The sequence below is a fragment of the Panicum hallii genome, chromosome 9, assembly GCF_002211085.1.
Source record: "Panicum hallii strain FIL2 chromosome 9, PHallii_v3.1, whole genome shotgun sequence".
In the NCBI taxonomy this organism is placed as follows: Eukaryota; Viridiplantae; Streptophyta; class Magnoliopsida; order Poales; family Poaceae; genus Panicum; species Panicum hallii.
The window spans coordinates 23710631-23854809 of NC_038050.1; the positions used below are offsets into that span (position 1 = coordinate 23710631).

Below are 144179 nucleotides of genomic sequence, written 5' to 3' on the forward strand. Positions count from 1 at the left end.
TGGTAATGATACGGACGGTTTCTTCAGCTACATCCCCTAGCAAATGACCATAATGGTCCGTCCGAACATCCCAGTCCGAATTACTTGGGTCTATGGTAGGAAATAACCCAATAGGATATGCAGCAACTTCAATCGGATGTTGATTGCAGAAGAGTTTGATTCCTTCTAAAGCAGCAGTTTCAAGAGTATCCACTAGACGATATCCAACCACTTCCACTTCTATGGGAGGCCATAAGGAGCGGAAAGGGTGTTGAGGAATTATCATCTTAACCCTGCAGCGGAAAACTCCTTCTTCAAGATACTCTACCCCATCATACATAGGAGGCTCGGTATAATGAAACATACTCAAGGATTCCCACAAAAGACGAGGAAACCCTTCCCAATGTAAACCATTGGTGTGAAAGTGCCCCTCCTGATCCCAAAAGGTACTAGTAGGAGCAGCCATCTGCGACAACAATGCAAATGGTAAGATATTTTTACCCTGTTGAAAAAGCTTACAAGGTAAAATGGATTAAGACAGCTAATTCTGATAACAGCAAAGGCTGAAAATCAGATGGATGCCTAAGATACTCAACTAAGGATTCTTACTTACCCAAATTAAGAAATACCAACATGTTATCTATTCCTTAAGAAGTATTGATTTAAACATGCAATTTAGTCGATTAATGGAGTATGCATGCACGTTCTAAACGATCTCACAACTAAAAATAACTGCCAAGTAATCTTGGTCTTACGTGGTTAGTTACGGTGGCATAATATAGATACGTCTCTCACTATTAACTAGTCGATAAATCCTATTCGTCCTAGTTTCGGAATCGTGGTTAGTGTACCTGCAGAAAACCACAATGCATATATATCCAATGAACCTTTCATGCCAGCATGTCATGAAAGCGTCCCCATTCATTACTGTTCACTATAGAAACAGCATCTGTACAATTACCGCCGTACAGACAACGTTAACATACGTTGTCGAAACAACGTATTCACGGGGGTACCGCAAAATGCGGGGGTATGAACAGCGATCGCCATACCCTGCGCCGAACCATATACTCCCAATGTAGTCAACCGAGGTTGGTACATTGGCAGCATCTCAAGTAGGCCACTGCTTGAGAAACAGCGTTCGGTTCGCCTCACCGACAGGAAGGCCAAGCTCCCTCAGTTGGCTGAGGATTCTTACCTTCTTACCTCCCGATCGAAGATGTCGTTACATAATTGTAAAGTTGAATTGTGCATGAAATTAAGTTTCAACTGAAAAGTAATGCTGGAAGTTAGTCATATATATATAACAGCCACCTTTAATTCCCATATTAGTATTACCCTAGGGCTTACGTACTATACATAATCCTTAACGAACCGACGTAGTTCACAAATACTTGATTAATGAAATTTTATACTAAAAATTACTTTTTAAGGCTAATTATATCTCCAGGGTACACTTGTTAGCTCTGATACCAGCTGTGGCAGAACCAACCTGAATTATACCGATTCAAGTACGCTAGTCCTCACTGGAGGGCTACCTCGCACTTCAAACGGTATAATACTATTGGTCTGTCGGGTAACGTCCCGATAAACCACCGACTCAGGATCCAACAAGGTACCTCACACGAAGGTGAGTCCAGAGATATAATGCCAAAATAATTTACACCACAGGCAGTTATATTACAAAAATGTACAAAATAACATTTGTCCTTACTGAGGAGAATTTATTACAACACAAGTTCAAGTTTCTAGTTAAAGCAGCGGAATTTGAAAAGCAGAGTCGATATACATGGCGTCATTACAGATATTATGCTAGCCCTGGCATAATATCACTCGGCGGGGTCTGTGTTGGCCGGGGACGGATCCCATTCCACGGACCAACCATCAGGCAAAGGGTAAGGCCATGGTGTAATGAACGCTGGCTCATCAGAAAGGTTACCTGAAGTAAATCAACAAAGCAAGGCTGAGTATACTAATACTCAGCAAGACTTACCCGGAATTGGGTATATCTTAGCCCATAACTAGACTCATGCTGGCTTTTAGCTTTGGGTAGGGTTTTCAGCTGAAAAGCAACAAAGAGTAGATCCTTATTTTCAATTTTTAGTTTTCAGGTTCTAGTTGAATTAACCATTCTAGGTAAGCACCTATAGCTATCCAAACATGGTAGAATCTTTACTCAAACATCATCTTTAATAATCACATGATTACTCTTGTTACTCTATGTGATAAAGGGGATAAGCAGTCTCATACATCGTGAGAGGCGGACGATTCTGAATCGAGATTCAACCCTTGCAAGGTAAACCTAACACACACGCTTGGAATACCACAAGGTAATTCCGAAGCAACCGTTTACCTTTCATTCCGACTCGTGGATCAGATCCACCACAAGCGACTGCAGGTCATATGCACTACAAAAGTGCAGGACGTACGTCTGTAGCGCGACTACAAAACCCGTACTCCTGGTTGCCCAGCAACACATATGCCTACACGTCGAACAAAGTAACCAAAAGAAGCAAATACATGTGGTGGGGGGTATGTCCACTCCTCGGGCCGATCGGTTACTAGGCTTACCGCTTACCATATTTCATGGCATGTGGCTAGTACTTTCAAACGCTTAGCCACCGCTACCACACACTGCGACCTTAACAAATTCGTCAACACAGACGGGGTATCATCTTGACCATGATACCTTATAAAACTCCCGTCCGGCATCCTTATAGTGATAGTAGGAATGTAAACATTACAATTCCTATATCGCGCGAGTGACAGGAAATCACTCGACTTCTACCGGTCCTATAAGCAGAGCAGCTAGTCGGACTCAGTTCTAGTGTTCAGTACATTGGTTCCTAGAACAATGCAACTAAGTTTCCAAACAACTCCTAAGAACCTAATGCATAAAGGGATATAAATATAAGTAAAATAAGTTGTAGTGTAATAAGGTAGGGGTTATGTCCGGGGCTTGCCTTCGCTGGTGGGGTTGGGGTTAGTCAGACTATTATCTTCCGAACCTTGGTTCGGGGCTTCAGAGAAATCTGCGACAAGAGTTCCGGGGTCTTCAGAATAACCTTCTTCTTGTTCCGGAATTAACTGATAATCCCCGTCAGCGAGAGTGGTCGAGTCTACATGAGATGCAAATTACAAGTTTTGGAATGCCTTTACTTTTACTTTACTTCCCGATAAATTTGCAATCCAATATAAATACTATTCTATTTGGATACATCTCCTAATTACTGTGTACTGGGCAGTCATTTATTGAGCACTAATAAATTTACTTAGATTCATTAAACAATAAATTTAGCTAGGTTAAGTGTTCAATTAGTAGCATGGGGCAACAAGTGGTGTGGTTTCCATTAATATTTATATTAAAAGCTTTTACATATTATCCTTTTAATTTTAAGTTGCCATTACCTTATAAATCTAATATATTATATCCAATTTAATTATCATCTAATTCTTGGTTGAAAATTTTAATAACATGCCATAATATTACAAAACAGGACCTTAACCCATTTTCATGATTTTAGAATATTTAAAACTGTATCTATTAATTATATTAAGGAAACTATTCCTTATTCCTAATAAATTTATTCAACAAGAAAATAATACTAGAATACAAGGCTAATTATTTTTCTTCAATTCTACATGTTAAAACAAAATTATTGGCACTGGTTTTACTAATTTATCATTTTTCTATGAATTACTATGTAATTCTTAAGTCTACAAGCAATTAACTTTGATATTTAAATTAAGTCATTAATCATTCAAAAACTGAAGTCGACCCTTAAAGCAAAGTTACAGATCTTTGTTTAAAGCTTCTAACAAAATTTAGTTTACCATTTTATGATTTTTCCTTAAAGAGATATGGCATTTCTAATCTAACAGCAAAAATTACATAAGGAGGTCCCTGGGCACTATTCCTCTGAGTCTATGGCTTTGCACTTAACCCCCTGGGTTTCTTTTCCTTCTAACCCGAGGTCCCTGGGCTGGGAACCGAGCAGAGCAGAGCAGTGACGGCCGTGTTCCGGCGACGGTGGTCGCCGGCGGCGAGGTCCAAGGGCAGGAATCGGGTCAGGGGCTTACTGCGGTCGTGTTGGGCTACGTGTCGTGGACGGGAATGGCCGGAACAGTAGGATTCGACTTGAACCCGAGATGACGGCGGAGAGGTCGACGGCGACGAGGGTGCTCCGGCGATGAACGTCGGCAAACAACCTGCGCACGAGAACCAGTGAGTCGTGGGGAACGTGTACGTGCCATCAATTTGATGAAAACATGCAAGATTGAAGGAGTTCGACGGAGACCGAGGCGGCGGCGGCGAGGAAGATCGCCGGCGAGCGTCGGGAAGGCGCTGTGGTGCACCAGAGGGTCAATGGTTGGGTCCTACAGCTTCAGGGCGATGATGTGGTGCTGTCTAGGGTGATGTGGTGGCTCGGGATCGCTTGAGGGGTGCTGCCCACGGTGAGGCCGAGGGCGGCGGCGGATGTTGCTCGTCGGCGACGAGTTTCCAACGGAAATTGGAGGGCCGCAGGTGGTCGAGGAGCTTCAGTAGACTGTGGAAAAGCTTGTGCAGGTGGTGATTGAGGCGGAGGAGGTCCGGTGTGGGCTGCCCACGGACGGGTGGTGCTCGGCCGGAGAGGAAAGGAACGGCGGCGAGGAAATGTAGCTCGGGTGCGGGGAAATGGGCGCTGGGAGTAGCTGATCAGCACGTAGATGTTGTTGTGGTGCTGCTGCGCGTGAAAGAGAGGAAGTTAAGGCACTGCAGCGAGCTGCCCACGACGGCGAGGAGGTGGCGGCCGGAGGAAGCTCGGGGATGGCGTGGCGCGCGCGCGTGCGGCCAGGAAAGGAGAGGGAAGCGGTCGGCACAGAGGGGAAATGACGCGTGGAGGTGTGCTGTAGCTGGAGGTGGCGCTCGGGTGGTCTGTGCCGGCGGTGAGCGGCGGTGACAGGGCGACGCAGAGGGGGAAGCGGCGCGGCCAGAGGAGGAAGAAGCAGAGAGCTGTCAGGAGGACTAGTTCGCAATTTCCAAAGAGTTCAGGGACCCCACTGTAATCTAAAATTTTCCCACTGCTACAAAGGTCAAATGGAAAAGTGCTCAACATGAAAGTTGTAGAGAATTTCAAACCCTACAAGATTGCTTTAAGGTTCAAGTTCAGAATCTCAAAGAATATAGCTTTATTTTAAACTTTAGAGTGTCATTCAATTTATAATCTTTGTTTTGTAATTCAAACCAATTGCTTTAATGCTTAGGGTCTTTTTGCAAGTTTTCCTGCAGTAATCATGACTAATTCTTTTTGCACTTTAGTCCTTAGGTAAAACTAAGTTTTACTTTTATCTTTTGCCATTTCACATGTAAATCCTTATATGTTTGTATTAATTACACAAAGGTCCTTAATTTCATATAAAGTTTATTTCCTTTTGTGTTTATTCAACCTTTACTCTTTTCTTTTCTATATCCATCTTAAATCTGACATTTAGGATTATTTTCACATACTTGCACATGAAAATTTATAAAATTTATAATTTACAAATGTACCCTTATTGCTTTATACACTTGTATACACTATATCCTGCTTACATCTATTACTCCCAAGCTTAGTATCTAATTGTCTAACTACCTGGATATCACAATTTTCTTCCTGTGCATACCACCTACTCTGCTAAAAAGTATGCCGAAGTCTATCTGGATCAAATTGTTCGGTTGCATGGTGTCCCTAAGACTATTATTTCTAATCGAGGGGCACAATTCATTGCACGCTTCTGGGAACAACTACAGTCTGCTCTTGGATCCAAACTGATTCGAAGCTCTGCATATCATCCCCAGACTGATGGACAGACTGAGCGAGTCAACCAAATTCTTGAAGACATGCTCCAAGCTTGTATTATTCATTATGCTACAAGCTGGGACAAATGTCTTGCTCTGGCTGAATTCTCTTATAACAACAGTTATCAATCCAGCCTTCAAATGGCTCCTTTCGAAGCGTTATACGGTCGCAGATGTCAAACTCCTTTGAGTTGGTCCGAGACTGGTGAACGCAAAATCTTTGGACCAGACCTAGTTGTCGAAGCCAAAGATAAAGTCAAGATTATTCAAGCCAACCTTAAAATAGCTCAGTCCAGATAGAAAAGCTATCAGATAAAAGAAGGAAGCCTCTACAATTCCAAGCAGGAGATTTTGTCTATCTCCGAGTATCTCCTACCAAGGGTGTTCAGCGTTTTGGCATAAAGGGGAAGTTAGCACCACGGTATGTTGGACCCTTTGAGATTCTTAAGGTCTGTGGCCCCGTGGCTTACAAAATTCGCCTTCCATCTCAATTGGCTGCCATTCACGATGTCTTCCATATTTCTCAACTCAAGAAATGTATTAAAGTACCTACGGAGATCATTGAAACCACTGCCATTGAGATTGAACCTGATTTGTCTTACAGCGAGCAACCTATTCAAATCTTGGATACCAAGGAAAGAGTCACCAGAAGAAAGACGATTAAGATGTACAAGATTTTATGGGATCACCACACCGAAGAAGAAGCAACTTGGGAAACAGAATCTTATCTTCAACAAAATTTCCCAAACTTCCTTCAAGCCAATCCCCAAACCTAATCGTCTGATTCTTTCTGCCTTCGAATCTCGGGATGAGATTCCTTTTAGGGGGGGAGGCTGTGACACCCTAGGTGTCAAATTGTACCATAATAGGTATAAAATGTAATGCATGTGTTGAAATGTATAAGGTTGGATGTATTTGTAGAAATAAGACCTTATGTGTAATTTTATGAAAATATGAGTCCTTTTGTGCAAGATACATGAGTTGCAAAACTAACCTTCAAAGTTTAATAGGGGCCAAATTATAAGAATGCAAGTAATCATGACTTACCTAAAAACTTGCATTTAGGCCCAAAGTTATGTGTAAAATACTTTAACAAGGACAAAATCTATATAAAGTTTAAAGTTAATCCAAAGTTTCAAAATAAAGTTGCATACTTCGAGTTTTTGATTTCAAACCCTAGAGCAATGTTGTAGAGCTTGAAAAGTTACACATTTTCTATTTTGGTTATTTCTCCATTAGAACCCTGTAACAGTGGGAAATTTAGCATTACTTTCAGGCCCTTGAAGTTTTTGTAATTTGCAATCAAGTCCTTGGCGCCCTTCTACCTTTCTTCTTCCTCTGGCTGTTACCCTGCTCCTCTGTTTTCTATTCCCCGCCGCCGCCGCCGCTATTTCTCGGAACTCCGGCCAGGCAGTGCAGCCCCCCTTGCTCCCCCCTCACCCCCAGGCACCGCCCTAGCCCTGCTCTCCGCCCTAGCTTGCCACCGTGGCCTCTCCTCGCGCCACCACGCGCTTAGCGCCGCCGCCGGCTCTGCCACCTCCACGCCGCCGTGGTGCCCGGCCATGCACCGTTCCTCTCCCTTCTCCTCTCTATAAGAAGCTGCCCCAGGACCTCCTGAAGCTGGTTCCCCACTCTCTAGCGCCTCTCCCTTGCCGTAGCTCGGCTCCCTGCGCCACCACACCGCTGCCAGTACTGCCACCGCCGGCGACCCCCTTCCCGACCTCCCCAAGTCCGGCCAAGCCCTCAAACGGGTGTGTCTCGGTGCCCTCTCACTCCCCATCCTCTTCCCCTTGCCATTCGAGCTCTCCCTTCGCCGGATTTGAGCCTAGACCGAGCTTGCGCCGGCCGGCCATGGCAGAGGGACCAATCTGCGAGAATTTAATTCTTTCCGAGGGTCTGAATGAAAGATTTTGATCCTTTTCTCCTTTCTAATGTGCTGAAATTTGAAAATTCCTAGAAAATCATAGAAAATTCAAAAAAATGTAAAACCAGTTGGACCTGAATCCTTATTTCAAACTCTATCACTCTTGTTTTGTGACCATTTATGAAAGTATGTGGTTTGTGCTGTGTTTGAAATAGAAGTAAATGAATGCTTTTTATTTCATGTGAGTAGTATTGCTGGCTTGTAAATTCAATAGAAAATTGTAGGAAATTCCAAAAATTGCAATACCAGTTTTGTTGGAAACTAGATTTTGAAATCTACAACTTCTATTAAGTGAGTTTGATATGAAACCAAATAGTTTTGAATCTATGTTAAATTTAAGATAAGAAAAGTGTAATATTCATAGTTCCTACATGTTAACTTTGTTGATCATGCTTTTTGGTATGCAATCTCTATAGATTAAGTATGAATTGATGTGGAGTTTTCAAACCTAATCTTGTTTTGTAATTTAAATTCTTTTAAGTTGATCAATTTAATTGGTTTTATAAAAATTAGCTAGGTACACCCTTTGCAGCTTATCTAATTAAATCTCCTGGTCAGAATCTTTAAATATGCAATTAATCTGTGTTGTAATTTTCAAAACTTTATAACCTTAATTATCCAAGCTTCGCATTCAAATTTGAATTTAATTTTAAGTATTTTAATTCTTGTTTTCAATCAAATTAATGCTATAGTCATGAGTTAATGCTTATGATTCAAAGCTTAAGTTCCTTTTTGTACCATGAATTCTTGAGTGTTAACTTTTTGGGTTCCAATTTTACCGTAAATTGAAATGAAAATGCGTGCATCCATTGAACTCCATTTTGCATATCATGTAGACTCGACCACTCTCGCCGACAGAAGTTACCAGCTAATCCCGGAACCAGAATGAGATTGTCCTGAAGACCCCGAGAACTTCGTCAGGGAATTCTCCGAAGGCCCGAACCAAAGTTCGGACGTTATTAACTTGACTAACTCCAGCCCCACCAGTAAAGGCAAGCCCCGGACATAACCCACTATTTTAATTATACTGCAATCTATATCTATTTACATATTCTATGCATTAAGTTCTTAGGAATTGCTTGAAACCCTAGTTGCATTTTCCTAGGAACCAAAGTACTGAATGTTAGCACTTGAGTCCGGCTTGCTGCTATGCTAATAGGGCCGGTAGAAGTCGGGTGATTTCCTATCACTAGCGCGATATAGGAGTTGTAATGTTTACATTCCTGTTATCACTATAAGGATGACGGACGGGAGTTTTATGAGGTATCATGGTTGAGGTGATAACCCGTCTGTATTGTTGAAGTTTGATAAGGTCGCGGTGTGTGCCGATCGGGGTTAAGCGTTTGAAAGTACTAACCACATGCCGCGAAATATGGTAAGCGGTAAGCCTAGTAACCAATCGGCCTGAGGAGTGGACATACCTCCCACCACTCGTCTTGCTTCTTCTGGTTACGTATGTTCGACTGAGGAAATACGTGTTGCAAGGGCAACCAAGAGTACGGGTTTTGTAGTCGCGCTACAGACGTACGTCCTGCACTTTGGAAGTGCGTATGTTCCTGCAGTCGCTTGTGGTGGATCTGATCCACGAGTCGGAATGAAAGGCAAACGGTTGCTTCAGAACAACCCTTTGGTGTTCCAAGCGTGTGTGTTAGGTTTACCTTGCAAGGTTAAATTCGATTCAGAATCGTCCGCCTCTCATGATGATTGAGACTACTTAATCCCTTTATCACACAGAGTAACAAGAGCAACTATATGATGAGTAATACTGATGGTTGAGATAAAGAGCTCTACCTTGCTTTCTTAGTTATAAGTGCTTATCTAGAATGGATAATCACATAGAACTTGAAAGCTAAAAGTTGAAAATAAGGATCTACTCTTAGTTGCTTTTTAGCTGAAGCTAAACCTAGAACTATTATAAACCTTCATATGTCTAGTTATGGGCTAAAGTATACCCAATCCCGGGTAAGCCTTGCTGAGTATTAGTATACTCAGCCTTGCTAGTTATATGTTTTGCAGGTAATGTCTTGAAGACCCTACTCTTCCCTTGCCTTGGCCCTGTGCTCTTACAGAAGGTTGGTCCGTAGAATGGGATCCATCTTCGACCAATACTGAGGATCTTGAGTGATGTCGTGTCAGGGCTTAGCATGACATCCGTCTTGATGACGTGTTGTAATCATCGCGTATGTTTTCCGCTGCCAAAAACCATAGTTTTAATAGTTTGTAATCTTTTCTCTGAATTTGAAACTTCATACTTCTTTTGGATACTCTTGCAATGTAAATCCCTATGATGTAAAAATGTGATGGTGATTGTATCTCTGGACTCACCTTCGTGTGAGGTAACCTTATTTGATCCTATATCGGTGGTTTATCCGGACGTTACTCGACAGGCCAAGGGATTATACCGTTTGAAGCATGTTGGAGCCCTCTAGAGTGGACTCACGTACTTGAGCCGGTATAATTCAGGTTGGTTCTGCCACACTGGGCTGGAGGCAGAAGCAGAGAAAGGAGAGGGCGGCCATGTTCCGGCGAGGAGACTCAGGAACTCACGACGGTTCGGGAGCACCCTGTGTCGAGGGCTGTGATGGTAGGAAGAGTGGATCTCGACAAGAACCCGAGGTGGCAGCGGAGAGGTCACCGTCGACGGCGAGACTCCGGCGGTCAACATCGACAGGGGACCTGCGCACGAGCTTCAGTGAGTCGTGGGGAAGGTGTAGGTGTAACAAATCGGAAGCTTACGTGTCGGATGAGGGCAACCGGCGAAGACAGTGGTGGCGGCGGCGGGGATGGATGCCGGCGAGCTTCGGGAGGGCGATGTAGAGCACTAGAGATGCCACGGAGTGACCATAGAGCTTCAGGGTGATGATGTGGTGCTGGCTAGGGAGTCGTGGGGGTGTGGGAATGCTCGGATCGTGTTGTCCACGGTGAGGCCGAAGGCGGCGACGATGGCGCTCGTCGGAGATGAAGCTCCGGTTGCAATTGGAAGGCAATAGGGGGTCGACGAGCACGAGCAAGCAACGGGAAAGCTTGTACGAGGGTTGATTGGAGCGGAGGATGCTCGGTGGTGGCTGCCCACGGGGATGCCGTGCATTGCCGGAGCAGGAGAAGAAAGGCGGCGGTGGAATGTGGTTCAGGGCTCGAGAATTGGCAAATGCTCTGGAGGAATAGGACGTAGAGGGTAAGGTGGTGCTGTTGCACGCGAAAGACAGTGAGTTAAGGCTCCGTGGTGGGCTCTCCACGGCGATGAGGAGGTGGCGGCCGGCGGAGGCTCGGGGAAGCCGTGGCACGCGCAAAAGAGGACAGCAGGGAGGGGAAAGAGGTCAGGGGCAAGTGGAGGACGACGCGTGGTAGATGATCCAGCAGGAGGTGGCGCGACGGCGGCAGTAGAGCGGCGGCCAGAGGCGCAGCACTACCGGCGGCAGGCGAGCAGAGCAGGGGCCACGTGCGGGAGGAAGAAGAAGAGAGGGGAGAGGTCCGGGGGACTTATTTGAAATTTTTAGAAAGTTCAAGGACCTCTCGGTAAACCAAGATTTCTCACTGATATAAAGGTCAAATGAGAAAGTACCCAAAATGAAAGTTGTAGAGTTTTTCAAACTCTACAATATTGCTTTAGGGCTTAGGTTCAGAAACTCAAAGTTTACAACTTTTTATGTTACATTTTGAAACAAGGATGGAATTTAAATTAACTTTGTCTTTACCCACCTAAATTTGATCAAATTTTGGATAGATTTGTAAATTTTCATAGAATGTCATGATTACCTGTATTTTACATATTAGTCCTTAATTAAATCTGAATATTACTATTACACTACAACTACTTTGCATATAGGCCCTTCAATTTTTATCTTAATTACACATAGGTCCCTAGTTTCATACAAAGGCCTATTTTTCTTAGGTTTTAACTTACCTTTTACACTTTCCTTCTCTATGGTCATTTAAATTTGGCACTTAATATTATATTTTTCCTGGGTTTTAATTTTATCTCCTATTTTACCCAATTACACACACAAGGATCTGTATGTTTCAAAATTACAATTATACCCCTGGTTATCTGTACTATTCACATACACCATAACAAGCATGCATATTTTATGTTAAAACTTAGTGTCTATGTTTCTAATTACCTGAATGTTACATTCATAAACTAGAACTATTATTCATGAATTAGCTTTAAATCTAAGCCTAAATTCATAACTCAAGCTACTCTATACTACTGCTATTCAAAATTTTATCATGGATTACACATGCTGCAAGAAGGTTAGAGTAAAATTTTCAGCTACAAACACTAACAGATTTACCCTGGAATAAATCCTAAAGCTTTCATCAATATAAAACAAAGACACTTAAACATCATAGCTAGGAAACAGTTCTGTGTCTACAATTTTTACATAACGCTATACATGAGACACACATCCTATGTTTCAAATTTCAACAACATCATAGCTATGGATCAAGAGATCTAATTAGCACACCCATTTCTTAGTATTTATTCTAATTCAAAATATTCACTCATTCAGCTCAAAGTTATAACATAAAAGTTGTAGAGTTTACTTCATGGATTCAAACAAAACTGGTTTGACATTTTTCTGAATTTCCTATGAATTCTTACAAATTTCTAAAGATCACTGATTTGAATTGAAGGGAGAGACTAGAATCTTGCAGCCAGGCCCTCAGGAAGATTTAAATCAATGCAATCAAGTCCCTGGCTCATCGGGGAAGAAGAGCCGAGGCTCGCCGGCTAAATTCCGGCGACGGTGGTCGCCGGCGGCGAGGGGAACCGGCCAGGAAGGTTCAGGGGACTAGGGGGAACCTTGCTGGGATTGATGTGAAGGTCGGGGTCGACCGAGGGGGGGGGGGTGGAACGGCGGTGACCCGAGGTGGCAGCGATGGAGCTCGACTACAGCAATGGTGTTCCGGCGTGGTGGCTCACCGGCGGTGGATCGGAGGTGGGGGAATAGCTCTAGGGGGTCAAGGCGGTTCACCCGAGCTACTTGGCAGAAGCTAGGATGGCCGAAAGGGCAGGTCCCCATGGCGACCTGGGCGGCGGCAAGGGGGAGCTCGTCGGTGAGGGGGATGCGGTGCTCAAGGGCGGCAATGGAGGGGCTGGCGAGCTTCACGGGATGACGGCGAAGCTGCTAGAGGTGATGGTGTGGCTCAAGAAGTGGTGGGGCGAGCTGTCCACGGTGACCAGGGGGTTCGCCGGAGAGGAACACGGGCGGCGACAGTGGATCCGGGGCTCGGGATGAAATACGAATGCAAGAGAGAGCAAAATGGAGGGAGGGAGAGCTACTGAAGGTCTTGGACCAGAAAAGAAGGGTGGGGGAGGCACGCACGGTGCTAGCCACGATGGCGGCGAGGTGCCGGCCGGGCAGAGCTCGGGCACAGGTGGGGCGGCGTGGCGCACGCGGGAGAAGGCTAGAGGAGAGGGGCTAGGGCGGCGGCCGGCCTGGGGGCGCCGCGTGGGGGCTGCTAGAGGTAGGAGGTGGCGCCGGCAGAGCTGCAGCGGCAGTGAGCGGTGGCGGCCTACTGCGCGGTAGAGGGGGAGCAGAGGAAGAAGAAAGGGGGGGGGCGCCAGGGGCTGATGTGCAGATTTCAAAAATTCCAAGGACCTCGATGTAAAACTAGATTTTCTCACTGTTTTATATCTCAAATGAGAAAATAGTCAAAACAAGAACTGTAGAACTTTTCAAAACCTACAACTTTGATTTAGGGTTCAAATTCAAGAACTCAAAGGATAGAGTTTTATTTTTTAACCTTGGACTTAATTCAAACTTTTTAAAGTTTTTGTCCTTATTAAGGTAAATTTCATGTATTTTTGGACTGAATTGCAAGTTTTATGTAATGCAATGGTCACTAACACTCTTACACTTTGACCCTTAGTAAGAATTTGAAGTTACATTTGTAATTCAAATATTTTGCATAAAAGGACTCATATTTTTGAAAAAATTACACATAAGTCCTTATTTCCACATATTCACTCAATTTCACTCAATTCAATACATACACTACACATTCTTTCCTAATGTTTTACAATTTTGACACCTAGGGTGTCACAACAACCCTCAGATATTGCCAAGAAGCTTTCACCACCAGATACGGACTTTATGAATATACAGTGATGTCTTGGGTTGACTAATGCTCCAGCTTATTTCATGTATCTGATGAATAAAGTGTTCATGGAGTATCTTGACAAGTTCGTGATGGTGTTCATCGATGATATTTTGGTATATTCTAGGAATGAGGAGGAACACGAGGAACATCTGAGGCTTGTTCTGCAGAAACTCAAAGAGAATTAGTTGTATGCCTAATTCAGCAAGTGTGAATTCTAGTTGAGAGAGGTCTTATTCCCTGGTCATGTTATCACAGGCGGAGGTATTGCAGTGGATCAAGGGAAGGTCAGAGATGTGTTTAATTGGGAACTGCCATCAACAGTGTCAGAGATCCGGAGTTTCCTAGGACTCGCAGGATATTACAGGAGGTTTATAGAAGGCTTCTCTAAGATAGTTAAACCCCTTACATCACTACTAGAGAAAGATAAGAAGTTTATATGGTCAGAGGCATATCAGAACAGCTTTGATGAGTTGAGAAAAAGGTTGACTACTGCACTAGTATTAGTTATGCCTGATATTCATAAAAGTTTCGACATCTACTGTGACGCTTCTAAACAAGGTCTTGGTTGTGTATTAATGCAAGAGGGACACGTGATTGCATATGTTTCTCATCAGTTGAGGAAACATGAGTAGAACTATCCCAGACACGATCTGGAGTTAGCAGCAGTGGTACATGCTCTGAAGATATGGAGGCACTATTTGTTGGGTCACAGATGTCAGATATACACCGATCACAAGAGTCTGAAGTACATTTTCACTCAGAGTGACCTCAACCTAAGATAGTGAAGATGGTTGGCATAAAGGATTATGACCTGGAGATACACTATCATCTAGGGAAGGCAAATGTGGTTGCCAATGCCTTGAGTCGCAAGAGCAATGTGAACACGACAATGGTTAGCCAGATGCCTCGGGAGTTATATAAAGAGTTTGAACAACTCAACCTTGGGTTCCTTGCTCATACAGAAGCAATCACTATGGAAGTAGAACTGACTCTCGAGCAAGAGATATGGAAGGGTCAGCTTGAGGATCGTAAGATTTAGGAGATAAAGGAGATGATAGAAATAGGCAAGGCACCTGACTTCACAGAAGATGAATATGGAACTTTGTGGTTCCGAAAGAGGATATGTGTGCCCGATGTGGATCATCTTCTTGAGAAAATTTTGCAGGAAGCTCATGACTCAGCTTATTCTATCCATCCGAGCAGTACCAAGATGTATCAGGATTTGAAGGAGAGATATTGGTGGTATGGCATGAAGCGTGATGTTGCAGCTCATTTGGCACTGTGCGATGTGTGTTAGAGAGTCAAGGCAGAACATCAGAGACCATCCGGTTTGTTACAGCCATTGAAGGTGACCGAATGAAAATGGGAAGAAATTGGTATGGATTTCATCGTGGGATTGCCGCGCACACAAGATGATTATGATTCCATATGGGTCAGAGTGGATCGATTGACCAAAGTAGCTCACTTCATACCGGTGAAGACTACCTATATAGGGGCACGATTAGCAGAGTTATATATCTCCCGAATTGTGTGCTTGCATGGGGTACCTAAGAAGATAGTGTCAGACAGAGGTACTCAGTTCATATCTCGGTTTTGGCAAAAGTTGCATGAGTCGATCGACACAAAGTTGAATTTCAGCTCCGCTTATCATCCACAGACTGATAGGAAGACAGAAAGGACAAACTAGGTATTAGAGGATATGCTTAGGGCTTGTGCCCTAAAACATGGGAGCAGTTGGGATAAGAGTTTGCTGTTTGTAGAGTTCTCTTACAACAACAGTTACCAGGCCAGTTTGAAGATGGCACCGTTTGAGGCATTGTATGGTAGTAAGTGCAGGACTCTGTTGTATTAGAGTGAGATAGGTGAAAGTCAGTTGTTCGGGCCTAAGATCATTAAAGATGCTGAAAGATAGGTACAGGTTGTCCATGAAAATCTAAAAGTGGCTCAGTCAAGGCAGAAGAGTTACATAGATACTCGACGACGGGAGTTAACTTTTGAAGAAGGAGACTTTGTGTATCTGAAAGTGTCACCTATCAGAGGTTTGTGCAGATTCAAGGTCAAAGGGAAGTTGTCACCTCGTTACATTGGCCCGTTCAAGATCTTGGAACGGAAAGGTGAGGTAGCTTACCAGCTAGAGCTACCTCTGTGACTGTCAGATGTGCACAACATGTTTCACATATCAAAGTTTAAGTTTTGAGGGTACCAGAGGAAGTGCACGTGTTTCACATATCACAGTTTAAGAAGTTTTTGAGGGTACCAGAGGAACAGTTGCCACTGGAGGAGTTGAATGTATAGGATGATTTGACTTACACGGAGCACCCAGTAAAAATCCTGGACACATTGGAGAGAATCACCCGGAGTAAGAGGATACAAATGTGTAAGGTGTGGTGGAGTCACCATGCAGAGAATGAGGCTACTTGGGAATGAGAGGACGAGTTACGGGAAAAATTTCCCCAGCTCTTTGCTAGCCCAGCTGAATCTCGAGGACGAGTTTCCTTTTAAAGGGGATAGGTTTGTAACACCCTAATTTTCAAATTAGAAACCTAAATAAATTTTGCTAGATTTTTTAGGATATATAAGGTTTTTATTCTATTATTTTGATTTTAGAGCATTTACCGTGAATTAATAGTAATTTACTTAACCATAAAAAGAAACATAAGGAAATATAGGTTTTGTGATTTCATGCTATATTGCATTGTTTTATTGTTCGTCTTCCATTTGAATGCAATTCTTTTTCTCCCTCTTTCTCTTTCTTGGGCCGGCCCACCATCTCTTTTCTTTTTCCTCTCTTTCTTCCCCTTCCCATGCAGCCCAGCTCTCCCCCGCGCGGCCCAGCTTGCTTTCCCCCCTTCCCCGGCCCAGCCAGCCTGCGCGCGCCTCCCCTTTCTTTCCGCTCGCTCACAGACAGGCCCCACTTGTCGGGGCCGTCTTCTTCCCCGAGCTAGACTCGGACTTGAGTCCGAGTCCGGCCGGCATCCGGTGCCATCCTACGCCGCGTGGACCTCAGGCCCGCACGCCAAGACCCTCGGGGTCGCCCTATAAATCCGCCACCTTGTGCCCTAGGGTTTTCCCCAAGCCGCAGCCGCCACCTTCACCCAAAACCCTAGTCGCACAAGCTTTTTCCACCGTCGCCGCCTCTACGCTTCAGTAGCCCTCACTCTCGCTGCTCTGCCGCTCTTTTGCCGCTGCAAGCCACCGCAGAAACTCCACCGTGGGGTAAGGATCGTCGCCAGCCGGTTATCCCCCATTTTCCTCGCTTTCCCGTGCTCCCAATTGCTTGCCATCACCCCGAGCCATGCCTCGCCGTTGGCCGCCGTCTCCGGCCCCCGTCTGTGGCAGAACCGCTCGAATTATTCCGGCTCAAGTGCGCTATTGATCGCCGTATAACTGCAATCAGCCCAACGCACTTCAAACGGAACAATCCTTTGGTTTGTCGGGTCTCCGCCCGATACAACCACGGTTCAGCAGGATCGAAGCAGGTTTACCTCGCACGAAGGCGAGTTCACATCACAGAATAGCCCATCAACTTTTTAATTTACAACCATACATACATTATTACAAACTGAGTTCAAAGATAAGTAAATTTATACAAACCATGTTCAAACTGACAAGCGTAACAACTTGTCTAAACTCACAGCGGAAGAAAAAGTTTTACACGACTACACACATCGCGAAGGCGAACACCAAGCTTAGCCCAGGGCCTGGTGTCACTCCGGAGGGTCACTGCCGGCCGGGGACGGGTCCCATTCCACGGACCAGCCAAAAGGAATGGACGTTGGCCACACAAGGTTGTCCGTGGGATTCTCGTAGGTCATACCTGAAATAGATATTGGCAAGGCTGAGTATTCTAATACTCAGCAAGGCTTACCCAGAGTTGGGTATACTGTAGCCCGTAACTAGACTCATGAAGGCATTATAAAGGCTCTGGGTTTATTTTCAGCTGAAAAGCAACAGAGAGTATAAACTATTTTCAAGTTTTAGCTTTCAGATTCTAGCTTGAGTAGCCATTCTAGGTTAGCACCTATACTAAACAAGCATGATAGATATTATCATCCACCAAGATTATCTCATCAACAATTACACTTTTTACTCAATGTAGCAGAAGGGATAAGCAGTCTCAATCCTCGTGAGAGGCGGACGATTCGATCGAATTTAACCTTGCAAGGTAAACCTAACACACACACTTGGAATACCAACAGGGCGTTCCAAAGCAACCGTTTCCCTCATATTCCGGGTTATGGATCAGGGCCACCACAAGCGACTGCAGGACCGTACGCACATCACTCGTGCAGGACATACGTCTGTAGCGTGACTACAAAACCTGTATTCCTGTCTGCCATGCAGAACGTACTCCCACACGTCGGTGCGTGTAAACATAAAATAAAAGTTGAGTGGTGGAGACAAGTCCATTTGCCGGGCCAATCGGGTACTAGGCTTACCGCTTACCATATTTCGCGGCATGTGGCTAGTACTTTCAAAAACTTAGCCACCACTACCACACATTTCGGCCTTAAAACTTTTATCAAAACAGACAGGGTAAACTTTCAGGTCATGATATAGCACATGACCCTGTCCGTCATCCTTATAGTGGTTGCAGGAAAATAAACATGCAACTACTATATCGCGCGAGTGACAGGAAATCACTCGACTTCTACCGGCCTTATTAGCGGAGCATCTACCCGATAAGGACTCGGGAGCATTACATTGGATTCCTAGGATTCATGCATCTAGGGTTTCACTTCAATTCCCAGAATTAATGCATAAATATAGATAAATAGATATAGATTGCAGTGTAAATAAAAGAGTGGGATATGTCCGGGGCTTGCCTTCTGGAGTGGGGGTGAGGGTGGGAGTGTCAGAGGTTTCCGAACTCGGGTTCGGGGCTTCAGTTAGTCCCTCGACGACTTGCGTTGGGTCTTCTGGAAAGCCTTGGTCTTGTCCTAAGACCAATTCATAGTCCCCATCGTCGAGCGTCGTTGATTCTATATGAGATGCAATAAATTAAATAAGGTGAAATTTAAATTTAAAATTTCACATTTCATTTATTATAACTCATCCAATTAACACACAAGAATTCATAAAATAAAGAGGGTTTAGATTTGAAACACTATTTATAAGGAATCACAAATATATTGTGGAGTTTGTTGCAAACAAGAACTAAAACATTTAAATTAAATTTTCAAATGAACCCAAAATTTAAATTCAAAACTCTTAAATAAAAGATTATAGGTTTTAGAAATTTGATTATATTTTACATATTATAAAATATCACATTAGCATTAGAGAATGACAATAGATTTCAATTAGGAAGGGTTATACATTAGGTTTAGTTAACATTTCAAATTTTAAAGTTCAAAATAAAAGAAGTTAAGTTTAAATCAAATTTGAGTTTGAAACTTGCACAAGGTTACCTAAAGCTTATAGAACCTTCATGCCAATTTCATAGCAACAAGGCATGAAATATCAAGGTTAAGCATAAATTATCCCTTAATCTTAGGTTTAAAATAGAGGTAAAAGTATTTTGTTTCAGACTAAACTCCATTAACAAAAGTTTTAGAGTTTGGAATCTAGTTTCTAATAAAACCAGTTTTGTCATTTTTGGATTTTTCTGTGAATTACTATGAATTTTGCAAGACAGGAAATACTCTCACATGAAATATCAGTCACTCATTTACAAACCAGCCCCTACATTTAGCAGATAACCCCCTGGAAAGAAAATACACAGAGCAATTGGGTCCACGGCCATGGCCGGCGGGGAGGAGCTCGGGTCCGGCCAAATTCCGGCCGTGAGGATCGCCGGCGGTGAGGGGGAAGGGAAGGGAGAGCACGAGGGGGTCTTGGGCCACCTATTGGTGGTCTTGGAGAGGCTCGGGGTGGTCGGAGCAGTGCTGCCCATGGGAGGCCGGGCCGGCGGCCGGAGGCGCACGGCGGCGGTGAGGTTCCGGCGTGCGAAGGAGGGAAGGGCCGGGCTGGGGAGGTGCGGTGGGGGACGGGGGAGCTAATGGTGCGGTCGGTTTGGGGAGGAAGAGGGCGGAGGGGGAAGCTCCACTACGGACCGAGCTCACGGCGGCGCTAATGGAGGCGGCAAGCTTCTGTACACGCGCGGGGAGGTCCCGGGGCGGCCTTTTATAGGCAAACAAGGTGAGAAGGATAGGCACGACGAGCAAGACTTGATTTACGGGTGCTACGGGGGAGAGGAACCACAGAAACCCGGCGGCGACAGAGGTGCCGGCGGGCGGCGCTGGTAACGCGCGGACGCCGTGGCACGCGGGTAAGGCGCCAACAGGGGGGGGCTAGAGCGGTGGGTGAGCAGGGGATTGACGCGTGGGCGGGGGAGAGCAGGAGGTGGCTGGCGGTGACCAAGAACGAAGTACTGCGCCGGCGACAGAGGGAACCAGGAGCAGAGCAGGGGAGCGGTGGCGCCAGGAGGAAGAAGGGGGAGGAACTGAGCTGAGGACTGATTTGAAATATCAGAGAAAAGCAAGGACTTGACTGTAAAGGGCTTGCAACTTTTAAACCAGTGCTCAAATGGAGATGGTCCAAAAAGCAAAAGTGCATAGTTTTTCAAACTCTACAACTTCTCTTTAAGGTTCATCTACAGTTGAGCAATAGTTTTAAAGATACTATAAACTTAGTAAAATTTTCACATTTTATGTAAGTCCTATGGATAAAAATACTTTTACATATATATCCAAGGGTAATTTCACATATTTTTGCAATTAACCACAGCTACCCTCTTTTGCAAAATAACCCTTATGCTTTTAAACTTTTCCCCCATCTCCACCCATTTTGCATAAAAGGACCTTTAGTTAAATTTAATTACATAAACATCACTTTCTTCCATAACATTGCATACATAAAACACACATTTGCCATACTTTGGACATAAAATCCTACCAAAACTCTAGGGTGTGACCAAGCTAATTACCCGAGTGTCACACCGTCGCCCCTTCTCAAGTCCCTAAATGTATTCCCCTCCTTGCTCTCTTGCTCCTAGGCTAAACCCGAGCCTAAGCCGTGGCTGGAAACGTATTTACGCATTTATCCGGCGAGCCGCCGCAGCCCGCCGCCGCTTCCCCTCGCCGCCGGTGACCAGCACCGCCCGATCCAGATCCGAGGGTCTAGTTTAGATCTAGACTGTTGTCAAACAATCCGATACTGGTCAACCCAAGGCGATTTTGCACTTTAGCCCTTGAGTTCTCTTGAAATTAACCTGCAGTCTACGTCAGTTCAAAAGTATTCGTGAATAGATCCTTTTCTTTCTATTTAGGCCCCTGTCTTTTCCAAAAATAGAACGCGCCATCCCTAGCCCTTCTATTTTGCAATCTACACCTAGATCTAAGGTTTGATTATATTTTAGCCATCGATGTCTTTGTCTAGAGCCCTTCAAGTTTCAAATCTTCTTCAAATAAGCCCCTAGAATCATGTTTTAGCCATAACTTCCCCGTTTTAACTCTCTTTTCATTGATTCTCGCGCTCACGCGACCCTTGCGACATATACAGTAGTTTTATAACGTTGTTTTTATCTGTTTATATTGTTTGGTATACTATTTATTATTTATTGTATTTGTTTGTTTGTATGTTCGAGTGGGTTATGATAGACGGTGCGCAGTTCGAGGGTCCGCAAGAGCCAAGCTTTGAAGATGTTCCTGAGCAGCAGCAGTTCTTTGATGAAGGTAAGTGGTCCTTGATCATACTTCAGTCCCAATAACATTATAAATACACACATTTACTTTATTTGCATGCATGCATCTAGAGGATGATGGGTCCCAAACTAAGGATATGCCTAGTTTCTTTTGGAATTCCTTGATTAAACCTGGGTTATTATGATGGGTCACAGCCTTCCCCCCTAAAAAGAATCTCGTCCCGAGATTCCGAAGCAGGATGGAATAGAAAGATCAAGCTCGAAGATTGGTTTGGAAGAAATTGGGAAAGTTATGTTGAAGATAAGATTCAGTTTAACATGTTGCTTCTTCTTCTGTATGATGGTTCCACTGAATTTTGTACATTTTGGTGGTTTCTCTTCTGGTGCTTCTCTCTTTAGTGTCGAGGATTCTGATTGGATGCTCTGTATAGGTCAGATCTGGTTCGATTTCGATAGCCTGGGAATCGATGATTTCGGTGGGGATCTTAACACACTTTCTGAGTTGGGATACATGAAAGATGTTATGGATGGCCACTAATTGAGAAGGAAGTTGGAGACGGTAAGCTACAGGTGCACAAATTTCAAGGATTTCAAAGGGTCCGATGTATCGAGGAGCAAGTTTCCCTTTTACACCGAATCTTTGAACACCTCGGGTAGGAGATACTCGAAGATATACAAAGTCTCCGACTTGAAACTGCAATGGTCTTCTTCGTATATCAGCGTAGCTTTTCTGTCGAGATTGGGCGGCCTTTATATTGTTCTGGATAAGCCTGACTTTATCCTCTGCTTCCATAACTAGGTCGGGTCCAAAAATCTTACGCTCGCCGGTTTGTGACCAACTCAAAGGAGTTCGGCATCGGCGACCGTATAATGCTTCAAATGGGGCCATCTTAATACTTGTCTGATAGCTATTATTATAAGAGAATTCTGCCAGTGACAAGTATTTATCCCAATTTTTGTCAAATTGAAGTACACAAGCTCTGAGCATATCTTCCAGAATCTAGTTTACTCGCGCAGTTTGCCCATCTGTCTGAGGATGATAGGCAGAGCTTCGAATTAATTTAGTCCCAAGAGCATCATGAAGCTGCTCCCAGAACCTAGCGACAAATTGTGCTCCACGATCAGAAATAATTATCTTAGGTATTCCATGAAGACGAACAATTTGATCCAGATAAATCTCGGCATACCTTTTGGCATTATATGTGGTATGCACGGGAAGGAAATGTGCAGTCTTGGTTAATCGATCAACGATTACCCAAATAGAGTCATGCTTTCGTGAAGTGTTGGGCAGGCCAACAATAAAGTCCATACTGATATCCTCCCACTTCCACAAGGGAATGGGTAGAGGTTGAAGGATACCAGCAGTCTTCAAGTGACTGGCTTTGACTCTTTGACAGATATCACATTCCGACACATACTTGGCAGTTTCTCGTCTCATACGAGTCCACCAAAAGTTCTGTTTCAGATCCTGATACATCTTCGTACTGCCAGGATGTATAGAGAATTTGGACAAGTGGGCCTCGTCCATTATTTGCTTGCGGAGCCTATGGTCCTTGGGTACAACAATACGTTCGTTGAACCATAAAACTCCTTTAGGATCAACTCGGAAGCATTTATACTTCCCTTCTCCTTGCATTAACTTCTGTTTAATGATTCTGACCCCTTTATTACGCTGTTGCGTGCTAGAACAATGCTATCTCTAAGTGTGGCTTCAACCGAAAGATGGTTTAAGTCACCTTGGGAAATGATCTCTAGGTTGAGCTTACTCATTTCCCAACAGAGAACCTCGTTGAACGTTTCAACGGATAGGCAAGAACAATGCACTTTGCGACTAAGGGCATCTGCAACAACATTGGCCTTGCCTGGATGATAATGGACTTCCAAATCATAATCTTTAATAAGTTCTAGCCAGCGCCTTTGCCTAATATTCAGATCTGCCTGGGTAAAGATATACTTGAGGCTTTTATGATTAGTGTAAATATGACATTTCGTACCCATCAGATGGTGTCTCCAGATCTTTAGGGCATGAATAACTGCTGCAAGCTTGAGATCATGGGTGGGGTAATTCTGTTCATGAACCCTAAGTGCTCGTGATGCATATGCAATTACTCGGTTGTCTTGCATAAGTACACAACCAAGTCCAGTTCCCGATGCATCACAGTAGATGTCAAAAGGTTTTGAGACATCGGGTTGAGCTAAGACTGGAGCAGTAGTAAGATGATCTCTGAGAATATGAAATGCATCTTCGCATTTTTGATCCTAGGAGAATTTTACACCTTTCTTTAGTAGTTTGGTCATAGGTTTGGCTATTCTGGAAAAGTCAGGAATGAAACGGTGATAATAGCCAGCTAGACCAAGAAAACTACGAATCTGATGGACGGAGGTCGGAGGTTTCCAATCCATCACTTCTTGTACTTTACTGGGATCGACGGATATTCCATCACCAGAAATGGTATGGCCCAGGAATTTGACTGTATCTAGCCAAAACTCACATTTAGAGAATTTGGCATACAGATGGTGGTCTCTTAATCGTTGAAGGATGACATGAAGATGTTTGGCATGATCTTCTGGAGTTTTTGAATAGATCAAGATGTCATCAATGAAGACCACAACAAACTTGTCGAGTTCTTGCATGAAGACGGAATTCATGAGGTACATGAAGTATGCTGGAGCATTGGTAAGACCAAACGACATAACCAGATACTCATATAGACCATATCCGGTAGAGAAAGCTGTTTTTGGAATATCACTGGGCCGGATCTTAATTTGGTGATAGCCGAAACAAAGATCTATTTTAGAAAACACCTTGGCTCCGGCTAACTGATCAAAGAGGATATCAATGCGGGGTAGAGGATACTTATTTTTGATAGTCACCGCATTGAGAGGACGGTAATCGACACACAGCCTTAAGCTATTGTCTTTCTTTTTCATAAATAGGGCTGGACAACCCCATGGTGATGCACTTGGACGAATAAAACCCTTATCCAAGAGATCCTGGAGTTGGATTTTCAATTCAGCCAACTCATTAGGGGGCATGCGATAAGATTTTTTGGAGATAGGGGCCGTACCAGGTTGGAGTTCTATGATGAACTCAATATCTCTGTTTGGGGGCATTCCAGGTAAGTCATCCGGAAATACATCTGGATATTCACAGATGACTGGAATGTCCTCTAATTTGACCCCAGACGTAGCATAGGTGCAAGAATGGAAGGACTTTGGTTGTGGAAGATAAAGAATGGCAGGCTCATTTTCCAGGGAACCTATCTCCACGGTTCTTGAAGGAATATCTAGAGACACATGATGTTGGGTCATCCAGTTTACTCCTAAAAGAACATCTATTCCTTTTAGGTCTAGCAAGAGTAGATCTGCCTTCATCAGATTGTTGCCCATCTGAATTGGTACACTTCTACAAACTTGGTTTGAGGGGATATTACCACCCGGAGTTGTTATCATATATACTCCATTAACAGGATAGATATCCAAGCCTATTTTATTTCCAAACTTTGTACTGATAAAACTATGGGTGGCACCGGTATCAAAAAGAACAGTAACAGGATGATAGTTGATAGAAAATGTACCAGTCATTATTGGGGTCCCCTCAGGAAGTTCAGAGAGCGTGGTAAGATTCACCCTCCCTTGACGGACTTGCACCACTTGCCTCTTACCCTTGCCCTTGTTGTTTGGATTAGATGTTTTCCCTTGGAAAGATTTCCTAGGTTGAGGGCAATCCTTGATGAAGTGGGACGGGCTTCCGCAATTGAAGCAACGATAATTGCTGTTTCCTGGAGTAGCTGGCGGAAAGCTCGGCCGTAGACCTTGTCGTGGCAGCTGTTGATTTTGCGGCAGCGGTGGTCGGTTGAATTGTATCTGTTGGGGAGGTCGAGCTACCCATCTGCCAGGCAAATTATTTTGAGGCGGAGCTCGAGGGGCGTTGCTCGGAACCAACCGATGCTGTGGTGGCTGTGAAGTTGCAGGCCCTGTGGGTGCTTTCCGTTTCTTTTCCGCTCTGTGGGCGGCAATGCAATCCTCTTGAGTAATGGCCATGTTGACCAACTCATTGAAATTGTCGGCCTTCACTAAATTCAGCCATTCTTTAAGCTTGGTGTTTAGGCCACGACGAAAGCGATCACATTTGCGGGCATCAGTGTCCGCATGTGATCCCGCATACTGGCACAAGTGATTGAAAACTTGCGCATACTGTGTGACAGTGCGGGTACCCTGAGTCAAATTCAAAAATTCATTGAGCTTCCGCTCAATGAGTCCTGCTGGTATATGGTGTGCTCGGAATGCAGTCCAAAACTCGTCCCAGGTGACGACGTGATCGGCGGGTTGCATAGCATGGAACTGGTCCCACCAAAGACGAGCAATGCCTCGGAGTTGTTGAGCTGCAAAGAGCACCTTGTTCTCATCTGAACATGGAGCTGGTAGTAAGGCGAACTTAGACTCAATAGTTCGCAACCATGCATCTGCGTCCAAAGGCTCATCGGCCTTATGAAATAAAGGAGGTTGGGTGCTGAGAAAATCCTGATAATTGGCCGACAGGGGTTCACCTCGGCCTCGAGGTTGCTGCTGGAAGTGGCCCATTTGAGCTTGCACAAGCTGATTAAGAAGCTCAGTCTGCCCGGCCATAACCTCGGCCAAGTTCGGAGGTGGCGGTGGTGGTTGTTGAGAACTACCAGGCTGACCTGCCCGGAATCCTTCCGGGGTTCCACGAGTAGCTCCAACCATCTGAAATAAAGGAGACATCCATTATCAACCATAATCTTGCTCCAATTTCAGATAATATGCAATTATCAAACTGAAACGTAATGCATATGTTCCATTCAAACCACTTATAGCAGATACAAGGATATTGAACAGGATAACTAAAACTCAGGATTTAGATTACTATACAGATACTAATATCCTTACATCTTACATCAACACACTCAAATTATTACAAACTTCTATCTAAGAGTACATGCCACACATACAACAAGTGGCTTTATAACTACATAAGCTACACATTACTTATATTACATTTTATACACTACTTACACCTAAACCAGCACCCTCTCAGCCACAACTAAAAGTCATCAAAATTTCCTACTGATGACTGACTTCCGGAAGAGGAATGGTAGGGACTGACGACAGGATCCCCGTGCTCAGAATCAAGTTCTGAGACCCCTTCAATCTCCTCAGGATCTTCCTCTTCAGCTTCAGGGGCTGCTGGTACAACGGGAGGAATCGGGGGCTGCTGTAATTCCTCAATCTGAGCTTGAGCGTCATCCACCGCAAGGATCAGATCTTGGACTTGTGTCTGTAGAAATTCGATAACAGTATCCCGTTGAGTGATTATATGATCACTCTCATTAATCTGATCTTCCCGATGGTGGATGGTCTCGTTTTGAGTAGCAATAATCCCATCCTTCTCAATTACCACAGCTCAGAGTTGATCCACCTGGGTGATGTGTCTGGCAGCTTCCCCGTCGAGTCTTCACGCAGCATTAATCAGATGGCCTATCTCACGGCGTAGCAGCAAGTGATAGTGGTACTGCACACCCGTGAAACGCCTCATCTCTTGCAGTACTTCTTCTGGTGGACCTTCCAGTCTATGACTCTCAGGAATTGTCCCGAGGTCCCGCTTTGCTTCACCAGGATCTGTTGTAGCAAACAAACCAATGGGTTGTCCTACAACTTCCTTGGGGTGTTGACTGCAAAAGGCATAAATGGCTTCTAGAGCCGCTGCTTCGATAGTATCCACAATTCGGTAGCATATCATGCTGATCTCAATAGGCTGCCATTGTGAACGAAAAGGATGCTGAGGGATAATCATCCTGACATGAGCCCTATGGATTCCTTCTTCCAAATGTTCAACAGCGTCATACTGAGGAGGTTCTGTATAATGGAAGGTCTGCAAAGACTCCCAAAGTAAGCGGGGAAAACCTTCCGAATGAAGGGCATTGGTATGGAAGTGCCCTTCCGAATCCCAAAAGACATTAGAAGGTGCTGCCATCTGCGACTAGAATGCAAATGGTGAAACTTTTTATCTTGTTAAGAGAGTACAAGATAAACAGAGCAAGATAACCAATTCCGATAACAGCAAAGGCTGAAAATCAGATGAAAAGCTAAGATTTCACATAGGATACCCGATCTAAGACCATTATTAGATCAATCCATTCCAAGGTTAAACAACATATTCTTCATATATGGAAATGCTTTTATTAACAGGTTATGCATGCACGTACTATTCGTCCTCACAACCAAAACAACTGCCGAATATGTTCGGACTTACATAGTTAATTCCGGTGGCATAACCATACATCTCTCACTATATATAACTAATCGATAAACCCTACGCATCCTAATAGCGTAATCGTGGTTAGTGTACCTGCAAAAAAATACACATGTATATATATCTCCTGAACCTTTCATGGCAGCACGACATGAAAGCGTCCCCAAACATTACTGCTCACTATAGAAACAGCATCTGTACAATTACCGCTGTACAGACAATGTTAACATACGTCATCGAAACAACGTATTCACGGGGGGGTACCGCAAAATGCGGGGGTATGAACAGCGATCGCCATACCCTGCGCCGAACCATATACTCCCAATATAATCAACCTAAGTTGGTATATTGGCAGCATCTCAAGTAGGCCACTGCTTGAGAAACAGCGTTCGGTTCGCATCACCGATGGGAAGGCCAAGCTCCCTCAGTTGGCTGAGGATCCTTACCTTCTTACCTCCGTTCATAGGTGTCGTTACAGAAAGTAAAATTGGATTGTGCAGGAATTTAAGTTTTGACAGAAGGTAGTGCTGCAAGTCAGAACTATCTATACATATATAGATACTAATAGCCACCTGATACTTTCCTATATAAACCCTTAGGGCTTTACGTTCTAGACACAACCTTAACGAGTCCAACGTATTTTGTAAACTCATTTGTTGGCAACTTTTATCCAGAAAACACTTTTTAAGAGCTTTTCCAGATATAATAGTAAACCTACAGCTCTGATACCAGCTGTGGCAGAACCGCTCGAATTATTCCGGCTCAAGTGCGCTATTGATCGCCGTATAACTGCAATCAGCCCAACGCACTTCAAACGGAACAATCCTTTGGTCTGTCGGGTCTCCGCCCGATACAACCACGGTTCAGCAGGATCGAAGCAAGTTTACCTCGCACGAAGGCGAGTTCACATCACAGAATAGCCCATCAACTTTTTAATTTACAACCATACAAACATTATTACAAACCGAGTTCAAAGATAAGTAAATTTATACAAACCATGTTCAAACTGACAAGCGTAACAGCTTGTCTAAACTCACAGTGGAAGAAAAAGTTTTACGCGACTACACACGTCGCGAAGGCGAACACCAAGCTTAGCCCAGGGCCTGATGTCACTCCGGAGGGTCACTGCCGGCCAGGGACGGGTCCCATTCCGTGGACCAGCCAAAAGGAACGGACGTTGGCCACACAAGGTTGTCCGTGGGATTCTCGTAGGTCATACCTGAAATAGATATTGGCAAGGCTGAGTATTCTAATACTCAGCAAGGCTTACCCGGAGTTGGGTATACTGTAGCCCGTAACTAGACTCATGAAGGCATTATAAAGGCTCTGAGTTTATTTTCAGGTGAAAAGCAACAGAGAGTATAAACTATTTTCAAGTTTTAGCTTTTAGATTCTAGCTTGAGTAGCCATTCTAGGTTAGCACCTATACTAAACAAGCATGATAGATATTATCATCCACCAAGATTATCTCATCAACAATTATACTTTTTACTCAATGTAGCAGAAGGGATAAGCAGTCTCAATCCTTGTGAGAGGCGGACGATTCGATCGAATTTAACCTTGCAAGGTAAACCTAACACACACGCTTGGAATACTAACAGGGCGTTCCAAAGCAACCGTTTCCCTCATATTCCGGGTTATGGATCAGGGCCACCACAAGTGACTGCAGGACCGTACGCACATCACTCGTGCAGGACATACGTCTGTAGCGCGACTCCCACACGTCGGTGCGTGTAAACATAAAATAAAAGTTGAGTGGTGGAGACAAGTCCATTTGCCGGGCCAATCGGGTACTAGGCTTACCGCTTACCATATTTCGCGGCATGTGGCTAGTACTTTCAAAAACTTAGCCACCACTACCACACATTTCGGCCTTAAAACTTTTATCAAAACAGACAGGGTAAACTTTCAGGTCATGATACAGCACATGACCCTGTCCGTCATCCTTATAGTGGTTGCAGGAAAATAAACATGCAACTACTATATCGCGCGAGTGACAGGAAATCACTCGACTTCTACCGGCCTTATTAGCGGAGCATCTACCCGATAAGGACTCGGGAGCATTACATTGGATTCCTAGGATTCATGCATCTAGGGTTTCACTTCAATTCCCAGAATTAATGCATAAATATAGATAAATAGATATAGATTGCAGTGTAAATAAAAGAGTGGGATATGTCCGGGGCTTGCCTTCTGGAGTGGGGGTGAGGGTGGGAGTGTCAGAGGTTTCCGAACTCGGGTTCGGGGCTTCAGTTAGTCCCTCGACGACTTGCGTTGGGTCTTCTGGAAAGCCTTGGTCTTGTCCTAAGACCAATTCATAGTCCCCATCGTCGAGCGTCGTTGATTCTATATGAGATGCAATAAATTAAATAAGGTGAAATTTAAATTTAAAATTTCACATTTCATTTATTATAACTCATCCAATTAACACACAAGAATTCATAAAATAAAGAGGGTTTAGATTTGAAACACTATTTATAAGGAATCACAAATATATTGTGGAGTTTGTTGCAAACAAGAACTAAAACATTTAAATTAAATTTTCAAATGAACCCAAAATTTAAATTCAAAACTCTTAAATAAAAGATTATAGGTTTTAGAAATTTGATTATATTTTACATATTATAAAATATCACATTAGCATTAGAGAATGACAATAGATTTCAATTAGGAAGGGTTATACATTAGGTTTAGTTAACATTTCAAATTTTAAAGTTCAAAATAAAAGAAGTTAAGTTTAAATCAAATTTGAGTTTGAAACTTGCACAAGGTTACCTAAAGCTTATAGAACCTTCATGCCAATTTCATAGCAACAAGGCATGAAATATCAAGGTTAAGCATAAATTATCCCTTAATCTTAGGTTTAAAATAGAGGTAAAAGTATTTTGTTTCAGACTAAACTCCATTAACAAAAGTTTTAGAGTTTGGAATCTAGTTTCTAATAAAACTAGTTTTGTCATTTTTGGATTTTTCTGTGAATTACTACGAATTTTGCAAGACAGGAAATACTCTCACATGAAATATCAGTCACTCATTTACAAACCAGCCCCTACATTTAGCAGATAACCCCCTGGAAAGAAAATACACAGAGCAATTGGGTCCACGGCCATGGCCGGCGGGGAGGAGCTCGGGTCCGGCCAAATTCCGGCCGTGGGGATCGCCGGCGGTGAGGGGGAAGGGAAGGGAGAGCACGAGGGGGTCTTGGGCCACCTATTGGTGGTCTTGGAGAGGCTCGGGGTGGTCGGAGCAGTGCTGCCCATGGGAGGCCGGGCCGGCGGCCGGAGGCGCACGGCGGCGGTGAGGTTCCGGCGTGCGAAGGAGGGAAGGGCCGGGCTGGGGAGGTGCGGTGGGGGACGGGGGAGCTAATGGTGCGGTCGGTTTGGGGAGGAAGAGGGCGGAGGGGGAAGCTCCACTACGGACCGAGCTCACGGTGGCGCTAATGGAGGCGGCAAGCTTCTGTACACGCGCGGGGAGGTCCCGGGGCGGCCTTTTATAGGCAAACAAGGTGAGAAGGATAGGCACGACGAGCAAGACTTGATTTACGGGTGCTACGGGGGAGACGAACCACAGAAACCCGGCGGCGACAGAGGTGCCGGCGGGCGGCGCTGGTAACGCGCGGACGCCGTGGCACGCGGGTAAGGCGCCAACAGGGGGGGGGGGCTAGAGCGGTGGGTGAGCAGGGGATTGACGCGTGGGCGGGGGAGAGTAGGAGGTGGCTGGCGGCGACCAAGAACGAAGTACTGCGCCGGCGACAGAGGGAACCAGGAGCAGAGCAGGGGAGCGGTGGCGCCAGGAGGAAGAAGGGGGAGGAACTGAGCTGAGGACTGATTTGAAATATCAGAGAAAAGCAGGGACTTGACTGTAAAGGGCTTGCAACTTTTAAACCAGTGCTCAAATGGAGATGGTCCAAAAAGCAAAAGTGCATAGTTTTTCAAACTCTACAACTTCTCTTTAAGGTTCATCTGCAGTTGAGCAATAGTTTTAAAGATACTATAAACTTAGTAAAATTTTCACATTTTATGTAAGTCCTATGGATAAAAATACTTTTACATATATATCCAAGGGTAATTTCACATATTTTTGCAATTTAACCACAGCTACCCTCTTTTGCAAAATAACCCTTATGCTTTTAAACTTTTCCCCCATCTCCACCCATTTTGCATAAAAGGACCTTTAGTTAAATTTAATTACATAAACATCACTTTCTTCCATAACATTGCATACATAAAACACACATTTGCCATACTTTGGACATAAAAGCCTACCAAAACTCTAGGGTGTGACCAAGCTAATTACCCGAGTGTCACACCGTCGCCCCTTCTCAAGTCCCTAAATGTATTCCCCTCCTTGCTCTCTTGCTCCTAGGCTAAACCCGAGCCTAAGCCGTGGCCGGAAACGTATTTACGCATTTATCCGGCGAGCCGCCGCAGCCCGCTGAAAGGATCGATGGACCAAGAGGGGGGGGGTGAATTGGGCCTTTTTCAATTTCTAAAACAAGATAAAACAACCTTAACCTATGCAAAAACTAGAAAGGCTCCAATTCACCAACCGGATAACTAAAAGACCTACATAAGCTAGATAAGATAAAAAGAGATAAAGCCTAGCAAGGTAGAGCTAATTAGTGATTCCTAAATCAAGCACATGAAAGAATTGCATGAAAGATAATGCTTGAATAAGAAAAGTGGACAAGAGACAACCGGATTTTTTCCCGTGGTATCGATGTGTTGGCACACACCCCTAATCCACGTTGTGACACTCACAAAGAGTATTGTCACCTCCCAAGTCACCAAGACGAGGGCGCTCACTAAGAGTCTCCGTTCACCATCCCGGTGTGGTGGAGATCAAGCCACGTACAAATCTCTTCTCCGGGCTTCCACAATCCTTGGCAAGCTCCGCGAGAGTCACCTCAATCACCAAGATCGCTTAGGTGATGCAATCACCAAGAGTAACAAGCTAAGGCCTTCACTTGAGCAAGAACCAATCACCAAGAATGGATGCACACAAGCTTCTCTCTACTCAAGTCCTTAATCTTGCTTCTTGAATGATTGAATGAACAAGTGTATGAAATGTTGAGGCTCAAGGTGGCTCTTGACTAAAGTATGTGTGTTTGGGTGTTGCCTGGTGTCAAGAGTAGTAGAATGACCCATTGGAGGGGTATATATGGGCAGCTCACACGAATAGAGCCGTTGGAGAAAAAGCTGCCAGAAAACTGCGTAGCGCCGGTTAATCCGACGTCCCTCCAATAGTCATCGTCGGTTTAACCGGTGAATGTAAATTGCCCCTTCTGAAAACTAGCCGTTACAGCTTGGGCAGATTAACCGTCGTTGCATCGGTTTAACCGGTGAGTGTTGTCATCCATTGATCAACTGAAATACCTAGTCACTGGACAACTGCACCGACGTCCAATTTCAAATAGCGTCGGTTTAACCGGTGAGTGTAGTTGTCCTCTGATCAACTGAAAACCGAGTCTCTGGACAACTGCACCGACGTCCAATTTCAAATAGCGTTGGTTTAACCGGTGTATTGACTTGTCCTGACCTGTAGACCATGTTTAACCGACGTATAGAGAACTTGAGGCGTCGGTTAATCCGGTGATAAGGATTTTTCTGATTTTGCCTTTTCTGACTTGAGTCTTGAATGAAATCCAAATATTTCTTGAGATATAAGTTAAGAACCACTTATTTGAGCTTCTAGAAACCTGAGTGACCATTGTGTGCATCCATTTTCAAATGACCATGTCCATGCTCAAGTTACTAAGCCTAAACCCCTCTTAATAGTGCGATCACTACAAAACTATAAAACCTATACTAACCTAAGTGTCCTTCTCAACCTTATGACACTTAGGACTAGAAAGATCCTTAGTCTTGACACATTATTGAGTTGAATGCCGAGATCGCCTTTTTGAATAATGAAAATTAGGGGCCTCTTTTGACATATAACCAAATGAGCGATAATGATCTATAAAGCTGCACAAACTCATTAGTCACAATAATGGTTGTCATTAATCACCGAAACATACCTTGAGGGCCTAGATGCTTACAATCTCCCCCTTTTTGGTGATTGATGACAACATAAACATAGATAACGAGAGAGCGAGAAAGATAAGGCACGAATAAACACAAGCAAACTCGAAAAGAGAGAATCAAAGAACTCAATGGCTCAAACGAAATCCATAGATATGTCTCAAAAGCTCAGCATGCTCAAATGACAAATGTACATATCCATGAACTAACACCAAATATAATACAATAAGAAACATCAAAGGTCCTGATCACGAGCTCTCTCTAGTGCTACCCTCCCCCTGACTCTCACTCCCTCTCCCCCTTTGGCATCAAAGCACAAAAAGGATAGCTACTGATCTGGGTGACGAGGGACGGCGAGGAAGCGATCCGGGTCATCATCATCGTCGTCGTCAGACGGAGGATCCTCGGTGACGGAAGGGAGCTGCTGATCTGAGCTGCCGGCAGGTGCTGAGCTGACTGGAGGTGTAGCTGTCGTCGAGGCTCTGGTGCTAGCACTGCCGGGGAGAGGATCCGTGGAGGTAGTAGCCGGCTCAGCAGAAGATGTGTCAACATCTGAAGTAGTAAGAGCTGATGCTGCCGGCTGTGACGACTGCTGAACTAAGGACACCTCTCCGCCTCCCCCTGAAGGTAGTGGCTATGGTACGACGGGGAGGCCAACTGACTGCACTGCTGAAGGTGACTCCTGGAAGAGTGAGGTCGCAGGTAGTGGAGAGAAGAGACGACGACTCGCAGACCCAAGTAATGCTGACAATGAGAACATGATCTCCGGGGTCGCAGAAGAAGCTGGAGCAGTGGAGGCCGGAGCTGGTGTAACTGCAAGTGGTGGTGCTCCGGTGCCCTGAAGGCCTGACTGTCCTGGCTGCTGTGGGGCGAGTCCGGTGTGAGAATATAGCTGTGAAATCATCCTGAACATCGCCATCATGCCCTGCTGCATCTGCTGAAACTGAGCGTCTGTCCTCTGAGATACTCGGTCAATAAGGCCGACAAAATGCTCCTCTGTAGCAGCTCGCTCTCGGGCGGCCTCCCTCTGAATCTCAGCAAGCTGGGCCTCATGGGCTCTCCTGGCCTCCTCCTGAGCACGGCGATCATCCCTCTGCTGTGTGACCAGCTGCTGCAAAAGTGCGGTGAGCTCAGACGGCTGAGACACCTGAGACTCGGAAACTGTGGTAGCTGCAGCAGCTGACACTGGAGCTGGCTCTCCGGAACCTCCTGCCTCGTGATCATGACTCGCTGGAGCAGGTGCAGGGAAGTACTCCTCGTCCTCGGAGGAGTCTGACTCTAGGTCTGACCAATGAATCTCATCATCTCCTCCGGGAAGCTGTGCCTCTGCAGCTAGTAACGCCTCATCCTCCTGAGCCACTCGGGCCTGTACCTCGGGTGACAGCCGTGCCATGGCAACTCGATCTGCCTGTCTCCCTCTCCTCCTGTCCGAGGGTGCTGTCGGTCGGTAAACTGGAAACCAGGGGACCTCGCCCTGCCGGTAGACTGCACTGACGGGTGACTCAGCTGGCACTATCATAGAGCAAATGAAACTGATCCAGTGAGCATAAGGAAACTGTCGTACTACGCCCATCCCGTCAGTGATAACATCCTCAATCTCAGCCAAAATGAAATCAACAATATCAAACGGCTCGTGAGTGAGAATGTGAAGAAGTAGCAGCTGCTGCAGACCTGTGAACCCCTCTGGGTAGCCACTCCTCGGGAGCAACGTCCTCCGGAGTGCCATGTGAACAGCGTATGCCTCGGGGGTCAGCAGACTGGGGACTCTGGCGTAAGAAGCCGGAAAGGGCTGGCGGAAGCACTGTGAGATCGCCTCGTGTGAAGGTGCAATCCCGCCAATCATGGCCCTGCGAGGTGGATCAGCATCACCGTAGACCATCTCGTGCAGAGAGACGTCAACAAGGTCAACTCCAAGGATCCCAGCGAGAGTCGCTCTGGACAAACCAAACACCTGCCCCCCAAACATGAAGTGAACAGCTCTGCGCTCTGGGGCAATCCATGCTGTGGCGTAAAAGACTCTGACCCAGTCCTCAATATATCTGTTCCTCTCAATCGAGAGCAACCTGGGCAGACCCCTGAAGTGATCAAAGTGTTCCCTGACATCGGCTCCCCCTGCAGCTGTCCTCAGTGAAACCCAGTCTAGTACTCTGTGAGGGAAAATCCTGTGGCCCCGCCTCTGATAGGTCTCGTAGAAACTGGCCTGAAGGAGCGTCCAGAATCTGCGATCAACCCTGCTGTCTCGTGTCACTGGGAACCACTCCTCCTCCTGTACACTCCACCTGAGCCTCTTGACCTTTGCCACATTGGCCTTGGTCAAGTTCTGGAGCAGCACACCTGGCTCCAGACGCACGACAGTGTCCATGCGGAACACTGCGCGCTCGGCCGCTAGGGCCTCGGCTCGTCGAGCTGCTGCTGCTGCTGCGGTGGACCTGCGAGGCTCCTGTGGCTGGTGGCCTCCTCGCGTCCTCGGTCCGGTGCGACGCTCGGTCGCTGGTGAAGTCTCCTCTGCGGGGGACGTCTACCGGGTGCAGCCAGAACGTCGTAGAGTTGGTGACTGCTGTGTATCCTGCCCCTGAGACTGCTCAGACTGCTCTGTCTCTGAATCTGAATCGGACTCTGCCACTGAAAGTGACTGCGCTGACTCTGTTGCTGCTGCTGCGGCTCTGGTGGCCCTGGCTCCTCTGACTCGGCCCATCCCTCTGCCTCTGCCTCTGCCCCTGGCTGGCGTGTCCCTGATAGCGAACGGACGAGCACGACCTGACGCCTGCTCCTCGGCGGCCTTAGCCACCATCTCGGCCCTCTCGGCCTCTCTGGCTGCGCGAGTCCGCTTGCGAGCGGGCTCCTCGACCACTATCTCCTTCCCCTTCCTCTTGTCACGACCCATCACGATACAGTGAGTAACACGAACGCGGCGTGGCAAGCTAGGGCAAAATGCCGAACACGTGGCGTGCGCGGCGTGGATGCGTAAATGTGGTGCAATGCGCGTGGGCAGCGGCACGGTGGAGGTGCAGGACGTGCAGGCGACGGCGTGGAGCGGCACTGGCGGTGGCACGTTGGAGCGTGGGCGGCGCTGAGGTGGCGGCGACGGCGCGGTGGCGCACGGGCGCAAGCGTGAGGGGCGGTGCGCGTGCGCGCGGGCGGCAAGTGACGGCGGCGGCGCGCAGGGTGTGCGGGTGCGGCGGCGGGTGATGCGGACGGTGGACGGCGGCGAATGGCGGCGCACGTCGGCGGCGGAGGCGACGGTGGTGAGAGCGGAGGCGAAGAGTCGAGCTAGAAACGAACGTGAGCAAATGGGTCGTGAGCCGGCAAGAGAGAAATATGACATGTGGACCCCGCAATTTTTCTTATCGTCGGTTGATCCGACGCTTAGGTTTTGAACACCGGTTGATCTCGTCGGTGTAGTTTACCAGAAACCCTGCCAAATCTGTATCTGTACGCCGGTTGAACCGATGATCTGAAAAGTGAACTCGTCGGTTGAACGATGCAAATAACAGTTGATTTTCAGGTCAAAATTGTGTTCTGTTCACCGGTTGATCCGATGCTGCGAACTTTGTATACACCGGTTGAACGCCTGAAATGACTGAGCTGAGGCTGACACTTAGTAACGCCGGTTAAACCGATGGGTATAGATCCATTGAACGTCAGTTTAACCGGTGAACCCAAAAACCCTCTCTCAGCTCACTTTTCTATGCCAAGTCCAATGAACTTACAAGATTCAACTAAACTCAAGTTAATGGACTTGCATAGGCGACTTTACCCCTCAAAATAGGACAGCTTAATAACTTAAATAGTTTTTCTTTTCAAAATCAAGGATAAGTCGCAAGAGAGACAAAGCGCCAAAATAAAATGTATGAGCCATGTCATAGGAATATTGAAGGAGGAAAGCTTCAAACTCACCATGACATTGCTCACTAGGCAATAACGCACCTAACACTTTACTCTTTTCACTTCTCATGAATTAAGATCTTGCATGTAAAACAAGTCTCATTTTCATCAAGTGATCTCCTTTGTGACCCTTACGCATGCAATGATAATGCAAACTACAACCACATGCGAAGGAAAGGTAAACATGAAGTGCACAACTATATGACAAGAAATGCATAGCGAGAATTTAAAATCTACTTGTCAAGTTTCATCCCACGGAAAGCTTCATCATGATGAGCCTTTCTACAAGCCTAGAGGAAAACAAGTGGACCACCACCTCTAGCTAAACCCTTGCTCATCACTATCTTACCATGGTTAGACAAGTGTCCTATATGTATGCATCTTTCTATATGACATGGCAACTTACATGACGTTTGCCGCATCTAATACATTAAGCTCATTTCTTAGCCTAACAAAGGTACTCTCGTCTAAAAGTTTTGTGAAAATATCCGCCAATTGCTCCTCGGATCTCACACCTTGAAGGGAAATGTCCCCCTTGGCTTCGTGATCACGCAAGAAGTGATGGCGAATATCAATGTGCTTTGTGCGAGAGTGTTGAACCGGATTCTTGGCAATTTTTACGGCACTTTCATTGTCACAAAGGAGTGGTATTCTTCCTAGTTTCACACCAAAGTCCAAAAGGGTTTGCTTCATATATAGAATTTGGGCACAACATGCACCGGCAGCTATATATTCCGCTTCCGCGGTGGACAAAGCCACGGAATTTTGCTTCTTACTCGACCAAGAAACTAGAGAACGCCCAAGCAAGTGGCAACCCCCGGAGGTACTCTTGCGATCGACACGGCTTCCGGCAAAATCTGAATCCGAGTATCCCAAGAGATCTAAGCTAGCGCCTTTGGGGTACCACAAGCCTATGCTAGGGGTGTGCTTGAGATACCGAAGGATCCTATTCACAGCCGAAAGATGTGATTCCTTAGGGTTAGCTTGAAAACGGGCACACAAGCACACACTAAACATTATATCGGGCCTAGATGCGGTAAGGTAAAGCAAAGACCCTATCATTGAACGATAGAGGGATTGATCAACAGGTTTACCGTCCACATCCAAGTCGAGATGCCCATTTGTAGCCATAGGAGTTCTAATTGGCTTACATTCATCCATCTTGAACTTCTTCAAGATATCTCTAGTATATTTTTCTTGATAGATGAATGTCCCTTCCTTCATTTGTTTGACTTGAAAACCAAGGAAGAAAGTCAATTCACCAATCATGGACATCTCGAATTCCCTAGACATCATGGTAGCAAACTCATGGCTTAGTAAATCATTAGTTGAGCCAAAGATAATATCGTCAACATAAATTTGACAAATGAAAAGGTCCCCGTTGACGTCTTTTGTGAACAAAGTGGTGTCCACCCTCCCGATCTTGAAACCTTGCATGATTAGGAAGTCACGAAGCCTCTCATACCAAGCCCTTGGTGCTTGTTTGAGTCCATAGAGTGCCTTGTGCAGCCTATAAACATGGTTAGGATTCCTCGGATCTACAAACCCGGGAGGTTGCTCAACATAAACAAGTTCGTTAATAAAGCCATTTAAGAAAGCACTTTTCACATCCATTTGATATAACTTGATATTATGATATGAAGAGTAAGCAAGAAGAATGCGGATGGCTTCAAGTCTTGCGACCGGAGCAAAAGTTTCACCAAAATCCAAACCTTCAACTTGAGAAAACCCTTTTGCCACAAGTCTTGCTTTGTTGCGTACCACCACCCCATGTTCATCTTGCTTGTTTCGAAAGACCCACTTTGTGCCGATGATGTTCTTATCTTTCGGAGGAGCTTCGAGGACCCATACTTCATTGCGGGTGAAATTGTTCAACTCTTCTTGCATGGCCATCACCCAATCCGAGTCCTCAAGTGCTTCCTCTATGCTAGTGGGTTCAATACAAGAAACAAACGAGTGATGTTCGCAAAATGAAGCATGCTTAGAACGAGTTCTTACTCCTTTGGAAGGACTACCAATGATTTGACCAATTGGATGATCCTTGGAGATGCGACCATGCTTCACTAGCGGTATTTGCGTGGATGCTTGTTGGGGTGGATCATGAGTGACTTGTGCTTGTGGTGGAACATTTTGCTCTTCTTGTTCTTGGACTTGGGGTGTTGGCGTTGACACATTTTCTTGGGGTAGTGGATCAACTTTATCTTGATCTTCATTCGCTTGGGGTGCCGTGGAGGTGTTTGGCAAAGATGAGGAAGTTCCTCCCCCTTGATCATTGTCTTCATGCACCTCTTCCGGCTTGATATCCCCAATGGACATCTTCTTTAAGCCTTCTTCAATCTCTTCATCCCCTACATTTTCATAGCCAACAACCTCCTCTTGGGAGCCATTAGATTCATCAAACTCCACATCACATGTTTCTTCAACTAACCCGGAGGTTTGATTGAATACTCTATATGCTTTGGAGTTTGATGCATAACCAAGAAAGAAACCTTCATCACATCTACTTTCAAACTTACCGAGCCTTTTCTTCTTATAAATGAAGCATTTGCAACCAAAGACTCGAAAGTATGAAATATTTGGTTTCCTCCCGGTGATGAGCTCATATGGAGTTTTCTTGAGAAGTCGGTGAGGATACACTCGGTTGGATGCATGACACGCCGTGTTGATTGCTTCCGCCCAAAACTTCTCGGACGTGCCATAATCATCCAACATTGCTCTTGCTAGGGTGATGAGTGTCTTGTTCTTTCTTTCCACCACACCATTTTGTTGAGGCGTGTAGGTGGCGGAAAACTCATGTTTGACTCCTTCTTCATCGCACCATTCTTCAATCTTCATATTTTTAAACTCGGTGCCGTTGTCACTCCGGATCTTCACGATTGGGGAATTGTATTCCCTTTGAGCTTTTCTTGCAAATGACTTGAAGATTTCCGGAGTTTCACCCTTATCGCCTAGAAACATGACCCAAGTGTAACGTGAAAAATCATCAACAATTACTAGGCAATAGAGGTTACCACCAATGCTCTTGTATGAAGTTGGACCAAAGAGATCCATGTGTAGTAGCTCGAGCGGCTTGGAGGTAGACAACATCGTCTTGATAGGATGATGAGTTGCAACTTGCTTCCCGGCTTGACATGCTTTGCATAGCTTGTTCTTGTCAAAAGTGACGTCCTTTATGCCGGTGATCATCCCTCTCTTGTGGGCTTTCTTGAGGTTGCTCATGCCAATATGAGCAATTCTTCTATGCCAAAGCCACCCAAGAGACGACTTGGTGAAGAGGCAAGTCATGGTGGTTGTTTGCTTTGAAGAGAAATCCACCAAATAGATATTGCCATGCCTAAACCCCGTGAATACCAATGACTTGTCTTTTTCATGAGTCACTACAACACCATTCTTGTCAAAGGCACACGTTAGTCCAAGATCACACAATTGTGCAATAGAAATGAGGTTAAAACTAAGTGCTTCTACAAACAAAACATTTGAAATGGATAAATCTTTTGAAATTGCAATTCTACCCAAACCTAAGACTTTCCCCTTTGAGTTATCACCATAGGTGACATGTTCATGATCGTCGGGGTCTTCAAGTGAGGTGAACATGCTATCATTGCCGGTCATGTGTTGAGAGCAACCGCTATCAAGTACCCAATGTTTTCCACCGGCTTTGTAGTTCACCTACACACATGAGAATTTATTTTTGAGTTTTCGGAACCCAAACAAGCTTTGGGCCTTGCACATGTGTGACAAGAGCTTTTGGGACCCAAAGTTGCTTGGGGAGCTTCTTCTTCGACTCCTTAGCAATTTTACCAATGAACTTGGCCTTCACCTTGCCCTTCACTTTACTCAAGAGAAAATGATTATTTTGGAACATTGATGAGTAATTCTTGGGTAATTTAGGAAGAGGACGTGATGGTAGAGTGCACTCCCTAGTGTGGTGCCCGGTGACTTGGCAATGTTGGCAATATGAGCCAACTTCCTTGATGAAGCTTGTCTTGATCTCCGGAGAAGGAGTTGTAGCCATGTTTGGCTCCGGAAATGAACCAAGACCTCTCTTACCATAGTCACGGGCATTGTTAAAGAGAATCTCCTTGTGGATGTATTCTCCCCTTGAGAGTTTCTCCACACTACTCTTGAGGCTTGCCACTTGATCCATCAATTCCTTTTCCCTAGAAGAGGCAAGCTTGGGCACAACATTAGTGGCATATGTATCAATGAGTAGGTCATCACATGAAGTAGAAGCATTGACTTTTTCATGAACAACTTTCTCAAGACTTGGGTCAATTACTTCATAAGCAAATTCAAGTTCTTGATACTTGTGAGCCAACTCCCTATGCTCTTGTTTGAGCTTTTTGTGGCTCTCTTCAACTTGCTTAGCAAGTACAAGTGACTCATTGTGCTTTTTGAGCAAGTCATTGTACTTACTAAGTAAGTCGGAGTGGGCAAGCTCTAACTTGGCATGAGTGCTCTCAAGAATTTTGACTTTGCCTTTTTCCCTCTTGATGACGGATGTATACTCATTGATGAGGTTAGTGAATTCATCAGGATCAAGCTCTTCATCACTATCATCTTCACTATCCACCTCACATACCTTGGTGTTACCTTTTGCCATGAGGCACATAGGAGGCGGTAGTAGAGGTGGTTCTTCATTGGTGAGGGCGATAGTGACAATGTCTTCTTCATCACTTGAGTCTTCGCTTGATGAGACATCGGTCACCCACTCTTGTTTCTCCACCAAGAAACTCTTCTTGGTGTGCCCTTTCTTCTTTGGGAAGAGCTTGGTCTTCTTGTCATGGGTCTTCTTCTTCCCAAATCTCTTATTTTTGTTCTTTCTCTCCTCTTCTTCATCATCGCTTGAATCATGGCGATGCTTATTCTTGTTGTCCTTGCTTCTTTTGTCCGGCTTGGGGCAATTTGGACGGATGTGTCCTTTTTCACCACAATTGTAGCAGATCTTGTTCTTGACATCCATTGGCCGGAACATTCCCTTCTTGGAGTCAAAGTTGAAGCCCTTCTTATTGATCTTCTCATTCAAGCGTGTGAACTTTCTCATCATGAGAGCAAGTTCTCCATCATCTTCAACATCGGATGAGCTCTCATGATGATCATCTTCTTCATTGCTTGAGCTTGAGTCTTGTTTGACCATCTTGAGCTTGCGGGATTTGTTTGTCTTGGTCTTTAGAGCAATTGACTTGCTTGATGTTGGCTCTTCGGACATACCAAGAATGCTCATTTCATGAGCGCGAATTTCGCCCACAAGTTCTCCTACTTCCATTGTGGCGAGATCCTCCTTTTGAAGCATAGCATTGATAATGTTATACTTGGGCTTCGGGAGTAGCATGAGGATCTAGCGATTGATGGATGCACTGTCAATTTTGGATATTTCAAGTGCATTAATGTCCTTGACAATGACATTCAAGCGAGAATACATATCATTGCAATTTTCATGAGCTAGCATTTTGAAGGAATCATACTTAGCTCTAAACAAGTGATATTTTTGCTCACGAACTTTGGTGGAACCTTCATGTATCTCAATGAGCTCCTTCCAAATATCACTTGCTAGGTCCATGCCATTTACTCTAGCAAAGACCTCCTCACTAATAGCTTCGAAAATTGCATTTCTAGCTCTAGCATTCCATTTTAATTGATCGGGGGTGGGATCTCCGGTGAACCCGACTTTAGTTGCCAACCATACTTCGGGGGCAATCGCATCAAGGTATGCGGCCATGCGAACTTTCCAATAGGCAAAGTTCTTGCCCTCGAAGTGAGGCGGCGAACCACCCATCTTGGCCATAGCTCTAGGCGGTGAAGCCTAATGATCCAAATGAGCAACGAGGCTCTGATACCAATTGAAAGGATCGATGGACCAAGAGGGGGGGGGTGAATTGGGCCTTTTTCAATTTCTAAAACAAGATAAAGCAACCTTAACCTATGCAAAAACTAGAAAGGCTCCAATTCACCAACCGGATAACTAAAAGACCTACACAAGCTAGATAAGATAAAAAGAGATAAAGCCTAGCAAGGTAGAGCTAATTAGTGATTCCTAAATCAAGCACATGAAAGAATTGCATGAAAGATAATGCTTGAATAAGAAAAGTGGACAAGAGACAACCGGATTTTTTCCCGTGGTATCGATGTGTTGGCACACACCCCTAATCCACGTTGTGACACTCACAAAGAGTATTGTCACCTCCCAAGTCACCAAGACGAGGGCGCTCACTAAGAGTCTCCGTTCACCATCCCGGTGTGGTGGAGATCAAGCCACGTACAAATCTCTTCTCCGGGCTTCCACAATCCTTGGCAAGCTCCGCGAGAATCACCTCAATCACCAAGATCGCTTAGGTGATGCCAATCACCAAGAGTAACAAGCTAAGGCCTTCACTTGAGCAAGAACCAATCACCAAGAATGGATGCACACAAGCTTCTCTCTACTCAAGTCCTTAATCTTGCTTCTTGAATGATTGAATGAACAAGTGTATGAAATGTTGAGGCTCAAGGTGGCTCTTGACTAAAGTATGTGTGTTTGGGTGTTGCCTGGTGTCAAGAGTAGTAGAATGACCCATTGGAGGGGTATATATGGGCAGCTCACACGAATAGAGCCGTTGGAGAAAAAGCTGCCAGAAAACTGCGTAGCGCCGGTTAATCCGACGTCCCTCCAATAGTCATCGTTGGTTTAACCGGTGAATGTAAACTGCCCCTTCTGAAAACTAGCCGTTACAGCTTGAGCAGATTAACCGTTGTTGCATTGGTTTAACCGGTGAGTGTTGTCATCCATTGATCAACTGAAATACCTAGTCACTGGACAACTACACCGACGTCCAATTTCAAATAGCGTCGGTTTAACCGGTGAGTGTAGTTGTCCTCTGATCAACTGAAAACCGAGTCTCTGGACAACTGCACCGACGTCCAATTTCAAATAGCGTCGGTTTAACCGGTGTATTGACTTGTCCTGACCTGTAGACCATGTTTAACCGACGTATAGAGAACTTGAGGCGTCGGTTAATCCGGTGATAAGGATTTTTCTGATTTTGCCTTTTCTGACTTGAGTCTTGAATGAAATCCAAATATTTCTTGAGATATAAGTTAAGAACCACTTATTTGAGCTTCTAGAAACCTGAGTGACCATTGTGTGCATCCATTTTCAAATGACCATGTCCATGCTCAAGTTACTAAGCCTAAACCCCTCTTAATAGTGCGATCACTACAAAACTATAAAACCTATACTAACCTAAGTGTCCTTCTCAACCTTATGACACTTAGGACTAGAAAGATCCTTAGTCTTGACACATTATTGAGTTGAATGCCGAGATCGCCTTTTTGAATAATGAAAATTAGGGGCCTCTTTTGACATATAACCAAATGAGCGATAATGATCTATAAAGCTGCACAAACTCATTAGTCACAATAATGGTTGTCATTAATCACCGAAACATACCTTGAGGGCCTAGATGCTTACACCCGCCGCCGCTTCCCCTCGCCGCCGGTGACCAGCGCCGCCCGATCCAGATCCGAGGGTCTAGTTTAGATCTAGACTGTTGTCAAACAATCCGATACTGGTCAACCCAAGGCGATTTTGCACTTTAGCCCTTGAGTTCTCTTGAAATTAACCTGCAGTCTACGTCAGTTCAAAAGTATTCGCGAATAGATCCTTTTCTTTCTATTTAGGCCCCTGTCTTTTCCAAAAATAGAACGCGCCATCCCTAGCCCTTCTATTTTGCAATCTACACCTAGATCTAAGGTTTGATTATATTTTAGCCATCGATGTCTTTGTCTAGAGCCCTTCAAGTTTCAAATCTTCTTCAAATAAGCCCCTAGAATCATGTTTTAGCCATAACTTCCCCGTTTTAACTCTCTTTTCATTGATTCTCGCGCTCACGCGACCCTTGCGACATATACAGTAGTTTTATAACGTTGTTTTGATCTGTTTATATTGTTTGGTATACTATTTATTATTTATTATATTTGTTTGTTTGTATGTTCGAGTGGGTTACGATAGACGGTGCGCAGTTCGAGGGTCCGCAAGAGCCAAGCTTTGAAGATGTTCCTAAGCAGCAGCAGTTCTTTGATGAAGGTAAGTGGTCCTTGATCATACTTCAGTCCCAATAACATTATAAATACACACATTTACTTTATTTGCATGCATGCATCTAGAGGATGATGGGTCCCAAACTAAGGATATGCCTAGTTTCTTTTGGAATTCCTTGATTAAACCTGGGTTATTATATTTATATTGTAGCTTCGCTAGTTGCTTTTACTTAGACTTTGGTTGGATAACCTGAAATCATGCTACACTGGTTTACTCATGTTCTGGAATACTTTTATGGTGATAATTAAGATCATTGCTTTAATTGGAATATGGAGAACCACCCAGGAAAATAGTGCAACCATAATACTACATGGCTCTGATCTTGGCTAATTAATTAGAAACTTTAGCTTATGATAATCTTACCAAAAGTGCAAGAGGGGTTGCATCATCGGGGTATAGCTCGGTCCTCTTGAGGCTTTATGATATGTGGTCCTTGGCTAAGGCACTACCTCATTAGGAAGGGTTATGACCGCTTTGACTTGAAACCTTAGTAGATTGTCATAAGTTAGGGAATCTTTGTAAAAGCCTCGTAGTGAATCCCTGTCACTCACCTTGGAAGTGTTTAAGGGCCTTGCAAACCTGGGCATCAAGGGAAACACGAAATGTGGATAAAGTGTACAACCTCTACAGAGTGAAAACTGCTATATGAGCTATGCTCACGGTTAAGAGCGGCTTGGACCCTCACATGATAATTGAACTTGGAGATGATCTCTTTATTTATTTAAGGGTTGGTATATACTTATACTTAGTTAATGCTTGCTAAATAAAACTTGATCAACTAAAAATGCTTATCGCAGTCAAACCATGTTAGCTTTTCCTTGATTTTGGCCTTGCATGTCATGTAATTTACTCCGCTTGCTGAGTACCAACCATAAGTGTACTCATGCTTCCTTTATAAAAACCAATACTGCTTAGAACAAGAGTACTAGGCGTGTGTCTCCCAGTCATCTGCCTGTGAAGTTGAAGTCTGCTGGTAGTTATAAACATTTATTTATTCGCCTAAAATTAAGACTTTTGGTCATGTAATAAAGTACCATGATACTCTCTTTCGTTATGACATTGTTTCGGATATACACTTCTATTGTCTATCATATGTGTGGAACTTGATCCTGGCACACATATGAGATGCATTCGGTTCCTTTTTCAATACCGGGTGTGACATGGGCAAGGCTGTTGTAGTCTCATGTCGAGGTCAAGTGTCGTGCAGGGAACGGAACCCCTCTAGAGCTGGAGCTAGTAGACCTGCGCCCATGGGCATGCCGTGCCCATTCGTTGGTACTTGCACTCACCCATGATGATCCACCTGCCTCATATGGATAGGATGGCTGAGGCTGCGAAGGCGGTGGTGTTGGCGCGACTTCCCTCCTTACCCTGCTTCATGTTATCCTGCCAGGTAAACCAGAAATACTGTGTCTGCGGGTCTCCTCTTGTGGGAAAAGAGGAGTGGTTAGCGACTAGCAATTATACAAATGGAACCCTGAGCTAGGTAACAGGATCTCATTTGCATAGCTGAGAGAGAAGATAATCAAAGTGTCATTCAGGCCTTTCTTGGGTATGTGACCTTTGATCAAATAAGACTCATAAGCCTAGCTTTTATGGGAGAGTCTATGATCTTGTGGACCATGGTGTATAGGATCATCAACTCATTGTTGCACACGGGCCTAACATCATCCCTTGGGAAGAGAGTGAAGACCAACCACTTGTGCATCAAACGAAGAGTTGGATTTTGAATATCATTGCACTGAGGTGCAAACTTGCCATGGACAACTTGACCTGAAATCATACCCCAAAAATCATGGCGATTAAAACCGTGGCAGATCTGTTCAAGAGAAACTGGCAAGCGTGCGCTAAACCTAGGTGCTGTCTTAAAGTTTTCCAAGTAAGATAGTATTCATTTCCCAAAATTCAAAAGGAGACATCGTCATCCACCTCCTGAAGAGTGCAAAGAAACTAGATGGTGAGGAGACGGGAACTATTCTCCTCAACGAGCACAAAACCATCCCATCCAACCGCATGCCAAACGTGAGCAAAGTCTACGTTCATACCTGTTTTTCCGAGGAGGTCCGGGTCGAAGGCTTTGGTGTGACCAAAGACCCAATGCTTGAGGATGGTATAGGCTTGCCTCTCATGGTCATATCGCAAGTTGAGGTAGAGTGCGTCATCGCCGTTCATCTCCATGTCCTCGACTTGTGGTTCGGCTTGCTCTTCTTGTTCCTTTTCATAGTCCATCATGGCCGGGCAAGGCGTTAGTTTGGGAGAGTGATGGGAGCTCAAGCCACCCCGGCAATGGGATGAACTTGCACCCGTCACCTTCCTCAATGCACCGGAAGGCTTCCAGCCGATGCCCCTCATGGTTGAAGCTTAAAGAACAAGAACGAACATGAACAACTTGAATTGGGTTACGTTAGCGAAACTTAAATGAAGCTCTTATCCGAAAGTTGTTCCACCAATTGTGTGGACAATCTTGTAGCAAAGAAATGAGAGAGAGAGAGAGGTTTCTTGCACTTGAACTTGAGCAAAAATCCAATGAAAACTCGAGAGCTAGGTGTGAGAGAGGGAGTGAGTGAGGAGAATATTGAGTGAGTGAAGAACACTCCCCCTTGGACTCTAATTAAATTCCTCGCGCAAGAACCTTTCATGCGGAGCCAGCCAGCAACGGCTAGTAGCCGTTGGAGAAAGGTGGGGCTCAGGGACTGTTGGCCTAGGTCGGTCGGCCCTAGGGTACAGCCGAACCTTGAGTTGCTCCCCTGGCAGACAGCCTTGGTCCACCTGCTCTGCAATGGTTACATTTCTTTCTATGCCTGGGTGATCGGCCAAAATTTGCTCCAGAAGATGTTTCAAATAAAATTTTCAAAGGATTTTATGCTCAGAAAATTTATCAAGGTTTTTGTAAAAAGGAAAAATGGCTAGAAAAATTCCAACATGCAAAGGAGAGTTGGAAGAAAAAAAAATAAAATATGCATCGAGTAAAATCAAATGAAAAAGAAAATTTAGAAAAAAATCAAATATGAGATAACTACCAATTTACCTTCGGCAACGACTCGCCATTTTGAGTCTGACGGCGAGACTTTTCTTCGGCGTATTTATCATTTGTCATCCCATCTTGGAGAAGTTGATGAGGACGCACATTCTACCTTCCACCACACTCTTTTGGTTTTCTTTAGGTTCCTTGGTGTGGATGGTGGTGCTTCGGGCTAGGGCTGTGGTTCTCCCCATATGCCGTGCCCTTTGCTATCCTGACAAACCAGGAAGCTCTGCTCCTCCCTTGATTGAAATTTGAATAGCATGTCCTTTCTTCAAATGCGGAAATAGATTTCTCTGGTCCCGACATCGATCCTTGCCTTGGCATCTCTTAGGAATGGTCGCACAAGAATGAGTTGCATTCCTAGGTCGCCCTCAATGTCGAGGACCACAAAGTTGGCAAGGATAAAGGAATCACTGACTCGCACTAGGAGGTTCTCGACTATCCCCTCGAGATATTGTATTGTTCAGTCAGCTAGTTGCACACACATAATGTTGGGGAAAGAGCAGGATAATTTAATTTATCAAAAATTACCTTGGGCATGATGTTCATGCTTGCCCCAAGGTCGCAAAGGGCCTACTCGAAGTAGCAATTGTAGATCGAGCAGCTGATCATGGGGAACCCTAGATCTTCTTGCCTTGATGCTACTAAGACATCCCACGTGTTCAGCCTCTGGTGTGTGGGTTTCCCTGCATGGTTAGGATAAGGTGGATCGCGAGTGGACTTACCACCTCTCATGGTCACCACACTTACTTTTTCGGAAATGGGAATAGTAGCAGCAACTTGAGTTAATTGTGTTTCGATCATTTTATTAAAGCTCAGTTGATTTTTAAGGGCAGAAGAAAGAGTTTGAATTTTTATGTTTAAGCTCTCTAGGGTTTTGTCATTGGCAGCAAGCTTTCTATTTAAAGATTCATTAATTTTTGCTTGGCCTAAAACAAGATCTTTCAAGGAAGGTTGGTCTGAATTGAAATTTGAATTGTAATTGTTATTACCTCCTCCTTGGTATGGTGGGCCCGATTGGTTCCACCCTTGGCCTCCTTATGGACGGTACCCATTGTTGTTGTTGTTGTTGTTGTTGTTGTTGTTCATGAAGGCCACGTGTTCATGGGTCTCGGGGCAGTCGTTCTCCAAGTGTCAATCATTTCTGCAGACCTCGCATGTGGAGGGCGAGTCTACATCTTGAGCGTATTTGTTCATGTGTTTTTTGAATTCTGCCCTCTCGTCCAGGCACTTCAATAGGAGGTCCATCTTTACGGCGAGCATATCCATCTCCTTGATGGTGTGCATTCCCTTGGTTTAAGGTTGGAGATGCTCTTCGCTCCAACCCTGGTTGGAGACCATCTTCTCGACCAGTGCTGGGGCTTTAGCGATGGTGAGGTTGAGGAAGGCTCCTCCAGCAGCGGCATCGATATGGGCTCGTGATGTCAGCGTCAACCCATCGTAAAAGCTTTGTAGGACGAGCCATTTGTCCATTCCATGATGAGGACAGGTGAGGATGCACTCTTGTAGCCTCTCCCAAGCTTCCAAGATTAACTCCATTCCTGTCTGCTGGAAACTTGACATCTTTCCACGTAGGGCTTTGGTCTTGCCTAGTGGGAAGAACTTTGCGAGGAACTTCGTGGAACACTTGTCCCACATACTGATAGCTTCCTTGTCTTTGTAGAACCATTGTTTCACCTTCCCCAGCAGGGAGAATGGAAATAGACGGAGTCTGATGGTGTCAGCTATGACTCCCCATAAGACTATGGTTTCGCACAGCTCAAGGACATTTTGAAGATGAGCATTGGCATTCTCGTTCGGTTTGCCACAAAATGGGCTAGCCTGCACCATGTTAATGAGACTCGATTTGAGTTCAAAGTTCACGTCCCCACAATGATGTTTGGCCCAGTGGCCATGTTGGTGGCGAAGGGGATGGAAAAGTCACGGAGAGTCCTTTCGGCCATAGGCTCAGGCGCAGATGGTGCTTGAACAACTGGTTCGCCTGCCAAGAGAACAACTTGATGAGGGGCGATGTGAGGTTATACCCTTCTCACAAGCTTTTCTAGATTTTCGATGAAGTTTGTCAGCAAGGAGAAACCACTCATACACTACCCTGTTTTCATCCGTCAGGAGAAAACAAAGCAACATTAGACTGTATAAGCAGTAGCTGTTTCTTAACCGCATAGCCAAGAATATGTACTAGTAAATCTTTTAACCAGTGCCATCCTCGGCATGAGCGCTAGAAATGCTTGTTGGTATTTCTTAATGTTCACAGTTAAAATCTGTAAGTGCATGAATATACCTTTATAGCATTTCACCCGGAGAGTATTAGGGTATCGTTATATATATTTTTCCAAAGGATGGCATGGTGTTATATATATGATTAAGTCATAGACTACATTTCATACAAGGGTAAGTCATGATAAATGATATATGGGGGTAATATGACACACACATAAGCCAATCTCAAGAATAAATAATAATAAATAAACCTAAGGTTAGTGCAAGCATAGGCATACAAACAAGGTCCTAATGGAATTTATTCAGGTTAGCAAGGGTTATACGAAAAACATGGTTAGGACTAGACTTAAGCCTCCAGCATACAGGAAGACTACCTAGCACTAGTCTGCCAACAAGCTGAAGTAGTATTTTAGACTCCTACACTATACCCGAATGTGGGTGAGTACGAAGGATGGAGATGGCTGTCACCACCTGCTGCCTACCCCTACAATACCGTGGAGTACGGTCATACTTGATGGATCCCGTCATACCCAAGCACCACGTTCGTGTATGAGGTACCTGCTGTAGTCCTCCAGGGTCTCCCACCCTTTGGATGGACAAGTAATGAATTAGAGCAAACCCAAAGGGCACATCAAAATGTTGCTTTAGCATGGATTTCTAGTCTAAACATATGAATTGCATAACTTAAGGAAACGTACAACATGATATGACATACTACCAAGATAGCATAACAACCATGAAGACACTCTGAATTATAGATAAATTTCTGACAAGTCAAATATAAAGCTATACCAGAGGCCGAGGGTTGCTCCATGATCCTGAGGACGACTTGGAACTCGCTAAATGAAGAATTAGCCTAGATCCACTAGCCTAAGGATTACAAGTCACAAGAAGAGAGAGGGAGAGCGGCTTCAAATGTGGTCTGTGTTGGATGAGAGGGTGTCCTCCTTCTTTTATACTCTTCAAGGGTAGTTCCAGGGCGAAGTATGGAAACCTTCATAACTGTCTTCAAGAGAATGTGGATGATCTTCCCACCAAGGCTGAGGTGGCTAGGATGCTGTCCCACCCTAAAATATTTAATTTTATGATGTGAATATCTTTTAGAATATGTTCATCCATCTTTAGAGTTTTTCGAGAATTTTCCAGATTTTTTTGGAAATTGTTCACTTTTTCCGTAGAGCTAAATCCATTTATTGGAAAGCTCTAATTTCAAATCTTCTACAAATAAGCCTCTAGAATCATGTTTTAGTCATAACTTCTCTGTTTTAACTCCGTTTTCATCGATTCTCGCACTCACGCGACCCTTGCAACATATACAGTAGCTTTATAATGTTGTTTTGCTCTATTTATATTGTTTGGTGTACTATTTTTTATTTATTGTATTTGTTTGTTTGTATGTATTTGTGTGTTACGATAGACAGTGCGCAGTTCGAGGGTCCGTAAGAGCAAAGCTTTGAAGATGTTCCCGAGCAGCAGCAGTTCTTTGACGAAGGCAAGTGGTCCTTGATCATACTCCAGTCCCAATGACTTTATAAATACACACATTTACTTTATATGCATGCATGCTTCTAGAATATGATGGATGCCAAATTAAGGATGTGCCTAGTTTCGTATGAACTTCCTTGATTAAACCTGGGTTGTTATACTTATGTTGTAGCTACGCTAGTTGTTTTTACTTAGACTTTGGTTTGATAACCTGAAAATCATGCTACACTAGTTTACTCATGTTCTAGAATACTTTTATGGTGATAATTAAGATCATTGCATTAATTAGTACATGGAGAACCATCCAGGAAAATAGTGCAACCACAATATTACATGGCTCTAGTCTTGGCTAATTAATTAGAAACTTTAGCTTATGATAATCTTACCGAAAGGGCAAGAGGGGTTGTATCCTCGGGGTATAGCTTGGTCCTCTTGAGGCTTTATGATATGTGGTACTTGGCTAAGGCACTACCTCATTAGGGAGGGTTATGACCGCTTTGACTTGAAACCTTAGCGGATTGTCATAAGTTAGGGGATCTTTGTAAAGGTCTCGTAGTGAATTCCTGCTACTCACCTTGGAAGTGTTTAAGGGCCTTGCAAACCCGGGCATCAAGGAAAACACGAATTGTGGGCAAAGTGTACAACCTCTGTAGAGCGAAACTGATATATCAGCCTGCTCACGGTTAAGAGCGGCTTGGACCCTCACATGATAATGGAACTTAAAGATGATCTAAATTGAGGTTCTTTGCTCATAATGTTGTTATCTTATCTCTTTTATTTATTTAAGGGTTGGTATATACTTACATTTAGTTAATGCTTGCTAAATAAAACTTGATCAACTAAAAATATTTATCGCAATCAAATCATATCAGCTTTTCCTTGATTTTGGCCTTACATGTCATATAATTTACTCCACTTGCTGAGTACCAACCATAAGTGTACTCGCACTTGCTTTATTAAAACCAATGCTACTCAGAACAAGATAATTGTCCGGAGTTCCCTGAAGATTTCAAAGAGTACTAGGCGTATGTCTCCCAGTCATCTGCCTGTGAAGTTGAAGTCCGCTGCTAGTTATAAACATTTATTTATTCGCTTAAGATTAAGACTTTCGGTCATGTAATAAAGTACTATGATACTATCTTTCATTATAACATTATTTCGGATATACACTTGTATTGTCTATCATATGTGTGGAACTTGATCCTGTCGCACATATGAGATGCATTCGGTTCCCTTTTCAAAATCGGGTGTCACATCGACCGACCCCCTGTGAGCCCCTTGGCTGCCGCCTTCGTCTAATGCACTGGCAGGTGGGTCCACTTCCTGATTCTGAGTGTTTACCACCTTGATATGTCGGTTTGCCCTGCCAGGTGGCCTTCTTTATATGTGTGACGCAGGATGGGATCTTCTATGCATTTCTGCTGCATTCTCCGCGTGTTTTCCTCTTATTCCATACTTGTGTACCTGAAATCACTTATTTGCCAATACATGTTGAACTAGGTTATTGTAAATGAAATATGTGAGTAAGGTGTATAGTTTTCCTTTATTCCTGAGTATAGTTGACGGTCGAATTTAGCATTTAAGGACCGCCAACAAGCCCTTTCTTGCAACATCCATATCCAAAGCCATCCCCAAACCATAGGCTTTTGCTTTTGATACAAAAATGAGTCTTGTTTTTCTTTTTTGAAAACCCACCTTGGGTAGAATATCTATACCTATTTCTTCTTTTCAAATTCTGAGCCTTGTTAGTTTGGTTGTCTAGTCTTTTCGATGAATGATTTTCTTATTGACAATGCTTGTCTTCTTATGAAGTGGCCAACTTGCTTTGTCATACTAAGCAATTTTGTGTCCACGTAAAGTTTAGACACAATTATGAAACAACATTGATAGTCTTTTCGAGCTTGCTAACCCTTGATTTTGCTAACATTTTTGCATTTGCCTTTTGCTTTCTTCTCCCTCCACGTGTTTATTTGTTAGCATGATTAGTTTTCTGGATTTAATAGTGTGCTATCTTGCTTTATCTTCAATGGCTTTAGTGATCCGAGAATAAGCAAGGAGTTTAAGCTTTGGATTTCAAGTCTTGCTTGAGTTTTGATCAGATGGCAGCCAAGTAGTAAACGTGGTGTTTAAAAATGGGTGCAATCTCTATCAAGTTTTTTTCCTGCCTTCACGTGTTACTAATTCCATGCATACACACTTGCACACATGTACGCTCATTAGCCCTTTTGTTTTTCTTTCACTAGATTAGCTATGCCACAAGTTAGGGTCTAAGGGATGTTGTTGATCTGTTGGTGATTGCTTCTACTCCCGACCGTAACCTTGGGGGTAGTATGTGGACTTGAATTGTTTTGCAGGCATGATGAAGATGTTCTTACAACAGGAAAAATTAAGTATAATCAAGGTGAGAAAGTAGTGGTGCTCAGTTAAGACACGTTTTTGGTACCATTTTAGTGGCATTATTCGACTAATTCTTATACTACCCACCACTTGGCACCTAAAATAACTACATATTCGCTTGTATGTTCTAGTTTCAACCGTGTTGCAAAATCATAGGAAATACGACATGTCAGACCCAGGCACACGGGACTATCCACATGGCATACTTCTCCTAGAATACGGGATGGGACATGGCCCACGCCCTACATCTGTCGTAACTACTCGTAATGCAGTAGGATTACTCGCACAATAGTGAAACTAGTCGGACACGGTAGGAAACTACCAGAGAAGTTTTGGGGCAGAACTCCTGGGCTTGTACCCGACTAGGACTTCCATGTAAACCTGTCCCCCCAGAATATATAAGGGCGGACAGGGACCCTCTCGGGGACAATCATCATCAAAGGCAATACAAGCCATACAAGAAGTGGGGTATTACGCTCTCAGCGGCCTCAACCTGTCTAAACCTTGTATTCCTTTGCCCCTTCGAGTTCCTGATCTCGGCGACACCATATCTACAAACTCACCAACTAGGGGTATCCCTCGGTGGGTGTAGCAGTAAAACACTAACAACTGACGCGCCAGGTAGGGGTGTTCATCGAGCATCCACCGGAGAATTCAATGGCATCTTTCAACTTCAATAGTGCTATGCTCGACAAGGGCACAACCTTCATCTTCGCCTCCTAGATCTACGTCGCCAACGGTTTGGGTGGCTTCAACAGCCACCTAGCCAACTCCAAGGAGCTGGAGGCCTCTTCATCAACTCCAAGCAGCGATCTCGATGAGTTCATCGACAACCTTGACGATCTGTCGTTTCCCGATCTGGCCCAGCAGATCGAAAAGATGTCCATTTTCAACGCAACTTCCACTCGTGACGCACCAGATCTAGTCAGGTCAGATTCAAACCAACCTTAAAAGACCACACGATTTAAATCCTTCTCCAACTTGGAGGAGGATTTGGATCTACTGCTCAAGATCAAGGATATGGGTGCCACCGCTTGCGGGGGCCCCCGTTTTCAACATCCACTTGGACTCCAACAAAGAGTACTCCCCGCGCAATACTACACCTTCAAGCCAGTCCCGAGAAGGACTCGGAGATGAGGGAGCCACCGCTCGTCGGGCAGCCCCCGCCCTTAAAAACCACTCGCAACCCGACGGCCACACTGATTCTTTTTTGGGCAGCCTTCTGGGTTTAACCATCACATCAACGCCGCAAGAATGTTTCATGTACTAGAAGGGCTTTGAGCCCTCCGAACTACCCGAGTACGAGTCCTGCTTTGTGGCCTTCATGCAGGAACTACCCTTCCAGGAGGGTAGACCCCTCTCTCCCATTGCGGAAGAAGGAGAATGTAGCATAGAGCTACTCGAGTACAGCCTTATGGCTAACCACTTGCTGGATCATCAAGTCTGCATAGCCTCCCTTTACAACACAGAGGACGATGAGCTGGACCCCTAGTATGACAACGAACAACTCGCGGACGTCTCAGGCAACAAGCCCACAGCTGATGGTCCCCAAGATGAAGACGAGGAGCACCGAAGGATCTGGCGGGTAAAGAATGCCAAGTGCGCTCAATGCAGGCGCAACGCACAGAATCACGCCTGTGAACCAAGGGATCTCAACAATGCTTTTGTAGCAGTTGCGGTTCACGAGTACTGTATGCTGATTGGCACCATCGCAGAAGCAGCACTCTTAGCTCAACAACTCCCACCGCATCCTCAGATATAAAGGCTGCAATATATGACCAAGCGCTCGCTCGTACAACTCAATGGGCAACATCCAGTGTCTTCCACTCGAAATCAGCCCTCAAGGTCTGAGCGCCCTGGTGATACCATGCTGGTCAGTCGCACCCCTAGAGGAGGACTCGGGAGCTGGAGAAACGACAACTGCCAACGCAACGAGGGCCACCCGTCCACGCGTGGCAATAATGAACAAGAAGTACAACAGCCCACTCGCAACGAGCGTGGGGCAAGGCATCAAGGCCTAGATCCACTCGAGGCCAACCTTCATGACACTCCCACGATCGACCTCAGGTAGAAGATTAATAAAGGCCATGACGCGCGGCTTGTTATTGAAGCGAGGAGAAGGGACCCTACCAGCAGGCGTCATGATGACGACGACAGCGACTGCTTCCCCGCCTTCACCACCAGCATCACCAACAAGTCCTACCCAAAGTGATAGGAGGATGAGTCCCGATCTTCCGAGAGGTACGGTAACTTGATTGGTGGAGAACTCGATGTTGATGATCCAAGGCTCCGGACGAACTGAACCTCGCAATCACTACACCACTGCTCCGTCGGTTATCACCCGTGCCACATGAATGACATTGCCACAAAGGCTTATCCCTGCAAGCACAATCAAGAACACAAGCAAGAACAGGAGATGCAATCAAATAGACTTGATTACGAGATGGAGTCTCACAAACCGATGAACAGCGACACTATTCGATGACAGATTGAATCTAAGCAAAATCCAAACCCTAAAGTGGTGATGGCTACTGAATAAAAGGAAGTTAGAGGCGTGCAAGCCCCCTGGACGCAACCCTAGCAGGCTCCAACATGGTACACGGGCCAACGGCCCAACAGATTGTGACACAACACCCTAACAGATTCTGGATGCCCAATTGTATCGACGATTCCCGTCGACTTAAAAGGAATTTCTATGTGGGACCAGTGCCATTGGAAGCTCTATAAAATTCAGGTTCCAACCATATATAGAAAGTCCAAATCTGACCCCGTAATTGTGGCCAGGGCGTCAGTTTTGGTGAAGTCAGGTTCTAGAATCCGAGGTGGAGTCGAAGTCGAGTTGGACATGGACTCCTCCTTGATATGGACGTCCTAGATCCTCCTCCTTGACTCCTTGGCCTTCTGGTTGCAATGAATCCAGTGGATCCATTATTTCTAATCAATAACACATGTATGAAACCAAGCACAAGTTCTAAAAAACAATTGACAAGGTTAGAATGTACCTGGAGATCCAACTATCGCGCACGTGCTCTAGTGATCGGTCCTTACATTGTATGAAAAGAAGAGATGTCCTCATCATCCTCCCCCTCTTGAATTGGAGTCGTCCTTGACTCAAGCTCATCTTCCTCACCCAAGTATGGCTTCAAATCTGAAATTTTAAATGTGGGACTAACCCCAAACTCGGGAGGCAACTCAAGTTTATATGCATTATCATTTATCTTCTCAAGAACCTTAAAAGTTCCAGCAGCACGTGGCATGAGCTTGGACTTCCGCAAATCTGGAAACCTATCTTTTCTCAAATGAACCCACACCAAATCACCGGGTTCCAATTTTACCTCCTTCCTTCCTTTACTAGCAGCAATTCGATACTTTTCATTTATTTTTTCAATTTGCAACTTAGTAGTTTCATGCAACTTAAGAAGAAATTCAGAACGTTGTGTAGCATCTAAATTCACAATTTCAGAAGGTGGTTAAGGTAGCAAATCAATTGGAGCACGAGGATTGAAACCATATACTACCATAAACGAACTTAACTTGGTTGTGGAGTGAATATATCTGTTATAGGCAAACTCAATATGTGGCAAACACTCCTCCCGCAACCTCAAATTATCTTTCAAAACAACCCGCAACATAGTAGACAAGGTACGATTAACTACCTCCGTTTGCCCATCAGTTTGTGGATGACAAGTAGTAGAAAACAGCAACTTTGTTCCCAATTTATACCATAAAGTTCTCCAAAAATGGCTCAAAAACTTAGCATCCCTATCAGAAACAATAGTATTTGGCACACCATGCAAACGCACAACCTCATTAAAGAATAAATCAGCAACATGTGAAGCATTGTCAGTCTTGTGACAGGGTATAAAATGTGCCATTTTAGAGAAACGATCAACAACCACAAAAACACTATCTCTCCCCCTCTTTGTTCTAGGCAATCCTAAAACAAAGTCGATAGAAATATCCTCCCAAGTTGCACGAGGAATAGGAAGAGGCATATAAAGACCATGTGGATTAAGTTGAGACTTAGCTTTTGTTCCATGTGGTGCAACGTGAGACGTAGCGCTCCACATCACGCCGCATCCGTGGCCAAAAGGAGTGAGCGGCCAGCACGTCCTCTATCTTTTTAATACCAAAATGTCCCATCAAACCACCACCATGCGCCTCCTGCAACAGCAAAAGACGAACGGAGCTAGCTAGAACACACAGCTTGTTAGCACGGTAGAGAAGGCCTTCATGCAGCAGAAATTTTTGCCACGTTCTTCCCGTTCTATGATTTTCAAAAGCATCTTTGAAGTCCAAATCAGTAGTATATAATCCCATTATGGTCTCTAAACCAAAGATTTTATGAGAAAGTTGGGACAACATGGTATAACGTCTAGATAAAGCATCGGCAATCACATTGTCTTTCCCTTTCTTATGTTTAATGATGTAAGGAAATAACTCTATGAACTTAATCCATTTAGCATGACATTTGTTTAGATTAGCTTGCCCTTTAAGGTGCTTCAGAGATTCATGATCCGAATGTATGACAAATTCTTTAGACCATAGATAATGTTGCCAAGTTTGTAAAACTCGCACTAAAGCATAAAGTTCTTTGTCATATGTAGAATAATTTAGTGAAGGACCATACAATTTTTCACTAAAGAAAGCAACAGGTTTACCTCCTTGTATGAGCACTCCTCCAATGCCAATCCCGCTTGGATCACACTCAAGCTCGAAGGTCTTGTCAAAATCAGGAAGTTGCAGCAATGGTGCTTGTGTGAGCTTCGATTTGAGAGCATCAAAAGCTTGTTGTTGTGCTGGTCCCCATTGAAATGGCACTCCGTTCTTTGTCAACCCGTGGAGAGGTGCTGCAATGGTGCTGAAATCCCGCACAAAACACCGGTAAAAACCTGCAAGACCAAGAAAACTTCGAACCTGCATGACCGTAGTCAGAAGTGGCCAGCTTGTGATGGCAACAATCTTTGCCTCGTCCACCTCAATGCCCTGCGATGTAACAACATAACCAAGGAAAGACACACGATCGGTGCAAAAGGTGCACTTCTCAAGGTTACCAAATAAATGTGCATTGCACAAGACATTAAAAATAGCACGCAAATTTTCAAGATGTGCATCATATGACTTGCTGTAAATAAGGATATCATCAAAATAAACCACTATAAATTTACCAATGAAAGCACGTAAAACCTCATTCATCAATCTCATGAAGGTGCTGGGCGTATTAGTTAAACCAAAAGGCATGACTAACCATTCATAAAGATCGAACTTAGTTTTAAAGGCAGTTTTCCATTCATCCCCTAAAGCCATACGAATCTGATGATATCCACTACGTAAATCAATCTTGGAGAAAATAGCAGAACCACTCAGCTCATCAAGCATGTCATCCAAATGAGGAATAGGATAGCGATATCAAATGGTAATATTATTGATGGCTCGACAATCAACACACATGCGCTAAGTGCCATCTTTCTTAGGAACCAAAAGAACAGGAACAGAACAAGGACTAAGGCTCCCACAAATGTACCTGTGGTCCAGAAGGTCTTGGACTTGTCGCTGAATTTCCTTAGTCTCGTCGGGGTTGGTCATATAGGCAGCACGGTTTGGCAAGCTCGCCCCTAGAATCAAATCAATCTTGTGCTCAAAGCCTCGCACAAGAGGTAACCCGGGGGTAGCTCCGATGGAAAGACATCCATATACTCCTGCAAAAGGTTAGCAACAGAAGGTGGCAAAGCAATGGACGTGACCTCAATGGAATATAAAGCATGTTTGCACATTAAAGCATAGCAAGGTCCAGTAGAGGCAGATAACTCATCAAGATCAGATTTAGTTGCAAACAAAATATGATTGTTTAATTTAATAGGTTGCTGATTTTCAGAACTGAAAACACTCTTTTGTTTAGCATTATTCATTTTCTCATTCTCAAATTGCACAATTTCAGTGGGAGTCATTGGCAGCAACACAATTTTCTTGGCCTTATGCATGAGAGTATACTTATTAGATCTACCATAGTGAATAGCATCAGTATCAAACTTCCAAGGACGTCCCAACAAAAGAGAGCAAACATCCATAGGCACCACATCAAAATCAGCAAAGTCATGGTAAGATCCAATTGAAAAATGTATCCTTGCTGTTTTCATTACCTTTACCATACCGTTGTTGTTAAACCATTGCATGTGATAAGGATGTGGATGCTCCCGCGTGGTCAAGCCAAGCTTCTTGGCCACCTCAACATTCACTAAATTGTTGCAGCTACCTCCGTTAATGATTGTATGCACATGGTAGTCCTTGATGACAAGAAATATGTTGAAAAGGTTGTGACGTTAGCGTTTGTCATCCTCTCCCACCATGGCGCTCAAAGCTCGGTGCTAAGGTCCTGTAGTTGTTGGTCGCGGATGTACCAAGAACCTCCTCAGCATCGTCATCGGAACCTAAAATGTTAGCTGCAATAATATTTTCATACCCACTAACATACCCACTGTCAGCAGTAGCAATGATGGTCCATTTGCTAGGGCAATCTCGCTGATATGGCCAAACCCCTAGCAGTGGTGACACTTGATTTCGGATGTGCGACCAGTGGACGTGTTAGCCTTTGCTGCAACACCAGGAGGCGACTGGGACTTGCTGCTGTCTTGTCCCTTTGATGTTGAAGGTGCGATGCTGCGTACAACACCGGTGGAGGAAGGTGTGGCCGCACATACGCTCGAGGAGGGCGCCGCTTTGGCTGGCGCCGGAAGCTGCCATGGCATGAAGGTGTTGTTCCGCCGCTGCTGTTGGTGACCCTGCAGTTCTTTTTCTGCCAACATAGCAAGTTAAAACAAACATTGTATAGAATGATATTCCTTATAATCAACTATGTCTTGGATCTCACGCCGCAAGCCCCCATAAAACCTAACAATCTAGTCTTCCTGATCCTCAACTACCCCACAACGAAGCATACCTTTCTGCAACTCTTGGTAGTACTCTTGGACAGACATGTCACCCTGATCAAAGCGTTGTAATTTCTTATGAAGATCACGTCTATATGATGGAGGAACAAACCTAGCGCGCATCTCTTCTTTTAACACAGTCCATGTCTGTGGGTATTACGTGCATTGACAAGTTCATTCGACCAAATGGTAGCAAAATCTTTAAACTCACTAGTGGCTTATCTAACTCTATGATGCTCAGGAACAAGATGGGAGCTAAATTTCTATTCTACCATCATCTCCCAATCCAAATAAGTCTCAGCATCATAAGATCCATAAAACGGTGGAATGGAAAACTTAATCTTAGCATAAGGATCATTATCTTGCTTAGGAGCATGAGGATGACGTCTACCATTACCTCCCATACCTTGATGATGACGTAGAAGGTGACGGCGCTGCTGTGCATCAACCTTGTTGTCATTGAACTTGTTCTCTGTGTCATTGTGAACAAGGCCGCCGGCAGCAGGGACGATGGGGGGTGGAGTATGGTGGGGAAAACGAGCCTCCACCACGTCCAGCCGTGCGGCAAGACCATCAACACTTGTATGAATCCTTTGAAAGGTGGCTATTGTAGTGGTCTGGTACTTGTTGAAAGCGTCAGTCATCGCCCACATCATGTCTTTTAGTTCCATATGGGACACGCACTCAGTATCATCTGAAAGTGTAGAAGGAGAGGTCTCGTCCATCGGCGCCTTTCCTGTCATGGTTAGAACAAAACAAAAATGCAGACAAAAGGTTGTGAACCCTACGACTACACTCTCTGAAGTGGAAGTGGAAAAACAAGCAGTAATATGCGTCTTACCCCGCTCTTACAAGTGTCTTACCAGCACTGCAGGTGGCAAACGCTGACCGGTATAACAACACAAAGAGAGTGGGTGTGATTGCAAAGGCTACCTGCTCGGGAGAAGGTGGAGCTTGGGAAGGATCAAATTCAGTATATGTATATAGCACACAAGTTAGTAACAGACAGCAATGCTGAATAAGTGTCCAAAGAACTTGATCTAGTTGCTGGCCTAAAAATATATTAGAACAGTGGTGGCAGCAAGCAAGGAACAAGGATCAAAGATGATGAACAACAAAGGCTGAAGCAGCAAGTATCCAGCAGCTCACACAGAAAACAGCAAATTTCCCCCTATTTTGTCTTTTAGCACTAGTAGGAATCAAATTTTTGTTTTTTGCTTTTGCTTTTTTGATATTTTTTTCTCAACCAGGGGCACAAGAGAATGAACAGCATCAAATATTAGCTCAAACTGATAAAAGATGTGATCGGTACAAATTTAGGAGCGTTTGGAAAAATTGGTGCTGGAGCTTCGGAGCTTGAATCGAGTGCCTTCTTGATTTTTTTTAATTTTTTTGAGAATGCCCTACCTGGCATAGCTGGGGAATCGTATGTGCAACTTTTTGAGAGCTTTCTGAAAAAAACAATTCACCTCAATCGGAGTTCCGAGCAAAAAGTTATGCCCATTTTAAGCAGGACTCTCCGAATTAGATTTTGTGGCGGTGGAAACTGAATCAGATACGAATAGGTGGATCGGTGGTGGATGGAAAAATTTCTGTAGATTAATTTTTTTTTGTAGATGGCAGCAGATGGAAGAAACAAAACTGAACTAAAAGAAATCTAAACCAACAACCAAACTCAACCTAGGACACGAACTCAGAACTACGGACTCCTAAACAAAATTATGCAAAAGGACGAGCGAGGGTTGTAGGTCGGAACGAGTAAAATTTTTTTGGCTTTTTTGTTGACTATAGGAAAAAAACAAAACATATCTAAAGGCACACGATTATACCTCACGGGCAACCTGATAACTGATACCACTTCATAGGAGGATGAGTCCCGATCTTCCGAGAGGTACAGTAAACTTGATTGGTGGAGAACTCGATGTTGATGATCCAAGGCTCCGAACGAACTGAACCTCGCAATCACTACACCACTGCTCCGTCGGTTATCACCTGTGCCACATGAATGACATTGCCACAAAGGCTTATCCTTGCAAGCGCAATCAAGAACACAAGCAAGAACAGGAGATGCAATCAAATAGACTTGATTACGAGATGGAGTCTCACAAACCGATGAACAGCGACACTGTTCGATGACAGATTGAATCTAAGCAAAATCCAAACCCTAAAGTGGTGATGGCTACTGAATAAAAGGAAGTTAGAGGCATGCAAGCCCCCTGGACGCAACCCTAGCAGGCTCCAACACGATACACGGGCCAACGGCCCAACAGACGGTGACACAGCACCCTGACAGATTCTGGATGCCCACTTGTGTTGATGATTCCTATCGACTCAGAAGGAATTTTGAGGTGGCACCAATGCCATTGGAAGCTCTATAAAATTCAGGTTCCAGCTATATATAGAATGTCCAAATCTGACCCCGTATGTGGCAGGGCGTCAGTTTTGGTGAAGTCAGGTTCTAGAATCCGAGGTGGAGTCGAAGTCGAGTTGGACATGGACTACTTCTTCATGTGGACGTCCTAGCTCCTCCTCCTTGACTCCTTGGCCTTCTCCAAGTCCTTCCTGGTCCTCTCCATTATTTCTAATCAATAACACATGCATGGAACCAAGCGCAAGTTCTGAAAAACAATTGACAAGGTTAGAATGTACCTGGAGATCCAACCGTCACGCACGTGCTCTAGTGATCGGTCCTTACATTGTATGCAAAGGAGAGATGTCCTCATCACAAAGGACTTCAAATGAGTTGGAATCCCCAAGTACGATAGTAAGCAGGACCCGCGCCAGTGGATTCGATGCTACTCTATTGTTATTGAAGTTTCAGGGCGATCCAACTCCACCAATGCTCTCTACTTCCATGTGGCTCTTGAGTCCACGCCCCTCACGTGGCTCGAAAGCCTCAAGACAAACTCCATCACCTTGTGGGAGGACCTCAAGCGGACCTTCATCAACAATTTCTTGGGATCCATGACCAGGGCGGGCACTCACCACGACCAGTCCTAGGTGAAGCAAGAGATGAACGAGACCCTGAGGTCCTACACACGGTGTTTCTTCGAGACGTGTGCCACCATCGCCAACATCACCGATGAGGACGTCATCCGCTACTTACAGAATGGGCTCTTCTTGAAGCACACGTACCACAACTTTGGGTGCAACCGCCTGACTACTGCTGTGGAGCTGCGTGACATGATGGCATGGTGGCCGATCAGGTGGACGAGGAGAACAACCGCTTCCACAAGCGCAACCATGACAAGCCAAGCAATGGCAACGGCCATTTTGGCAAAAGCCAGCGGAACCACTCGGGGAACACCCAAAAGGGTAAGCCAGACCAAGAAGTCATGGCCATTGAGTGCAATCCGCGTGGCAAGAAGTCAGGGAACAACCAAACAAAATACAAGCAAGTCATGCACAAACAGTGCCCGATACACCCGAAATCGAGACACATGCTCTTCGAGTGCATCAGCATCCGCAAGTCACTAAATGCAACACCCCTCCCTCATGGAGGAAAGTGAAAGGACCAGGAGGATGATGAAGGAGGTGACAAGTCGGGGGATTAAGACTTCCAGGATCCAAAGAACGTCATTAATAGCATCTTTGGTGGAGACGGCAGATTCCCCTCCAAGCGTGCACAGAAGTTAACCCTGCGCAAAATACTCTCTATGGAGCCAGCCATGACAAGGCCTCTGAGATACAGCAAGGTCTCAATCTCCTTTTCCAGGGATGACCAATGGACCAGCTTCTCCGAGCCGGAAAAATTCCCGCTCGTCCTAGACCCCGTCGTGGCGGGCTCATAGCTAACCCGAGTACTCATCGATGGAGGGAGTGGTCTCAACCTATTTTTCATGAGTACTTTGAAGAAGATGGGACTGGACATCTCCAAGATGCTCACTCCCAGCAAAGCTCCCTTCTACGGCATCGTCCCGGGTAATGCGGCTACACCACTCAGGTCAGTGGTACTGCCAGTCACCTTTGGGATGAAAGACAACTACTGCAATGAGTACATCAAGTTTGAGGTGGTGGATTTCGATTGATCATACCGTGCCATCCTTGGTAGACCGGCACTAACCAAATTCATGGCCGTGGCCCACTACATCTACCTCCTACTTAAAATGCCACGCAAGACAGGCATACTCACACTCCGTGATGACCTTATGGCAGAACCGCCTGAATTATTCCGGCTCAAGTGCACTAACCATCATCCAAAAAGATGATCCGGCTACCATGCACTTCAAATGGAGTAATCCGACAGTCTGTCGGGTAAATCCTGATGCGACCACTTAATATTTTGATTGAAATAAAGCATACACTTAACTTGCACGAAGGCAAGTCTAGAGATTACAACATTTCATAGCGTTTATCTCACAAGTCTGACCATTATTTATTACAAGCCAAGTTCATCAATCGAGTACTTTAGAGTTCAACATAAAAACTTTATTCGGAGTTTTAAAAGCAGTGGAAAGAAAACACGTTCATCTATCGTCAATTCGGATACCACGATGAAGCCCATACGTGGCATCACTCGGCAGAATCATGGTTGGCCAGGGATGGATAACACTCCACTGACCAACCAGTCTGCAAAGTACTCAGCCAAGCCAAACCAGCTAAGCATGCATGGCTCTAAGGTGCTAGGGTTTCTTTTTGCTGTAAAGCAACAACGAGTAAGTAGTCAAAACTTAAGTTAAGTAGTCGAGTACTTCATTTTCTTGCCCTTGGGCAGTCATTTATCGAGTACTTATCTGGATTAACTAACTTCATTAAGTGAGTGAGTGGTTTTGTCATTTCGTACGGCCATTTTTAACAGTAAGCATGATTTAAGAAAAACTACTCCTAGAGGTAGTTTATGGGGTTGAGATTTTATGCAGAGCACATTACTTAAGTACAAACTTACGGTAAAATTTTTAGCCATTTTCATTCAGCAGGTTAAATATGAAAAATACATTAAACAGCTACTGCTAGGGTCAAGATCTACTTGTACAGAACAAACCATGGAATAATTGGGGCTCAACATTTTACTGAACAAATCTACTTACATGAGTAGTCTACTATAAATTTTGTATATTTTTCCTATGCAAGAATCAGAGGCTAACATTCTAGTTTAACTGGATCTAGCTTAGAACAAAAAAGTACTCAAAACATCTAGTTGTGATTTGATTCAGCGCATGAAATTTTTATGAAAGACTATACTCTCAGCACAGAAGCTACCATCCAAATTTCATGAGCTGCTCTTCCCTAAAACTCTTGGAACAAATAAAAGACATTTAAGCTTGATTTAAATCTACAGCTAAAATTATGTGGAAACAGTCCAAGATCCTTTTATAAAGTTGTAGATCTTAACTTAAGAAGTCCAGAACATCTTAGTTTGTATTTTTATGATTTTTCTGTGAGTTGTTTTGTATTTTCACATATAATAGATTGGTTTTCAAAGTTCTAGTTCTAGTTTACAAATGAGTACCTAAGATTTTACGGAAATCTTCTCAGAAAGATTGAAATCGAAGCAATTGGGTCCTTTATGCAGGGAAACGGCGACTGCCAGCCAAATTCAGGCGACAAGGGTTGCCGGCGGCCAGGGCGAGGGTGGGAAAAGCAAGAGTGGAATAAACCGCACCTATTTGTGGCCTTGGGTGAGGAAGGGATGGACAGAGGTGGCTTGCCGGCGGTCGCACAGAGCCGGCGGTGGGTGCGGGTGGTGGTGGCGGCGCTCTTGTGAGGAAGAGGGCGTGGGGACCGGCTGTGCAGCTTCGGTGGGAGGTGGAGAAGGTGATGGGAGGGTTGGTTTGGGCAATGTGGGGGTGAAGCAGCGCATCCACAAGTGGGTGACTACTCACCGGAGATGGGGTTGGGGCGGCGAGCTCAGGGCCTCGGGTGGGGCTTTTATAGGCGCGAGAGAGGATGGCGGCCTGGGCTCGAGCTGCTGGGGAAGGTTCGACCAGGGGGTAAAACTAGGGGCACAGCTGCCTCGCTGGCACCGGCGGGGCTCGCCGTGGCGCCAGCAGTGCCCGCGGTAGAAGAAAACCGCCACGTGGAGGCTTCCTGAGGGGGAGAGCGAAATTTTGTGGGCCAGCGGGAGATCTTCAGGTGCTGGCAGGCCCACTTGGCTGGGTGGCCTCAGTTGCACCGGGTTGCACCATCCAGCTGGCCTGCCAGCGATGGGACAGGGCAGTGGGAGGAGATAGGAGGGAGAAGATGATGGGACTTATGCGTAGGAAGCAAAAACAGCAGGGGCCTAGGTGAAAAAAGAGCTAAAACTCATTCTTACCAAGGTCAAAACAAAAAAAAATTGAAAACCATTTTTGTTCAAATTTTCAAGATATACATTTTCTCTTTTATGACTTTGTTCATTTGAGCAATGTATAAAAAGTTATTTTGAATTTCCAAAAATAAGTATTTAAATGACATGTCATTTCATGTGAATCTTTTGCACTATTAGCCCTTGAGTTGAACTAGACTTTTGTTGCTCTGGTTATGACAGATGTGCCATTAAATTTTTAGGGTCATATATGATTAATTTTGAAAGTTACAAGTGTTTGTTTGCAAGAGTTCACATGTATATGCATATATACATATGCACATATTTATTTGCTTGAAAGGTAGATTTTGATAGGTTATTTTATACTTTTCTTTCTCTTTTATGCCTGATTTGAAGTTATGGATTTATTTAGACACCTAGGGTGTCATAGACAACCCCCCTTAAAAAGAATCTCGTCCTAAGATTCGGATAAAAACTAAGTGCGGGAAGTGTGTACCTTGGATGGAACCAAGAAAACCAGGAAAAGTTTGATTGAGATAACTTTCAGTTTCCCATGTGGCTTCTTCTTCAGTGTGATGGTTCCACTGAATTTTATACATTTTAATCACTGCTCTTTGGGTACTTCTTTGGTTCTGGTCAAGGATTTTGATGGGTTGCTCAACATAAGAGAGGTTTGGTTCCACCATGATTTCTTTTTGCTCAACAATTTTGGCAGGAACTCTGACACATTTCTTTAGTTGAGAGACATGGAGAATGTCATGAATGGCTGCATGTTGTGAAGGCAGTCGCACTCTATAGGCCATGGGTCCACATTCATCAATGATTTTATACGGACCAACATAATGAGGGGCTAACTTTCCTTTCACTCCAAATCGTTGCACACCCTTGGTTGGTGAAACCCGAAGGTAGACATGATCACCAACGTCGAATTTCAAGGGTTTTCTCCTCTTATCAAAATAACTCTTTTGTCTAGATTGGGATGCTTTAAGATTTTCTTGGATAACTCTCACTTTTTCTTCTGCCTCGACTACCAAGTCTGGTCCAAAGATTTTGCGCTCTCCAGTTTGTGACCAGCTCAACGGAGTTCGACACCTTCATCCATACAATGCCTCGAATGGTGCCATTTTTAGGCCTACTTGATAGCTGTTGTTATAGGAGAACTCTGCTAAAGGTAAACATTTGTCCCAATTCTTATCATAACGAATGATACAAGCTCTAAGCATGTCTTTAAGAATTTGATTTATTCTTTCGGTTTGGCCATCGGTCTGAGGATGATAAGCTGAGCTTCGGATGAGTTTGGTACCAAGAGATTCTTGCAATTGTTCCCAAAAGCGTGCTACGAACTGAGTACCACGATCAAAAATAATTGTCTTTGGTACACCGTGTAGACAAACAATACGGTCAAGATATATCTCAGCGTATCTCTTGGCATTATAAATGGTGTGTACGGGAATAAAATGAGCGGTCTTTGTAAGCCTATCAACAATAACCCATATAGAATCATGTTTCTGGGATGTGTTGGGCAAACCAACAATGTAGTCCATACTGATGTCTTCCCATTTCCAGGATGGTATTGGTAGAGGTTGAAGTATACCGGCTACTTTTAAGTGGCTAGCTTTCACTCGTAAACAAGTGTCACACTCTGCAACATATTGGGCAATTTCCCTCTTCATCCTGGTCCACCAAAAATTTTGTTTGAGGTCCTGATACATTTTGTTACTGCTTGGATGAATAGAGAATTTGGAAAGATGTGCTTCATCAAGAATTTGCTTTCGGAGTTCGTGATTTTTCAGAACGACAATGCGATGAAAACATTCCCTTGTGATCCTCACAAAAACATTTGTACTTCTCCTCTCCTTGAGACAGTTTCTGCTTGATGATCCTAACACCCTCATCATGTAATTGTACCATGATGATACAAAGTTCCCTGAGGAATCATTTCCAACCTAATTTTCCGCTTTCAGAGCATAATGCGTCATTGTATGATGAGGCAGACAGGCAATTGCAATGAGCTTTGTGGCTGAGTGCATCCGCTACTACATTAGCTTTGCCTGGATGGTAGTGCACCTCAAGATCATAATCTTTGATTAATTCCAACCATAACCTTTGTCTCATATTCAGGTCGGCTTGTGTGAATATATATTTGAGACTCTTATGATCGGTATAAATATTGTAATGGGTGCCCATAAGATAGTGCCTCCAAATCTTGAGAGCGTGAATGACAGCTACTAGCTCAGGATCATGGGTTGGGTAATTCTTTTCATGGGGCCGAAATGCTCGTGAAGCATAGGCAATAACCCGATTGTGTTGCATAAGTACACAACCCAAATCAGTACCAGAAGCGTCACACTAAATGTCAAATGGTTTGGTATTGCCAGGTTGAGCTAAGACTAGGGTTGAAGTTAGATGTGCTCTAAGGGTGTGGAAAGCTTTCTCACAATCTTCATCCCACACAAATTTTACTCCTTTCTTCAATAGTTCGGTCATAGGTTTAGCAATTCTAGACAAATCCAAAATGAAGTGGCGATAATAACTAGCTAAACCAAGAAAACTACGAATTCTGATGAACGGAAGTGGGAGTTTTCCAATCCATCACCTCTTGAACTTTACTGGGGTCAACTAAGATACCATTATTGGAGATAGTATGGCCCAAGAATTTCACACTATCCAACCAGAATTCACATTTGCAGAACTTAGCATATAACTGATGGTCTCTGAGGCATTGGAGAACAATGTGCAAATGTTTAACATGGTCCTCCTCGTCCTTGGAATAAATAAGAATGCCGTCGATGAAAACCACAACAAACTTGTCAAGCTCTGGCATAAAAACCGAATTCATGAGATACATGAAGTAGGCGGGAGCGTTTGTGAGACCAAAAGATATGACTAAGTATTCATGTAGTCCATATCGAGTGGAGAAAGTGGTGTTTGGAATATCACATGGTCGAATCTTGATTTGATGATAGCCAGAACAAAGATCTATCTTGGAGAATATTTTTGCTTCAGTCAACCGACATCACTGATGCACCTTCTGGAAAATTAGCAAGTGTGGTGAAATTGATCCTTCGCTGCTGAACCTTGCCCCTGTTTTGGCTGCCTAGGCTGGGGGCATTCTCGTACAAAATGGCTAGAACTCCCACAATTAAAGCAACGATTTGTTTTGCTCGGACGACCAGGCTGGTTGTTACCTAAGGATGTCCTTACTAGCATACTTACTGAGCTTTTCTTGGGTGTAGTGCATCAGGCATGGTCCATCTTTTCTTGGATAGGCGAGTGAGTTCTTGCTATTATGACCGTCTTGGATAGTGCTGGTTTGCCTTCTACCATGTGGAATGAATTCTGTGCATGTAATTTCCCATCCACTTAAGTCTACGTCGCAGGTGTCGTGCTTTCGAGTCCGACACTTTACTTGGGGATCCTTAAGTTCCATCGGAAGTCATGCTAGTGGCATTAGGGAGTCCGAGTAAACATCCCTTGTCTCCTTTATTTCCTCATTGCGCTCTTGATAGCCTACAACTAGAGGTTGGTGGACATTGTGGGCACCCCATTGCTGGTGTTGCTGCAGCAGGAATTGATGAAACTCTTGCTGCCCTTGAACAAGCTGTCGGTCTGGGCGGCCATTAATTCAACCATGTTGGGCGGTGGTGGCGGCTGCTGCGGTTGTCCGCTACCACTAGCACCAAAACCGCTAGGGGTGCTGCGGGTCCCTTGAACGATCTGCAATGCGCAAATTTTTCATAAATTCAGGAATCCACAATACCACCAAGGCTGAATATGATAAGTGCGGGAGATTTAGAACTCAAGGACTCATGGATAAACTGTTGATAGAATACTGCTGGTTGCAAGAAAATTCATAACTTCCGGTCTATTCATCCAAGTCCTCTCAAAATTTTAGCAGTGATTAGGAAATTTAGTGGTCTAAAACTGTGGCATTCCAAACACCTTCGACTACTACCTTTCTGACTACTTTTTCGACTAGTAATCTGACTGCTATAACTGCATCATCGACTAGTTCATCTTCATTTCTGTTTACCAGGACAACAACTCCGACTGCTGCGGCTTCCTCATCGACTACATCGACTATTTCTCCGACTACATCGACGACCGTACGGCTTCTTTGACAACATCGCTGACTGCTTCATTACATCTACAACTCCTTCGAATACATCTTCGACTACTTCGACATCATCTGCCATGGCTTCAACTACATCTTCAACTGCTTGAACTGTACCATCATCTGCTATGACTACAGTCCAACTACACTGTATCTTTGACTACCTCAACTGCATATCTAACTGCTTCCACCTTAACTCTAGCTACTATGGCTATACCTCCTGCTGCTTCAACTATTACTCCGACTGCTTCAGTTGCACCTCTATCTGGTACAACTACAACTTCGACTACACTGCATCTATGACTTCTTCAACTGCATTCTTCGACTGCCTCTGACACACTTCCATTTACTACGACTACAATATGGCCTGCTTTTACTATATCTCCAACTACTCCAACTACTTTTATGATACATCGACTATATTTCTGACTGCTTGAGCTACACTTCCGACTACTATATCATTGATTTCCAACTCCCTACCAATATTCACATACATCCATCAAGTCCTTCACCTATTCCTACATAAATTGAGTGCTCAAGCTTCTAGGCTACATTCCTTATATCTGGTGGTACTCAACTCTAAGCTAGCCTATTACCACCTGCCCAAAAGTTAGGCTACACTAAGAGGAGTATACACAAAAGTACTCCGAAGTTGTTGCCTAGTAGTTGTCAAGGTTGTTGACAGATGACTTGCTGCGCGCGGGGGAGTGAGCTCCCATCTATGCGGGCTGTGGGGCTGCAACATCGTAGTCAAGGTCGGAGACACCCTCTATCTCCTCGGGCTCCTCATCACTATCAATGTCCACCACATCCAGTGGGATGTGAAGGGCTGCCTGCTGTGCATGATGCATGTCAATATGTCCATTGGCATCCTCCAACTTGATGTTGAGGTTATGGATCTGCTCTTCCAAGAACTCAAATCATCGCCTCGTGCTCACCCACGGTGGTCTCTAGTGTCTGCACTTGGCCTTCAAGCTGCCAATCCTAGCATCTCGATCACCAATCTCCTCAACCAAGTCCTGCATCTTCTCATCCCTCAAACTGACTGCCCACTGGAATGACTGAGCAAGGTCTATCACTTGTGCTATTCCCTTAGTCTGAAGGGCCTTCTGGCGGTAGAGTGAATTCATGCACCAAATTGAAAAGACTATGGTCTCGACAGGAATCTGATCTACCAAGTGGCCTAGGTGTGCCAACCTGTCTAGCCATAGAGGGTCACTCTCGCTGACTGCTAGAAATAGACCAGATGGAGCCAAGATCACCTCCAATGGGTGCTGCTCACAAAATATGGTGAGCGCCATCATTGCTGCTGCATCCCACGAGTCAATGAGGCGGTGTCCGACTACTTTTGTCTTGATGGCAAGCCAAGCGAGATTGAGTGGGTGCTGGGGAATGGTCATGTGCACACGGCGCTAACACGCACCCGTCTCCATGAACTCATGCCCCACGTAAAGAGGCAGATTCGGGTACCCAATGGCGCTCAACACGTGGTCAAGTCTTATAAAGCTCACATATTCCCATAGGGCTTTACGAGCTAGATATAATCCTTAATGAGTCCAACGTATTCTTTTCAAATATGAGTTTTGTGGTCAAGTCTTATAACGCTTATTTTTAAGGTTTGTTGCATACTCCGGTGTACACTTTTCGCTCTGATACCAGCTGTGGCAGAACTGTCTGAATTAATCTGGCTCAAATGCACTAACCATCATCCATAAAGATGATTCAGCTACCATGCACTTCAAACGGAGTAATCCGACAGTCTGTCAGGTAAATCCCGATGCGACCACTTAATATTTCGATCGAAACAAAGCGTACACTTAACTTGCACGAAGGCAAGTCTAGAGATTACAACATTTCATAGCGTTTGTCTCACAAGTCTAACCATTATTTATTACAAGTCAAGTTCATCAACGGAGTAATTTAGAGTTCAACATAAAAACTTTATTCAGAGTTTAACAGCAGCGGAAAGAAAACACGTTCATCTATCATCGATTCGGATACCACGATGAAGCCCATACATGGCATCACTCAGCAGAGTCATGGTTGGCCGGGGATGAATCCCACTCCACTGACCAACCAGTCTGCAAAGTAATCAGCCAAGCCAAACCAGCTATCATTTCTTCAAAAGACATACCTGAAAACATTGCCACGAGCAAGGTTGAGTATAATAATACTCAGCAAGGCTTACTCGACTAGTGGTATGTAAATACTGACTCCTAAGCATGCATGGCTCTAAGGCTCTAGGGTTTCTTTTTGCTGAAAAGCTGCAAAGAGTAAGTCCTTAATTTCATATTTTAGCTTTCAATATTCTAGTTCCTTTAACCATTCTAAATGAGCATCTATCTCTAACCAAACATGGTGGAAAAAAATTAATCATGCAACAAGTTTCATCATAACCATGGTTCCTCTTGTTATTCTATGTGGTAGAAGTATTAAGCAGTCTCAATTACCTTGAGAAACAAACAATTCGAATCAAATTTATTAACCTTGCAAGGTAAACCTAACACACACGCCTGGAGTACCGAAGGGTCACCTTACCCGACTACAGAGCCCCACGCTGCACTCGCATGTGTATACGCATCTAAACTTTGTTCAAGTAGGGTGAGAGTAAAGTCCACTTGCCAGGCCAATCATGTACTTTGGTTATCGAATACCATATTTTTGACATGTGGTTAGTACGTTCCAACGCTTAACCACCACTACCACACAGTACGGCCTTATCATTTTGCTCTACTCAGACGGGGCCTCAACCATGAGTATCGTACCACAGCCCCGCCCATTGACCTTATAGTTGCAATATGCGATAAATCGTTCAACTCCTATAATTCTCGTGAGTGGCAGGAAACCACTCGACTTTCACCGAACCTATTAGCAGAGCATCTACTCGCACTCCTAGTTCTAGTATTCATTACATAGGTGTCTAGGATCATGCAGCTAGGGTTCCAATCAACTCCTATGAACTTAAATGCACATGTAAAAGGAACAGTAGTTGCATAATTTAAAACACTAGGATCATGCACCGGGGCTTGTCTTCTTGCGAAAAACTAGTCAGGGGTTCTTTCGAACTTTGGTTCGGGTCTTCAGCAACTTCAGTTAGATTAACTTGAGCTTCACGTTGCTCAATCTCGGACTCGAGAACCAGCTGGTAGTCGATTCTATATGAATGCATATGTATGAGTGGTTTTAATGGTACAAGATATATAACTATTGCACTAAAAAGTAGTCAAAACTTAAGTTAAGTAGTCGAGTACTTCATTTTCTTGCCCTTGGGCAGTCATTTATTGAGTACTTATCTGGATTAACTAACTTCATTAAGTGAGTTGCTGGGGAAGGTTCGACCAGGGGCCAAAACTAAGGGCACAGCTGCCTCGCTGACACCGGCGGGGCTTGCCGTGGCGCTAGCAGCGCCCGTGGTAGAAGAAAACCACTGCGTGGAGGCTTCCTGAGGGGGAGAGCGAGATTTTGTGGGCCAGCGGGAGATCTCCAGGTGCTGGCTGGCCCACTTGGCCGGGCAGCCTCAGCTGCGCCGGATTGCGCCGGCCAGCTGGCCTGCCGGTGATGGGATAGGGAAGTGGGAGGAGAGAGGAGGGAGAAGATTGTGGGACTTATGCATAGGAAGCAAAACAGCAGGGGCCTGGGTGAAAAAGTAGCTAAAACTTATTCTTCCAAAGGTCAAAATAGAAATATTTGAAAACCATTTTTGTTCAACTTTTCAAGGTATATATCTTCTCTTTTATGACTATGTTCATTTTGAGCAATGTATAAAAAGTTATTTTAAATTTCGAAAAATAAGTATTTAAATGACATGTAATTTCATATGAATTTTTGCACTGTTAGCCCTTGAGTTCAACTAGTCTTTTGTTGCTCTAGTTATGACGGATGTGCCATTAAATTTTTAGGGTCATTTGTGATCAACTTTGAAAGTTACAAGGGTTTATTTGTAAGAGTTCACATGTATATGCATATATACATATGCACATATTCAGTTGCTTGAAAGGTAGATTTTTATAGATTATTTTATACTTTTCTTGTTCTTTTATGCCTGATTTCAAGTTATGGATTTTAGTCTTTTAGACACCTAGGGTGTCACAGACCTGAAGAAGTCGTTCGACTGCGACCATGAGGCGATCGAGTACGCCACGACATCACGCATGCTAGAGCCCACTGCAGAAGTACTTGCGGCTGCGCTGAAGCTGACTAATTTAGATTGAGATCTCCAACCAGCAGCCTTGCCAATAGAGGGTTAAACCCAATCCCAGTGACATCGGATCAAGATCATTCAGCTGCAAGAATGCGACCCATCCAAGACTGCTTTGATCGGGGGCGGCTTAGGTGACAAATAGGAAGGCGCGCTCGTCAACTTCCTTAGGGCCAACCATGACATATTTACATGGAAACCAGCGGATATGCCAGGGGTGCCCAAGGAGTTGTTTGAGCACTACCTAAAAGTTGACCCTAAAGCCACTCTGAAGAAACAAACACTATGATGCTTCACCCTCGACAAGAGGGAGCCCATCAAGAAAGAGCTAGCAAAACTACTCGTGGCTGGTTTCATTAAAGAAGTGTACAACCCCGAGTGGTTGGCTAACCCTGCACTAGTCTTTAAAAAGAATAATAATGAATCGAGGATGTGTGTGGATTATACTGATCTCAATAAACACTGCCTGAAGCTCAAAGGACAATCAAGGACGTCCAAAAGCTCACAGGCTGCATGGCAGCTTTGAATCGATTCATCTCCCAACATGAAGAAAGGGGACTACCCTTCTTCAAATTGCTCAAGCTCCACGACAAGTTCAAGTGGACCGAGGAAGCAAATCAGGCGCTGCAAGACCTTAAGCACCATCTGCAGTCACCACCCATCCTGACGGCTCCCCAACCAGGCGAGAATCTGCTACTCTACATCAACGCGACTACTCACGTCGTCAGCATGGCAATCGTGCTAGAACGCTAGGAGAAAGGCCATTCCTTTGGGGTGCAGCGACCAGTCTAATTCATCAACGAAGTCCTCTCTGAATCTAAGGTTCATTACCCAATGTGTCAAAATAGTGGGGAAGCTTCCTGGAAGTGATGAGTATACCGTAATGTATTTTCTAAATCGCTCTACCCAATGGCAGATATCCTCCACAATCAGGACTCTACCGGTCGCATCTCCAAGTGGGTAGTGGAGTTGGGAGCCCTCACACTCGACTTCAAGCCCCGGACAGCCATCAAGTTACAGGCACTAGTTGATTTCATGGCAGAGCGGTGAGAAAACCAAGTGGAAGTCCCAACCAACCAGCCAGAGCATTGGGTCATGTACTTTGATGACTCACTCAAGCTCGGTGGTGGTGGTGCGGGAGTACTTTTCATTAGCTCAGGAGGAGAACAGCTCAAGTACGTGTTTCCAATACTATTCGAGGTTTCTAACAAAAAAGCCGAGTAGGAGGCATTATTGCACGGGCTACGCCTGGCAGTCTCCCTGGGCATCAAGTGACTACTCGTCTATGGTGACTCCTTACTGGTGGTTGAACAAGTCAACAAATAGTGGGACATCAACAAGGACTCCATGGATGCCTACATACGGAAATACGCAAGCTCGAGAACAAGTTCTCAGGGTTGGAAATTCACCATGTGATTCGCAACAACAATGTGGGCGCAGATATGCTCTCCAAATTGGGTTCTGATCGAGCTAATGTCCCACCAGGAGTTTTCATTCACGAGTTGCATCACCCTTCCATCAGAGTACCAGACTCAAGTTCCATCACTCAGGGTCCCAAGGAACCCGACCGAGAGGTCATGATGATCGAGGTCGACTGGAGGGTGGCCTTCATCGACTACATCCACGAGCACAAACTACCCTCCTGCGTCGACCCAAAAAGTGCCGAAGCTACTCGCATCCTACGACACAGCAAAGGGTATGTTCTAGTCGGGGGTAATCTATACAAGCATGGATCAGCATCAAGCATACTCATGAAGTGTGTCAGCATGGAGGAGGGCAAAGAGATAATCCAAGAGATTCATGAAGGCGTGTGCGGGAACCACGCGGCTTCTTGCACACTAGTCGGCAAGGCATTTCAATCTGGTTTCTACGGGTCAACTGCTTTGGCAGATGCTGAAGCACTCGTTCGCCGGTGTACCAACTACCAATTCTTTGGCAAATAGCCTCATGTCCCGGCTCATAACCTCATCACCATACAACCTTCATGGCCATTTGCATGTTGGGCTCTGGATATGATAGGGCCCTTAACAACTGTGCCAGGAGGTTTCACATATGTGTTGGTGGCCATCGACAAGTTTACCAAGTGGATTGAGTATAAGCCAATCGCAATGCTCTCAGCGGATTGTGTGGTTACTTTCATCTGCAACATCGTTTTGGCTTCCCCAACACCATCATTACAGAATTGGGATCCAATTTCTACTCGCATCAATTCTTCTGTGAATGCAGTTCCATTGAAGTCAAATATATTTCAGTGGCTCACCCATGGGCCAATGGCCAGGTTGAGCGCACCAACAGCTTGATTCTTGATGGATTGAAGAAAAGACTCTATGACAAGATCTCATTAGTAGTCTGGGGGCTTCGCACACAACCAAGCAAAGCCACAGGACAATCACCTTTATTTCTTGTATATGGGTCTAAAGCTATATTACTAGCTGATATGATGTGGAAGTCTCCATGACTGGAGATGTTTGAAGAAGGCGAGGCTGACACTGTCAGACATCTCAAGCTTGACTTAACAGAGGAAATCCGTTGCAGTGTATTATTCCAGATGGCTCGCTACTTACAAGCAGTTCGTCGTTACCACGATAGGAACATTCAACGACGCTATTTCAACATTGGAGATATTGTTCTTCGATGAATCAAGGATGATACCGGACTACACAAGCTTAAGTCATGATGGGAAGGACTTTTCATTGTGCACAAGGTTACAGGCCCTGGATCTTATCACTTACAGTATCCTGATGGCCAGGAGGTACCAAATTCTTGGAATATTGAGCATCTATTTCGTTTTCATCCTTGATCAACTGGGGACATCTTTTATTGATGCCAGGAGATGATACTTCCAGTACAACTCCATTTTACCAGTTCACGACTGGTATTATGCGCAAGTTTGCTGAAGTGGCCTCACTCCCATATTTCCAATACCTACTTACTAGTTTCCAACTAGTCTCTTGGGTTACTGAAGGGGCTTTGTGCTCATAGTTCTAGTACAATTCCTTTTACTGGTTTACGACTAGTACTACGCGCAAGTTTGTTGAAGGGGCCTCGCTCCCTTATTTCCAGTAACATGTTACTAGTTTTTGACTTGTACACTATGTTATTGAATGGGCCTCGCTCCCATGACAAGAAGTTTACTAGTTTACAATTAGTTCTACACTTGTTTGTCTACTTAGACTACTTGCCTTAACTACAACCCTAGTCAGGATCGACTCTGACTAGATGTCTTCATCTATTGTTCAAGCACCAGTGGCTACTTGCTCAATACCTGGGCTTGGGGGTGACATCACCGATTGCTATGTATACTCTATGATACTCATCGGTCCCTCGGCTCGGGGGCTTGATGGAACAAGGCACTTAGCATGCCTCAAGAGACAGCTCTCATGCTTACTTGCTGGACACTGTAAAACTACTTGACAATACCCGATCCAAGAGGCTTTTTAAGATTTATCTTGGGTAGTTGTTTGTTAACCATTATTTCAGCAATTTTATTCCGAAATAAGGGGTTTGTTCAGATTATTACTCAAAGGTCTAATTTAGTTATTGGCTCAGGGCAAAGAAATTGGTTTGAGAGGTAATTTTGGGTGTTTGTTGGTGATGTTATTTGTTTAACTATTTTTTCAAGGAATTCATCCTGAAAAAAGAGGTTTTCAAATTTACTACACCAATTTGCCCATGTTCACCATCAAATCTTTTTCATCATTTATTGCATGCCATGATTCTTTGGATCCTTTATTCCAAAACCTTAGGGATTTAGATTCAAGGCTCGGGGGCAGCGGGACACGTGTCATTAGCGACTTAGTTTTTCAAATCTGTTGGAAGATAAGGACAGAAGACTCAAGATTAAATTGACCCTCAGCCGGATTCTACGAGTCAATCTAAGGCTCAGGGGGCTACTCCATATGGAGTGCAAGTTTAATCGCACCCCATATAAAGAAGACTGAACAACTACTTAGGGCATGAGCACCTCACAGCCTCGATGCAGCTAGGAAAGTATTCGGAGGACCCCTTCAAGATGAAGTTCGGGAGAACTCAAAGACACCTCTAGAAGTACTCGGACGCCTGCAGTATTCAGCTACGAAGAGCTCGGGGGCTTGTCAGACCCGGGCACACGGAACTGTCAACGTGGCATAGTTCTCCTAGGATACAGGATGGGACATGGCCCACTACATCTGTTGCAACTATTCATAATGCAGTAGGATTACTCGCACAGTAGTGAAACTAGTCGGACATGGTAGGAAAATACCCAAGAAGTACTCGGGCAGGACTCATGGTCTTGTACCCGACTAGGACTTCCATGTAAACCTATCCCCCCAGACTATATAAGGATAGACAAGGACCCCCTCAAGGACAATCATCATCAAAGGCAATACAAACCATACATGACAAATGGTATTACGCTCTCAACAGCCCGAACCTGTCTAAACCTTGTGTTCCTTTGCCCCTTCGAGTTCCTGATCTCGGGGATACCCTACCTACAAACTCACCACCTCGGGGGTATCCCTCGGTGGGCGTGGCGGTAAAACACTAACATGACATAAATGGAGGGTCTTTGTACAAGTTGGATTTTGGTCTGGACTTTGGATAAAGGAAGGCACAAACATCAATATTAAGCCCACAGTACTATAGTTGTACGGGTCATATTTCCTTCATCTGAACTCCGATTGGAGGCAAAATTTGTGTCTAAATTGATCAGCTCAAAAAGACCTGAAGATCACAAGGCCATCTGAGGTTAGGCCAATTGTGATAGGAGGATGATTTCTGATCTTCCGAGAGGTACAGTAAACTTGATTGGTGGAGAACTCGACGTTGATGATCCAAGGCTCCGAATGAACTGAACCTCGCAATCACTACACCACTGCTCTATTGGTTATCAGCCATGTCACATGAATGACCTCACCACAAAGGCTTATCCCTGCAAGCGCAATCAAGAACACAAGCAAGAATAGGAGATGCAATCAAACAGACTTGATTACGAGATGGAGTCTCACAAACCGATGAACGGCGACACTGTTTGATGACAGATTGAATCTAAGCAAGACCCCAAACCCTAAAGTGGTGATGGCTACTGAATAAAAGGGAGTTAGAGGCATGCAAGCCCCCTGGATGCAACCCTAACATGCTCCAACACGGTACACGGGCCAATGGCCCAACAGACGGTGACACAACACCGTGACAGATTCTGTATGTCCATTTGTATCGATGATTCCCGTCGACTCAGAAGGAATTTTGAGGTGGGACTAGTGCCATTGGAAGCTCTATGAAATTCTAGTTCCAACCATATATAGAGCATCCAAATCTGACTCCGTATGTGGCCAGGGCGTCAGTTTTGGTGAAGTAAGGTTCTGGAATCCGAGGTGGAGTTGAAGTCGAGTTGGACATGGACTCCTCCTAGGTGTGGACGTCCTAGCTCCTCCTCCTTAACACGTTGGCCTTCTCCAAGTCCTTTCTGGTCCTCTCCATTGTTCCTAATCAATAACACATGCATGGAACTAAGCGTAAGTGTCACATCCAGTTTTTAAAGATAAAACCGAATGCATAACTATATGTATGTTAGGATCAAGTTCCATATATATAGTGACTTCATCAGTGAATAATCAACATTAGTATCACGAAAAGAGAATTAAAAGACTATAAAGATCATTAGAGTTATACAGCTTATTCTAGAAATAAAGACTCCAAACTTCACAGGCAATCGACCGGGGGTTGCGGAGGCCTAGAACTTAGCATCATCTTCAAAAGACTTCACATCACTTTCTACTCTGAGCAGCAATTATAACAAGCGTGAGTACACTTAAGGTTGGTACTCAGTAAGTGTTGGGAAATATATGACATGAAGGCCAAAATCAAGGAAAGGCTGATTGGCTTACTGCGATAAGCAATTTTAGTTGGTCAAGTTTTATTAGTGGCTGATTACTATGCTATAAGTTCATAACAAAACCCACATTTAAAGAGATAGGAGAGATACAGCATAACCATAACCATAACCATAACCATAAACATGGTTCACGATAACCATAACCATAAACATGGTCCACGACAACCATAACCATAAACATGGTCCACGATAACCATAACCATAAACATGGTCCACGATTTAATTCATCTTCAAGTTCAATTATCATGTGAGGGTCCAAGCCGCTCTTAACTGTGAGCACGGCTGATATATCAGTTTTCACTCTGCAGAGGTTGTACACTTTACCCACAATTCATGTCTCCCAATTTGCCCAAGGTAGCTAGCCTCTTAAACACTTCCGAGGTGAGTGGCAAGGGATTCACTACGAGGCCTTTACAAAGATTCCCTAACTTATGACAATCCGCTAAGGTTTCAAGTCAAAGCGGTCATAACTCTCCCTAATGAGGTAGATGCCTTAACCAGGACCATATCATACCCTCAAAAGGACCGAACTATACCCCGACGATGCAACCCCTCTTGCCCTTTCGGTAAGATTATGATAAGCTAGAGCCTCTAATTAATTAGCCAAGACCAGAGCCATATAGTATTGTGGTTGCACTATTTTTCTGGGTGGTTCTCCATGTTCCGATTAAAACATATGATCTTGTGATCAACAACACAGAGAGTATGAACATGGATAAAACAGGTGTAGTATCATCATTATCATCATCATGGTTATATATTATTCCCGAATCGGAACCAGTTATAGCAACTAAGCAATACCTACCCAACATTAAATGTAAAACCCAGGTTGATAAGGAATGATCATAAAAACTAGGCATATCCTTAATTAGGATCCATCTAAATTAGAACACATGCATGCATATAAAGAAAAAGTTATATTTATTGTGATTATTAGGACAAAAGAATGATCAAGGAAACACTTTCCTTTCTTTTAGAGAATAGCTGCTCAGAGTCTTCAACTGTTGTTCTTGAAACCCTAAATCTTCAAAACTCTTGGATCACGCTCCTTCTAACGTCACACAAGCATCAGGCCCAAGCATACAAGCAAGCAAACAAACAAGAACAACTAAGAACAGATACAACAAACAATATGAAAGCGTTTAAAAGAGCGTACTAAAGGATAGGGCTCATTGCTACCATCACGAGAACAATAGAAACGCGGAAAACGGAGCTAGGGTTGAAAAGATACAGCTATCAGAAGATTTATACTATAAAAGAAATAAAAGAACGATAGGATTTCATTTATTTTAATTTAGAAAACTAATGAAAAAGATATAAAAGATAAATATCCCTAATTATAATTAATTCATATTATATTTTCATTTATAAAAATGGAGTACAACTTGATCAAATTTTATATATAATTGTCAATGTACAAATTATCCTATTTAAACAATTAATTATAAAGGAAACTAGTGAGAGCATATAAACGCATAACTTCATTTGATTCGTGTTGAACTAACAAATTAAATTACAAACACATTTAAGTTGATATTAATCAAATTAACATTAATTATGAAAACCGGAGTAAAGACTTAATTGGATTTTATTTTGAAAAACTAGATGAGAGGATATTATTCAAATTAAATTCATATCTAGTTTTAAAAATAGGAATTATAGCACAACAACACTACTAAACGATAGCTTAGGGTTTTAGAAGACTAGCGTAAAAAGAACGGATCGAAACGGATCTACTATGCATGAAACAATGCTGCAGGGACCTATATGTAATTAACTATAGACTTCAGGGCTAGCAGAAAAGAATTACTAGACTTAGAAAATAGTGCTTGCAAATACAGAAAAGTTTAGGGTTAGATCTAAAAAATTCTATGGTGGGGCTGGATTGAGAAGATATAATAGATCTAGGGGGTTTCCTGCAAATTTTGCAAGACACATAAATTTACGCGATAATTACAGAATTCTTCAGGGACTAAATTGCAAAAAGCTCAAATCAAGCAGCAATGGTGATGGCGGGTACTGTTCTTCAAATTCCCGTCGTTCTAGGGCACGAGAGGTCGCAAGGAGCGGGGCAAATGAAAGAGGATGACGAGGGGATTCCATTCCATACCTAACTTACCGTGGAGATGCATCGTGGCAATCGAATTTCATGGAGGAAGATGTGACGGCGGGTCTGTTCCGTTCTTGGGCTTCTGTTCTGTTCATGGCGGCACTGCAGGACATCCTGGGCTTAAAATAAATCTAGAGAAGTCCAGATAAATATTTTAACCCACGAAAACTATACCCTCGACTCAAGCTCATCATCCTCACTCAAGTATGGCTTCAAATTTGAAATGTTAAATGTGGGACTAACCCCAAACTCGGGAGGCAACTCAAGTTTTTATGCATTATCATTTATCTTCTCAAGAACCTTAAAAGTTCCAGCGGCACGTGGCATGAGTTTGGACTTTCACAAATCCGGAAATCTATCTTTTCTCAAATGAAGCCACACCAAATCACCGGGTTCCAATTTTACCTCCTTCCTTCCTTTACTAGCAGCAATTCGATACTTTTCATTTATTTTTTCAATTTGCAACTTAGTAGTTTCATGCAACTTAACAATAAATTCAGAACATTGTGTAGCATCTAAGTTCACAATTTCAGAAGGTGGTAAAGGTAGCAAATCAATTGGAGCATGAGGATTGAAACCATATACTACCATAAATGGACTTTAACTTGGTTGTGGAGTGAATAGATCTATTATAGGCAAACTTAATATATGGCAAACACTCCTCCCACAACCTCAAATTATCTTTCAAAACAGCCCACAACATAGTAGACAAGGTACGATTAACTATCTCCGTTTGCCCATCGGTTTGTGGAAGACAAGTAGTAGAAAACAGCAACTTTGTTCCCAATTTATACCATAGAGTTCTCCAAAAATGGCTCAAGGGAGGCTAGGCCAATCAGCCCAGGCCCAATTCAGCTCCAAACTAACCTCTCATTTTGCCAAATGGAAGGATTCAATAATCCTAGGGTTTTCCTACAGATACTTCACCCAGAAGGCAACCCAACCGATGAAAGAAAGCATTATAAATACGCCCTGAAAGACTTTGTCAAAGATAGATCTCTGGGTACCCGTAAGGAAGCTACCCGCAAAAAAGGAAGAAGTCGGAGTCCTACTAGAATTCCTCTATAATCCTACTAGGAAGAAGTCGGACTCCTACTAGGATTCCTCTATAATCCTAGTATGTAAAGGAGAGTAGGGGTACCTAGATCGGCAGAGACGTTGAGAAGCAATTCAAGCCTAAACTACGGCAATACAACACCCAAGCACAGGGCGTAATATACAATACCCCAAATAGGACATAGGGTATTAAGCTACTCTGGCGGCCCGAACGTGTATAAATCCGTCTCATGTGTCCTTGCTTTAACCATCAAGCTCCAGGTCCGGCAATCCCTCTACCTACAAATCTACTACCTTGGGGTATCCCTCAGTAGGTTGGCGGATAAAACACCGACGGACTCGATGAAGAGGGGCTGGGGGTTTTTTGAATAGGTCATTTTTACTACCACTACAAGTAGAGAAACAGAGATTAGATTGGGTCATCGCACCGAGGTTTGAAGGAGACATCGAGAAGGCGAAGGAAAGCCCTTAGCTGATCGGCCTAGGGTGCTCAGGTGGATCTGCCTAAATGCTTCTAGCATCACCTTGCCGCCATTTTTTTGTCACAACGTTCTTCAGAGGCTTCACGATGCCTTTGTGCATAAAGATCTATAAAATGATGGGTTAAAAGCTTTTTTTCTTCCGTAGGGTTAGTTGGATCCTTCATAGGTAAATGCTTCATGTACTTTATGCTATCAATGCTTTATGCTCTATGTCTTTCCTATGCTTATTTACATATGCAAGCCGTGTTGTTATGATCAACATATGTTCTTAGTAGAGTTTGTGGTAACAGTGTCAATTAGCTTAACTTTGTAGATATTTTCATATACTGTGTGTGAGAGAGGTGGTTGATTACCCGTGTGTAGTGACTGTATGCAGGAGGGAAAAAGCCAAGTGAGCATAGAATCATTGTGATAGCTAGCTAGAGCATAACTCTTCTGTGATGCATATTCATGTGATCCAGGATCATAGGTAGGGAATGTCTATCTATCTTTGTTTGCTTTCTCGTGTTAATCTCTGCTATTTACTTTAGTCTGAGTCTTTAATCTATACAAATCTATTTGCTTGGATTCTTTAGTAAGATTAGTACAAAGTGAAAGCCAGTATTCTACTTGTTGCACAGATTGAGGGAAAAGCTAAAACTGATCCATGCGTTGCGGTTCACAAATTGGTGTCATTAATGGGAACCAACAAGCTTTTCTGGCGTTGTTGATGGGGAATAAGTCATTTGTTGTGTTTGATGTATTCATTTTGCTAACCATAAACACTTATATTTTGTGTGTTTCTATTTTTATTGTCTAGATGGACATTTTCGTTCCACCATTGGAAAATGAATAAAAGCTACTAAGGGATATATCAACTCCATCATTGGAGCAAGTTCAAATGCAAAATTCATATTGGATGCTTGGTATAACCCACTACGCAATAAATACTGTAATCATTAAGTTGGTGGCAATAAATCCTTTTACACTACGTTTGGACGTAAATATTCAAGTTCAAAATTCAGAATTGGAATTAGTAGCTTTGATTATGGATCTTTCCAAGGGCAAACATCCAACCCAAACAACAAGGGCAAGGGCAAGAAGCAGATGGTACAAGTCCACCAGGGGAGGGTGAACTTCACCACTCTCTCCGAACTCCCTGAGGGTGCGCCAATAATGATGGGTACTTTCTCTATAAACCATCAACCCATGATTATACTTTTCGATTCTGGTGCAACCCATAGTTTTATCAGTTTAAAATGTAGAACCAGAGTAGGCTTGGATTTCTATCCTACAAATGGAGCCTATATGATAGCAACTCCTGGTGGTAAAATTGCATCAAACCAAATTTATAGGAAGGTGCCAATTCAGTTGGGTAGCAATCTGATAAAAATAGATTTACTGTTATTGGACCTAGAAGGAATGGATGTTCTCCTAGGTATGGATTGGATGACTAGGCACCGAGTGTCATTAGATATCTTTTCCCGAGCTGTGGAGATAAATTCACCTGATCATGACACTACTATTCTCTATCTTCCACAACGGGAGTGCAACAACTCTTGTGCCTATGCTGTAGAAGGGATCAAGTTAAAGGACATCCCTGTTGCTTGTGAATACCCAGATGTTTTTCCAGATGACTTGCCTGGAATGCCCCCGGACAGAGATATTGAGTTTATCATAGAACTACAATCCGGTACAGCCCCCATCTCTAAGAGGCTCTATCGTATGCCACCCAATGAACTGACAGAGTTAAAAGTCCAACTTCAGGACCTCGTTGACAAGGGTTTCATTCATCCAAGTGCTTCACCATGGGGTTGTCCAGCCCTATTCGTGAAGAAAAAGGACAATAGCTTAAGGCTATGTGTAGATTATCGTCCCCTCAATGCGGTGACCATCAAAAACAAGTATACTCTGCCCCACATTGATATTTTATTTGATCAGTTAGCTAGTGCCAAGGTATTCTCTAAGATTGACCTCCGCTCCGAATATCATCAAATCAAGATCAGGCTGAGTGACATTCCAAAAATAGCCTTTTCTACCAGATATGGACTCTACGAATATCTGGTCATGTCATTTGGTCTTACCAATGCACCAGCATACTTCATGTATCTCATGAATTCTATCTTCATGCAACAACTCAAAAAATTCGTAGTGGTCTCCATTGATGATATTCTGATCTACTCTAAAAATCCGGAAGATCATGCGAACCGTCTCCATATTGTTCTTTAGAGATTAAGAGACCACCACTTGTACGCCAATTTCTCCAAATGTGAGTTTTTGCTAGATACCGTTAAATTTCTAGGTCACACAATCTCCAGTGACGGTATATCTGTTGATCCCAGTAAAGTTCAAGAAGTATTAGACTGGAAACCACCTAAGTCCGTTCACCAGATCCATAGTTTCCTCGGTCTAGCTGGCTATTATCGATGTTTCATTCCTGACTTCTCAAGAATAGCAAGCCTATGACCGAACAACTAAAGAAAGGAGTGAAATTCTCCTAGGATCAGAAATGCGAAGATGCATTCCACACTCTTAGAGCACATCTCACTACTGCCCCAGTTCTGGCTCAACCTGATGTTTCCAAACCTTTTGATATCTATTGTGATGCTTCGGGAATCGGACTTGGTTGTGTGCTTATGCAGGACAACCGAGTGATTGCTTATGCATCACAAGCACTCAGGACTCATGAGCAGAACAATCCTACCCATGATCTTGAACTCGCAGCTATCGTCCATGCACTAAAAATTTGGAGACATCATCTGATGGGTACAAAGTGCCATATCTATACTGACCATAAAAGCCTCAAGTACATTTTCATGCAAGCAGATCTAAATATGAGGCAAAGATGCTGGCTAGAGCTTATTAAAGACTATGATCTAGAAGTACACTATCATCCAGGCAAGGCCGACGTCGTTGCGGATGCACTTAGCCGCAAGGCGCATTGCTCTTGCTTATCTGTTGAGGCTTTCAATGAGACTCTTTGTTGGGAGATGAGAAAGCGCAATCTAGAGATCATTCCCCAAGGTAGCTTGAATCATCTCTCAGTTGAAGCTACGCTTAAGGATAACATCATCCTAGCACAACAGCATAACAAAGGAATCAGAATCATCAAGCAAAAGTTAGCACAAGGAGAAAGAAAGTATAAGTGCTTTTGTGTAGATCACGAAGGGGTTCTAAGGTTCAACGAGCATATCGTTGTACCTAAGGACCATAAGCTTCGTAAGCAGATATTGGACGAGGCCCATCTGTCCAAATTCTTTATGCACCCTGGCAGTACTAAGATGTACCAAGATTTGAAACAAAACTTTTGGTGGACTCGTATGAAGCGGGAAATCGCAAAGTATGTCTCGAAGTGCGACATTTGCCAAAGGATTAAGGCCAGTCATCTAAGAACTGTTGGTATTCTTCAACCTCTGTCCATTCCCTCTTGGAAGTGGGAGGATATCAGCATGGATTTCATCGTTGGCCTACCCAACACCTCCCTAAGGCATGACTCTATTTGGGTAATCGTTGATCGATTAACCAAGACCGCTCATTTCCTTCCCGTGCATACTACTTACAACGCTAAAAAGTATGCTGAGATCTATCTAGATCAAATCGTTCATCTCCATGGAGTGCCTAAGACGATCATTTCTGATCGCGGAGCACAATTCATTGCTCGGTTGTAGGAGCAACTTCAACATGCTCTTGGAACTAAGTTAATCCGAAGCTCCGCATATCATCCTCAGACAGACGGACAAACGGAAAGGATAAATCAGATTCTAGAAGATATGCTCAGAGCTTGCGTACTTCAGTATGACAAGAATTGGGACAAATGCTTATCACTGGCAGAATTTTCTTACAACAATAGCTACCAAAACAAGTCTCAAGATGGCCAAGTTCGAAGCATTATACGGTCACCGATGCCAAACTCTTTTGAGTTGGTCACAAACCAGCGAGCGTAAAACCTTTGGACCGGACCTTGTCACTGAAGTAGAGGAAAAGGTGAAGACTATTCATAACAATTTAAAAGCAGCTCAATCTCAACAGAAAAGCTATGCTGACATACGAAGGAGACCCTTACAATTCCAGGTTGGAAACTTCATGTATCTTCGAGTATCTCCTACTCGAGGTGTTCAACAGTTCGGCGTAAAAGGAAAATTTGCCCCTCGCTATATTGGACCCTTTGAGATTATCGAAGTTTGTGGGCCCGTAGCTTATCATCTTCAGCTTCCTCCTCAACTAGCAGCTATTCATGATATATTCCATATATCCCAACTTAGGAAGTGTGTCAAAGTTCCTACCGAGATCATCGATCCCTAGGCCATCGAAATCGAATCTGATCTAACTTATACCGAACATCCGATCAGAGTGCTAGACACCAAAGAGAGAAGCAGTAGAAGAGAAACTATCAGGATGTTCAAAATTCAGTGGGAATATCATACTGAAGAAGAAGCGACATGGGAAACTAAATCATATCTTCAAAAAAACTTTCCAGACTTCCTTCAAGCCAACTCCCAAATATGATCGTCCAATTTCATCCTATTCCAGAATCTCGGGACAAGATTCTTTTTAGGGGGAAGGCTGTGACATTCAGGTATTTAGGGTTAAGACACACTAGATTCTAGTATAAAGTGTGTATGTTTGATTTTATGTATGTGTGCTAAAACTTAAATGCAAAGGCAAAAGGATCTTTTGGTAATTCTGGAAAATTTAGGTCCTTTGGTGCAAAATGGGTGAGAATGGGAGGTAAAATCAAAACATATGAAGTTTATTTTGCAAAAAGTTAAGAACTTACTTTTAAACCGCAAATAGAGGTGAAACTACCCAAAGGATGCAAGTGTAGTGTAGATTTTAAATAGGATTTCTTTAAAGCTTAAACTTTTACCAAGTTTTATATTAAATTCAAATCCTCAACTCTTTTAAAACTGAACCTTAAAGAAAAGTTGTAGATCTTATTAAACTCTACACTTTTGCTTTTGGGCACATTTCCAATTGAGCTATGGTTTGAAAGCTACCTAAGCTTTACAATGGAGTCCTTGTATTTTGGAAAATCACGGATCAACCCTTGTCTTCAACCTCCAGCCCCTTCCCCTGCTCTGCTTCTGCTCGCGCCCATGACCGCCGCCCTCACCGGCCATGTGCTAAGCACCTGCTGCCCCCGCGCCGCTTTCCTCTGCGCCACGTGCCGCCCCAGCACCCGCGCCGCCGCTCTCCACCCCACGCTGGACCCCTCCCTGCCTCTCCACGTCGCGCCGCCGTCGCCCCGAGCCGCCACGCCTCCTGCCGGTTGCCAGCAGCTGCTCCCGCGTGGTCGCGCCTTCTTCTGGACCTTGAGCACATCCTAGTGCTCCCCACGGACTCACTCTTGTGCTCACACACGTGCATTTCCACTGCCTTTCGCTTTCCCGCGCTCTCCACCTCGCCAGAGCCCCACCGCAGCCTCGGCTCATCGTCGACAACCGCCGCTGTCGCCTCCCATCCCCGTTCCAGTGGTCTAGAAGCACCCTTGCCACCCACTGGTGCTCCCCAGCTGGCCCAATTTTGCTCTCTTGCACCAGAACGACTGGACTCCCGCGCCGGTGATCTCAAGCTTCCGCCGCCGCTCGGCCTCGCCGTCGTCCCGCCGCTCCGTCGCCTCTTAGCCCCGGACAAGCACACCTCCAACACCACATCATCGCGTGGAAGCTGTCTAGCCACTTCCCCACCGCCCTCTGACACTCTGGCCACCGGAATGCCGACGCCATCCCTCGGACCTTCGCCGCCCGCCTCTGTTTGCCGTCGATACGCCGCCCCGGTCCCTCGCTTCTCCAACACCGGCCATCCCCATGACCGTCGTGAGCCCCTGAACCTTTTCCCCCACTTGCCCCTCGCTGCCGGTGAGCCCCCTCACCGGAATTTGATTGGCACCGATCGGCTTTTCTATGTAGCCCGGCTAAGGACCCAATTGCAAGAATTAGAATCTTTCCAAGGGCCTTTGTGTAGAAAATCATAAACCCCCCTATTCAAAGCAGCCAACTTGTAAAATTCATAGGAAATTGTAGAAATATCCAAAAATTGCTAAACCAATTTTGTTGTACTCCTGAAATCTAGATCTACAACCTATGTTAGTGAAGTTTAGTTTGAAGCCAAATATTTTTAGAGTTATTTTAAAGTTTAGAAAAAGGGTATCTTGAGTGTAACTTTTGCATGTTAACTTTATTTCCTGTAAATTTTGGTGAGTAGCTTGTTTAGGGTATAAGTGATCTTGTGTGAAAAATTCACTTATAGTATTGAACCTTAGTTTGAATTAATTTAAACTTATGCAAATCAAGCTAGAAATAGTTTAAATTTATTCAAGCATGTTACTAAGGTTTTCATGCTTAGATCCTTTTACCATGTGATATTCTGCAATAAAGTAGTCCATAGTAAATATTTTAGGAATTTATAACACTATTTTGCTTAAGGTTTGCATTTAAACTTGAATATTGAACTTAATTCAAATGCTTTAGCTTCTGTTTTTAAAAAATTATGAAAAATTCATAGTGAGCTCATCCACTAGGAGAGAGCTTGTCCACAAAAATTCAAGGCTAGAGCCTTTGTGGATTCAAAATAAAAATCAGACTTGTTAACTTAATTCTATTAAATCAAGTAATTTGATATTGAATTAAAGTATACTTAGTGAAATTGAATTCAAATCTCCTATTTTATGAAGTTATATTTATCAATTGGTTGGATTGCAACTTTATCGTGAAATAAAATACTTAACTCAAGAACCACCTAATTTGAATTATTGCATATCATGTAGATTCAGCGACACTCGACGACGAAGACTACGAGCTAGTCCCGGAAACCGAGCAAAGGATTTCTGAAGATCCTGTGAACATTGTCGAGGCTTTAACTGAAGCCCCAAACCAAAGTTCGGAAGACCTTGACATCCCTGCCCCCAGCCCTGCTCAAGAAGGCAAGCCCCGGTGCATAACCCAGTATTTCAAATTACTACATTTTTACAATTTTATACTTATATATTATATCTTGCATTAAGTCTAGGAATTGAAATGGAACCCTAGATGCATGAATACTAGGAACCTATGTATTATGCCTGAGTCCGTATCGAATAGATGCTCTGCTAATAGGACCGGCAGAAGTCAGGTGATTTCCTGTCACTCGTGCGATATAGGAGTTGAATGTCTACTATTCTGCAATCACTATAAGGATGATGGACGGGGTCATGTGCCGTATCGTGACTTGGAAGTTTATCCCATCTGTGTCGATAAAAGTTGATAAGGTCGCAGTGTGTGGTAGTGGTGGTTAAGCGTTTGAAAGTACTAGCCACATGCCGTGAAATATGGAAAATGGTAAGCCTAGTAACCAATCGGCCCGAGGAGTGGACATACCTCCCACCACTCGTAATTTGGTTTTTCACACGCACCGACGTGCGTGAGTACATTTCACGCAGCGGACAGGAGTACGGTCATGTAGTCACGCTACAGATGTATGTCCTGCACATTGGATGTGCGTATGGTCCTACAGTCGCTTGTGGTGGCCCTGATCCACGAGTCGGAATGAAAGGCAAACGGTTGCTTCGGAACAACCGTTGGATGTTCCAAGCGTGTGAGTTAGGTTTACCCTTGCAAGATTTGAAAATTCGATTCAGAATCATCCGTTTCTCGCGGAGATTGAGACTGCTTATTCCTTCTGTCACATAGAGTAAGAACAGTAACCATTCTTGGAATAATCTTGATGGATGCTAATCTCTACCTTGCCTGTCTAGAATAGGTTCTTACCTAGAATGGTTAATGAAACTAGAATCTGAAAGCTAAAATATGAAAGTAGATCATACTCTTTGTTGCTTTTCAGCAAAAGAAAACTAGAGCCACTCAACCTTTAATGATCTAGTTATGGGCTAAGTATACCGATCTCAGTCTTGCTGAGTATTAATATACTCAGTCTTTCTAGTCTATTTTTCAGGTATGACCTTTGAGAACCCCACAGATGGTCCCGCATGTCCAATCTCTGTTCCGTTTGGCTGGTCCATGGAGTGGGATCCGACCCTGGCTGGTAGTGACCCTCCGGAATGACATCATGTTTCGGGCTGAATGTGATGTCAACCTTCGCGACGTATGTAGTCGCGTGTTAATTTTCTTCCGCTGTGAACCTGGACAAGCTGTTTAGCTTGTCGTTTGAAACAATGTCTGTACAAATTACTTTCAGCTACAAAACAGTTTGTAATAATGTTTACTTATTCTATGGACTTAAAGTTGGTGAGCTGTTGTGCGATTGTAAACTCGCCTTCGTGCGAGGTAAACCTGCTTCGATCCTGTTGAACCGTGGTTGTATCGGGCGGAGTATGGGTTATTCCGTTTGAAGTGTGTTGAGTTAGTATCGGCTGTTTAGCGATGACTAGCGCACTTGAGCCGGAATAATTCAGGCGGTTCTGCCACATGTACAAATTATCCTAATTAAATAATTAATTATAAAAGAAACTAGTGAGAGCATCTAAACGTTGAACTTTATGGTTCATGTTCAACTAATCAAATTATAACTAAAACACATTTAAGATGATATTAATCAAATTAACATTAATTAAGAAACCGGAGTAAAGACTTAATTGGATTTTAATTGGAAAAACTAGATGAGAGGATATTATTCAAATTAAATTGATATTTAATTTTAAAAACATGAATTATGGTACAACAGCACTACTAAACAATAGGTTAGGCTTTTAGAAGACTAAAGCAAAAAGAACGGATCAAAACAGATCTAAAACGCGGAAACTACGCACGAAACCAGGTTGCAAGGACTTATACACGATTAACTATAGATTTCAGGGGCTAGTAGCAAAGAATTGCAAGACATAGTAATAGTGCCCCCAAATTAGGAAAAGTTTAGGGTTAGATCTGAAAAAGACCACAGGTGGGGCTAGGTTGAAAAGATGCAATAGATCTAGGGGGTTTTCTGCAAAAAGGCCAAGACACAGAAATTTATATAAAGGTTACTAGATCTTCCAGGGACCTAATCGCAAAACTGTCATCTTCTACCTCTGGTTCACACTGGCCGGCAGTCTGGCGCTCGGTCTTGCCGGCGCTATGGGTGACGAGAGGCTTGATTGAGGTGGGAAATAGGAAGAGAAGGTCGAGGCGATCTTGGTGGTATGCTCACTAGCGGCGGGGATGAATGGTAGTGGCCGGAATTTGATGGCGGCGGCAGATGATGGCGGTCTTGGCCAGCTCAGTTTTCTTGCTTGCTAGCGGTGCTCCAGCGGCGTTGAGGCATCAAGGGCAAGCGGTGGACGTGCGGCTCGACTTTGCCAAGCTCATGGTGATGTCGGATTGCTCCGGCTCACGAGGTATATGGCGAATCAGGGCAGCGACGGCCAGCGGGATTCGGCGGCGCTCGGCTCGGCTAAATTTTGGGCGGTGCTGTGTAGGATGGTGGGTAGGGTCGAGGGCACGACTATAGGGGGTGCTGCAGGGGCAGGGCAGAGCGTGGAGGAGTGCTGCATCCTGGCGATGGGAGGTGGAGCAGGCCTTAGCGGGGGTGCTGCAGCGATTCTTGGCGGCGCCTGATGTGGCATGTAGGGAGGCGTAGTTGGTGGCGGCACACAGGGGCAGGGGTGTAGGCAGTAGGGGCAGCGCGATGCAGCGGTGGCGCATAGAGGGGCGAGCGGAGCAAGGGGATGGCGATGCAGGGGCATGCGGCGACGGGGCGCAGAGCAGGCAGCAGGGTGCTCAACTAGGTTTTGTAGGGGTTTGGTAACCTGGCTTGGCGTGCTGCGCATAGCCACAATGGTAGCGCATCGGGCTAGGACTCGTTCTCGAGTCTAGATTGCCCACAGGAGAAACGAGATTAGTCTGACAAGCGGGCCCCACAGATTAGCGAGCAAAGAGAGGAAGGAAGAGGTAAAGGACGGTGGAAACAAGAGTGGCCGAGCGAGTTCGGTTATGGGCCAAAATAGGTTCGGGTAAGGGCCAAACATGAAAATGGGTTGACTAAGAAAAACAGAGGCGCGGGTTAGCGAGCAGGATAGATCGGATAAGTGGTACTTAAACAATCAGGAGAGTGGACCGGAAAGAGAAAAAGGGAGAGAAGGGTCGAGCGGGCTGCATGGTTTGTTGAACGCAGACGGTCGGGCTAGTGCATGCCGAGGATAGCAACAAGAGCCGTCCGGTATCAAGATGACGTCTGAAACTGGAATGATGAGATAATGATGGTGACCGAGCTGAAGCTCGCACGCGGCACGTTTGTAGGGTTTAAGGCGGAATAGACCCAAAATGAGTTGAATCCAGCTTAAGATGAAAAGAAAATGAATTCATTTTCTAGAACACATTTTCAAGCTTAAAATAAATCTAGAAAAGTCCAGATAAATTTTTAAACCATGAAAAATATATCCAGAAGAATCCCAAAAATTCAAAGGAAAACTCTGGAGGTAATTTGGGACACGAGGAATCCAAATAAAATATTTGGGACATAAAAAAATATTTTAGAGCCTTCCCAAAAAAATGGATTTAGCTCTAGGATAAATGAGAATAATTGCCAGAAAAATCTTAAAAATTCTCGGAAAACCCTATTGATAGATGAACACATTCTAAAAGATACTCACATCCTAAAATTAAATATTTTAGGGTGTGACACCCGACTAGATCTGGTGGTCACGAGTGGAGGTTCCGTTGAAAACGGATATCTTTTCGATCTGGTGGGCCAGATTGGGGAGCAATAGATCGTCAAGGTTGTCGATGAACTCATCGAGATCGCTGCTTGGAGTTGATGAAGAGGCCTCCAGCTCCTTGGAGTTGGCTAGGTGGCTGTTGAAGCCACCCAAACCGTTGGCGACGAAGATCTAGGAGCCAAAGATGAAAGTTGTGCCCTCGTCGAGCATAGCGTTGGTGAAGTTGAAAGATGCCATCGAATTCTCTGGTGGATGCTCGACGAACCCCCCTACCTGGCGCACCAGCTGTCGGTGTTTTACCACCACGCCCACCGAGGGATACCCCCGAGGTGGTGAGTTTGTAGGTAGGGTGTCGCCGAGATCAGGAACTTGAAGGTGCAAAGGAACGCAAGGTTTTAGACAAGCTCGGGCCGCTGAGAGCGTAATACCCTACGTCCTGTGTGGTTTGTATTTATCACACCCGTTTTAGGAAAGGTAACCAAATGCATCCCATATGTGCGCCAGGATCAAGTTCTGCACATACAGTAGACGTCACAAGCGAATATCCGAAGCAATGTATTAACGAAAAAGAGTATAATAGTACTTTATTACATGACCGACAGTCTTAATCTTAAACGAATAAATAAACGTCGATAAATAGTAGTGGACTTCAACTTCACAGGCAGTTGACTGGGAGACATACGCCTAGAAATCTCCAATATCTTCAGGAAACTCTGGACAATTATCTTGTTCTGAGCAGTATTGGTTTTAATAAAGCAAGCGCGAGTACACTTATAGTTGGCACTCAGCAAGTGGAGTAAATTATATGACATGCAAGGCTATGATCAAGGAAAAGCTGACATGGTTTGACCGCGATAAGCATTTTAAGTTGGTCAAGTTTTAATTAGGCAAGCATTAGCTTAATGTAAGTTTATACCAGCCCTTAAAATAAACTATCTGAGTGAATCAATCCATAACACAGAGATAAATAAACAGAACCAGCGATTTAGATCATCTTTAAGTTTAATTATCATGTGAGGGTCCAAGCCACTCTTAACCGTGAGCACGGCTGATATATTAGTTTTCACTCTGCAGAGGTTGTACACCTTACCCACAATTCGTGTTTCCCTTGATGCCCGGGTTTGCAAGGCCCTTAAACACTTCCGAGGTGAGTGGCAGGAATTCACTACGAGGCCTTTACAAAGATTCCCTAACTTATGACAATCTGCTAAGATTGCAAGTCAAAGCGGTCATAACTCCCCCTAATGAGGCGGACACCTTACCCAGGACCATATCACACCCTCAAGAGGACCAAGCTATACCCCGACGATGCAACCTCTCTTGCCCTTCTGGTAAGATCATCATAAGCTAGAGTTTCTAATTAGTTAGCCAAGACCAGAGCCATATAGTATTGTGGTTGTACTGTTTTCCTGGGTGGTCCTCCATGTTCCAATTGATTCAATAATCTTATTTATCACCAAATAGTATTTCAAAACAGGTAAAACATTATCATTGTATCCAGGTTATCCAACCAAAATCTATGTAGAAGCAATTAGCGTAGCTACAACATGAATATAAATACCCAGGTTTATTCAAGGAAGTTCAACTGAAACTAGGCATGTCCTTATCATGGGATTCATCATATTCTAGACACATGCATGCATATAAAGTAAAGGTGTAATTGTGGTATTAATAGGACTGAAGCATGATCAAGGACCACTTGCCTTCCTCAAAGAGCTGCTGCTGCTCGGGAACATCTTCAAAGTCTTGGCCCTGCGGATCCTCGTACTACGCACCGTCTATCGCGACATGCAAGCACATACAAACAAACAAATAAAATAAAATAAGAACAGTACACCAATCAACAAAAAATAGAACAAAATAACCTTAAAAAGTTACTGCTTATGCTGCAAGGATTGCATGAGCGCAAGAATCGGTGAAATCAGAGTTAAAATGAAGAAATTAGGGCTAAAACATGGTTCCAGGGGCCTATTTGTGATAGTTTTGAATCTAAAAGGGCTCTGTCAGAAGAAACTGGGGGCTAGATTGAAATTAAACCCTAGACAGAGGGGTTAGAACGTAAAATAGAGGGATATTGGATGGCGGGTTCTATTTTGGAAAACTACAGGGGTCTAAATAGAAGAAACAGGACCTAATCGCAATTACTTTTGATCTACGGTGGACTGCGGGTTGATTCCGGGGAAACTGAAGGGCTAAACTGCAAAAATGTCTTGGTTGACCGGTACCTAGATCTTTTGACTCGAGGGTAGACCGGATCTGGGCCGTTGAATCTCGATCCGACGGTGGGGACTGGGCTCACAGCTCGGGGCGGCGGCGGGACACCGGTGGCGAGGCGGGAACGGCGGCGGGCGGTGGAGCTTCGCCAGAGACACCGCAAAAATGCGTTTCCCGGCTCGGTTTCAGCTCAGATCTGGATGGGGAGGTAGAGGATGACGTGGGGAATCGATCTAGGGTGTTTGGGGGCTGCGAAATCGGCCGTGGCGGCGGTGCGATGGCGAGCGGTGGCTCGGGAGCTCCGGTGAGCTCGTGCAGGCGCGGGAGAGCAAGAAAGAGAGGGGAAAGCGGCCGGCGAGCTTCCTTACCCCGCGGTGAAGCTCTGGCGGCGGCTAGCGGCAATAGAGGGGCGGCGGAACAACGGTGCGGCGATGGCCCGAGGCGCGGGCGGCAATGGCGGCGGAGGGCGCGTGCGCTAGGGTTTCGGGGGCGGAAGGCAGCGGCTGCGGCTTGGAGCTAGGGCACGGGAGGCGGCGCCTTAAATAGAGGCGGCCCCAGGTGCCTGGGCATGCAGGCCCATGGCCCCGTGCGACGCGGCGACGCGCACCGGCCGGACTCGAATTCGAGTCTGAGTCGGGCGCGGGGAGGGAGACGGCCCCGACAAGTGGGGCCCATCGGTCAGCGGGAGAAAGAGAGGAAGGAGCGGGGGCGCAGGCAGATTGGGCCGGGGGTGAGGAGGCGGGCCGCGCAGAGGAAAATGGGCCGGTGCAATGGCTGGCGGGCTGCGCGCGGGAGAGAAAAGAGAGAAGGGGAGGAAAGGAGAAAAGGAAAAGAGGCCATGGGCCGGGCTGCCAGGGGGAAAAGGAGAGAAGGAGAAGGGAGAGGAGGGAAGGTGGCCGGCTGGGCTGGGCCCAAAGGAGAGAAGAGAGAGGGAAAAGAGAGAAAAGCAAAACAAATGCTTTTGAGTTTGGAAATGAAATTTGAATTCAAATGGAAGAAAACCAAAATAACAGTGCAAAGAGCATGAAATACACAAATCCTATGGTTCCCTATATTTATTTTTATGATTAAGGAAAATTGTTTATCAAATGCCCTATGGCTCCTTTAAACCTAACATTTTATTTAAATTTTTTGTAGTTTGCAAATTTAGGGTGTTATAGTATTGCCTTTGATGATGATTGTCCCTGAGGGGGTCCCTGTCCATCCTTATGTAGTCTGGAGGGACAGGTTTACATGGAAGTCCTAGTCGGGTACAAGCCAAAGAGTCCTACCTGAGTACGTCTCGGGTAGTTTCCTACCGTGTCCGACTAGTTTCACTACTGTATGAGTAATCCTACTACATTATGAGTAGTTACAACAGATATAGGGCGTGGGCCATATCCCATCCCATATTCTAGGAGAAATGTGCCACGTGAACAGTCCCGTGTGCCCGGGTCTGACAACTACCCCGGCGGGATACTGCTCCCTAACCTAGCAAGGGAGATCGAGGAACATTCCATTTTCGACATGACTTCAACTCATGCTGCACCAGGACTCCTCGGATCATATCTAATTCAGTCCGAGGATCTGCGTACCCGATTCCCGTTCGGGCTACGCAACACGGCCACTGTTCACTAGGAGGCCATGTGATTCGAAACCCCCTCCCCATTGGAAAAGGACTTGGATCGCCTTCTCAAGATTGGAGACGAGGATGCCACCGCCTGCCGAGAGGCTCACATCTTCGATAAGTACTCGGATTCAGATGACAACCCCGAACCCTCTACGGGTAGTCATGTGGGCCTGACAATCACATCAACACCACAAGGCCATGTACTGGAAGGGCATGGAGCCCTCTAAGCTACTCTGCATCGACGCCCACCTTGTGGCCTACATCCAAGGGCTGCCTTATCAAGAAGGTAGGCCACCTTGTATTGGTTGATTACAGCTCCATCACCGACAAGTATTCTCTGGAGCACCAAGTCTTGATGGCTTCGATCCATGACCATGCAAAAGACAACGACAAGCTGGGAAGAGAGTACGACAACGAACTACTCGTGGACATCTCCGGCGATAAGAACACTAACGCCCCCCGGACGAAGACGAGGAGTGAAGGAGGGTGCGTAGGGTGAAGAATGCCAACCGAGGTAAATGCAGGTGGTATGCAGAGGCCCACGTTCGACAACTACCTCAACGCAACCTCAACGGTGCTTTTGTGGCAACTGCCAACTGTGAGTACACTACTCCGATGGGAGCATTGCTAAAGCTACGGTCCTGCTCCAGCAACTACCCCAAAACCCAGAGACTCAAAGGGTGATGCAACTAACACAACATGTGCTCATCTAGCTGGATTAGCAAAATCCCATGCCATCGGTGCAGCGCAGCCAATTGAGGAGTGCAATCATTGCCGCTCAGGCTAGTTGTACACCAGGAGGCAAACCCAATCCCAGGAGGGGACACGACCACCAAGCCGGCCACAGCCACCAGGAAGCCCATCAGTCCGCAGGTGGCCGAGGCGACCAGGAGCTTCAACAACCCCTACATGGACAAGGCAACCACCAACAACCCCTGCGGCCACGCGGTGGGAATTACCCCAGGAGGCCAAGGCAACCGTAACTTGTGAGAAGTCATTAATGGCAACCGCGATGCTCGTGGCATCATCAATTCAAGATGCAGTGAGCGAGGCGGTGGATTCCTCAACAATGACGATAGTGATCGCTTTCTAGCATTCACTCGAAGGATCTCCGACCATGAGTTCCCGAGAGAGTTCAAGCCGGTGGGGGCATCACTAAATACGATGGCAAGCAGGACCCATGGCAATGACTACGATGCTATTCAACAACCATACGTTTCTCATGCGGCTCCAACACCACCAAAGCCGTGTACATCCCCATGGTCTTGGAACCCGCACCACTAACATGGTTTGAAAGCCCCAAGACAGACTCCATCGACTCCTGTAAAGACTTGAAGCATGTCTTCATTGACAACTTTCAGGGTGCCATGCTTCGAGACCCTAAGATGCAAGCAGGAGAGAGGCGAGACCCTGAGATCTTATACTTGACATTTCTTCGACACCCGCCCCACCATCGCCAACATCTCCGACGAGGACGTTATCGACTGCTTCCAAAATGGCTTTGCCAAGCGAAACCTCTACCGCGACTTTGGACGCAACCGCCCCAACACCATCATGGAACTCCGCAACATGATAAAGCGTTGGGCAGACTAGGAGGACTAGGAGCGCGACTGCTACTCCAAGCGCGACAATGACAACGGGGCAAGCGGATCAACGACAATCACTTTGACAAGGGCCAGCGGGACTACTTAGGGTCTTCCTGAAAGGATAAGGCCAACGATTTCATCGCAACTATTGACAAAAATTCACGAGGCAAGTAGTCGGGAAACCAGCATGAGATATTTGACAAGATTCTGCATAAGCAATGCCCGATGCACCTGATGTCCAAGCATACACTATTCCAGTGTATCAGTCTCCGCAAGTCCTTGAACGCGCCTCTTCCCGACCGAGATGGAAAGAAGAAGGACCAGGAGGATGATGAGGGAGATAAATTGGATGTATAGGGTTTTCCACACCCTACGAAATTCGTGAACATCATCTTCGGCAGTGACTCGACCAAGCGGGCTCAAAAACTCACCTTGCATGAAATTTTGTCCGTCAAGCCAGCCATACAAAGGCCCTTGAGACACAGTGAGGTCGTGATTTCTTTCTCCAGAGAGGATCAGTGGACCAGCTTCTCCGAGCTGGGAAAATTCCCACTCGTATTGGACCCTGTAGTAGCATGCTCACAGCAAAGTGAGTACTCTTCGACAGCGGAAGCGGTCTCAACTTGTTTTTCACTAATACTTTAAAGATGAGGTTGGACATCTCCAACATGCTCATCCCCTGCAAATCTCCATTCAACGGCATCATCACAGGGAACTTGAGTACACCAATAGGCTAGGTGGCTTTGCCAGTTACCTTTGGGATCAAGGAAAACTACCGTATGGAGTACATCAAGTTCGAGGTGGCAAGCTTTGAATCTTCGTACCATGCCATCCTTGGAACACCTGCTTTGGCCATGTTCATGGCCGTACCCCACTACATCTACCTACTCCTCAAGATGCCAAGCAAGATAGGGTACTGACTCTCTGTGGTGACTTGAAGAAGTGATACGACTATGATCAGGAGCCAATAGAATACACCTCGACTACTCACATGCCAGTTGCTTCCCAACCGAGACGGAAAGAAGAAGGACCAGGAGGATCATGAAGGAGATAAATCAGATCTACAGGGTTTTCAACACCCTGCGAATGTCGTGAACATCATCTTCGGCAGCGACTCCACCAAGCGAGCTCAAAAACTCACCTTGCTTGAAATTTTGTCCGTCGAGCCAGCCATACAAAGGCCCTTAAGACACAAAGAGGTTGTGATTTCTTTCTCCAGAGAGGATCAGTGGACCAGCTTCTCCGAGCTGGAAAAATTCCTGCTCGTATTGGACCCTGTAGTAGCAGGCTCACAGCTCACGTGAGTACTCTTCGACGGCGGGAGCGGTCTCAACATGCTTTTCGCTAATACTTTAAAGATGAGGTTGGACATCTCCAACATGCTCGTCCCCTGCAAATCTCCATTCTGCGGCATCGTCCTAGGGAACTCGAGTACACCAATCGGCTAGGTGACTTTGCCAGTTACCTTTGGGACCAAGGAAAACTACCGTATGGAGTACATCAAGTTTGAGGTGGCAAGCTTTGAATCTTCATACCATGCCATCCTTGGAACACCTGCTTTGGCCATGTTCATGGCCGTACCCCACTACATCTACCTATTCCTCAAGATGCCAGGCAAGACAGGGGTACTGACTCTCTGTGGTGACTTGAAGAAGTCATACGACTACGATCAGGAGGCAATAGAATACGCCTCGACTACTCACATGCCAGTTGCTTCCTAAGAAGTCTTCACGGCTACGCAACAGCTCCCTTAGTATGAGATGGTGATTCCAACAAAGAAGTCGAGCCAGTCCTCGGTTGCACCTACGAGCAACGTCGGTGTGAAGGCCATCCAACTGCAGGAGGGCGATTCATCCAAGACAGCCTTAATCCGCACAGGGCTGCGCGACAAATAAGAAAGCGCACTCATCAGTTTCCTTTGGGCCAACCATGACATATTCGCATGGAAACTAGCTGATATGTGGGGGGTGCCCAAGGAGTTGATCGAGCACTCACTAAACGTCGACCCTAAAGCCGTCCCAAAGAAGCAGCGACTACGCCGATTCGCTCAAGACTAGAGGGAGGCCATCAAGAAGGAGTTAACAAAACTACTCGCGACTAGCTTCATCAAAGAAGTGTACCACCCAGAGTGGCTTGCTAACCCTGTATGTATTCTTCAAAAGAATAATAGTGAATAGAGGATGTGTGTGGATTATACTGATCTCAACAAGCATTGCCCGAAGGATCCCTTTGGGCTCCCATGCATTGACCAAGTCATCGACTCTACAGCCGGTTGTGTTTTGCTCTCCTTCCTTGATTGCTAGTTGGGCTACCATCGGATTGCCCTCAAGGAAGAGGACCAGATCAAGACGGCGTTTGTGACCCCGTTTGGCGCATATGCTTACACAACCATGTTGATAAGTACCGATATGCATTGGTAAGGGGATGGCCCGATCTTCACGACAGTAGGTTTAAGAACAAGATAACTCGCTGTAGAAATAGCGGGGATAACTAGCTATATACGTGACCAAGGTTGGATGCGACCAAGCGACGGGGAGAGAGACACCAAAACCGCGAAGACTTCGACTCGATCTCCGAACGACCGCAGAACCACAACCGGAGCTAATCCACACAAGGCGAGGCAGCCGTACTGGAACTCGCAAAGCACGAACTAGTGGATCCCAGAGGAATCTCTTCACAAGTCCAAGAAGAACAAGGAAGAACAAGGGTTGAGTAAGCACTCAGCAGCTCGGCTGCGAAAATCACTTGGATTATCTCAATTCATCAAAAGTTGTCAATAGCTTACACATAGGGAGGTATTTATACAAGGATCATCCCTCCAGGATGGGTGGAAACACGAAAATAAAATAAACATGTCGCTAGTGTGAACAGGCCTCCTCATGAAGAGCTTCGGAGTGGTTTCCGCGTGGTTGCTGGAATTCTGCGCAGTCTTTAATGTTTTGACCATATCTCCTTCTTGGAACCTCCAAATGACGCATGGCTGGATGCGTCTGAAAGCTAACTGGATACGCTTTCACACCATGTATAGTATGCACTATGAAACTTCGTAGAATGATACAGTTTAATACGAGAACTTTGATTTCAAGCAGACTGTTGACCACCAGACCAGTCAGCACAAAAACTGGTCGGACGCTTTACTGAAAAATCCAAACTGGTCGGGGCTTACGGCATTGGAAATTAGACTTCAAGAGCTTTCCAGCAAGTCCTAAATGACCTTCATAGCTTTTGGGAGTCAAAAGATATGACTATTTCTTTCAGGTTGTTCTGTCACGCTGGATTGATTCGAACGCAGTCTTTCTCTCTGGTTTGTCCTTGGTGTATGCTTGTCTCCTTCTTTAGTGAACCTAAGCAATGTCAACATGCACGACTTAGGTAGCACAAAATTCTCATTAATATTTAATTGAAATTTACAAAGTAGCGCGTGCACCTCTTGTTGTATCTTCTTAGCTCGGCTACGAGTGATTGGACCAGTAGGGGTCGGATATGTAGCCGGTGAGGTGGCTGGTGTGCCCGGAGAGATCGGCGAGGTCGCCGACGCTGGCATGGTCATATCATCCTCCCCCTTGAAAAGGAGTCGTCCTCGACTCTTCCAAGCCAAAGAATGGAGATAGGTCGGCCACATTAAAACTATTACTTACACCATAAGTACTTGGCAGATCAATTTCATAGGCATTGTCGTTGATCTTGCGAAGCACTTTGAATGGACCATCCGCCCGGGGTTGCAGCTTGCTCTTGCGCTGTTCAAAAAATCTATCTTTGCGTAGATGCACCCAAACTAAGTCTCCTGCTTCAAATAACATCTGTCTTCGACCCTTGTTGGCACGCTTCTCATATATCTTGGTCATCTTCTCTATGTTTGCTCGAGCTCTGTCATGTAGGTTCTTGACAAATTCAGCTCTCTTGCTTGCATCAAAGTTCACACGTTCCTGCATAGGCAAAGGCAAAAGATCGATAGGAGCAGTAGGTTTGATTCCGTATACAATTTCAAATGGACAGAATTTAGTGGTCGAATGTACTGCCCTGTTGTATGCGAACTCCACGTGAGGCAAGCTTTCTTCCCACATCTTCAAATTCTTTTTAAGAATAGCTCTAAGTAACATAGATAGAGTACGGTTGATAACTTCGGTCTGAGAACTTGGTGTCACGATCTAACACAACGGTACGTGGCACTCCATGTAGTCGCACAATTTCTTTGAAAAATAATTCAACAATGCGGGAAGCATCGTCGCTCTTGTAACAGGGAATAAAATGTGCCATTTTACTAAAACGATCAACCACAATAAAAATCGAATCCCTTCTCTTCTTGGTTCGAGGCAACCCAAGAACAAAATTCATAGAAATATCTTCCCAAGGCGCGCTAGGAATAGGGAGAGGAGTGTAAAGCCCGTGAGGATTTAGTCGAGACTTAGCTTTATGGCATGATTCGCAGTGAAGAACATGTGTCTCCACGTCTCTTCTCATCTTTGGCCAAAAGAAGTGGTCGGCCAGTACTTGCTCTGTCTTCTTAGCTCCAAAATGCTCCATGAGTCCCCCTGCATGAGCTTCCTGCACAAGTAAAATGTGAACAGAGCAATCTGGAATGCACAGTTTGTTAGCTCTAAACAAGAAGCCATCATGTACATGATATTTTTCCCATCCCTTGCCATCACAACACTTGGAATATGGTTCAACAAAATGTGGATCAGTTGTATATAAACCTTTTATACTTTGTAACCCAAGAATCTTAGCATCAAGTTGTGAAAGCAGGGCATGGCGCCGAGACAAAGCATCAGCTACAACGTTTTCTTTTTCTTTCTTGTACTTAACCACATAAGGAAAAGATTCAATGAATTCACACCATTTTGCATGTCTTTTATTTAGTTTTAGTTGTCCTTTAAGATGTTTCAATGTTTCATGATCTGAATGTATCACAAATTCTTAGGAAAAAGATAGTGTTGCCAAGTTTCTAAACTCCTAACAAGAGCATATAATTATTTATCATAAACTGAATAATTAAGAGTTGGACCACTTAGCTTTTCACTGAAGTAAGCAATTGGTCTCCATTCTTGCATGAGCACGCCTCTAATCCCAATTCTGCTTGCATCACATTCAATTTCAAAAGTCTTACCAAAATCTTGAAGTGCAAGGACTGGGGCTGTCGCTAGCTTCATCTTTAGCTCATCAAATGCCTTCTGTTGTGCTTCTTCCCATTTAAAAGGTACTTCTTTCTTTGTCAGCTCGTTGATAGGGGTAGCAATAGTGCTGAAATCTTTTACGAACCGCCGGTAGAAACCAGCAAGTCCTAGAAAGCTTCTAACTTGGCTTACGTTCTGTGGAGGCGTCCAATCTCGCACAGCCTTGATCTTGTCCTCATCTACCTCCACACCTTGTCCTAAAATAACAAATTCAAGAAAAACTACCTTGTCAGTGCAAAATGTGCACTTCTCAAGGTTAGCATTTGATATGTTCAACATGTTCATCAAGGGACTTGCTATAAATTAAGATGTCATCAAAATAAACAACAACAAACTTTCCAATGAAGGTTCTAAGAACATGATTCATCAATCTCATAAATGTGCTAGGTGCATTGGTTAAACCGAAGGGCATCACCAACCATTCATATAGCCCAAATTTTATGTTTTCCACTCATCTCCATCCTTCATACGAATTTGGTGATAGTCACTTCTTAAATCAATTTTAGTGAAAACAATAGCACCATTAAGTTCATCTAGCATATGATCTAATCTTGCAATGGGGTGCCTATACCTCACAGTGATGTTGTTAATTGCACGGCAATCCACACACATTCTTCAAGATCCATCTTTCTTAGGAACTAACAAAACTGGAACACCACAAGGTGAAAGACTTTCTTGCACATACCCTTTTTTGATCAATTCTTCCACTTGTCGCTGGATTTCCTTTGTCTCCTCCGGATTGGTGCGGTATGCAGCACGGTTTGGAAGTGACGCGCTAGGCACCAAGTCGATTTGATGCTCAATTCCTCTCTTGGGTGGCAGCCCGGGTGGTACCTCATCTGGAAACACATCCTCAAATTCCTGTAACACATCAAAGACAACACTGGGCAAAGTAGTGGGTAAATTGTTAGTAGAAATAAGTGTGTCCTTGTACAGGAGTACAAAGAACATGGCATCGGGTTCACTCAATTCTTTTATATCCCCTTTCCTAGCCATCATGACTAATCCCTCTTTTCCCAGTTTCTGGGTTCTTTGCAGCTGTGGGGTTTTATTTGGCTGTGGAAACTCTCCCTCACTATTTTTGTGGGTCATTCTCAAGTGGTTCTCGCTCTCTCGCTGCTTCTTTTTGAGATCGTCTTTCAAAAGTTACTCCGGTGTCAAAGGAAGCAAGGAGATGCGCTCTCCTTTGTACACAAAGGACAGCTTGTTGGTTCTTCCAAAAATCTGAACATCACGATCATATAACCATGGTCTTCCTAGCAGCAGCTGACATGCTTGCATAGGAACTACATCACACTCCACCTGATCATTATATTTTCCAACAGAGAAGGGTACAGTCACAACATGACTGACATGCAATGCTCCGCAATCATTCAGCCATTGCATCTTGTATGGACTAGCATGTCGCCTTGATTTCAATCCCAATCGGTCCACCAACTCTTGGCTAGCAATATTATTGCAACTGCCATTATCTACAATGATGCGGCAAAACTTATCCTTGATTATGCTTCTGGTGTGGAAAAGATTGTGTCGCTGCCCATCCTCCTCTTTTTCAGCAGTGACACTAAGTACACGAAGAGAAATGAAACAATTATGCTCTCCTTCATCAGGCTGAATCTCATTCTCTTCTTCTTCGATTTCTTCATCAAACTTTGGACCTTCATCTTCTGGATCACTTTCAGATTCCCATTCTCCCTTTTCATTCAATAGCATGGTCCGTCTGCTCGGACATTGTGCAGCAATGTGCCCACGACCATGGCACTTGTGGCACATAATTTCTCTGCTTCTGGTAGAAGAAGTAGCTCCTGAAGCATTGCCTTGGACTGCTGAACTTGCAGCAGGTCGCTGCTGATTTGCAGGCGATGATGCACTAGAAACCGTCATTTTTGATGTACCATTTGATGGAAAGGACTTAGTTGCAGCACCTTGAGATCGTCCCCCACCAAAAGAAGTACTGGACTGCTGCTTATGCCACGGAGCAGCAATGGAATGGCTGCCATAAGATTTCCCACGTGTCTCCTGCTGAATCTTCCTCTCAGTACGCATTGCTTGATCAACAAGATCTTGCAAAGTACGATATGGGAACATCTCCACAAATCCAGAAATTTCTTCATTAAGACCACTTAAAAATCTTGCCATTTTAGATTCTGGATCTTCTCTAATTCCAGCCCGCACCAACAGCAATTCCATCTCCTTATAATACTCATCAACTGTTTTCTTCCCTTGCTTCAACATCTGTAATCTATTGCGAAGATCACGCTAATAACTTGAAGGCACAAACCGCCTCCTCATCACACGCTTCATTTCTTCCCATGTATAAATGTACCCAAGTCCCAACTCAAGCTGATTCTCCTGAACTTGATTCCACCAAGTCAGAGCATATCCAGATAATTCAACTGAAGCAAGATTCACAAGGTGCTGATCTGAAAGATTATGCACTCTAAAAATCTGATCACACTGCTCAGCCCATTCAAGGAACTCATCTGCATTCTCCTTCCCAGTAAATCTTGGAACATTCAGCTTGACTCGAGCATTGCTATCTGGGTCGTCATGATGACGGTGACCACGATAATATCCCCTATCTTCAAAATCAGCACGCCTATGATGATGACGTCGGGCAAACCTTCCGCCATGCACGAAAGGATTCCCATCATCAGCAGACCCTTCGTCTTGATCTTGATCTTCGAACTCTTCATCTTCAAAATGCACCCGGCGACCATCAGCTCGACGGCCACCATTATCCAAATCAGCATGGTGTTCACCACTACGTCCTCCACGGCCTTCACCGAAGCGATGAAATTCACGACCGAAACCCGAATTCTCATCACCAGATTCCTCCCGATGATTTTCTTCATGCCGACGATGTGGTCCTCAACCTCCTGCTGCAAGAATTCGCTCATCAAGCAACCTTCCCATGGCCTCCATGAGTGAATCAGCCATGCGTTGCATCTCAGCCCGAGAAACAGGGGAATCCCTATCGCCACGGTGCCCACCATGAACACTTGAGTCGGATCCTGCCATGTTAGGGTGGCAAGAAAAAGTGGAAAGGAAAAATATTTATGGAAACACTCAATCTATCCTCTTACTTACCCAAGTTCTTGCCTGATCTCAAGAACTGTGATGGTGCTGGTGTGGCAGCCTCAATAGAGGTGGTAGAGAGGTCGTAAGGATTACGAATCGAACGTCCCGGTTCAGATTTTAGGTGGAGCTCTAGGTGGCTAACAAGGAATGGCTATGGTACTGCCAACCGAGTGGTTCAATGTGCTCAAGAGATATGATGTTGCTGCTACAAAATTACCACCAACTCAAATATGTAATCTGAAATTTTCAGCAACACACCGCAACACTATCCCTTCAACTTCTTCTTTTTTTACTTTTTTTTACTCTGTTCTTTCTTCTCTTCTTTTTTTTCCTTTTTTATAACTCTAATAGGGGTGCGGATAGTAGATGGAACAACACAATATATATAAATGGTGGTGACCAGCAACTTGAAGAACAAAAAAAACACAAGGTAACAGTACCAATCAAAATGGCTATAGGATTTTTTTTTGTGGCTTTTTAGTGGGCTGTAGGACATGAACAAAATAAAGTAATTGATAAGGGTGGGAGGGTGGGTAAAAACAAAAACCTACCATGATAACGATAGCTCTGATTACCACATGATAAGTACCGATATGAATCGGTAAGGGGATGGACCGATCTTCACGACAGTAGGTTTAAGAACAAGATAACTCGCTGTAGAAACAGCGGGGATAACTAGCTATATACCTAACCAAGGTTGGATGTGACCAAGCGGCGGGGAGAGAGACACCAAAACCGCGAAGACTTCGACTCGATCTCCGAACGACCGCAGAACCACAACCGGAGCTAATCCACACAAGGCGAGGCAGCCGCACTGGAACTCGCAAAGCACGAACTAATGGATCCCAGAGGAATCTCTTCACAAGTCCAAGAAGAACAAGGAAGAACAAGGGTTGAGTAAGCACTCAGCAGCTCGGCTGCGAAAATCACTTGGATTATCTCAATTCATCAAAAGTTGTCAATAGCTTACACATATGGAGGTATTTATACAAGGATCATCCCTACAGGATGGGTGGAAACACGAAAATAAAATAAACACGTCGCTAGTGTGAACAGGCCTCCTCATGAAGAGCTTCTGAGTGGTTTCCGCGTGGTTGCTGGAATTCTGCGCAGTCTTTAATGTTTTGACCATATCTCCTTCTTGGAACCTCCAAATGACGCATGGCTGGATGCGTTTGAAAGCTAACTGGATACGATTTCACACCATGTATAGTATGCACTATGAAACTTCGTAGAATGATACAGTTTAATACGAGAACTTTGACTTCAAGCAGACTGTTGACCACCAGACCAGTCAGCACAAAAACTTGTCGGACGCTTTACTGCAAAATCCAAACTGGTCGAGGCTTACGGCATTGGAAATTAGACTTCAAGAGCTTTCCAGCAAGTCCTAAATGACATTCATAGCTTTTGGGAGTCAAAAGATATGACTATTTCTTTCAGGTTGTTCTGTCACGCTGGATTGATTCGAACGCAGTCTTTCTCTCTGGTTTGTCCTTGGTGTATGCTTGTCTCCTTCTTTAGTGAACCTAAGCAATGTAAACATGCACGACTTAGGTAGCACAAAATTCTCATTAATATTTAATTGAAATTCACAAAGTAGCGCGTGCACCTCTTGTTGTATCTTCTTAGCTCGGCTACGAGTGATTGGACCAGTAGGGGTCGGATATGTAGCCGGTGGGGTGGCTGGTGTGCCCGGCGAGGTCGCTGACGCTGGCATGGTCATATCACATGTCCTTTGGGTTGAAGAACGCAGGAGCTACGTACCAACGAGCCATTTAACTGTGCTTCACTGATCAGCTACATCGCAACGTTGAAGCCTACGTGGATGAAGTGGTCATCAAGACGAGAAACCATGATGAGTTCATTACAGATCTTGAGGAAATCTTCGGTAGCTTGCGCAAGTTCTGATGGAAGCTTAACCCAAATAAGTGCGTATTTAGCGTACCGTTAGGGAAACCACTTGGTTTCATCATCAGTCACCGAGGAATTGAAGCAACCATGGAGCAGATCACCGCCATCACCGACATGGGGGCTCCAAAGACCATCAAGGACGTCCAAAAACTCACAGGGTGCATGGCGGCCTTGAATAAATTCATCTCAAGATTTGGGGAACGGGGACTACCCTTCTTCAAGCTACGCAAGCAGCAAGACAAGTTTCAGTGGAACGAAGAGGCGGAGCTGGCACTAGCAGACCTCAAGCATCATTTGCAGTCGGCCCCCATCCTCACGGCTCCACTGCCAGGCCAAAACCTACTACTCTACATCGCCGCGACTACTCACGTCATCAGCACAGCCATCATGGTGGAGCACTCTGAGGAGGGCCATGCATTCAATGTGTAGAGGCTGGTGCATTTTATCTGTGAAGTCCTTTCTGAATCAAAGGTTCCTTACCCTTGAATTCAGAAACTTCTCTACGCTATACTCATCACATGTAGGAAGTTTCGCCACTATTTTGATGAATACAAGATATCCGTTGTCACAGACTTCCCATTGGCGGACATACTCCACAATTGGAATGCCACCGGAGACATATCTCCAAGTGGGCAGTGGAACTGGGGGCTCTCAGCATCAACTTCAAGCCGCACACAACCATCAAATCGCAAGCATTAGTCAATTTCATGGCATAATGGCAAGAAAATCAAATTGCAACTCCAGCTATCATGCCCGAGCATTGGGTCATGTACTTTGATGGATCACTCAAACTTAAAGGCGGCGGTACAGGAGTCTTATTCAAATCAGCCAAAGGAGAGCAGCTCAAGTATGTGCTTCAAATTCTCTTTGCAGTATCCAACAACGAAGCCGAGTACGAGGCGCTATTGCATGGGCTACGCCTGACAATCTCTCTTGGCATCAAGCGACTACTGTGTCAGACCCGGGACTACGGGACTGTGTACATAACGTAGTTCATACAGGAATAGGGGGTAGGACATGTCCTATACCTTATCTATATTGTACTCTACTCGCATGCGAAGTAGGACTAGCCGATATAGAAGGAAACTACTCGAGTTGAACTCAAGTACGATTCCTAGGCTAGTGTCGGACTAGGATTCATGTAACCCTATCCTCCCGGATATATAAGAGCGGGCAAGGACCCCCTCAAAACATCAATCAACACCCAAGGCAATACAAACCACCAAACAGGATGTAGGGTATTACGCACATCACGGCTCGAACCTGTCTAAACCTTGTGTTGCTTGCACCTTCGAGTTCCTGATCTCGGTGTCACCCTACCTAAAACTTACCACCTCGGGTATACCCCTCGGTGGGCAGGCGGTAAAACACCGACAGCTGGCGCGCCAAGTAGGAGTGTGCATCGAAGATCCACCGGCGAACTCGATGGCATCGTTCAAGTTCACCAGTACTGTGCCCCCTCAGGGCACGACGTTCATTTTCGGCTCGTGGGTTTGCATCGCAGATGGTGTGGGTAATTTTCGTTGATTCATCATCGACATGAAGCCGAAAACTCTTGCAGCGAGTTTTCATAGCGACCTCGACGAGTTCATTGACAATCTCGATGACTTGCCGGTCCATGGTTCCGCTAGGAAGACCGTGGAGGAGTCCATTGTCAATGCGACTCCGCCCAGCGCTGCAACAACCTCCCTCAGATTGGACCTGCTCCAATCTGAGGACTTGCGTAACCGATCGCGACTCGGTCTACGCAATTCGGCCACTGAACATCAGAAGGCCAACAACTCCGAGTCCCTCTCCGCATTGGAAAATGATTTGGACTACTTACTCCGAATCGGAAAGCCCGAAGCCACCGCACGTCGGGGGGCTGCGGGTTGTCTTGGTGACAACGGTCTAATGATCACCTCCACTCCAGAGGGCCGTTTCATGCATTGGAAGGGCATGAAACTCTCTGATCTACTCGAGGATGAAGACCAACTTGTGGCACACCTTGAGCCCTTGCCTCTTCAGGAGGGCAGGCCATTAGCCACCGTGGCAGAGGAGTCGACCGAGCTAGTCGAAGCAAGCTCCGATGAGCTCATATCATGCCAGGTGCTGATGGCGGAGGAGGGCGAGGATGATGGCATCGCACCCAATGACGCACTTGACATGATATCTGAAGATGAGGCCACAGCCAACACCGACGACGAAAATGACACCGATCGTGAGGCACGGAGGGCTAGGAACAGAGCCCGCGTAGTCCGGCGAAGGAGGGTCAACGAGCGCATGCAATCTATGCATCGTGAGCTAGACGCCGAATTCACCGCCGTCAGCGAGCGGGGCTTCAGAACTCCCGTGGCCAACATCGCCAGGGTAACCGCTATACTCGAGCGCAGTAACGATCCAAACCTGCGTCAAGCACTTCGCTACGCGCAGAGGGCATGGATTCAGCTCGATCAACAAAACCCGGCATCCACCGTCAGAGAAGAACACGTGGGCGAAAGCCGTAGCCAGGCTCACAGTCGAGTAGTAGGCGGCCGCCTTCGACCTTAGCGCAGCAATAACAACGACAATGCTCGCGGGAGTTGTGCCACTGGTGGGAGGCAGCAGCCACCTCCAGGAGGCAACCCATGACAGGCCAATCATCGGAATCCTCCAGAAGACCTGCGCCAGAAAATCAATGAAGGACGCGATGTGCGATCCATAATTGATTCCAGGTGCAGAGAGCATGAAGTAGCCGAGACAGAGGGTACCGACTGCAGTGATCGTTTTCCACCATTCACCGCACGGTTCAGCAGTTACAAGTACCCTGAGGGCTTCAATCCGATTTGGATCACCAAGTATGATGGCAAGCAAGCTCCTCAGCAATGGCTACGTTGTTACTCCACCTCCATTGAAGTTGCAGGAGGCTAGAACATCACCAAGGTCATCTACTTCCCTATGGCTTTGGACCCTGCGCCGCTCACATGGTTGGAGAGCCTCAGCAATAACTCGATCGACTCCTGGGAGCGGCTCAAGAAAGTCTTCATCGACAACTTCCAGGGGGCGATCACCCGTGCAGGTACTCATCACGATCTTGCTCAATGTAAACAGGAATGTAACAAGCTCCTACGGTCCTATACACGCCGTTTCTTCAACGTGCGCGCCACCATTGCGAATATCTCAGAGGAAGACATCATCGACTGCTTCTACAATGGCATCATCGACCCAGGCATCTACAGAGACTTTGGGAGGAACAGACCGAAAACTGTTGTAGGGCTTCATGACATGATGCACGACTGGTCCGAGCAGGAGGAAAAGATGCGGGAGCGGTTCCCGAGGCACAATGACAGCAACCTGAGGTGCCCAAATGATAACCGTACCGACAAGAGCCTGCGGGACTACTCGGGTCCACCCCGAAAGCGCAAGCCAGACGATCTCATCTCGGCTGTGGATCGTCCTTCACGAGGCAGGAAGACAACAACGCAGGAGGAGTTTGAAAAGCTCCTGCAGAAGAAATGCCCATGGCATCCAGGTGCCAATCATGCGGCAATTGATTGCTACCACCTCCGGAGGACATTCAGCAATCCCGGTGGTGGCAAGAAGAACAAGCCAACGGACAAAGAACTCAAAGAGGATGACCAAGGGGACAAATCGCACAATGCGAAGTTCCAGGATGCCTCAAAAACCGTCAACGTCATCTTCGGGGGAGATGAGGACTTCAGTTCCAGGCGGGAACAGAAACTGCTCCTCCGAGAGATCATGTTTGTCGAGCCGGCAGTACCACGACCACTCCGTTGGTCGGAGGTCCCCATATCATTCTCATGCAACGATCAGTGGACAAGCTTCTCAGAGCCCGGCAAGTTCCCCCTGGTCCTGGACCCGATGGTGGCAGAAGTCAGGCTCACTAGAGTACTCATCGACGGCGGAAGTGGTCTAAACCTCATCTTCGCCAACACTTGGAGAAAGATGGGCTTCAACTTAACGAACATGCTCGTTCCAAGCAAGTCTCCTTTCTACGGCATTGTCCCTGGTAATGTAGCGCACCCACATGGCACGGTGGTTCTTCCAGTCACCTTCGGCACGAGGGAGAACTACCGCACCGAGTTCATCAAATTCGAAGTTGCCAAATTTGAATCTTCTTATCATGCCATACTAGGCAGACCGGCACTGGCCAAATTCATGGCAGTGCCGCATTATGTTTATTTGCTTCTCAAGATGCCAGGACGAAGTGAGGTACTCACTCTCCGGAGCGACTTGAAGAAGTCATATGACTGCAACCAGGAGGCGATCCAGTATGCTTCAACTGCGCGTGTGCCAGATGCTTCAGGAGAAGTACTCATGGCCACGCAACAACTCTCCCAAGCTGGGCTGGAAATCCCTACGAGAAAGGCTAGCAAGTCGAGCATCCAGTCAACCGGCGACGTGGCCCTCAAGAGATCCAGCTCCAGGAGGGCGACTCATCCAAGACCGCCGTTATCGGTGCAGGCTTAGATGAGAAATAGGAATTCGCGCTAGTCAGTTTTCTTCGGGCTAACCAAGAAATCTTCATGTGGAACCAGCGGATATGCCAGGGGTGCCCAGGGAACTAATCGAGCATAGTCTGAATGTAAACCCACAGGCTGTGCCCAAAAAGCAACGTCTTCGAAGATTTGCTCACAACAAATATGAGGCAATTAAACGGGAAATAGCTAAACTCCTCACAGCTAGTTTCATTAAAGAAGTAATCCATCCAGAGTGGGTAGCTCTCCTCACAGCTAGACATTAATGTCAGTCGTAATTATCAGTGATGTTTCTTGTTTGTCCTCATCTCTATATATGTTAGTGTGGATCTGTGCCGAGCGGGCGGCATAATTGGGTGCAACTAATTACTGAATAATTTTTCAGTAATAACTAGTATGCGTGATTATTGATAGACTTTTACTGAGCGTGGTTCAGTAACATGACAGTTCAATTCACTAATTTCTGTTAAGTTTGGTTAGTAATTTAACCGCTACACCTAGGATGTAGAATAGAGTTGTCGTGTGTGAGAGCCTAGCTTCTTACACGACCCAAAAGTCACAATTAGCACTTATGACTCACATCAACACAATCATTATATTTAGGCAGTTTCAAGTGCACAGGCTGCCAAAGCTTATCCAACGCAGTCATGAGGAAGGGAGCACAACCAGTACCAAGCATAAATGTCAAAGTGTGGTAGTTCCCATACTAGGGCTAGTCCTAGTTGCAACCCTAGGACAGCAACGGATCGGCAGTGCTGTTGTGTTTTTTCCACGTCCGTATGGACCCCTTGACGCCGACGTGCAAGGCCGGCGATTGGCCGCGACGGAATCCCCGCGCAGTGTGCATCGTCTGCCGTCGGCATCGATCGCCATTGCCATAGACCACCAGAAAAAAAGGAAGGGCTAAAGAAAGTCGATGGCTGATGGTGGGTGATGGAGGGGAGAGAAAGGGATGGGAGCATATGAGTATGGCGTGTGCTGTGCCTTGAGAGGGAGAAAAGAGACGGCTTTTCCATCGCCTTTTGATCCTGCGTTGTGCACCTAAAAGCTAGCCATAGCTTTTGTTCCCACAAAGAGAACACAGAACAGAAAATTGTGGAGAATCGAGTACAGCTAACTTGGCCATATAAGGTATCGTAGGGGATGCATGATTATTAGGGCCCTTGATCGCAGCTGTTTACAAATAGTAAGTTGACGCTTTGGGTGAGTGTGGTCTCTATAATAAGCGTTAATACATCCATATTGCATACTAATATTGAATATTATTAGAAAATGATATGTGTAGATCGATCATGTTTACTCCATAACACCTCATTTGTGCCACCTTCTAATAACTCTCATGCGTACCGGTTAATTCGTTTGGCACCGATAATAGCACGTTCCTACCGGCTCTGAATACATACATAATGCATGCCGGTAGGGACACTGATGAATATTTGCAAACATACATATCTACCTCTATCTGGTGTTGTCTACGTAACAAATCACAAACAGTTCTTTCGTCGTAATGTGGCCTTGGACATAGGACACAGCTAGTGTTGGGTACTATGGAGCACGACCAATCAAAACAACTGACCTGTCTTTTCAAGTACTGACTGACTAATCTTTATACTACCTCCGTCCCAAATTATAGTTCCAACTTTTCTAGATACCTATATTTTTCTATGTACCTAGATATATACTATATTTTTCTATGCACCTAGATGTATACTATATCTAGATAAAAAAACTATGCATCTAAAAATATCAAAATAAATTGTAATTTAGGACGGAGGGAGTAGCTCAGAAGATAGACTAGAATAAGTTAACTGCTTGGCGCGCATTGCAGCTTTCTATGGGGAGTATCAGCGACCATTGATCTCTCTGTTAGCAGTAATTAACATCTTTAATTTCCTTCTCTCAAGTGAAACAAATAACACAGTCGATATACAAACAAATATGCCAGAAAAAGTGAGTTGTCAGCTGCTGCAACTTAATTCCATCCAAACATCTCTGCATGGACATGCAGACATGCATATGGTCGACCTCTCATCTTGCTTGAGCAAAAATGACGTGAAATTATGGCAATGTCGAGCTATCTGTCTCCATAGTTGTATTCATATATAGATGCAGGCGTTATCTGGAATTCAATTCTGATGTCAACATGCATGCAGCTCTAGGGACTGATGAATAGCTACATAGCTAGGCTTAATTTGCTAGGGCCACTTTGAGGGCCCAATTGTTTTTTGAGGACCTATAGTTGTTTACTTTTCTGACTTTTATAACTCGCGGCGTGGGTAACGGTAGGGTTCCCTAATCACATGCGCTTTTCAGTTGCGAGTGCCGACTAGCTGGTTGCGTAGGATCGGCTGCACAGTTCCTGCCACGTTTCGACACCACACGAACCCTTCAGCAAACTCAACACAAACGTAGCTTCCTTGTGGATTTGTGGATTAGTATCCGGCTTAATCCTGTTAATGATCATAATAGTAAGTTAGGCTAACACTTCAGTGACAGAGCAATGATTAGCATTCTGGCTAATTACGTATTATTATTTGGTAATTAATTTTGAAAACAAAGGTATGTAATGGGAAAAGCATATTGCAAATTAAGATAACTGAATGGGTTATGAACGAGCAAAGCATAAATTAGGTTACATCTCCACTTCTAATTAAGAATTCATACACATGGCCTGTGGAAAAATTAACATAAACATTTTAACCTTAAGAAAGTACAAAATCACAATAGCTATGCTGATCTTTTTATATATAGGAACATATAGAAACATCGACATGCTAGACATATCATTAAGAATAAATGTGAGGGTCATACGCTACTGCAGAACAATATATCCCAAACATCCTATGACTGGCGGTTTGAACCGAACCGGTAGTAATAGTCTATCATTAAGGAGTAAATATGAGGCTCGTGCACTACTACAGAACAGTACATGCCAAATGGTCCATCACCACCGGTTTCAACCGAACTGTGGAGATGCCACTCGTGGAAATCGTAGATTTGGTGACGAAGGGTTTTCTTCATTGTGAGGGTCAAATTCGTCGTAAAGGAAGTTCTGTGATGAAATTTAACTCATCGAAAACTGAGAATCAAGTTCGTATTTCGGTGACGAAAGGCCAAAAAGTCACATAAGTGATTTTATCTGTGACGAAAAAACTTTCATCACGGAACGGAAACTACTATTTCTACTAGTGTGCGAACACCACCCTTATATTGTTTTTTCCTCTCCCTCTTGTTACTCTCCTATCTCCTTCTCTCTCTTTGCCCAGCGCTCCTCCCCTCCTCCACCTCCCCTACCACTATTCCCCTCCCATCCCCCACTATCCCTCCTTTCCCCAGACTCCCCTCCCCTCCCCTGCTGCCCTTCCCCTTTCTCTCACCCACTGTTCCTCCTTTCCCCCACCCCACCACCACTCTCTCGCCTCCCATGCCCCCCTCCTTTCCCATGCCCTACCGCCACTCCCTCGCCTCCCTTCCCCCGCAGCCACCTCCCCTCCCTTGCAGCACCTCCTACGCCAGCCCCTCCCCTCCCCCTCTCCCAACGGAGGGGCCACGGTGGTAGGGCGGAGCTGCAGCGAGCGGAGCAGCGGAGCGAAGCCACGGCTAGTGGAGCAGAGCCGCGGTAAGCGGGGCAGCAGCCACGGAGCATGTTGGCGGTCCTTAAGTCACAAATTTAAGCATCAACTTCTGCATCTTTAATATAAAAATAATTACCAAACTTAGCTATAGTGTTTTATTCTAATCAACTCCACAAGTTTTGGTGAATTGTGATATGAAGGTACCCATGAATAAAAACTGAGGAAAATCACACATGGCACACCCAAGAAATCCACGGAAGATCATCTGCTGAGTTCGAAAGGCCTAGAAATCAGATCAAACGGGCACGTCAAGGGACAAATCACCAAGGATCAATGCTAGGACCCACATATCAGCTGCCTAGAGGAAGGTGGAGCCGGGGAGGCTCCACGTGGGGTCGGCCGAACCTGGGGTTTGGCCGAACCTTAACTCCTTTTTGGCACCCAGATCTTTGGAGGGATGATCGTCCTTATCTTCTCAAAGGCGGTGGCTAATGTTTCCTTACTTAGAGACGGCGAGAACCGAACTCTCAACCTATAAATGGAGGCCTCCCTGCCCCCACCCTACCTCATTCAAAGACAACACATTTTGGAGAAGAAGAGTAGAGGGACTCCACCACCCTTTGTAACATTAGGATAGGGAGTGTGTGAGGAGGAAGTGTGGAGGAGAGCCGGAATTGTCGGCCTCTCTCCGACCTTGTACCTTGACGGATATGATCCATTTGAGTAAGTATCTGGGTTCATCTCTTGGTAAGCTCTTTGTAAAGTTATCCTTATGCTGTTATTCATTTATGCATTCATCATCCGTTCTTGTAGCGGATACTCTAGTATAGGTCCCCTGATAAAGACGGGATAACCCTGCGCAACGCTAGAGTAGTAGTCGACGGCATAAACATGGTATTTAGGCAATAGATTACCTTTGTTTGCTGCGAGCCCCATGGTGTTGAGGGGTAGATGGCAGGTGGTGACGGCCCAGTCTGTCCGCTACGAAATCTTTCATGGTTAGTGAATTCCCCCACGTCCGAGTTCAGAGTAGAGCTAATAGCCGGAGGTCCTTGGCAAACCAGGGTCAAACCAGTGCCTGAAGTAAACGAATAGCAGCCTAAGTTTATCTTTCCTTGATCCTTTCCCTTAGACCAATTACGGTACCCAGGCCATTCTACCTCTTGTTCTTCAGGGTAAACTAGTTAGAAGATCGTTACACCACTGTTCCCTAAGAAAATACGATACCCTGAATACTCTCCGGGTGAAGTGCTACAGCGGTATATCCGTGCGCTTGCGGATTTATTCATAATCATTAAGAAATACCAACAAGCATTTCTGGCGCTGTTGCCGGGGAACGGTTGCTGTAGTTGTTTTCAAACCTAGTTTGCCCATGTACCCTTTCTTTTACCTTTCTCTTTCTTTTATCCTTTTCTTACCATGGAGCACACTTCCATCCAAAAACTCTCCGCTCCTAAGGGCGAGTTCTCAGAGCCATCCCAATCATCCAAGTCCATTACAACTTCTAGCTTTGAACTCCGTCGTGGCTTCATCGCCATGGTTCGGGAACAACCCTTCTCAGGTTTTGATGATGAAAACCCTTACCACCAGCTGGAGAGTTTGAGCAGCTGTGCTCATGCTTATCCCTTTCTGGCATGACACAAGATGCGCTTTGGTGGAAGTTGTTTCCTCTCTCCCTTGATGAGAGAGCGAAGCAATGGTACGCCCATAACGTAGGCAAGGTAAACAGAGAATGGGACGAACTAAGAGATAGGTTTTGTCTCACATTTTTAACTATTTCTCGAATTGCTTCCCTACGAAAAGTGATCCTTGACTTTCGTTAGGATGAGAAGGACACCATAGGTACAGTCTGGGCTACGTTTTCACAGTTAACTCATGCCAGCCCAGACTTGTCTATACCCGACCATGTGTTGGTTCAACACTTTTTGTTGGGGCTTAGCAAGGAGTCTGCCCTACAGCTTGACATCACTACTGGGGGATCCTTCACGCACAAAACCACGGCCAAAGGAGAAGCACTTCTAAACCATATTTTGGAGAACACATCCTTCTCTGAGTCCCTCCCAGTAGCAGAACATTCAAGCTATGAGGAAGTTCCGTTGGTTGTTCCTACACCCCTTCTTCTAACCTACCTCGAACCAACCTTCAAACCTTCCCCCGTACGTGGAACAATGGAGGAAGAAGAAATTCATCCTCTAGAGTTCCCTTTCAACATTGAGGATGACCTTTTCAAAACTTTGGAAACACCTCAGTGTATCCCCTTGAGAAAAGACCTCCAGTTCCGTTAGGACCATTTGATTCTCTCAATAAGGCCTGCCTTAAAGAGACCATCAAAGGGTTAACCTCTATCATAAGAAGCGAATGGGTACAAGAGGGGGAACTTTCATCTGAAGTAATTCAGATCCAAACTCCCTCTTTAACCATTGCATGCTATACCCAAGGAATTGCAGACTCAGCTCTCTACAACCCCATGGTTGGAGCCAACAACATTTCCGCATTTTTTGCGCTTAACCACCTAAGCGAGAACCCCATGCTTCCAACCACAAGATCCCTTAGGACTAGACCATATTCCATCATAGAAGGGACCGAGCTAATACATGACATGCTAGTTTGGCATGAAAAAGTCAAGATCGCCCTATATTTTCATGTCTTCAAAGTCCATGACTTCCGTCGAGAAACTGTTCCTAAATGTCTCCGCACTAGGAACCCTTGACGTAACCATTGGGGGTAGGAGTTACACTTTACCGATTGCCCGGTCAAAGAATTCTTTGGCTAAGACCATCCCCCAAGAAGAGTCGGTTGAGGAAGTGTTAGCTATCATTCCTATTGAAACTATACATCCTTAGCAGAAAATTTTGAACTCTTTATCCAAGAGGAAGATGATCTAGGGGAAACTCTTGAGCTACCCATGGATGAACGGCCAACATGTCCACCAATCAAGCTGAAACCCCTTCCCTCTAGCCTTCTCTATGCTTTCCTGAATGGTGACACTGAATCTCCCATCATTGTTAGTGATAAACTTTCTAATAAGGAGACAACCAAGCTGATAGCCATCCTAGAAAAGCATAGAGCTGTTTTCGATTACTCACTCCAGGATCTCATGGGAATCAGTCCTACCCTTTGCACCCACCGCATCCCTATAGACCCAGCCAGCACACCTTCCAGGGAGCATCAACATACGCTTAAGAATGCAATGAGAGAGGTAGTCAAGAAAGTGATCCTTAAGATCTTACATGCCGGGATAATCTATCCCGCGATTCATAGCGAGTGGGTGAGTCCCGTCCAGGTTGTCAGACCCGGAGCCACGGGACTGTGTATATAATGTAGTTTAAACAGGCTTAAGAGATAAAGCCCGTCTTATCTCTTATTTATCTCATTTATCTCTTATTTATCCCGTATGAATAGGAGATAAAGCTGGTCGGTACAGAAGGAATCTACTCAAGTTGTATTCGGTTACGATTCCTTACCTAGTATTGGACTAGGATTCTTGTAACCCTAACCTCCTGGATATATAAGGGGGGGCAGGGATCCATTCAAAATAGATCATCAAGATCATTCTACACCCAAGGGAATATAAACCACCATATAGGACGTAGGGTGTTACGCACCTCACGGCCCGAACCTGTCTAAATCTTGTGTTCCTTGCACCTTCGAGTTCCTGATCTTGGTGTCTCCTCACCTAAATTTACCACCTTGGGCATACCCCTCGGTGGGCAGCCGGTAAAACACCAACAGCTGGCGCGCCAGGTAGGGGACTGCATCGAAGATCCACCGGCGAACTCGATGGCATCTAGTCGATTTCATGGCTGAGTGGAGGGAGAATTAAATTCCAACTCCAGTCGACAAGCCAGAGCATTGGACCATGTACTTTGATGGGTCTCTTAAGCTTGATGGCGGCGGTGCTGGAGTTCTATTTATTTCTCCAAGAGGTGAACAATTGAAGTATGTCCTCCAGATCCTTTAGGAGGTATCCAATAATGAAGCCGAGTATGAAGCACTCCTTCACGGACTATGTTTGGCAATATCACTAGGCATCAAGCGACTTCTTGTATATGGTGACTCACTTCTAGTCATTCAGCAAGTCACCAAAGAGTGGAACTACAACAAGGAGACAATGGACGCTTATGTACAGGAAATGCGCAAGCTGGAAAACAAATTTTCCGGCCTGGAGGTTCATCATTTGTTACGGGAGCATAATGTTGGCGCGGATATTTTATCCAAGCTGGGATCTACTCGTGCTCAAGTTCCAGCGGGATTCTTTGTCCAGGAGTTAAAGCAGCCATCCATCAAGTCTTCACCCCAGGTAACCACTGATGCGGGTCCTCAACAACCTGATCGGGAGGTTATGTTGCTTGGTGAGGACTGGAGTGAGGCTTACATCGATTTCATCTGGGATCAAAGGCTACCGGCGGGGATGGACGCAAGGAGAGCAGAGGCAGCTCGTGTCATGCGCAGAAGCTAGGGTTTCGTCCTAGTCGACGGCAAGCTCTACTGGCGTGGCGCTCGATCAGGCGTTCTCATGAAGTGCGTCACAAAAGATGACGGCTACGACATACTGCGGGAAATACATGAGGGTGTTTGCGGCAACCACGCAGCTTCAAGAATGCTGGTGGGGAAAGCATATAGAGCTAGTTTCTAATGGCCCACCGCAGTGTTCGATGCTGAGGATCTTGTGCGGAGATGCCAAAACTGCCAATTCTTTGGCAAACAGTCTCACGTTCCAGCTCACAGCCTCATCACCATACCGCCATCCTAGCCTTTTGCTTGCTGGAGCCTTGATATGATTGGGCCCTTCACAACGGCGCCAGGTGGTTTCACCCATGTGTTGGTGGCTATCGACAAGTTTACGAGTACAAGCCGATAGCCAAGCTCACACCAGATCGGGTTGTTGATTTTATCTCTGATATCTTGCATCGCTTCGGCTTCCCGAACACCATCATCATGGACTTGGGATCAAATTTTACGGCTAACCAGTTCTAGGAGTTCTGTGAAAATGCATGCATCGAGATTAAATATGTCTCTGTCACACACCCAAGGGCCAATGGTCAAGTCGAGAAGGCAAACGGCATGATAATTGATGGACTCAAAAAAAGACTCTATGATGAAAATAGCAAGAAAGGAGGCAAGTGGATACACGAATTGCCACATGTCATCTGAGGGCTCCGGACTCAGCCATCCAAAGCCACAGGACAAACACCATTCTTCCTCGTATATGGTTCTGAAGCTATCTGTCACACCCGGTTTACAAAAATTAACCGAATGCATCCCATATGTGCGCCAGGATCAAGTTTCGCACATACAGTAGACGTCACAAGTGAATATCTGAAGCAATGCATTAACGATAAAGAGTATAATAGTACTTTATTACATGACCGACAGTCTTAAGCTTAAACAAATAAACAAACATCGATAAATAGCAGCGGACTTCAACTTCACAGGCAGTTGACTGGGGGATATGCACCTAGAAATCGCCAACATCTTCAGGAAACTCCGGATAATTATCTTGTTCTGAGCAGCATTGGTTTTAATAAAGCAAGCGTGAGTACACTTATGGTTGGTACTCAGCAAGTGGAGTAAATTATATGACATGCAAGGCCAAAACAAGGATAAGCTGACATGGTTTGACTGCGATAAGCATTTTAGTTGGTCAAGTTTTATTTAGCAAGCATTAACTAGGTTTAAGTTTATACCAACCCTTATATAAAAAACTGAGGAAATAACAACAACATCAATAAAGAACAACAGCTTAACTCATCTTCAAGTTCAATTATCAAGTGAGGGTCCAAGCCGCTCTTAACCGTGAGCACGGCTGATATATCAGTTTTTACTCTGCAGAGGTTGTACACTTTACCCACAGCTCGTGTTTCCCTTGATGCCTGGGTTTGCAAGGCCCTTAAACACTTCCAAGGTGAGTGGCAGGTATTCACTATGAGGCCTTTACAAAGATTCCATAACTTGTATTGGTCCACTAAGGTTTCAGGCCGCAGTGGTCATAACCCTCCCTAATGAGGAAGACGCCTTACCTAGGATCATATCTACACCTCAAGAGGACCGAGCTATACCCCATCAACGCACTCCCCTCTTGCCCTTTCGGTGAGACCTTTACAAGCCAAGGTTTCTAATTAATTAGCTAAGACCAGAGCCATGTAGTACTGTGGTTGTACTGTTTTCCTGGGTGGTTCTCCATGTTCCAATTCATTCAATAATCTTATTTATCGCCAAAACAATATTCTGAGGACATGATGGATACAGGAGGCAGCAAGATTTCCAACCATCCAAAATCTACTAATAAGCAAAGATGTGATTGAGATATTAATAGGACGGAAACATGATCAAGGACCACTTGCCTTCGTTAGCAAACTGCTGCTGCTCAGGAAATTCTTCAAAGTCTTGACCCTGCGGACACACGAGCACATACAAACAAACAAACACAATAAAATAAGAATAGTACACCAATCAATGAAAACAGAACAAAATAATATTTTAAAAACATTGTATAAGTCGTAAGGATCGCGTGAGCGCAAGAATCGATGAAATCGAAGTTAAAATAGAGAAGTTAGGGCTAAAACAGGGTTCCAGGGGCTTATCTGCGAAAGATTTGGATCTAAAAGGACCTAAAACGAAGAAACCAGGGGCTAGATTGCAATTAAACCCTAGACATAGGGGTTAGAACGCAAAACCGAGGGACATTGGACGGCGGGTTCTATTTTGGAAAACTACAGGGGTCTAAACAGAAGAAAAAGGATTGAAACGCAACAACTTTTGAGCTGAGGTGGAGCGCGGGTTAATTCCGAGGAAACTTAAGGGCTATAGCACAAAACGGCACGGTTGACCGGTACTGGGTCTGATTGACCCGCGGGCTAAATGGATCTGAGCCGTTGGATTTAGATCCAACGGCCAGAGAGAGGCGAGCGGCTCGAGCGGCGGCGGGAGGTGCCAGCGGCGAGGTGGGGACGGCGGCGCTTCGCCGGAGACGCACGGTCGCGTGCTCCCGGCCTCGGTTTCGCGCGCGGGTTGGACGGGAAGCTGGCTCGCGACGCAGGGGTTCCAATTGGGGCACTTGGAAGGGGCGAGGACAGCTGTGGATGGCGGCCGGCGGTGAGGGGCGGCGTGGCCCGTCGGGGATCGTTGCGCGGGCATGGGGAAGGCCGGGGAGGGGAAAGGAACTGGCGGTGAGCGTCCTTACCTCCAAGGGAATCTTCTAGAGCGCTTGGGTGACGACGGGGCGCAGCGAGGCGGCGGCGCGGCAAGCTCTCGAGCCGAGCGGCAATGGCGGCGGTGGCTCGTGTGTTAGGGTTTTGAGGGTGGAAAAATGGCGGCGGCGGCGTGGAGGATAGGGCACGGGGGCGGCGGCTTAAGTAGGGGCACCGCGGAGTGCCTGGGCGTGCGGGCCCGAGGGGGACACGGCGGGGCGGAGACCACGTGGGCGAGCCGGACTCGAACCCGAGTCCGGTGCGGCGCAGGGAAGAGGGTGCTGACGGGAGGGGCCCTCGCGCTAGAGAGAGGGAGCGGGGAAAGGAGCGGGTGCGCCGCTGGGCCGGGGGAGAAAGGATGGCGGGCCGTGCGTGTGCGGGGAAGAAAGGAGAGGAGAAAGGAGACGCAGGCGCAAGGGGCCGGGGCGAGGAAAAAGGCCACGCGCGGGAAGCTGGGCCAGAACGGGGAAAAGGCCGTGCACGCGCGCGGGGAAGGAAAGAGAGAGGGGAGGAGAGGGAGGCCGCGAGCCGGGCTGCTGGGGGGAGAAAAGAGAGGAGGGGGTGGCCAGCTGGGCTGGGCCCAAAGGAGAGAGAAAAGAGAGAAGAACAAAACAAAATCAAAAAGGGCTTTTGAATTTGAACTGAAATTTGAACTCAAATTTAATCCAAATAAACTGCAACCAATGAAACAATGTAAAGAGCATGAGATGCACAATCATATGGTTTTTCCTATATTCATCTTTATACTTAAGAAGAAAATTATTTATCAGAAACCTATGACTCCTTTAACCTATCATTTTATTTAATTTTGTACTTTGCAAACTTTAGGGTGTTACACTATCTTGCCGACCGACATCATGTGGAAATCCCCAAGGGTTCAAATGTACAATGAAGGTGAGGCGGACGAGGCAAGGTAGTTAGAGCTTGACTCTATCGAAGAGGCTCGCTGCACCGCTCTTGTCCAGTCAGCCCGATATCTCCAGGGGATCCGGTGATATCATGATCGCAACATGAGGGAACGGTCTTTCAACGTAGGTGATCTGGTCCTACGCCGCATCCAAGATGAGTCCAGCTTACACAAGCTCAACTCAAGGTGGGAAAGTCCGTTCGTGGTCAAGCAGGTCACAAGACTGGGGTCGTATCAACTACAATACCCCAAGGGCCAAGATGTCCCAAATTCTTGGAACATTCAGAACCTGCGCAAGTTCTACCCTTGAGGAAGCGCACGGGGATAGCTGTTCTTCGGGTGCCTAGGCGGCCTTTTTTCTTCCGAATCAAATTGGAGGCTACATGTCACAAAATTTGGAATGCACATTTTTCTATTAACAGACGGAGGCTCAGGCCATGTCAATGTTTTATAAATCGACTTCTTGCCATGAGTCGTGATGGATGCTATGGCCACGTTCATGTTTTATCGATTTCGTGTTATAAGTTTTGATAGAGGCCTCTACTATGTTCATGCTTTATATGAATCAGCTTCAGCCGTGACCTTTGATGGTTGCTTGCGATAACGATCGCATTTTTCCCAACACAGTTCGATCCGTCCGATTGGTTTATACCTAGTTTGTTGGATTGGCCTGCATGAGGAGCTATTTTGACTACACCCAGAGTCGTTGCACTCGGGGTAGTTTCATTTTTTGCCATAAGCATGGCAGTCTCGCGATGATGCTCGCACTCTTTCCCAACAAGTTTGATCCGTTCGATTGGTTTTTACCTAACTTGTTGGACGCACTCACATGAGGAGTGATCTCGACTACACCCAGAGTCGTTGCACTCAGTCTAGCTTCATTTTCTGCCATAAGCACGGCAGCCTTGCGATGATGCTCGCATTCTTTCCTAACTGGTTAGACCGGCACGATCGGGTTGTGTCTAACCTGTTGGATGGGTTCCTACTCGGAACTACTTTGACTACTTTCAGGGTCGCTGCACCCGGGGTAGTATCTACTACTTAGCCTTTAAGTCTGGATGTCAATTCAGTTAAGGCACATACAAGTAGAGACATCCAATAAAAATATATACAAGGAAAACGAGTACTTGTTTTTTAGATCCTAATTCTGCAGTACACTTTTTACTATTTGTTCTGCTACAGGTTTGGCTTCTTGGAGGTACTCATTGAATTGATCTTCAGTACACTCCGTGGCCACTCCCTGCATGAACATTTCTAGATGAGCTTCCGGCCAAAAGGATTTTACAAAGGCGAGGGCGTGGCCGACACACGCGATCGGGGCTTCTATGAGGAACTTGATGACCTTCTGCGGTGCTCCGAGAAGTTGCTCCAACAAGGGCCGCTCGACTGCTTTGCCTTCTTCTGGTGGATCCACCATGTCCACAAGCTTCTTGGCAGCTCCCCTGAGGTCCTCCAACTCCTTCTGCTGCTGCTCCTTCTCCTCGCCCAGCGTCTTGATCCGCTGAAGGTTGCCGGCGAACTGTTGTTCGGTGTTGGCGATGACCTTCTGCAGCCTCTCGACGTTGTCTGTACGGCGATACAACATATTCTTCATGTTAGTAAGAAGCTCTTCTTTGTATGTTAAGATTTTTCTATGCTCTGCGATGAAGATATTTTCAGAGTCCAAGGAAACTTGTTAAGGGAAAGTACTCGAGAGAGGAAAAGGGCCTACCTTGGTGCGCTTTTTTCTTCTCCTTGAGTTGCTCCTGGAGCTTGAAGTGGGCCTTCTCGAGGTTGCAGAGGTTGTTCTTGAGGAGCCACGTCTCTCGAGTCCGCTCTTATTTCAGCTTGTCGAGCTCTCTCTGAAGATATATGTTCTTCGTAAGCTCTTTAGATATGCGCTCTTGCTTGGCAGCAAGCTCCTGGTGACCACGTTTTTGAGAGTGCGTGATCACATTTTTGCATAAAGGAGGAGATTAAGACAAGTAACTCGACAATGTATACAAGCAGAAGTGCAATCATGTCTTACCATGGCAAAATCGTACAACTCCTTGTTAGGCCTTCTTGAAGGTCTTTATGTTGCTGTCCGTCAGCATTGGATCATCCACCAGATTGGTGGTGATGATGTTCTGGTACCCGGGCTCGGCCATCAGCAGATCACCAGGACTCCGTGAGGTCCCTGCGGCTTCTTCAGAAGGTGGATGCTGGGCACCCTGCAAGTCAAGATGCATTCAGTACATATTGCCTGGGGCTAGGCAGCTAGCCGAGGGTGGTCAAACACTTACCTGTGCCATCTGCAGGAGTGGCATCAGGGGCCTCGACTTGTTCCCCGCCACCAGCCCTAGCTTCGGCTTGTTGGGGCTCGGGGGGTGGGGGTAGGTCGGGCAGCGTCGTGTCTGCCTCGGGAGCCGGCTCCTTGGGCGTGGGCTCCTCTAGAGCTGACGGCTCGGGGGCTGGGGTAGCTGCGGCCGATTTCGGCTTGTGCCTCACGGCGCTTGCAGACCTAATGAAGCAGAGTCAGTTATATCATTACAAGTCGAAAAGGGCAGAATGTTCATTATGCAACAAGATGTACACTTACAGCGAAGACCTCTTCATGACAGCTTTCTTCACCCTCATGGCCCGTGGTGTCCCAACCATGGCACTCGTTGCTGGCGGCGGGGTAGCATCAGCTGGTGGCGCGGTGCCCGCCATGGCAATAGTAACGGATCCTATCGCAGAAGCTGCTGGATCTGTTCCCATCTCTTGGCGCTCGGGCTCGGATGCAGAAGCGGGTGGACTGCAAACAGATAATGTCAGCATGCAACAACACTGATGCATGACAATAAGGCATCATATTCATACCTGGAAGACTCAACTTCTTGCGCTTTCCGTTTGCGCACTACCCGACGACCCTGTGGGACCGAGGGCAGAGCTTCGGTCAACTCCAAGGATGGTCCGGGGGAGTTGTCCCTTCTCGCCTCCCCTTTGGCCTTCCTCTCCTCCAGGGGGCTCTCGCCTTCAGTGGACTCGCTGCCGGGCAGAGCCTCGGCTACACGAGCCCTCTTCGCTTCGGCTGCGGCACTAGGGAGGAGGTGGTCTGGTCGAGGGATGTCGGGTTGTGGAGGGTAGCTGCGGTACAACTCTGTGTGCCCCTACAGAAGGTTTTCACTTAGCAGTGGCAGAACAGAATTTGTTTCAACATAAAGTAGTCGAGCACTTACCAGCTTCGGAGGATTTTGTGCAGCAAACAGCGTCCACATCCAGTAGCACTCGCCTGACCCGGGTGAGTGCAGCTTCGTCCGTCAGCTTCTTTGCGCACATACGAGATGGATCTTCAGCGCCCTTGTACTCGAATCCAAGTATATGGCGTTGCTGGATTGGCTGGACTCGGCGCTTGGAAAAGAAAAACATCACGGATGCACCGGTCACTCCCATTTCCTTATGAGCTGCTATGGTGTCTAGCAACTCATCGACTTGATCCATGTCCCCCCTGGGAAGTTCGATATTCCACTCCGGCCTCACAACAGGTGGTTTATTTGACTTTTCTGGGAGTTGGGGGGCATGATTTTCGATATAGAACCAATGATTTTTCCACCCGGGAATGTTGGAGGGAAATTTGTACGAAAGGTACTTGTCGCCGGCTTGTTGTCTAAGTTGGATGCCGGTGCCCCCACAACAGATGGATTCTTGGAGGTGGGTTGTGGTTTTACTCAAAATAGGAAGCGGAAAAGATCCCAATGGGGTTCGATTCCGAGGAAGGCTTCACAGAAATGGATAAAGATAGCGATATGGCAAATGGAATTTGGGTTGAGACGATGGAGCTCAAGCCTGTAGTAGTAAAGAAGACCCCAGAAAAAGGAGCAAGAGAGGAGGGCCAAACCCCATTCAGCAAAATGGTAAAATGTGATGATTTCATCCACATTTTCTATGGGGAATGGTTCGCGAAATGAGGGGTGCCAATTGACAAGATTCTTTTCTTGGAGCAATCCCTCGGAAACAAGCTTATTGAGGTTATTGAGGGAGCACTTACTGTGTGTCCACTCCCCGGATGGCGGCTGCGCCTCCTTCTTCTTCCCATCCTTCTCCGATCTCTTGGGCGCCATTTCCAGATTCGCTCGCCACGAGTTGCTCAGGGGCTGCGGGGAAAGGGGCAGGGAGATTTGGGTGGATTGGGTTTCTTTAAGAGGGAGAAGGTGGGATGCGGCTCTATTTGGGGATTTTGAAAGTTCTTGGTGGATTGCAGATTGAAAGCACAATTTTTACTCAGTGTTACCATGGGGTTAAATAATCAGCGGCTGGGTACAGATTTACTTTTTTGAAGTTGAAGAGTCATTTCAGGGAATATTCGGAAGTTGAGGGGTCATTTGGTGGATTGTTTAGATCAAGTATTCGATTAATCATTTTTTTAGGGTTAATAGTCCCAAAAAAAGGGGTTTTTCGAATTCCGGGTCTAACTTCCATCATTTGTACGATCACACCAGTTATTTATCATATGGACATTTTTACATTGCATGCCATAACTTTTGGATCCTTATTTCCAAACCTGAGAGATTTGGATTCAAGGCTCGGGGGCTGCGGGATACGTGGCATCAACTACTTATTTTTTCGAATTTATTTGAAAAAGTAAGTAAGGAAGATTCAAAAATAATGCGACCCTCAGCCTAATTCTTCGATTCAACCTAAGGCTCGGGGGCTACTCCATATGGAGTGCGATTTTTCAATCGCACACCATACCAAAGAAATAATTCGGGGCATGAGCACCTCTTAGCTTCGATGCAGCCAAGTAAGTACTCGAAGAAGAACTTCAAGACGGAGCTTCAAAAGAAGCCGAAGACTACTTCAAAAGTACTCGAGAAGCCTGCAGTACTCAGCTACGAAGAGCTCGGGGGCTTGTCAGACCCGGGGCCACGGGACTGTGTACATAACGTAGTTTAAACAGGCTTAAGAGATAAAGCCCATCTTATCTCTTATTTATCTCATTTATCTCTTATTTATCCCGTATGAATAGGAGATAAAGCTGGTCGGTACAGAAGGAATCTACTCGAGTTGTATTCAGTTATGATTCCTTACCTAGTATTAGACTAGGATTCTTGTAACCCTGACCTCCCGGATATATAAGGGAGGCAGGAACCTATTCAAAATAAGTCATCAAGATCATTCTACACCCAAGGGAATACAAACCACCATACAGGACATAAGGTGTTACGCACCTCGCGGCCCGAACCTGTCTAAATCTTGTGTTCCTTGCACCTTCGAGTTCCTGATCTCGGTGTCTCCTCACCTAAATTTACTACCTTGGGCATACCCCTCGGTGGGCAGCCGGTAAAACACCGACACCAGTTGTACTAAAGAAGGGAGGAATGACGGTGGTTGAAAATAATAAAAATGAGCTTATCCCTTAACGAACCGTCACAGGGTAGAGAATGTGCATTGAATACCGAAAACTGAACTCGGCCATAAAGAAAGATCATTTCCCGCTGCCCTTCATTGATGAAATGTTAGAGTGGTTGGCGAAGCACTCTTTCTTTTGTTTCCTTGATGGGTATTCAGGTTATCATCAAATTCCCATCTGTGACATTCAGGTACTTAGGAGATAGGCATGCTAAATTCTAGTATATGTTGTGCTTGTTAGAGTGAAGTGTGTGTTGCTTTGATGAATGCTTTTAAGGAAAACCTAAATGCAAGTTAAAGGGTAATTTTGTAATTATGGAAATATTAGGGTTCTATTGCTAAATGTGTTTGAAGGTAGGGTAATTTCAAATTGTATGAAGGTTAGTTTTGTAAAGGCAAGAATTTACTTTTAAACCACTGTAAGAAGTAGAATTACCTCAAAGTTTCAATTGGAATGTAAATTTTAAATAGGTTTTATGTGAAATTTGATGTTTTGTTCGATTTTGAAGTAGTTTCAAAACCATAACTCTTTTGAAGCTGACCCTTAAAGTAAAGTTGTAGTTTTTTTTAAACTCAACACTTTTGCTTTTATCACATGTTCATTTGGGCTATGGTTTGAAAGAAAATCTTACTTCACAATGAACCCCTTGAACTTTTGAAAAATTTTGAACAAGTCCCCGTCATCTTCCTCTCTCCCCTTCCTCTCTGCTGCTCTACTGCACCGCCCGCTGCCCCTCGCCGGCGATTCCCCGCGCTGCCAGCTGCCCCTCGCCGCCCTAACTCCACCACCTGGCCCTCCAGCTCGCCCGCCCGCCGCTCGCTCGACCCCGCTGGCTTTTCCCCGCCCCGCCACGTCGCGCTGTCGTTGCCCGTAGCCGCCACGTGTGCCGCCGGCCGCCAGCAGCTGTTCCAGCTCGCGCTGTGCCCCTTCTTGGTCCCGCAGCATGTCCAGGAGCTCTCCTCAACTTCTTTTACCCTCTCACACGCCCGCATTTCGCCCCTCTTCTTCTTCTCCGCTCGGCACCGCCGCCAAACCTCTGCCGTCGTCTCTGCTCACCGTCATCAGCCACCTCCGCCGCCCCACCCCTGCAATCCCGTGCTCCACCAGCACCATTACATCCCATTAAAGCTCCCTGACTAGTTCTTCTCCATCCACGCGCGCTCACGCCACCAGAACACTGTGCCAGCAATCCTGTCCACCGCAGCCGCTCGGCCTCGCCGTCGTCCCGGCGCTCCGCCCCCTCTCGGCCCTCATTGAGCTCACCCCCAGCACCACATCTACATGCAGAAGCTTCCTAGCCACTTCTTCGCCACCTTCCTGCACTCCGACCACCGGAACGCCGCCGCCGTCTTGGGACCTTGCCGCGCCAGCTCGGTCCACCGTCGAACCGCCGTCTCCGCACCTTCCTTCTTCGATTCCGGCCACCCTGAGCCCGCCGTGAGATCCTGAACCTTTTCCCCCACTTCCCCCTCGCTACCGGTGATCCTCCTCACTGGAATTTGATTGCTGCCATGATGTCCCTCGGTTCAAAACGGCTAGGGACCCAATTGCAGACCTTCTTTTCTTTCTAGGGTCTTCTCTGCAAAATATTAGTACCCCCTCAATTCAAATCAGCCAGCTTTGAAAATCGATAGAAATTTGTAGAAAAATCAAAAAATTCTCAAACCAATTCTGTTATACTCTAGGAGCCTAGTTCTACAAATTTTGTTACTAAAGTTTAGTTTGAAACTTAATATTTCAGGTTCTATTTTAAACTCTATCAAAAGTGAATCTTTTAAGTATCTTTTACATGTTAGCTTTCTTTCATGTAATTTTTGGTATGCAACTTGTATGTGATATGAGTGAACTTGTGTGCAAATTTCACCATCAATACTGCACTCTAACTTAAAGTCATTTAAATTTGTGCAAAGTAAGCTTGAAATAAAGTAAATTTATTCAAGCATGTTACTGATGCTTTCATGCTTAAATCTTTTTACCATGTGTTGTTCCGATATTGAGTAATTCATAGTAAATTTTTAATAATTTTATAGCACTGTTTAACTTAAGGTTTTGATTTAAACTTGAAATTTGAATTTAATTCAAATAACTTAGTTTTTGCTTTCAAAAATTTATGAAAAATTTATGTCAAGCTCATCTAATAAAAATAAACCTAATTATAAAAATTCAAACCAGAGCCCCTATAGATTTCAAACTAAAAATAAAACTTGTTAACTTAATTTTGAATTTGATCATTTTTGTACCACTAACCTGCTAGGTTTAAAAATAAGAAATTATCAGAAGCTTTGTATCAACTTCAAGTGTGTGTAGTTAAATTCTTAACCTCAATTCTCTTATGTTTGAAGTTATAGAAATTATTTATGATATTAGTAGAGTTAATTAGATTAATGTATAATAAATAAATTTGAATTCTTAGATTTCAAATCCTTTGCTTTGTGGTGTTTTGAATGTGAATTGTTGGATTGCAACCTTATCGCGAAGGAAAGTTATTAAGTTAATAATCACTTAATTCAATTCATTGCATATCATGTAGAATCGATGATGCTTGAAGACGAAACCTACAAATTGGTCCAGGAACCCGAACAGGGTATATCTGAAGACCAAGTGAACGTCGCCGAAGATCTTACTGAAGCCCCGAACCAAAGTTCAGAAGTTATTGACATTCCTGACCCCAGCCCCACCCAAGAAGGCAAGCCCCGGTGCATCACCCAGTTTTTCAAATTATGCACTCATTATGTTATATATCTATATTGTGCATTAAGTTTTAGGAGTTGTAATGAAACCCTAAATGCATGAAACTTAGGAACCTATGTAATGTTTTACCGAGTCCTTACCGAATAGATGCTCTGCTAATAGGACCGGTAGAAGTCGAGTGATTTCCTGTCACTCGCGCGATATAGGAATTGATTGTTTATCTTTCTGCAATCACTATAAGGATAATGGACGGGGTTATGTATGATGTCATGACTTGAAAGAATACCCCATCTGTGTTGATTTAAGTTTGATAAGGTCGCAATGTGTGGTAGTGGTAGTCAAGTGTTTGAAAGTACTAGCCACATACCGTAAATATGGTACGTGGTAAGCCTATTACCTGATTGGCCCAGCAAGTGGACTTACCCCACCACTCAAATTTTGGTTGTTGTCACACACGCACTGACTTGTGGGAATACGTTCCGTGTAGCGGACGGGAGTACGGCCGTACAGTCGCGCTGTAGGCGTACGTCCCACACAGTGAATGTGCGTATGGTCCTACAGTCGCTTGTGGTGGCCCTGATCCACGACCTAGAATAAGATGGAAACGGTTGCCCGAAAAGTTAAGTTTCCGAGTGTATGAGTTAGGATCCCTTGCAAGGTTATGAAATTCAATTCAGAATCGTCCATTTCTCGCGGAGATTGAGACAACTTGATACTTCTGCCACATAGATTAATAACAGTAACAGTTAATGGAGAAATTTTGATGTATGCTTAATATCTACTTTGGTTGACTAGTATAGGTGCTTACCTAGAATGGTTAAAAGAAACTAGAATCTGAAAGCTAATATATGAAAGTAAGGACATACTCTTTGTTGCTTTTCAGCAAAAGAAAACTCGAGCCGTTCAACCTATCATAGTTTAGTTATGGGCTAAGTATACCCAAATATCGGGTAAGCCTTGCTGAGTATTAGTATACTCAGCCTTGCTAGTAATATGGTTTTTAGGTATGTCGTTCGTGACTCAAGAGGATAGTCTCACTTGGCCCGGCAATGTTCCGCTTGGCTGGTTCGTGGAATGGGATCCGTCCCCGCCCGGCAATGACCCTTCGGTGTAACGCCATGCCTTGGGCTAAGTGTGGTACCTACCTCTGTGACGTACGTAGTTGCGTTGTTGTTTCCGCTACTAACTCTGAATACTGTTTGATAAACTTGAAGTTTCGAATAATACTTGTATAAATTTGTATTAGCTAGGATAAAATAAAACCCCTGTGTAATAATGTTTAATTGTCCTCTGGTGTAAAAGTTGCGAGCTGTTGTGAGGCTGGACTCATCTTCGTACGAGGTAAACCTACATCGATCCTATGTAACCGTGGTTGAATCAGGCGGTGACCCGACAGACCAAAGAGTTGTTCCGTTTGAAGTGCGCTGAGCTTCTGTCGCCTGCCTAAGTGACATCTAGCACGCTCGAGCCAGAATAATTCAAGCGGTTCTGCCACACCATCTACCCCGATGATCAGAGCAAGACCATGTTCTCGTGCCCATTTGGAACCTATGCTTATCGTAGAATGTCTTTTGGGCTTTGAAATGCTCCTGCATCTTTTCAGCAGTGCATGATGTCTGTTTTCTCCGATATGATCGAGGAAATCATGGAAGTTTTCATGGACGACTTCTCCGTCTATGGGAAAACCTTTCATCATTGTCTCGAGGATTTAGATAAGGTCTTGCAAAGGTGCCAAGAGAAGGACCTGGTACTAAACTGGGAAAAATGCCACTTTATGGTCCGTAAAGGCATCGTTCTTGGGCACCTTATGTCCGAAAGGGGGATTGAGGTGGACAAAGCTAAGAACGAGGTCATAGAACAGCTTCCACCTCCAGTGAACATTAAGGGCATCCGTAGCTTTCTGGGTCATGTAGGGTTCTATCACCATTTCATTAAGGACTTCTCGTAGATTGCTAGGCCTCTCATGAACCTTTTAGCTAAAGATGCGCCTTTTGAGTTTACTAATGAAAGTTTAAAAGCTTTCCAAATCTTAATATAAGCACTCGTTTCAGCTCCAATCATTCAACCCCCTGATTGGACTTTGCCATTTGAAATAATGTGTGATGCTAGTGATTATATTGTTGGGGCGGTCCTTGGCCAAACCAAAGATAAGAAGCATCTGCAATTGCTCATGCTAGCAAAACTCTGACAGGAGCTCAATTGAATTATACAACCACTGGAAAAGAGCTCCTAGCCATCTTTTTGCTATCGACAAGTTTAGATCATACTTGGTTGGAGCAAAAGTTATTGTTTATACTGACCATGCAGCTCTAAAATACTTCTTCACCAAGAAAGATGCTAAACCACGTATGAAGACACCAAAGTATTCATTTGAAGTTGTCGTAGGTGTCACATGCAAGGTAGGCTCACTGCTCGCAATGCAATGCCCCTCACATACAACCTTCAGGTCGAATTATTTGACGTATGGGGCATTGACTTCATGGGGCTATTCCAAAAGTCCCATGATTGCGAGTACATCCTGGTCACTGTGGATTACGTCTCCAAGTGGGTGGAGGCAATTCCTTGCCAAGCTACCGATGCCAAGCACACCCACAAGATGTTCCACGAGATCATATTCCCGCGTTTTGGAACACCGAGGATGGTTATAAGAGACAGAGGGTCTCATTTCATTGATAAGACCTTCCGAAGCTTTCTCAAGGAGCTCGGCACCAATCATAACATTGCCACACCATACCACCCGCAAACCAGTGGTCAAGCAAAAACCTCAAACAAGCGAATCAAAAGCATTTTGCAAAAGACGGTCGATGAAATGGGAAAAGGATGGAAAAATAAGCTACTTGATGCACTTTGGGCATACAGAATAGCTTATAAGACTCCCATCGGCATGTCACAATACTAGCTCGTCTACAACAAGTCATGTCATCTACCGGTTGAGCTAGAGCACAAAGCCCACTAGGCCATTCGGCAATGGAAGGCGGGAAGAAACAGAAAAATCCAGCTTGCAGAGCTGTAGGAATGGAGGGAAAAGGCCTACCATAGTGCCAAGATCTACAAGGATAGAACTAAAAGATGGCACGATAAAAGGATCAAGCCCATAGAATTCAAGGCAGGAGATAAGGTACTAATGTTTAATTCCAGGGTAAAGCTCTTCGGTGAAGGAAAACTCTGCAGTAAATGGAAAGGACCGTACATCGTCACCAACATGTCATAACATGGAGCAATCACACTCCAAGACGATGAAGATAAAATTTTCAAGGTAACTGGTCAGCGTTTAAAAGTTTTCCTTGAGACATTTAATTCAAGTGAGAACATATATGTTAAAAATATAGTAGACTACAATGCTATACATCTTGTCCATAGGAAAAAGAGCTCAAGCCCACATCCTTCACCTAGCCTTTAGCCTACCTCGCCCATAGGAGAAAGAGGAGGCCTAGGAGGGCCCAGAGGGGTTCGGCCGAACCTAGGGTTCCACCGATCCCACTTGAGTGTCGTTCACTCCCAGCTTTTGAATTTAAACCTCTTCAACAGCACTCTCTTCTTTCCTTGCATGCTCCTCTAATTCTTGGAAGGTTTGGTTACCATTTTGGCCTCTCTTCTCTTTAAAAAGGCGTCCTCCATTCGCTTTTCTTCCTCACCTCAACATCTTGATTCTTCATCTCCCTTTCTCCTCAACACATTCTGCACCACTATGGCTGGCAAGGCTCTCGTCCCATTCATCGATTCCGTCTCCACTTCCACCCTCGACGAGAGCCTTCTCCTACAAACCAAGCTCTAGCAAATGTCGGCGTTGAAGAGGAGGTCGAATACATTTCCACTACGCCCCTGGCCATCATGCCTGTGCTAGGGCCAAGGGAGGTGCTGAGGGAGATTGTCCAAGGGTCGGCCGAACCCCTAGTTTGGCCGAAACAGGGGAGTGGCCCCTCGGCCCCCTGTTCTGCTCCATGCTCCACCAAGTCGTTCACTACCAGGAGGGGTAGGGGTGGCCGCAACGGCGTGACCCAAAGGCCTACCATGAGCGAGTTGAGGCCCAAGGACTCACCGTTTGCCTCTTCATCGATCCCTCGCAGCTGATGCTCTTGTAGAAGGGCCAATATTACACTTATTCTATAAAGACTAAGGATAGCAACGTCGTTAGTCACAACTATACGTCCTCATACACACCCTCTAGCCCTACACCTCAAGAATGCTTTCGTGTAGTAGGGATGTGTATCCCGGGAGGTGGGTACGGGAAGGGTTTGATGCCAGGGCTGTCTCCTAAGGACAAGGGGCAGGCCGAGTCGGTTGACTCCTCACCTAGGGCTAGCAAGCGGGTTAAGAGGCACCTCACTCCTCCCCCCATCACACATCCCGACGGGCACTACGAGAGTAGTGATGAGAAGGTCCTAAAGGGACCTAAGGTCATTCAGCTGCTTAGAACTATCATTGAGATGTGCAAGGAGCACAAGAAGTTGAGCGACCAGGTGGCGGAACTCAGCCAAGGGCTTGCCTCCCTTAGGGATGAGTATGACACTCTCCGCCGCGGCCTTTCCTCTAAGATGCAGCACTTTGCAAAGGATGTTGAGAAGGGCAACGAGTAGCTTGCACCATCACCCTTCCTAGTTATCTTCTGGGCACATTTTATTTCCCTTTCAATTTTGTTTTTCCAATTTCCCTTGCAATGTAATGTGCCCCCATTTGAATTCAATAAAGTTTGAACACCCCGGGACTCAAATCGGCAGGGTTCCTTTTGTTTCCATATGTCTTGAGCAAAATCGTAGGTACAGAAACAAGTGTGGGGGAAAGCACACCCCAAAAATGCAACACAGACCCGAGACACAACAAAGGGCAAAACCAGAAGGCCCACAACAGGGTCGGCTGAACCCCTAGTTCGGCCGAACCCTGAAGTGGCCCACCTGGCCTCTACCTTTTCCTGCTGGCTGGTTTGCATTTTCTTCCTGCACACTTCCCTATTTCCAATAAAAATTCAACTCTAAAAATAAAAAAATACTTTTCACTCCATGAACTTCCATGAATAAAGTTGCATACCTTTTATTCCTTGCATTCTCTCTAGTTCTTGTGAACCAACATTTTTATAGGGAATGCATGCTTACTAAGTAATTGATTAATGTGCCATGATCAAGATGAATGGAACCTTGTTCTTCCTCCCAAAGTACTTGGGATTTTTCTTTTTACAAAATCCAAAATACAAATAGCTTGCCTCCTCAAATTAAAATTCCTACCAAAGCCAAAGTGGAACCTTCAAGAAACTTAAAACCTTTTATGCAGCTTGTCTTTACTTTGAGCTTTGGCAAATTTTGTGACCCATGTTAGAAACCTTTCGTGCTCTCATGATCAAAATTCATGTACGCTCCACTTATACATGCTTACTTTCACACCGGAAGTTACGCAAAAACATGCCATCCATTCATCCGACATTCAAATAATTCTCCACTAAGGGTGACTCTCTCTCCAATTGCATCAGAACAAATTGTGGGCTATACGAGAAAAAAGAGAAGAGAGAAGCATGCTCAAAAGCATGGGTTTGACATCTGCAAGTTGTTGGTGTTTTATCGCCACGCCCACTGAGGGATACCCCAAGGTGGTGAGTTTGTAGATAGGGTGTCGCCGAGATCACAAACCCTGTGCAAGGAACACAAAGTTTAGACAGGTTCGGGCCCCTGATCGGGGTCCTATGTCCTGTGTATGGTTTGTATTGCCTTAGGTGTTGATCGGGGTGATCTTGTGTGATCTTTGTTTGAAGGAGGTCCCTGCCAGCCCTTATATAGTTTGGAGGGACAGGGTTACATGGGAATCCTAGCAGAATACGAGCTCAAGAGTCATACCCGAATACTTTTCAGGTAGTTTCCTTTGGTTCCGACTAGTTCTACTATGGTATGAGTAGTTATGACTGGTGTAAGGTGTGGGCCATATTCCACCCCTTATCCTAGAAGATGTACGCCATGTGCACAGTCCCGTTGGCCTGGGTCTGACAAGCCCCCGAGCTCTTCGTACTCGAGTACTACAGGCTTCCAAGTACTTCTGAAGGCATCTTCGAGTTCTCCCAAACTCCTTCTTGAAGGTCTCTTCCGAGTATTTCCTTAGCTGCATCGAGGCTGTGAGGTGCTCATGCCCCGAGTAGTTGTCAAGTCTTCTTTTATATGGGGTGTGATTAAACTCGCACTCCATATGGAGTAGCCCCTGAGCCTTAGGTTGACTCGAAGAATCAGGCCAAGGGTCAATTTAGTCTTGAGTCTTCTGTCCTTATCTTCCAAAAGATTTGAAAAATAAGTCATTGACGACAGGTGTCCTGCAATCCCCAAGCCATGAATCCAAATCCCCAAGGTTTGGAAAAAAAGGATCCAAAGAATCGTGGCATGCAATATAAGATGGTAAATGTTTGATGGTTAAGATTGGCAAATTGGTTCAGAAATTTGAAAACCACTTTTTTTGGAATGAATTCCCTGAAAAAATGGTTAAATAAATAGCTTCTCTAAAAAGCGCCCGAAATTACCGCTCAACTCAAACCTTGTTCCCTGAGCCAATGGCTAGATAAGACCTCTGGGTTAAATTTTTGAAAAAACCTTTATTTCAGAATAAAATCCCTGAAACAATGGTTAAACAATTATCTTCCCAAGATAAATCCTTAAAAGTCTCTTGAATCGGGATCTTCCGAGTAGTTTTTAAGCTCCCAACCTCAAATGGTGAGAGCTTAAATGATCCACCGAAAGCACGTTGAGTGCCCTATCGAGCCTAGCCCTCGAGCATGGGAGCTAGAGGAGTGCATCAAAAAGCACTTGGAATGTCTGGTTTGTAGTCGAGACAAGGAGTCAAGGTAGCTGACGATGCGGAAAACTAGTCAAGAACTAGTAAACGCAGTGTTATGGGAGCGAGACCCCTTCAGTAAACTCCACGTAGTACTAGTCGAGAACTAGTAAACGGAGTGTTACTGGAAGTATGGGAGCAAGGCCCCTTCAGTAAACTACGCGTAGTACTACTAGTCGTGAATTAGTAAATAGAGTAATACTGGAAGTATGGGAGCGAGGTCCCTTCAGTAAATTACATATTACTAGTCGGGAACTAGTAAACAGAGTAGTACGGGAAGTATGGGAGCGAGGTCCCTTCAGTAAATCATGTGTAGTACTAGTCAAGGACTAGTAGATGGAGTGTTACTGGAAGTATAGGAGCAAGGCCCCTTCAGAAAACTAAGCGTAGTACTAGACGAGAACTAGTAAACGTAGTGTTACTAGAAGTATGGGAGCAAGGCCCCTTTAGTGAACTCTATATAGTACTAGTCGAGAACTAGTAAATGGAGTGTTACTGGAAGTATGGGAGTAAGGCTCCTTCAGTAAACTACGCGTAGTACTAGTCAAGAACTAGTAAACGGAGTGTTACCGGAAGTATGGGAGTAAGGCCCCTTCAGTAAACTACGCGTAGTACTAGTCGAGAACTAGTAAACGGAGTGTTATTGGAAGTATGGGAGCAAGACCCTTTCAGTAAACTATGCATAGTACTAGTCAAGAACTAGTAAACGGAATGTTACTGGAAGTATAGAAGCAAGACCCCTTCAGTAAACATGCTGCGCTGCAGCTGACAACTCAGGATACAAGTTGGCTAAGGGTGAAAACATCGTAGATGCTTGATATTCCAGGAGTTTGGGACCTCCTAGCCATCAGGGTACTGTAAGCGATATGACCCTGGTCGTGTAACCTTGAGCATGATAAAGCGTCCCTCCCATCGCAGATTAAGCTTGTGCAGCCCGCTCTCATCCTAGGGGGCATCCATGTCTTTAATGGCGGTGATGTTCTCCGGGTTGGCTTCAATTCCATGGTGGCTAACGATGAACCCGAGTAGTTTCCCTTGTGGTACACCTAAGACACACTTGGTTGGGTTGAGCTTCCACCAGAACTTGCATAAGCTATTGAACATTTCCTCGAGATCAGTAATGAACTCATTGTGGGCTCTGGTCTTGATGACCATG

At 45.1% G+C, this 144179-nt stretch overlaps 1 non-coding gene across 1 annotated transcript; it reads left to right on the forward strand.

The window, feature by feature from the left end:
- The first annotated feature begins 50229 nt into the window (after positions 1 to 50229).
- LOC112878414 lies at positions 50230 to 50337 on the forward strand. The gene has a single exon (XR_003225740.1). It is a non-coding gene; the product is annotated as a small nucleolar RNA R71 (small nucleolar RNA).
- The last annotated feature ends 93842 nt before the right edge of the window (positions 50338 to 144179 follow it).